Here is a 121,896-nt window from a genome sequence, read left to right as displayed (position 1 = left end):
CCACCTCCAGTACTCCTCTCTTGTCAGTGATGCAACCTGGTGTAGGTTTTTTTTTTTTTTAATCGGGGTGAGCCCGGTATGACTGGCTTGCATTGCCACAGGTGCCAGCTGCCCCTCATGCTTCAAGCACAAGCACTTAAAGCACTTTAGCTGCACTGCTACTTGTCAATGCATGCAGTTAAAGACAATTGGACCTATCAGCATCTGCATTCCTTTCCTAGGTAATGTCAGATGAAAGAGTGTGATACAGTTTGAAAAACAACAACAACAAAAAACAATACTAACCTATGGAGGAGGAGGAAAAAAATGTAAGAAAGAAAGAAACAAAACTACACCAGGACTTCTGACAGCAAACTTAGAGATCAGCCCCTTTAGAAGTTTTCCATTCAATGCAACTATTTCTTTTCTCTTTTCTTTTGGTTGTTGTTGTTGTTGTTGTTGTTTCTTTGAAAAAACTTGCTTGTATGATCGTACGCCAACAAATCTCCACAAGGTGAACACGGCACCAAATATGCATTCACACAAGTGGTAGGGGGTCCGAGGGAGGAGGTGTGGTCCTCCTCGAGGAGCTTCCTGCCCTGATGCTCTCCTGCGTCCTGTGTAAAGACTTGAAAAGTGGAGAGAGCGCCGACAAAGAATGCTTGCCCAGTAGCTTGGTAGCATAAAAAACATCGGCTGTAAACTTCCTCTAACAGACAGCAACATCTTAGAACCAGCCTGTTGGTGCTATATCCAATCTATTCAAAGACTTGATGTTAAGGGGGAGGACACACATAAAAATATGTTTAAGCTATTCCCTCCCTAATATTTGTGTGTCTTTTTATATATTATTATTATTATTATTATTATTATTAGTAGTATTAGTATTAGTATTAGTATTAGTATTTCCTGGCCAGCTTTGTGTCTGACTAGACATCATGTACAGTACGTAAAAATAAAAAAACCTTATTTATATAAGAAAGAACTATAAGCTGATCCAAACTTCTTATGAACACCAGTGACTCACCAATTGCACAGCAAAAGTCTATGATTCAGTGTACTTTGGGGAATATAATCACTAATGAATGTTTTCTTCTTTTTTTAAATCAACCTTTTCCTTCTGTTGCTCTTTGGATAGCTCTGTGCACATCTACATCAGTCAGACATTCAGATACATCCTCATCGTAGTTCACTGCTTCTTAAGGCCAGTGAACCTCTCACCTCTCAGTAAGTCAGTTCTCTCCATGCACACCCAGCCATCCTGCCCCAGTCTGTTAGCAGAGCCAGGGTCACACTTGTGTAATGTCACCTTTTATCTTTTCCTTTCTTGCTTTTGTTTTCTTCTTGCTGGTAAGACTCTTCTCTGTTCACGGGTAAATGTATTCAAGTTTATCATGCAATGATTTTTTTTTTATCATAGCTAACTAGAAATCACACAGCTATTATTTTTCTCTGAGAAAGGAGATGATTTTGAATATTTAATGTCTTTTTTTTTTTTTTAAATAAAAATGCAACACATTTTAAGCTGCTGCCTCAGTTGTGTCTTTTTCCCCACTTCTCTGACTTGTCTTCATCTTAATTTCAGGAACACTATTTTTTTTTGTGCTCCTGTTTTTTGAATGCAGTTGGGCTCCCTTCAGTCTTGGAATGTGTCAATAAGGATAAAGCAAAGGTTCAATTTGTAAAGAACAAAAATAAATGTGGTGGTGCCAGGCAGGCTGGCAGTGGGCATGAGAGGTTGAAGCAAATTCCTGTGCCCGACCAAGGCAAACAGAGAACAGGTCAAAAGGCAGCGCAGAGCTGCTTGTCCCAGAGAACCGGCTAAAGTTAGAAAAAGGACCTCCACTTTAGATCACTGTGATAACACTGCTCACAAACACACACTGAATATAGCAAAAGTGGTCCGGGAGAGCATCGACACAGCCTCTGCCAATCATGTCCTGATGAAGCTGTTATTATTATTCTCATGTTTTCTCCACCTTACAGTGCACAAAACAAGCCTGCTTGTGGGGAAAGAAATGTCAGGAGCACATAGCTGAGGTTAATGTTTTTATTAAATATATCACCATTTTTTCTCTCTTTCTCTTATATCTCAATTACAAAAGTGTACATACACACGAGTGAGCAGTTAGTCACTTTGGAATAGACTCACATAAACAATAATTCTCTCTCCAACAGCAGCATGTGGCTAGAGTCGAGCCAGCGCACACAGCAGGGCTCTTTTTTTCTCTCTTTTTTTCTTGTTGGTCAGAGAGGAATGGCAACATGTATAAAGTAGCAAATCTTTTTTTATGACATCTACACAGGTGACAACAGACACGTAAATATCGGAGGTAGGTAAATGTTGAAATACCCGTCTGAGAGGCGGCGAATGTGAGCAGCCGCCGCCTGTGATGTTATCTGCATCCCCACGGGATCATGGGGAACGTTTTCTGAGTATTTAAGGAGTTCCCGACTGAGAATTTTGCATTCACTGACAAAAAATAATAAAAAGACAGCAACAACACAAAGACAAAAACGAGGACAAACTGGAACATTAAAAAGATACAGCATTCAGAAATACTTCTAAATGACATTTGGTCACTCAGTGCTTTTGTTCTTGCTTGGTTCATCAAGCAAACCTCCAAACAACTCCTTAAGGGTAGAGCGAGCTCAACTCAGCAATGGAGCTACTTAGGGCCAAGATACATATATACACTTTATACATGTAGATAAAAATAATAATTATAATATAACAATAACAATAAGGCAACGCAAGATGATATAAATACTTATGAAATAATTACAAATAAAATGCAATACAATTGAAATAAATAAGGCTGAAGAGTAAATACATTAATATTAAAATCTACTTTTCAGAAAAAACAAAAATATATTTTCTCTCTTTGGGATGGGTGTTTGAAGAAGGAGGAGGTGGGGGGTAGGGGATCGGGGTGGTTGGGACCCACAGTCCCGCAATGACAGTGTACCTGAATTAAACACCACCATGGACAAGAGCAATAAATAAACAGATATTAAAATAAAGGAAACATCAGTGGCTTGCGTCTTCTTTTTCTTCTTCTTCTCATGCGATCCGCTTCAGTGGTTGATCTCTTTAAGGGCATTCGGCACCTGCAGGCAGTTCTGTCGAACCTAAAATCCTCTTGCCATTCCAGGAATTCACACACCAGCATCGACCCCTCTGTCCGTCCAGCGAGGATTCACACTGTGCAGAGAAAGGGAAGAAGAAACCCTCTTATTCAGTGCCTTTGTTGGGTACACACACACACACACACACACATACAACAAAATCTCTCATTCACCCACAATTATATTACAGCAGGGTATTGGGAGCTCGCTCTCTCTCTCTCTCTCTCTCTCTCTCTCTCTCTCTCTCTCACACACACACACACACACACACACACACACACACACACAGTCCTTTTACTGAAGGTACCAACCTGCTTGGGTTTGTAAAGCCCGTTTTTGTCACAGTTGGGGAGGTAGAATCTGGTTAACTTGTCCCCTAACTTCTGCTGGGATTTGGCAATCTTTTCCAAAGCCGTCTGCAGCTCTAGGTGACAGGGCCCCTGCACAGCACACACAGGATGGAGATGGGTTAATCTCAGTTGATACAAACAAAGTATAATCAGCCGCGTCTCATTATCAGCAAGCACGTGGGCTGACATAAAACTACATATCAAACTTGTAATAATAAGTCTTCAATAAATTCAATAAGTCTGCAGACACACACACACGCACACATTTTCCATTATTTCAAACAGCACACGAGCGCGCCCTTGTGGCGCACCAGCCGTCTCTCAAACCTCCCAAAGAAACTTTTAGCAACACATCGCAGTGAGGATTTTCAGCACAGTAATGCGGACCCAGTGTCAGTACCTGCTCTATCAGCTTCTTGCGGATGGCGATGAGTTTGGCTTTCATGCTCTCCTGAGCGTCGGCGGCAGCCCGCGGGTCGTACGGCCTGCCGTGACCGGGGAGATAGTGGCTGTAGCCGGGGTCCGAGATGATGGCTGCGTTGTCCATCTCCAACGGCTCTGGCTCTTCCTGATCTGGAGAGAAAACACGAATGAATGAATGAATGAATGAATGAATGAGTGCGACTGTAAAAGATCCCAATGTTGAGGGTTTGCTGAGATGATCTGAAACACTGATGGAGAATGTGGAGGTGATAGGCCTTACCTTGTGTCTGGGGCTCGGGGGTGGGCTCAGGCACAGGGCTCTCCGTGCACACGGCTTGTCCGCGGGTGAGGGAGTGCAGAGGCCGGGGGTCGCCGGGTCTCGGCACGCACCTCAGCCCGGAGCCGCACGGCGCCGTGTAGATCCCGCACAGCTCCCCTGCTTTCAGAGCGCAGGCGAGGCAGCATCCACAGCCGGGCTCCCGCAACACCTCGGCGCATCCGGGCGCCACCGCTGGACACTGGCTCAGCTTCTCCGGAGTACACGGGGCGCAGCGAATCGGCTCTGGCCCCACCACCGGGGACCCCAGCGTCCCTGTGAGCAGCACGGAGCACAGAGCCGCCGTCACGACGTGTCCTACGCATAATCCAGCCACGGCCAGCATTGTTATCTGGATACTAAATATGAAATGTAGCGCAAGGCAGAGATGATGATCAGAGGTACGAGCCGGGTCGCCTCCTGCTCCTCAGTTGTGTCTTTCGTTTGATTTTGGGAAAATGTCTAACTGTGCGTTGCGCGCAGCCGTATTTATAGCCGGCTCCTCTGCGAGTCTTTGACGCGTCGGCGTTATGAATGATTTCTGAAAAGAAGGTGTAATGATACGATGGGCTCTCATTGGTCCGTCCACGTCCGGTCAGGCAGCTCATTTGAATACAACATTCGCGTCAATATTTAGTTTGGAACAGGCAGTGCTTTTTGCGTGTACCGCCGATGAGTGACGACACCAGTGTTTGCTGTTGCAATCAAGGACCCCCTTTCCTCACCCGGGTGCCACACTGAACTCCAGAGTATCACATTAAAGTAACAAGGCGCGGGCAATGAGTTATCAGCGCCGTTTTTCTCTTGTTTCTTTTTGTTTTTCTATAAGTTGTGAAGAGGACACGCATGAACTGACTGAGGGGAGAAATAGTTCCTTGTTTTTTGGAGTGGGGGGCTTTGCTGCAGATGACCTCCTCTGGAACAACACTGAATATTCATGAATTGGTCCATTCATAATAGGCTTTTATTAATTGTCCTCAACAAACTTCTTACACAACTTTGGAGAAGAAGCAAAAATAACAACAATGGGCGCAAATTACGCACGCCCACGCTGAGCGCCTGGAGCGTGGGCCTTCCGAGAGCGAACCGGTGGCTCTAATTTTGACATGAGAAAGCATCGGAGCGTTGCGAGGAGATAATAAAACTCCAGTTTCAGAAATTGCTCCGTGAAACGGGGTCGCCGTTTGGAGGGCTCGGGACTCTCTGTATGCGATCCCCGTCTACCCCTCGTGCGCGCACTGGAGACGCCTTTGAGTTTCATCCAGGAAATGTCCCGTCGTAATTATCTGTTTCCGGGGATAATAATAGACCAATGCTTTTGAATGGGGGCTAGCCTGACGTGGCCGCAGACACGTCCCAGGCCTCCCAGCCGCTCTCTGGGGACTTTGATGGTCCCACAGTGGACGACATGCACATTTTCACGGCTTGCTGCAAGGTATTTTCAGTCCTGTCACTGCATGTGAGAATGTTCCCTCCAAAAGACCCCCCCCCCCTCCTCCCCCAGCACACACACACACACACACACACACACACACACACACACTAAAGGAAAAACAGATTTTCCTTTCCCAGTGCACACTGCCCCCTATTTAAAAACCCTCTTTACACGCTATGATAAATTATCACCTAATATCTGACTTTCTGATGCAATGCCCTGCATGGTGTCATTATCTCTATGTAACTGCTTTGTGAGATTGCATCATCTGCCAATTGGTTTAACAGCCACTCAAACTCATTGCCCAGATTTCTGTTCCTCCAAGCCCTGGGGTGAAATAAAGATTTGGGGGACTCGTAGCTAACAAGCTGAAGTCCTGTTTGAATGTAATATGTGGATCCTGGGGTTTATTTGAGCTGGTTGTCCTCCTCTGGAAATTTTGAACATCCAATTCACTTTTTTGCGCACATTTTTGTAAAGAAAACATAAAAATCAGTAGCAAGGTGTCAGTTCAATACTGCATTCATATGCTACAGTAAACAATGTGCTTTTATATAATTTTCCAATAAATACTCATTCTCAACTTCTCTGATTTGATATCATCCCTGCTGAGTCCACATGAGTAGAGAGTTTCTTTACTTCTCGTTTGGGGAGGCCACTTGTTTAAATGTGTTTTTAACCTCTTTTTATAAGTGAACACATAAAGCCCCAGATTTATTATATGTTTTGGCATATTTTGAAAACACATCTCGACTACATTACTGATTCTGACCCAAAAAAAAACTGAAAGGGAAAATTTTTGATCTTGAATTCATGGTCTCAGAAGATACTTTCAGGTCTTCTTGAACAAAACATGATATGAAGCAATGTCCAAGCATGGCGCAGTTTAAAAAGCGGTTTAAGGATATGGTTTTTACAGGGTACAGGGAAGGGTAGAGATTTGATAGGGTGTTCTTGTCTAACATTTTCATGTGTGTGTGGGTGCACGGGTATGTTGGTATGGGTATATATATATATATTTGTAGGTTGTGTATCCTTGAGGTGAAAATGTGTATATGTGCGTATGTGTATATACGTATGTATGGATAGACAGAAACATATATGTATATATAAAAAATAAAAAAAATAAAAAAAATTACACATGCCATATAATGTAATTGCAAGGAGGTATTTTTGTAGTCTATTGATACTATATAGTGGAAAAGGGGTGGGATTAAATAAGCTTATGCTTCTTTCTCCTCCTTTTTGAACATGAACTTTATTTGGAGTTGTGGTTGCTCGTTTTCCTTTTGTTTTGCTTTGTTCATTTGTCTCTTTTAATTCTATTTTGTTGTACTTTTTCAACATGTTCAAAATAAAGATTCAATCAATCAATCAATCAAACATATTCAATATGTGAATTATGGTTCCATTACGAAAACGAACTAATTCTGGGCCACGTACAGCCCACTTTGAGCTCAAGTGGGTAAAACACCCATTTCTGTTCTTGTAAAGAAGTTTAACCAAACTTTTTTACCTTGGAAAATAAAAAGGATATTTCTATAGGAGATACTAAAAAACAGCAATCTTTTTGTCGTGTAATTGTTTGTAATTGTTTGTCTGTTACTCAGTTACTTTGTTGTTATATGAATGGCCATGGGGCAAGTCTTTATCAGTAGTAAAAGCTGAAAGCCATGTTAAATACAGTTAGAAATCCAAAATTTATGTCCTCTAAAGCGTTTCCAAAAACCATCCAGTGGGCCTCATTAGAGTCTTTGCCGGGCCAGTCCTGGTCCTTGGACCTGGTTTAGGGTGAAGCAGAACTTTAGTGTGTGTTTCCATGTGTGATGTTCAAGTTGGTATGGATGTGAGTGTCCGATGTCCTCAGTTTCAACATGAGATGACAATGACCAAAATTATAAACTCGAGGGCTTGAAAACAGGACAAACCAAAAGGTGACGTCAATAGTCCATCTGGTAACAGACCAGTGAGGTTTAAACATAGTGGTATTTATGTACGATATTTAAAAACTTTATTAAGTACTCAAATGCCTTTACTCTACTCCCACGCAGCACTTTATTGTATGCACTTTAGTCACTTGTTGTTAGCACTATGACCATATTAGTTTTTCCTTGTTCGACATAAACATAAAGACTTGAGGAGCCGAGGGATCAAACCACTGGCCTTCTGATGGCTTCTGAAGTCTGGGTGACCCCCTGAGCCACAGCAGCTCCTTTTACGAGGGTTAAAAGGACAGAGGCAGCATTCAGGCCATTCACCAATAAAACACGTGCACATGTGCAGCTTATACACTATGTCCTACAGGATGTCCTAATGGTGTTTATTTTTTCTCACTCTCACAGGACAGGAAGTCCTTTGACAGCATCCTTTCTCGACTTAGAGTTGGCAAAACATATTTTTTTTCTTTTGCAAGGGCTGTACAGCATTTTATTTTATGTTTACTTGTATTTTATTTATCTCATATATCACTTTGAGAGTTGCACTTGATTGCATTTAATTCACAGTTTTGAGTAGGCAGGAGATAAATGCTGGTTTGATAAGCTGACTGGGAAACAGAAACATCACAATTCAGCCCAAATTATCTTACAGTCCATGTTTGTTTATTTTGGTCTCATAGTTGTGAAGCTATTACTAACTGAATATGAGGAACACCTTTTTAATCTTAAAAAAAATTGGCTAGTGCATAAAGGGTTGAAACTGTCAGACAATTAGTTCAATCCTAACGAGCTACTACACAGGAAAGCAGCTCACATCTAAGGTCCTTTAATGTTCCTGACAAAAGTTCAGCTGTCTCTGGGGCTTTGAACCATAATCCATAGTCACTGTGCACATAATACAGTATCCCATTAATCTAATGTAATGTCAGCATAACAAAACAGTCCTGGTGTATAGTTTAAAAAACAAAAACTCCTATAAAGCTTTTTAAACTTTACAGGAGTATATAGTTTACAAGAGTGTATAATTTCATATCAAAGGATTTTAACCAAGTTTTCAAACAGTTCGATATCATTTTATTCATAATGCTGCAGAGTAGTACTCATAATATTGGACATTATTTTACAGATGCAGTGCCAGTGCTATTAGCAGTACATTTCCACTTATTAATGTTATTACTGCAACCAAGGAGGTTATGCTTTTGGTAGTTTTTGTGTGCATGCGTGCCATTCTGTCTGCAAACATAGTTTTGAACGAATTCTGATAAAACTTTGTATGGGTGTAGAGTTCGGTCATGTTATGATCCATGAACATGTGACTTACTTCCACCAAGGTCTCCGAAGTCAGCTTACTGTAATGATTTATAGGTGAAAACTGGACAAACTTCTAACTTTGAAAATATAAGGTGGTGTGTGTTGTAAAAATATATACAAAGCATCGTATAATGATTTAAAATGTCATGTCACATCTGACCTCTGACCTCTCCTTCAAGGTCAATAAATTAACCTGAAGGTCAAAGTTATAATAATGCAATATAGAGCTATTTAAAACCATGTTTCTTCCTGCCATTGTTTAAATTGACACCATATAGATGTATAAGGAATGATATCTAGGAATAATATAGGGATAAACATAATGTTAGTTTGGACCTCTGACTTCTGCTTCAAGGTCAAATTAGCCCAACCTTTCATAAAATGTCTTTTATCTGCAAAACAGAGCCTAAAATTCTGCAGTTCAAGTTATTCATGTCCACTTATTTACAAATCAGTTATCCATGACCTACTCCTGCATCACCAGTGCGTCACTGTGTAATAACAGTAAACATCTGTCATGCTTCCCTTATCTGAGTTTTACTCCACTACAAATTTCTTAAAGTATGTTTAAAGAGAACAAAGAAAACAGCATGAATAGATACAAAATACAATACTATTCACTTAAAAGTAAATACTTCCCAGGGAGTGAAGTGCTTCCTGTTCTGTTTGTTTTTTTAACAAAGTCACCAAATGAGCAGACATAAAGTTGTGCTGAACATTTTTTTAACTTCAGTGTTAACTGCCACTTATCTCCCCTGCTGCCAGTTTACCTGTTCAAACAATACGCTGTCATCAAAGTTATGAAAGTCATGTTTCCTGGGGTATGTGCAGCATCTGTCCTCAGCTGAACTGTGATTTCAGGATGATGCTTGCAGTCTATGTCCTTGTGAGGGAATCTGGTCTCCAGGGTCGCTGGGAGCTGGCTGCACTTTTTATTTTCATGTGACCCAAATGTTCTTTGCTTTTTTAAAAAAATAATAAAGAATGTTCCTTAATCCTAAACAGTTCAAAATATTTTTTTACAAGCCCCCAAATGCCCCTGTTTAAAGCTGGTCCTTGTGATACTGTGTGATATTGCCTTACATAGCTTTAAAGCACACATCTGTGTAATTAAAGGTTGATATAAAGTGGGAGAGACATGAGGCATTAAAACATGTGAAGTATTCTCATAGAAAAGCTACATGTGGTAGCTGCCAGGCTGTGTGGGGTTTTCTTCTGCTGTCAGATCAGAGAGGCGGACTGGTCAAACAGAGCAGAGTTATCTCAGGTCAGAGTCGGCCCTACTTTTTCAAAAACACACGAACGCAGCCAGATCCCTAACAAGCCGGAGACCCTGAACACAAAGCCCCCCTCCCCGTGTGCTTTCTGCAGGGTTTGTGTTTGGGAGATCCACGATAAGAAGGGCTTTCTATCTCTTTCAGGTGTCACATGATGAGGAGATCAAACGGCACATGGCATTGAACGTCCCAAGACTGGAATGTTTACCTTTGACAAAGAGCAACGGGAAAAACAGTCTGGTTCTGTCAGGAGCTACTCACGCCCACATATATACGCAAGCACACACTGACACATACACAAACACGCATGCTGGTCCCCCAGATTCACTTAAGGTGATTTAAACCTTGCCCTCTTGAGGGCGTCGGGAGAGGCGGGTGGAGGGGGGAGGATTCCACGACAGAAGGGATGAGAAAAACAGGGCTGTTTGCAATCACACCCACTCAAGGAACGCACACCTGCACGAGCGCTGACGCTGAAAGTTCTCTGAGGTTTACATACAGCACTGTGCAAAAGTTTTACATCCACTTAATGTGTTTAGATTCTCATCTGTCACACATTAACACCATCAGTACGTGTTTGTTATTAATCAGGCAACATCTGTGGCATGATGACACAGGAGTACTGCAACAGATGGTCTGGCCCCCACAGTACTCTCTCCATGAGTCAGTCCAGGATTACATGAGAATACGATAACAAATTCAACAAAGTCATCCCAAAGGACCCAACAAGAAACACCGTGCAAGAGGAAAATGCATGCTGCCTTATAGTCAAAGGCTGTTCACAGTAAATATTGATTGAATAACATGTTGTTTTTTTCTCTTTTTTACAAAATTATGAGATTTATACTTGTCTTTTATTTACTCTGTTCAGCTCTTTTCAACATTGTATTAATTGTCAGTCAGCTGTGCAGGACCTGGAATCACCCTAATCTCAAATCTAAGCTTTTGTTGAGACAAAAGCTTCTATACAAATAAAGTTATATAAACGAATTCTGAAAACACAGACTGCATATAACAGAGGAACGTAACTTTCAGCTATGAAAAATGAAAAGAACGTGGAAGTAGCTGTATTCTTTCCAATGGCCAGCAGGAGACAGATTGTCTGAATTCAAAATAAGTCAGATTGTATAGAAGTCTATATGAAAATGGCCCTTGACTGCTTTGATCTGTGACCTAAGCAAACTCTTATATCCTAGATGCTGTTCATTTTGTAATTTGTGGTCCCTATTAGAGTAAAGAAAGGGTGTAAAAGAGCCCACCCACCACTTTAATCACACTCTAGATCTTGTTTTAACATATGAACAGTGTTTCCTGAAAACCGTCTCTGTTCTGATCATTTCAGAACATTGACAACATGACAACATTTAAATCTGATGTCTTTCTGAAAGCGCTGTAACTAAGTTTAAGAATATAATCCAAACACTGTTATCGTCTTCAATGCCCTGTACCAACACAGAGCAGAGCAGCTACCTGAACACTACTCCAACAGAAGTCAATTATCTTGTTAATAATTTTACTGCCTCACTACGTATGACACTGGATACTGTAGCTTCTGTGAAAAATAGAGCCTCAAATCAGAAGTACTTCCTGGTATAATTCTCAAACACGTAGCCTAAAACAGACAAGTCGTAAGCCGGAGGGGAAATCGCGTGTCACAAATTTAGAAGATCATCATTTAGCCTGGAGAAATAGTTTGTTGCTTTATAAGAAAGCCCTCCGTAAAGCTAGAACATCTTATTATTTATCAATGATTGAGGAAAATAAGAACAATCGTTGCAGACCAATCTCCAACTTTCTTTTCATATGAAAAATTCTTTTTGAATGAGTAGTTGTCAAACAGCTAACAGTTTGTCTGCAGAGGAATAGGTTATTTAAAGAGTTTCAGTCAGACACAGTGACCCATGGCACAAATGACAAAGAGATCTTGTGACATAATTATCCACACTTGTTACCGTCATAACACTGACATCTTGATTGATGTCTTGGGGATGAGAATTTCATTTCAATTTAATTATTCACTTTTATTTACATAGCGCCAAATCACATCAACAGTCCCCTCAAAGCGCTTTATAACATAGGGTAAAGACTGTACAATAATACAGCAAAAACCCCAAAAATTAGCTGGTTGGCTATGAGCAAACAGTCGGTGACAGTGGAAAGAAAAACTCCCTTTTAACGGGAAGAAACCTTCAGCAGAACCAGGCTCAGGGAAGTTTACCCATCTGGCTCAGTGCGGTGTGAGAGGAGGGAGACGGGACAAAAACCACACTAGAGAATGAGATGGAAATTCCCTTCAGTGGGTCTCAACTAATAATTAGCCATTCAGTCTTGATGACATCATCTGTTAGCCTCCTAAAATCCACCAAGCACTTCTGCAAGTAGGAATTTTGTTTGGTTGAAGCTGGTCAATCTAACACCCATAAGTTACCGTATCTGTGACTGGAAGACTATTTACTTCACGGTTATCACATATTATAAAAAATATGCATTCAGTGTCTTATCGTTTGATCAGCCTCAATTATGTCTTATCTTTTCATTTTACATAAGAACAAAAAGGAAGTGTTTTGATAGCAATAATAAAAAACGAACAACCTTTCATGACAGGCATAAAGATACAACAATGTGGGCAAATCTGTGTCTATACAGTCATACTATACATTATTACTTACAGCTTATGGTGCAAAACAATCACCAGATTCTTACATGGCTGTGGATGGTGGTTAATGATTGTTGGGTTTTCTCTGAATCTAATATTGTATGATCTACTGTGCAACATAAAGCACCTTAAGGCGACTGTTGTTGTGATTTGGCGCTATATAAATAAAATTGAATTGAATTGAATAATGCTACTCTCTATCTACTTCTCCTGAAAAACTGCTTGAATTGCCTCTATGTACTTATTATTGTCTTCATGCACAATAATAGTAATCACAGTGAACTTTATATTTTAAAGGCTCTATAGAATTACAAATGGAACCTCCAACTATCCAGTAATCCTCTTTGTGCCAGCACTAAAACTCCCTTTTATCAGGAAGAATCCTCTGGAAATACCAGGTACAGGATGAGGAGAAAGCAGTGAGAGAACAAAAGAGTGTAGAGGTAACAAATAACATTCAATGCAACAAACAATCGAAGCGTGGCTGGATAGTGAGGCCATTAACCACAGAGCAGGAACACGCAGCTCTGCAGCCTGAGATACCTGCAGAAAGGAACAAGGAGACTGGACAGAGAGAGAGAATCACAGACTGTGGGAGAGATGGCTAACAGTGCATCTATGATCTCTGGTAAGACATACGTGCAGGAGTGTACAGTAAGGTAATAAACAGACTCAAGTTTATGCTCAGAAATTTCAGCTCAGTCTTCAGTTGCTGCTCAGGAGGGCGGGTTGTCTCCCAATCAGAATGTTGGAGGTTCGATCCTCGTCTCCTCTAGTTCTTGGACAAGATGCTGAACTCTGAGTTGCTTCCAATGCATCCATGTGAGGGTGTTAATGTTATGTTAAATGTGTGCGCGAATGAAGTTTTCAGAAGAAAGTACCTTGAGTGTTCAAATAGAAAAGTGCCATATACAGTCCATCTTTCTTAGGTCTGAAACTGCAGAGATGTCAGCAGGATCAATCAAAGTAGTGAAAACCTGGAAATGTTTGATTGAGATGCAGACGATCCCTCAAGAAACGTCTCCACAATATGGGGAGCCCATCCAAAGCAATCCATGCCACAGAAAAATCTGTTTAGGAAATCATTCATACTTCTCACCATGTATGAGGCAAGGGGAACACACTTATAAACACATATTGTCTATAATGTTTACGCAATTTGCAAAGCTGTTCGTGTCTTTATCTTACTTTTTTTTAATGTAGCCTATATCTAATATATCTATATCTAATGGCCACATTTGTTTCATTTACTTTTTTATAGTATTATTTTTATCTAAATAAAAAAGAAACAAAAAGAAAACAGCAGAGATTCTAAAAACACCAACACCAAACTGACATCCAACTTACAACAAGTTTTGGTGAGGTCCAAAACAAACAGCTGTCCTGATTTACCCTCTGCCAGATCCAAATTCTTTACAGTGTGTTTCTAGAGGAAGGTTTTGCATCATTTGATGTGTGTAAAGTTTGGATTTTCTTCCCTCTAATACAATACCATTGTGTTTTTGGCATTTCAAAGTCTGACGTCCGTTAGTGTCTGTTCATTTTTATTATAATTGTGTCCTTTTGGATACAAAACCTGTAAAAATAGCTTTGGGTCTACTGGGATTTGTTTTGAAATAATCTCCCCATGTGTCAATTTGACCTCTTGCTCAAAATGTTTTAATCTTTCTGACATTTAATTTCGCAGGACTTACATATGCTAACATTAACTAGAGGTGTATAATCAAAGTCTGAGCTCCAGCACAAAGTGATTAAGTGACTAAGTCTTTGTTTCATGCTCTCAGGTTGTAATGTTAACTTTCTGATGGACAGAATGGAACATTTCACGCACTTTCACAAAAATTCCTGCATGATCTGTGTTTCATCAGGTGCTTGTCGAGGGTCTACTGAGTTGAGTCCACCTGCTTTTACAAAACTTCTTAGGTGTAGCTATTTGAGTGAAAAAGAAGCTTCCCGTTAAAGCAGCATTATGCTTCAATTCTTCAAAATCATCAGTTTAGATGATAGAGATCTTGAATTTTAAAAAGTCCTTTGGAAGCCCAGACTTTGAATGTAGGACCTGCAAAACTGTTTCTCCAGTGTTGATATATATTGTGACGAAGACTCCATCTGTTTTAAATATTTTCCCACATCCCACATTCTTCAGAACTTTTTCTACGCATCTTTGAAAGAAGTTGGGTGTATTTCCTTTTTGAAGAAAAGTTTCCAGAAAGCTTTATAAAGGGCCTGAGGATGTCAAGCGAGGCATTACATAGAGAAACAAAGTCCATGTGGGAGTGGGCTGGGCTGAGACGGTGTCAAATACAAGATTTTCAACCAGGACAGTTTTTGGATCCTGCTTGGGTTTTTAAAATTAGACTTCCAGTTTGTTTATCCACCAGCCAAAATCAATCACCATAAATGTGGACTATTCAACATTAGAGGACTGTCTTCCGACTTCACATTAGTAAATGATTTAATATTTGATTAATAGACTGGTTTATTTGCCTTACAGAAACCTGGTTACAGAAGGAGTAATATGTCTGATGATACCCAGTTATATCTGTCTATGAAGCCAAATGATCAAAACAATTAATTAACAATTAAAATAGTTAATTAGTTGTTACTTGGTCTTAAATACATAAATACAAAAACAATACTTAAATACATCTGTACAATATTTCAAAAATTAGAAACCTAGATTATATTTCTCCTATTCCGCATTGGCTCCCAATCCCTGCAATCCTTCTTCTCACACACACGCTTTGAATAATCAGGTCCCGTCATAGCTTATAGTACCATATTATCCTAATAGAGCATTTTGCTGTCAGACAGCTGGCTTACTTGTAGTTCCTAGAGTTTCTAAAAGTAGGAGGCTTAAAACGTATAATTTATTTTTTGATGAAGCTTATAGTTAAAGCTGGATCAGGTGATCCTGAAGCGTCCCTTAGTTATGTTGCAATAGGCTGCAGGACTTTACGCAGGGCACTGAATACTTCTTCTCCACACACCTGTTTTCACTCCCCATGTATTTATATACCACGGCAGCATGTTATTACATTTTTGTTGTCTCTCGCCCTTATTTTTAGTTAGTTTTGTTCTGTAACTCTGTGCTCTGTGTTCCCTTTCTCTAGTTGTTCACAGAACAGTAGTACCAGGGGTCAGAATCAGCAGTCAGGAATATGATGTGAGTGGGCACAACGACGCTAATCCCCAGCAAAGTTGTTCTTTTTCTTCTCCTCCCCTTCTCACAAGATTTCCTTAATCGGATCATTTATGTCTTATTAAACAGCCAGTGCAGATCATAGATTGGGGTTTGGCATCGGGGGCTGCTCTCACCACTTTAAGGTTGTGAATAGGGGAACGGATTTATCCGTTAGACCCGAGCATCTTGGCATGCTACATGATAGCTCACGTGTGTGTGTCGGACAGTGTGTTTCCAAATGAGTGTATATGTTTGTGAGCTTGTGATCGTACACTTTTGTGTGGGAAACCCAGGAAATCCAGTCTCCCATGCGCCAGCATCCATTGTGTTTAGTTTCCTCCTCTCTCTCTCTTTCTGAGTGACTCTGTGTGTTTAGCTGCAATGCTTCCCTCTTCGCTGCGGCTCTAATGAGAAGTAGGAGGAAGCCCAAGCCAGAGGATTGCACTTGGCAAAGTTAACTGGAAACAGTCTCATGAATGGGTCAGGGGAGTTGTGTTGGTAGGATTAGCTGTTATTATCTCCCTGTGCAACAGAATGGAGTTTTCCATCCAGACTCATGGTTACTTAAGATACACTCCTCCCCTACATTCCATCCAACCTATGTCCGCAGATCCTTTCTTTATTCACAATAGAACGATCTGTCCAAAACATCCACATCAAAGAATCCCCACTTGAGTAAATAGAGACTGAAGGCTCATGTACAGTTAGGAAGAGCAACAGCGAATAAACACATTCACCACCCTTTGTGATACTGACAAAGGTTCAGCTTAACTCCTTTTGTCTTTTAACTTTATTATCTCCAAATGGGGTGAATAATACACTCACATAACACACTCGTCCAATCATACAGAGGTTTAAGAAAGATACATTTGATTTACATTAAAAGGACAATGTTGTGTTTTATTTTCCAGGTTAATTGTTTTATTCCAACACCAAGACAGAGAGGAAATGAATTCAAACCAAAAGTAATTAATATGTTCTCTGATTTGAGGTGTTGTATTTCTGCATCAATATCAAGACAGTGTAATGCAAACCGAAACCAACTTCTGCTCATGAAGTCATCACAAAGTCAAAGCAACAGATTGTACAGTTTTATTAACTATACAGCTGCACTACCAACTACAGTTATATTGCTTCTGAATTAAGTAGCCTACTGTTGATTTTGATGTGTCTAGATACTGTATGCAATTGATCCTTTAAGGCAGTGGTGTCCTGGGCACAAGGAAAGAGTTTTGTATCTTTTTTATAAAAAGTATTTCAGTTACATTAATGTACATATTGGATATGAGTCAAAATGTTTCAAGGTTTTTTTCCCCTTATACTAAATACACTGAAGCTATTACATAATACATGAAGAATTAGATCAAAATAAAACTTTGTAAACAAACCAGTATTTGTGGATTTTGTATTTTCCAGTGTTTCGAGCTTTGCTCGACTACTGGCAATATGTTAATAAGCCAAAAATTTGTTGCTACACAGGTTGCAATGGTGATTACATCATAAAAGAATAAAAATCCAACTGCAAACGTTAAATGTGTCACCACCCACTCATTAGTAAACAATATGAAACAGTATATGAAAGCTAGGACTTTACAGCAGGTACATGGTAAACAGACTACTTTTTCTACTCTGATGACTCAGATCACTTGACATGCAACAGCCTGCCCAATAGCTTTTCATGCTTTATCTTCCTATTTGACTATGCTGTTTATAAAATGGATATAATTTTTGTTCATTAAATGATGAAACTAATGACTGAGACCAGAAACCTGTCAGGAAAAGGGGAGAAAAAAAAAGAAAAACACAAAAGGCGTCGCCCCCTGCTGACCTTTATAAAGAATGCAGGTTTTGCTTAAGTTTTCAACATCGTTCATATACAGTCCAATATTAGCCATAATCTCTATTCTCAAGCAAGATCCTTTAATCTCAGTGTGTGACAGTCCACCTCTCACATTAACTGTACTTACATTGTGACAGGGAAATGTAAACATGTGACATGCCTCACAAGTTACAGCCACAGCCTGTGTCAAAAAATGTCAGCGTTTGGAAATAACTTCACATTTTATGCTCAAAGAGGTAACTACTGCTCTTTGAGAGGTAGATATCAAATTAAACAAAGCAAATTAACTTTGCTTACAACATATATTATATATTAAATATATATATTATAGTTTGGATGCTTTATGGCATTTTTCCAACATAGATCCAAACTCATGGAGGTTTAAAGTTATTTCAATAATAATAATGGATTGGATTTATATAGCGCTTTTCAAGGCACCCAAAGCGCTTGACAATGCCACTATTCATTCACACACTGGCAGAGGCAAGCTACGGTTGTAGCCACAGCTGCCCTGGGGCAGAGTGACAGAAGCAAGGCTGCCATATCGTGCCATCGGCCCCTCTGGCCAACACCAATAGGGTAAAGTGTCTTGCCCAAGGACACAACAACCAAGACAGAGAGCCCGGGGATCGAACCGGCGACCTTCCAGTTACAGATACGCTTCCCAACCCCCTGAGCCACGGTCAGCGCACTGCTTTCATGTTTCTTGGAAGTGGCTTGTTAGATCTCTTTAACCAGAGGAATAAAAACAACCTTTGTAAAAGGGAAGTTCAACAGGCTGTCAACAGTCTCATCAGTAACCATAACAGATAGAGACAGATTGTTTCACCCCAATAACAAAAAACACAAGTCTTATTTTCTCACCACAAGACATAGTGTAGATGATTTCTGCTTTAAATTCCAGGATTTGTTTTTTACTATAAAGTAACAGCATAGCTGAGTACTAATTTGTGACTTTAAAGTATTGAAAATGCCTATAATCCAGTAGCTTGCATCTTGCATTACAGAAACCATATGCAGGATAATCCACAGGACAAGTTTGCCTGTGGATTATCCTAAGAAACCAACATGTGGTTCTTTGAAAGATCTGCCTCTGTGCATCCCCCTCAAAATATCACCTCTATTGTTTTGGGGTGGAGGCAGAAACTTCACATATTTCAAAGTCTTGACAAATAAACTCCACACTACCTGCTTGACTAGGGTAAGGGGGAAATATGTGTTTTGTAACAGTTGTGATGGGAGGTTCTCTGTGTGTGCTTACAGATGTAAGTCTCTAGGTCAAACTATTGTTATGCTGCTATGTTTTTCAAAGGATTCATCAATCTACAGCAGGTCACATTGATCTGCTCTGTTTGTAGAGGTTATTACAACATTTCTTGCATGTTTAAAGCTGTTTTCTGGCACCTCGTCACATTCCATCTTCATGGTTGTTCAGAAGAGACCAAACACAAAGGAGTGGTACGAGTAGGTTAGCAGGGGTCACTGCAGTTCTTACACAACATGGAGTTCACTGACCCTGCCTGTATCTGGGCTGATGTGCTTGTAGGAAAAACATATTGTAGAAGACAGAAGATAACACTCAGGCATTGAGGAAATCTGTGATGAGAAACAATCTAGTGGGAGGATGTTTTTTTTCCTCAGCTAATCAGAAAAAAGTAGTTTGTGTTTTGGGCTCCTTAGGAAGCATTTGGTTTCACAACCTTGCAGAAGCTTGGTTGTGAAACCGCTTTTCTTGGAAACTCATTGTAATGTTTTGTCCACTGAAAGTATTTGAAGATTTAGGGCTTCATATGGGTTTGATAAAACCTGAAAAAACAACAACAAACCTTAAGGATGACTCATGTGCTTGAGCTCTACAATTTGTCTTGTGCCTGACTGTATAATGTGAAGCCCTTTAAAGCTTAAAAACATTACTGTATGATATTTGACACTCACTGATACCTAGAGTTTTAGAACCCTTGAGTTCAGATTTCTTGGAGTCTTAAAACTCTTCAGGATTTCACAGTAGAGAAAATATCACAAAAGAATGAGATCATTTTGAAAATAACAAAGTGATAGGAGACTGCACTGTGCTGTCAGGGGAGAATGTGGCTAGGCAGCATCAGATGGTAGTCTGCATGATGACTTTGGTAATCAAGAAGCAGTGAAGTGAAGGCAGAGAGCAGAGGTGTGGATTAAATGGTGGAAAATGAGGCTAGGCAAGGTGGAGGATGTACTCCTAGCCATGTGGCCAGTGGTCCTTCGTTTATCACGGGAGTTACATTCTAAAAAAAATCCTCGAGGTAGCCAACTTTATTTTTTACAATTATTACAGATGTTTGTAAAACATCTGTAATACACACTTTAAACACTTTTCTCAGACAGGCATGGGCATTTTTACATTTTTCTCTCTTGTTTAAACCCTCTCAAAGTTCAAACCTTCGTTAAAAAACAAGTCCAGTATTATAGAATGAAATCAAAGGTACCCAAAGGCTCCTCAACATGTGTTTGTTGGGGAGAAAACTTACAAACATACAGTACAGCACTTCAGTCACACTGCTAGCAATCGAAGATTTATGTAAATTTGACCAGCTGAACACATTCTGTACTGTACAGGAGACACGGTACGAGATTGATTGACAATGGTCTACCGCCAATCAGGACGCAGAACACAAAAAAACCATGCAAAATTGCACAAAAGAAATCCTCGAAACAGGGAGGCCGCGAATTTCGGTGCGAACTGCTGGTGAACTGCGTTATAGCGAAGGGACCACAGTAGCTGGGAGGATAGGAGTAAAGCAAAGAGAGAGGTGCCAAAGGCAAAGGAAAAAGCTTATAGGAAACTGTACACGAAGGAAGGTGAAAATAACTTATATCAAGTGGATAGATAGAATCATTGAGCTGGAAAGGTTGTGTGGCAGCTTAGGGGCAGAGACGGAAATGTGCTAACAAATTAAGACAATGTGTTGAGAAGATGGAATAAGTACACTGATCAACTCATTGATCATGAAAATGAGAGAGGATGGATGTAATAACACAGCAGTACTGGAAGCACAGAGGATTAGTAGGAAGTGAGGGTAACTGTGAAGAGGTGTGCTGAGGTTAAGGGACTAGAGAGTAAATGGGAGACAGTGGACTTTTTAAGCACATTATTTAACACAGTCTTGGAGTTTGGGCAGATGTCTGAATGAAGAAAAAGTTTTCTGGTACCAGAGATGTAGAGAGATGTAGTAATTACAATGGGATAATGTTGATAAACCATAGCATGAAGATACGGGAATGACTTGTTCAAGCTAAGATCAGCAGTGTGGCATCATGCTAAAAAAAAAAAGAAAAAAAAAGAGCACTATAGATTTAGTGTTAGATGATCAGAAAGAGTAGCATTGTGTCCTTGTGGATCTAGAGAAAGCATATAAGTTCACAAGCATTGTGGTACTGCATAAGGAAGTCAAAGAAGTATGTGACAGTGATGCAGGACACGTATGAGGATAGAGAGATTGTGGCGAGGTGCTTGGTAGGAGTGACAGATCGGTCCAAGGTGAGAGTGGGAAGGTTTGAATCCAAGCCATCTTGTACAATGGTGATGGACAGGTTGACGGATGAAGTCAGGCCAGAGTCTTCATCTACTATGATGTTCACAGAGAACATTGTGCAATCTGTAATGAGAATAGGGAGCAGATGGAAAAGAATCTGGAAAAGTTGGAGGTATGCACTGGAGAGAAGAGGAATGCAAGTCAGCAGAAACAAAACAGAATACATGTGTGTGAATGTTAATAAGGCAGCTGGAAAGGTGAGGATGCAGCTAGTAGAGATAGTTAAGGTAGATGAGTTTAAATACCTGGGGTCAACCATTGAAAAAAAAAGAGAGTGTATAAAACATAAGGTGGAGAACAGAGTGGAGGCCGGGTGGAATGGATAGAGATGAGTGTCAGGGTGTTGTGTGATGGAAGAGTAGTAGCAAGAGTGTAAGTGTTGCTCTTACCCAAGTCACGAATAAGACATCAAGATTGAGATACAGTGGTCCCTCGTTAATCGCTGGAGTTGCGTTCCGAAAATAACCCGCAATAGGTGAAATCCGCAAAGTAGCCAACTTTATTTTTTACAATTATTATAGATGTTTAAGGCTGTAAAGCCACTCACTACACACTTTATACACTTTTCTCAGACAGGCATGAGCATTTCCACACTTTTCTCTCTTGTTTAAACACTCTCAAATTTCAAACCTTTGTAGAAAATTAAGTCCAGTATTATAGAATGAAACCAAAGGCACCCGCGGTTGCTTTTGACAGTGCAAAACGTTTCATCAACATTTTGTTGTGTTTGTTGGGGAGAAAACTTACAAACATACATGTACGTAAACGTACAGCACCTCAGAGTCACACACTGCTAGCGATCATAGATTTATGTAAATTTGACACGCTGAATGCATCATGTACTGTACAGGAGACACGGCACGAGATTGATTGACAGTGGTCTAGAGCCAATCAGGACGCAGAACACAATGTGCTGTAAAAAAACAAACAAACAGCAAGGCTGCCAAAGGTGAACCGCATTATAGCGAGGGACCATTGTATAGAGCAACTCCTCTCCAACAATGTTGTGTGTTTACAGTGTTGTTTTTCTTCTAATGATGATTTCATATGTCTTAGTGTATTATATTTTTGATCTAACAGCACTACTATACCTTAAATTTCTCTTTAACAGCCTTAGGCTAGTTAGGTTCTTGGGTGGATGTGGCCAATGCAATCCATGTTTGATGCCGAGCTGCTAGTTCATCACTTTGTTTGGTCTGACTCCCATACAAACTGTAGTTACCGACATTTGTAGACAAATACAAATATGTCTGCAAGTTAGTATAACAATGCTGACGGCCACTCAGCCTTCTAGTAGATGCAGCTGGTATCATTTTGAAAATCCTAAAGCGCCTCATCCTTGAGTTATCACACTCACAAACTTGAGAGTCCACCCCCAGCAGGGTGATGACACTATCCGATCATCCTTAGAGGGGTTAAAATGTTGCATACATCTATGCAGTTAATACACACAAACGCTGTTTTGGCAGTCAGGTTGTGTTTTTCCTCCTACGCTCCAGTGTTGAAATGACAGCAACATTTACAGTAAGTGATTCTATGACACACAGAGTCATTGAGTAAGCAGTGTAGTAAAACTATCCATAACCCTTCAAAGTGTCTCGGTCAGCCTCATTGCCGTCATCATCTCAGCTCTGCAGTGTCTGATTCAGGCTGCAGATAGACGGCCGTTCCACTACACCACAGCTGTAAATGAGGTCCAAAAAAGACCATTTCCGTCGCTTATCTCGCTGTGTGTAAGTGTTTACCTTGGCACTCCTGACCGGGCGTCTTTGATCATATTGGAGATTCCATCAGGTGGTAAACACACACACACACACGCAGAGTTGTAAATTTTTCGGTTATCAACAAGTGGAATATTGACATCCTCTGTGGTGATTGCACACAATCAGCACAGATCACAAAGCTAATAGAAGAAGAACGAGGGTGGGGGTTACTGGTTTATCATTTACCCGCTGAAAAACACAACCTTGGTTACATGTCAGCGTGTATTCTTGTCGTGTTGCCATGACAACCTGTCACGCAGGATGCTCCGCAATGCCATGGCATTTCCACACCAGTGGTAAACACACACACACACACATTTTCACAGCACTGATGAATGTTTAGAGGTCGGGTCTTCCTGTGACAGGAGTTGAAACATTCCTTTTCTCTCACCAAAGCCTTCGGTGGGGTGGGGTGAGGTGGGTGAGGGTGGGAAAAGACACAAACGAATACCCACTGAGGTCCTTTTATATGTAAAAATCATGAGAAACTTACATTTTTTCTCATAAGCAAAAAACTTTAACTGCCCTAAGCAGGAGGAGTGCCCTAAGCACTGTGAATGTTTCCTGTTAAAGCTTTCTTCCTCCCCACATTTGCCAAGTCCTGCCTAAGGGTGGGTGGGGAATTTGAGTTTCCATGAATTGGTAACCTCTGGGGAATGAAAAAATGAAAGCAGTGCAAAATATTTAAAAAGATTGCTCTTAATCCCACTAGACTCCCACGTGTAATCCTAATATCCAACTTTATAGTATATTTACAACCTGGCCCAAAAAGAAAAACAAAAAAACAGAAGTAGTTTCAGCCTAATCTGACCCACTGAAATTGTCCTCTCAACCATGTATGTGTGCTGATTGTTCATTTTAGTTTTAACATCACAGCTTTCTATGTTCTACAAACCATCAAAGCTTCTGCTTCAGCATGGGAGAAAAGTACATCAAAGTATAAAAAACTAAAAGTATTTCATCGTTCTTTAGCTTTAGGTCTCTTTCAGTGTTTAATTCAAATAGAACTTTATTTATACAGCACCAAATTACAACAACAGTCATCTCACGGCCTAAGAGCCAGCATTTGGCCACAGTGGGAAGAAAAAAACTCCCTTTTAACAGGAAGAAACCTCTGGCAGAACCAGGCTCAGTGAGGGGCGGCCATCTGCTGCGACCGGTTAGGGGTGAGGGGATGGGGACAAGACAAAATATACATTGTGGATTGTGGACTGTGTTTAGTAGATTTGTGGATCCTTATCACATTTGACTGGTGTTTCCTTATATGCAAATACCTGGTCTAGTGAATGCTTGAAGATTGTTGAGTTGTGACACTCGTTTCTAGATGTTTGCTTAAGATGTCTTATGATTTGATACAACATAAAAAAAAACCCTGCAGTGTAGTTTCTGCAAAACAAACCAAAAAATAGACCCTTATTATGTGTATCTGTTGCATTTAAACTGTTATGAGCAATAAACTTAAGGCATATTGTACGCACACCCACACACTTAACTCCTTTGACATGTTTTTACTAGAGCAGACGTGTTTATGTCATCAGCGCGAGGTCGCCAATGCTGAGCAGCACCAGAGGAGTCAAACTGCCACTGACCCCGATGTTGCTCCAACTTCTTACATGAGCTACTCTGTTTTTCTAGCGTTACGTAACTGTTTAACTAAATTTCATGTCCTCTCCATATGCACTCTGTATGTGCATTTCTGTCTGTGTTTGTTCAAAATAAGCACAGAATGAGAGTTCTTAGTCCAGGAGACACATCTCCACTGGCTTTATTCTTCATAATCATGGTACGTCGATATAATTGCAGTGCAAACACTTATATTTTAGTATAAAATATTTTCTTTACCAAAATTTACATTCACATAAAACATCTCAATAAATACATCTTCAACAAAAGAACTTGACAAATATTGTATCATCCATAATATATCTCTACAATGTACAATAATAGCTAGTAATACCTACATATAACAATTGAAACCCGTATCATACAGTATGAAAATATCCAATTTACAGGAAAAATATTGTACACAATTCCTTTTCATCAACTTTCAATTAATTGTTTAAAGCAAGTGTATAAAAAATCCTCATTTTAAACCTTTTATAAACTTAAATTAAGCACTCAAGCTACCATATAGATTTAAAATCTATTTTAAATATGATAAGTCCAACGTAATTTCCGTCAGGTTCCAAATAAATCTGATCAAAATCGACACTTGCCATCGTTTTGAGTAACAAAACTCAATCAGCTCGAACAGTAAAAATACAGGCATCCAACAAAAGAAAATCCACAATAACCGTAGCAACGCATTCAGTTGTGCTACAGCTCAACACGAAAAAGTCTGATATGTTTATGAAAATAGGTTGGCACATTAGAAAATCAGCTACCTGTTGATTACAGCAGGAGCAGGGAGGAGGAGGAGGAACCTCTCCCCCCAGGCCTGAAGTCTATCTATCCTGAATATGTCCTCAAAAAGGTTTGCACACCAAGCTCATGAAGAAGACACGGGTCAATTAAGCACCTTACATTCAAGAGGACCGCTACCTTTAGCGCATGCATGAGGACTATAATAAAACACAGTCAACGTGTGTCCGCTGCTCCGCCTGCATTAGTGCTTCATCAAAGCATGCATGTTTGATCTGCAGGCTTCCAGGCAGTGCATGCTCATACAGATTAGAGGAAAGTTAATGGCTGTGGTAAGCCATACTGTGAGTAGCATGCTATACCGTAAAATAAATCATCTGGGTTTGCATGAGGAATCCAGACACAGAGGTTTGTGGGAATCTCCTCATAAACAGAAGGTTTCTTTTTTTCCGCCCTTTCCAAAGCAGCTTCGAGTTCATAAAAATAGTAGAACAGAATATTTTTCAACACTAGAAAATATTTCTTTGTAAACAAGCACACAGAAAAAAGTTTTCTTTTTTTAAATATAATTCATTGAGGAAGAAGGAATCACACTCGCACAATACTAAAAATAGGTTTTCTAATTCATGCTTCAACTCCACAGATACAGACTGGTGTGGCTAGCTATGCACACTCTATTGGCTACAAACACTATCAGGTCAAAGTAGGATCCAGCTGGCTACAGCATGCAAGGAGTGAATAGGCTGAGATAGGAGACAAACTGCTTTATTGCTACACTTTGACAAGGAAGAATCTGGAAGTCAAGCATCACAGGGAAACAGACAGCACACATGACTGAAATGCAGCAGTGGCATCATGCACTTAAAGACGCTGAGCAGCTCGGCTCACTGAATCAAGAGCTTGCCTCGTGTACGAGGGGTTCAGCGAAGGGGCAGAAATGAAGCATACAGCATCAACCACCCACAAATGGTCAAAGGCAACGCCTTGTTGTATTTTGGCAAGTTCATGTCATTAACTGCCATCTAAAATTCCACAATTGGCTTCAACCGCTTTAAACACTGTTGTCTCTAGGACAATGATGCCCCTAAAATGAATTAATCTGATAAATCAATCTAAAAGGCAACAAAAAAAATGGCAAAAATCTCATTGTGAAGAGTGGTCGCTAAGGCAACAGCACTGTTTTGGTTTTAGACGGGGAGAAAAGAGTCAGCTAACGTTCTTAGATTTCGGGACACAGTTGTTGTGACAGGTTTGTGTGCTACACTTTCAATTGTGCATTGCGATGTGTTTTTATTTTTATGCTTATTTAGTTTATCGTAGTGGTGGATCCAGTTTTTTGGCAGTTATGAAATCCTGGAGACATCCTTGGCCTTTGATTGATGACAGAGCAACGTGGCATCCTGTATCCTGTTCATGACATCCCGCTGTGTGAAACAACAAACAGGGTTTGAATGTGGAGGGACAGTCTGATCGAGGACGCCTCAGGTTCCAGGCTTTAGGCCCAAATCCAGGCTTCCCATTGGATGATCAGTGTCTCGCCTCCCTGTCTTCCACAGACAGAAGAAGAAGAGTGGAGAACAACCTTTCCTCTTTAAATAGCCTTTCTCTGCTACAGCCATCTGTGTTACTCACCCACCTCCACTCTTACATTCTTATTTTTTCGTAGTCACGATGGAGACAGTGCCCTTCACACCACTGCAGTGGGAACAGAGGGCAGGTACCTGGTGGTGCTGGTGGATGTGGTTGGTTTAGCCACACTTGGGCTTGGGGTCCTCATAGCGGCGTAGGTGGTCACCGTTGGGGCGGGGCTAAGCCTGGTGCACACACTGCCGTGGGCGAATGCACTGGCACGGCGTTCACCGTTGCCAGGCTGTTGCTGGGTTTGAGATGGCCTGCTGCCTTGTCTGCGTCCCTCCAGGAAGTATGTAAGCATCTGACCTTTGCCCTTCACACTGACCTGGCCACGGCACACAAAATTGTAGTAATTGGTGATGAGGCGATAGACGTCCTCTGTTACCTGGTGGAGGCACACAGACGTTTGATGAGCTTTATGACCAAATATTTTACCATGACACACCTACGACATGACAAAAATGAACAAGAGATTGCACAAGTAAATATATAAGGAGTTTGCAAACAATGAAGCAACAATAATATGCTTTTTAAAAAAGACAAATAAAAATTTTATGTGGGCAAAGAATTACATCTGTACCTGAACACAAAAAGAAAAGATAAAAGTGGGTCTTACAGAAGGAGGAACTATCGGTAATCTTCTTATTCTAGTATATTTTTTTTAATATTAGAAAATGTAATAAAAATATTTATTTTGTATGGTAGCGAGGAATCACACAGAAGGTCCTTAACCCATCCCTTGTGCAAGGAAGAACAGCACGAGGACTGTTAGAGCTGCACAATGCCCTCCAGCCGGCCACTGGTGTGAATGTCTCTGACCAAACACTCAGAAACAGACTTCATGAGGGTGACCTAAGGGCCCAATGCCCTCCAGTGAGCTCTGTGCCCACTGCCTGACACTCTGAAGCCCTAGTGGCAACAGACTACCAGAACTGCCACCACTGGTACTCTGTGCTTTTCACAGATCAGAGCAGGTTCACTCTGAGCATATCATCAATATCTTTGATTGCAGATAAAAAGCTGGAGACAAACAGGAGAGACATTTTCTCTCGGCGCAGGAGAGCATCAGTCAAATCATCACATACTAGGGGAGCGAACTATGAGCACAACATATTATCACCACATCTCCATTTGTTTTGCAATTTTCAAGTGAGGTCATGCTTTAAACCTCCACTCTATGGACACAAGTACTGGGACACCTACACATTACACCTAGAGGAACTGCTTGATCACGGAAACCCATGACATGAAGCTCCCAATTTTGTGCAAATGTTAATGCCCGAGGAGGTTTAATGAGTCAGCACAGTGTTGGCTTTTAGGCACCGTGCACCACAGCACTCAGTGACCCTGCTCTGTAACTTTATGTGGTCTGCCACTTCATGGCTGGGTTGTTGTGGTTCATAAATGCTTCCATTTCACAATAATGGGGCGCTCGTGACTCAAGAGTTGGGAGTTTGCCTTGTAATCGGAAGGTTGCCGGTTCGAGCCCCGGCTCCGACAGTCTCTGTCGTTGTGTCCTTGGGCAAGACACTTCACCCGTTGCCTACTGGTGGTGGTCAGAGGGCCCGGTGGCGCCAGTGTCCGGCAGCCTCACCTCTGTCAGGGTGGCTGTGGCTACAATGTAGCTTGCCATCACCAGTGTGTGAATGTGTGTGTGAATGGGTGGATGACTGGATATGTGAAGCGCTTTGGGGTCCTTAGGGACTAGTAAAGCGCTATATAAATACAGGCCATTTACCATTTATTTACAATAATACCACTTACAGTTGACCATGAAATATCTATAAGGGAGGGAATTTCACAAACTGACTTGTTGCAAAAGTACCATCTTATTACAGTACCATGCCTATATTCCTCTGTGTAGAATGACCCATTCTTTCACCAGTGTTTGTACAGCCAGACTGCATGGCTAGGTGCCTTATTTTATATAGCTGTGACTGAAAACACCTGATTTCAAAGCTAAACAGATACTACTTTTGTCCTTAGTACATTGTCCTTAGGCAGATGTTTCTTCCTGTTAAAAGGGAGTTTTTCCTTCCCACTTTGACCAAGTGCTGCTCATAGGGAGTTTCTGATTGTTAGGTTTTAGCTGTAGCAACTGATGTTGTGATTTGATGCTATATAAAGAAAATTGAATTGAATATATGAAAATAATGAAACACATGAACTTTATCTGAACTTTTCTAATTATTTCCAAATAACACCCTCTAATCTGTTTACCTTTGTCAAATAAGAACTAGTCATGTCAATAATAAAAAGCTATAGTATGCAGCAACTGCTTGTAAAGCAAACATTCAAACTTACTTACTCTTTCTTAATTTATCCCCACTCAATGAGCGAGAGAGAGAAAGAAAGCAGCGGCCTAGCAGCGAGCCAGAGAATGACTGATCTACCTATGCGGTGTGAGTGAGAGCACAGCAGAGAATTAAACAGTTGTTTTCTGATTGCTTCACGATGGTTATGTTTTACGGCACAGCATAGACACGCCCACACCTCCACATGTGTGGTGTGGTGTAGTATTACTGTGCTTCACTGAGTCTCCATCAGTGAAACATGTGCTTTACTTACAGAGCGCAAAAGAGACAGCAGTGCTTGGTCACTGGTCACTGCATTTAAAGTGGCACCAGCTGCTGTTATTAGCTACAGGCAGCACACTCACTGCCCAAAGAAAGCACCCCAGGAAAGCCTTAAATGTATAAAAATAACCCTCAGGGGCCACAGTCTCCACAGGTAAATACACCACTACACACTTCGGGAGGGTCTTAGGTGATGACTGGGAGAGATTATTTTATGAGTCTATGCAAGTGCTTTCAAGGAACATCCTTAATATTCAGATATGTCCAGCAAAAACCACCCAACTCAGGGAAAAGTTACCCCAAAACCGCTAACTTTTTATTTCAAATAGCACTCTAAATATCTTAGCTGGACACCTTTATGCTGTTTTTATTTTTTATTTTTTATTCTATGACTGCAATATTGATCTGCGTTGCATGTATTTTCATAACACAGCAGCAGCTTGTAATCTTAGTGAGATCTGTACATTGTTACATTTGGGAATAGAAAGAAGAAGGATAGGTAACAGAGAAGACATACATGTGGACTGACGAGCTGTACCTGTATCTTTCCTTGTACTCCAGTGCTGTCCATCCTGCTGGCTACATTCACTGTGTTTCCCCAGATGTCATACTGTGGCCTCCGGGCTCCAATCACTCCTGCCACCACTGGGCCCACATTGATGCCTGGTGTTAACATGAACAAAACATATGTCTGGGTCACACATGCATATTACATATGTGTGCTACTTATTTTCAAATATAGTTTTCATGTGCTTTCATATAATTATAACAAACATGTCGAGCTTCTACTGGAATTACAAATTTAAGCAGTGCAGCACTAAGAAATGAGAATTACAAAGTAATTGCTGAGTGTTGGTTAGTGATAGGATTCATTTCTCTTTCCACTAACATACACCAAACAGCTAGACTTACCCAGCGTTTTTCAGCAGCTGGTGGCATATCTTTTAACTTTTCCTTTATGAACAGCAGATGTGAAGAAAAAGTTTTGATCATATTCCTCATTTAATTCCTGTCTGGACCAGTCATTAATTTTAAACTGGAGTATATTGTAATTCATTATTATTAGGCTGTTGTAAAAACTCCCTAAAAAGCCTTCAGTTGATCCAAAATGCGAAAGAAAGAGCATATATCCTATACTGGCTTCTCTTCATTGGCTGCCTGTTAAATCCAGAATGAAACTTAACGTCTTCTTACATACAAGGGGTTGAATAATATGGCCACTTCTTATGTTAAATAAGCAGTGGCCTGATACTTATGGTAGGAGTACCATGGGAGGTAGAGCCTTCAGCTCTCAGGCTCCTCTACTATGGAACCAGCTCCCGGGAGGAAGATTGAGGCAGTCTTTCCTTCCCATTATTGCCAAGTGGTTGTTCGTAGGGGAGCATCTGATTGTTGGGGTTTCTCTGTATTATTGTAGGATCTTCACATTATAACATAAAGCATCTTGATGTGACTATGACGACGATTTGGTGTTCTGTAAGTAAAACTGATTTGAATTTCCAAGAGACCATTTTCTTTACGTCAGAATAAAAGTCGCATGTAATAGTTTTTCTCTGATTGTACTCATGTCCTGAATCACTTTAAAGTTTTCAAAACAATATTCAAACTCCTACAAAAATCAGTGTCTTACTCGTGCTCTTCAGAAAGAGCATTTCAGGTTAATTATTAGCAATTGGAAATATTTTAGGAAACTATGGCAAATGATCTGTTTATTTATGTTAGTGCTAAGAGAAACATTTTACCAGCAGTATAACATGCTGCTGCTGCTGCTGCAGTAAGAAGAAAAGCATTGTTGCAAGCCAAAGATAACATTTCCAGAGGATGCATTTGGCATACACAGTGTTTCTTTTCCCAGTAACACTGCAAAGGAGGGTATGAAGAATGGGAATGAGTGATAACAGGTTCACTGATTCCCAGTTCTGGTGTGTTACCATAATATTCTATTGCACACAGTAAGCAATAGTAAAAATGCCATAGCAACGATAGATGTTTTTATGCTACTTCTTCTCTTATTGTAACTGTAGTTTACTGATTTGTGTGATTATTAAAACACAATACATGCAATTAAATCTCACTGCACTTAATATTAGCATCTAAAGAGTACTGAGTATAGATGACAGTTCTCAGAAAAACTTTGTGTACACTCTTAGTGTCACAGAAAACATGTAGTGCAAGGCTGTTAGGAAATTACACAATCATACATGCACATTAACAGACACACTGTCATTCTGATACACTAAACATTTTTAGCACTGTTCTAAAAGAGCATCATATTTTATACCCCATAAAGTACTGCACAAATCTATCAGACATGGCTTCTTGTAATTTCACATGTTTAAACTCACACGCAAAGCAATAGTTTAATCCAACAGGGACCAATGGGCTTGGTCTATCTGTCATTTCCATATAATATTAATGTTATGCAAATGCAACTTTAATGAAGTGTTTAGTATACTTATGATAGTAAAAAATGACTGCAAGAATTTGACATCATTTATATCAATATCATTTTTAAAACTATGATAATACATGTTTGCAAGACATTTTTTGCATCAGTATATTGCATCATCTATGTAAGTATTTCCCAAGGACTTCAGTGATAGACAGAAACATGGCGCATATTGAAGTTCTAACTTTGGTTTCTTTCCTTTTTGGAAATCCAGAATTGCAAAAATTACCAAAAGTTGCATTTCTGCAGAGTAAGTCCATCCAAGCACACAAACAGAGGCAGTTTCTACATGTGGAGCCACCTAGGCTGCAGACAGGATGGCACTGTGTACACCAGGTTTCACTGGGATTAAACAAGGGCTCTAGCTGCAGGCTCCCCACAGGATACCCAACACAATGGAACCCAGAACTTCAGGTCTCGCTGTGACGAGCTTCCTGTGGGGAACGTTCTTTCTGTGATGCATTTCCTCCATTTCCAAGCTTAGCGGCACCGAGTGTTCACGGTGTCCAGTGCAATAGGCCAGAAGTTCTGACATCCATATTTATAGGCCATAGAGTGTGTATGTGTATCTCTTCACTCACCTACTCTGAGGACAAAGTCATTGTAAGACTGGTAGTTGATAGCATCCAGGACATCAAACATCTCGATGGCAAAATCTGACACGGTGCATAAATGTGAGGTGATGGACTTTTTCACCTGAAAATCAGAGGAAGACACATATGTGACATATTAATGCAGAAATAAACCTGAAGTAAGAAGCAATATTACCCTCCATTTCTGTTTCCCTGATGTGGTAACATGTGGCTTTAAATGCACTTTATGAAAGCAGAATATGCTGAAACCACAGATACCAGTAATCCCCCACAGAGGATTTTGTGGTGTGAAATGTGGCAGTGTTTAAAAGATCAGCACTCAGAGAACACAAACTTGGAAAGGCTAGGCCTCTCAACAGTACCCTGGACACCCAGAACAGTTTTCAAATGTGCAAATACACTGCAAACAAGTACAAAAACCTTATTCAGGAGATAAATATAATTAGTAGAGGTCTACCTTTGAAGCAGTTGTAGGAACCAGCCCAACTGCAGCCATGTATGTACTGCCAATGGTCTTAATTTTCTCAATGTCCCTGTAGCACTCTTTATCCATCAGCTGGAAGTGGGGAAAAAGAAGGAAAAATTGGACAAAAACAGGAGAAACAGATTACCACAACAAGAAAATTCAAATCAAATTTTCTGCTGATTTGTTGGTTGCACATTCTTAGAGCCATTTGATTGCAGTGACTCATTTTCAAGTTCAAGAAACCCATTTGAGATGATCTGAACACTACGCTACACTACCTGAGCTTCCACTCAGGTAGGCTGTGGTGTTTAAATTATGCTTAGTTGGTAGTAAGGGGGCCCAAAGTATGTCAGGAATATATCACCCACATCATTACATTACATCCCCACAACCAACCAGATACATTACAAGGCAGGATGGATCCATGATTTAGTGTTATTTTCTGACCCTACCATATGAACGTCACAGCAGAAACTGAGATTCATCAGAGAAGACGATGTCTTCTGTAGTCCAATTTTAGTGAGCCCCTGTGAAAGTAGCCTCAGGTTGCTCTCATTAGCTGACAGGAGTGGCACCTGGTGCGGTCTTCTGCGTCGAGGTTTCACATTATCTCTGTTCAGAGATGCTCTTCTGTATTACTTGCAGTGAATGGTTATTTGAATTATTGTTGCCTTCTTTTCTGTTCAAAGCAGTCTGGTTCTCCTCTGACATCTACAAGACAGTTCTAACTGCCTTGTAACCTCAAGGAAACTCTCTCTTTTTCCAAACCATTCTCTGTGAATCTTACAGATGGTTGTGAGGGAAAACCCCAGTTTCTGAAAATACTTAGACTGGTCTGGCACCAACATATTCTAAGTGACTTAAAAGACCTTTCTTCCCCATTCTGATACTCAGTTAGAAGTTCAACAGGTTGTCTTGACAATCTCTACACACCTAAATGCACTGCGTTGTTGCCATATGATTTATTGATTAGATATCAGTCATTAACAAGCAGCTAAACAGGTATACCTAATAAAGTGGTGAGTGTGAGTGTATATTAAAAGTGACAAACAAATCTGAAAACAATTTAAAATGGACTTGTTTGGCATGTTTGAGTAAAGGAATGCTTTGTGCAGCTGATTATAGATTCAAGTTAGCCAAAAATCATCTGTAAGTAATTCCTTATTTTCCCAGCTGCCACCATTGCTTTTTATATTCCATAAATAAACAGTATTTTCCCTTGGTCATAGCCATATCATCTCTGAAAATTGCACTGCTGGCCAGAAGATTCACTACACGAAAAACATATAAAATGCTGCAGATTTATGGATGATCTGATGGAACAAACTATTTCAGTCACCTCATCAAAGTCAGCGATGATCTCATTGAGCAGCCTCAGACACTCAACTCCCATGTTGTTTCCATCCAGCTCGATGTAGAAATCATTAAAGTTGGCGATAGAGGCGAACAACACTCCGACCTGAGCGTACGACTGATAGTACAGATCCTGCAGGGTAGAACAATTCAATAAAAACAATTCAACAACCCATACTACCAAAGAAGAAAAAATATTTGCATATGGAAGATTGTGCTAGCTTACTGAATCTTTGAGCAAGACTGTTGTCAGTATTAAATAGCAGTGACCCAGTGCCATCACAACCCCAACAAATAAACATGCTTCATCCTGATGTCCATAGTGATTCTTTTCCCCCTGTTTTCAGGTAAAAGTGTTTAAAAGTTGATATATTTCCAATGTGTACACTGTTAAGATATTTAAGAGGTAATCCTTCATTGTTTTGTAAGCGTTAGAAGCATTATATTACAGTTTTGTGCACATATACATGGCGGTTTTGAGCCCCAGTTAGGTACTGTGTAATGACCAGTAAGATAACGGCAGGAGCTAAAAACGCCGCTATTGTCAGCCATTTTGTCAGGAAACCTGTTCTGGCATATATAGTAAGCACTTTAGTATTTTGGTTTATTATTTAGTGATTTTCTTCCACCATGTGACATTAAGCAGTACAGAACGTGAAACGTTTCTGTTTATTTGCACTGCAATAAACGACTGCATGAGAGACGCAAGTCATATTCACTCTCGTGATTCTTTTCCCCCCTGTTTTCAGGGGTGTAACATTTGGAGGCACCGCTGGGATAGCTGCTTAGATGTCCGGTGTCCACATCTGCACATCGTAGTCCAAGCCAGCCAAATCCCCCCATACAACCCAGTAGAGCAGGGCGATATGACCAAAAATATTTATCACGATATACATTTGAAAATTTGCGATAATGATATAACTGACGATATAATTGACACTAGACAAAATATTTTACAACTCCACAACTTTATTAGTGCAAAAAACCTCATCAATGTATTTTCACTTAAACAAGCAGCTGTTTTTTATGTGCATTAAAGTTATATAAAAATGTAACAGTGCAAATTCCTTGCTGACAGTTTAACCAAAAGGCATTTCCAGTGGAAATTGGCCGACATATCCTCAGCATAACCATGTATAATATCCACAAAACTTAAAAAGAGGTTATACACACACAATACGGTAATATTATGTTGAAGCACAGTACGTATCACTCCACGAGGCGCCTGCCTAATATAGCCCTAATGCTCCGACAATCCATCAAGCGGTGCGGCTTCGTAGCTTAGCAAAGTCGTACTAAAACATTTGACAGATTTTCGAGCGCCGTGTACGACATAAAATCATTTCGAGGTCAGTAAACACAACCAGAATTCATACATAAGGCACACGGGATTATAAGGGGCACTGTCGATTTTCAGAAAAATCAAAGGATTGATTTTAAGTGTGCCGTATTTTCCAAACAACATGGTAATAACGACGGCCCGCTAGCATGCGCTACCAAAAATAGTGCTTTGTTGTGTATCTGACGGACGAAAGCCAAACCAGTTCCACACCACTGAAGTTGCAGCATTTTTACAAATCAATTCTGGTTCATCCGTTTCATTTAACGATCCACTTTCGCTCTTCTCATTCTCCGTCGCCGCCATGTGCGTATGTAAACAAAGGCACTGCGCATGTGCGTTTTACCCATATTCTATCGCGATATTATATTTTCCTATTGTTGCCCAAAATTACACCGGTATTACCGTGAACGGTATGATATAGCCCAGCCCTACAACCCAGGCAGACTGCAGTGAGGAAAGTTTGCTATCGAGGCGCACTGGTAGCTGTGTTTTAGCACATGTTTCCTGAGGCTAGCCAGAGATCATCAGGGGCTGCAAAAACAACATTCTTCCTGCCTACTGCCACAATGTCTTCGGTGGAAGAGCTGCAAGAAGAGGTTGTGCGTGAAATGCACACTCTATCCAAAGATCAACTGGTGTCAATCTGCGAGTTCCTTGGCATTGCAGAGAAAATAGATGTTAGCAGAAAAACTGTCACTGCTAACACACATTCAAATACACATGGAGAGAGAAGGTATAACAGTACTTGAGGATGATGGAATGTCAGAACTGTTGTTGCTTAATGATAAGATTGCTGAAGTAATGAAAGAGACAATTGTTGAGACTGAACCAAATGCAAATGGAAGGGGTTATTCAGGGCACAGAGAGCAACTAAACACTGCAATCTCACTGGTAACAGAGACAGCTAATGCAGTTAACACAGCGGTTAGTTCTCACTCCCAAGCTAATCGCTCTGTCCCTAACTCATCTGTGTCAAGTGCCCCCCAACGACCAAGCCCTTACTGGCAGAAAGATTTCAAAATATCAGGCCAGATTGGTGAACCAGGTCAAAAAGATAAACTGACATTTTCCAGTCTTGCTCACCAGATCGAAAATGGACTGAGCAGAGGCTACTCAGAGCTTGACATTGTAGATGCTGTCATCAGAGCTATCTTGCCAGGTCTACAACTACGCAGCTATTTGGAGGGAAAAGCTCAACTCACCCTTACGACTCTACGCTGCATCCTGCACTCCCATTTCCAAGAGAAGAACGCCACCGAACTCTATAAACAACTTGCCTCTGAAGTACAGACCCCAAAAGAGACTGCTCAAAGCTTCCTGATGAGAGTTTTAGATCTAAAGCAGAAAGTCTTATTTGCTTCCCAAGAGTCAGAGTCAGGACTCAAATACGACCCAGCTTTAGTCCAGCGTATGTGTTTGCACACCATACTCACGGGCTTCCAGAGTGACAGTGTCAGGATAGATATGCAGCCACTCCTGTTAGACTCTAAGACACCTGATGAACTCCTGTTAGAGAGGTTAAATATGGCTTGTGCCAATGAGGCAGAAAGGAAAGACAAGAAGAACAAGAAACGAATGCTGCACACACTGCTACCTCTATGGGAGTAGAGAACACTTTCAGGCTGGATGTAGAAGCAGAGGTATGAGACCATATAAAGAGAAACATTTAAACCAGCAATGGTTACCACCGAGGGACGAGTGTTAACCATGCCCATCATCCACAAGTCCCAACATTGCTCCAACTGTAAACAAGAAAAGTCAGGCATGAGACAGTGTTCAGCATGTAAAAACGCACTTTATTGTTCAAAAGCATGCCAGAAGCAACACTGGAGACAACATAAGAGACAATGCACTGGCTTAAAGACTAACAAAGACAATGAGACTGTTCAGGTACCACTGCCGCCAGCTCATGTAAACACCCCTCACAAAGTCACATCTCTGGTGGGCAGGCAATGTCTGGTTGAGTGTCTCCTGGACGGCCACAGGCTTCAAGCTCTATGGGATTCAGGCTCACAGGTGTCGATCATCGATGAGAAATGGAGAAAGGACTATTTGCCACAAACAGAACTAAGAGATGTAGCCGATATTATGGACACATCTGAACTCACCCCGACCACAGGAAATGGGACCGACATGCCATATCTTGGGTGGGTTGAGACAACCTTCCAACTTGTTTCCGGAACTGAACAAACTGAGAAATTGACCATCCCCATGTTGGTAATGAAAGGTTTTCAGCTCAGATGCCCTATTATAGGTTACAATATCATTGAATACATTGTGAATAAGACTGACCAAGCTAAACTGTACAGCACAGAGAAAAGCATTTCACAGCCTCAAAAGACACAAGGTGAAAGCTTTTATACAGGCTGTTAGTGCAGATACAGTTGACGAGTACAAAGTGATGACAAAGAAAGACTGTATTACTGTACCTAAACAAAGCCACATGCATGTTGAGGGTCATATAGCAGCAGGGCCATTTAAACAAGACATGGGGCCCGTTCTTCGTACCTCGCTAAGTAAGTTAGCCGGATTTGAATGTTGACGATTTCGCGTGATCTTGGATCGTTCGGTTCTTCGAAGCACATCTGGGACTTGCTGTCATAGCAACAGATCCGTAAGCGTAAACCTGCTCGGGAGCAGGCTTACTTTATGTAAACAGGATTAGATCGCGGCCACGCAGGTATGTCCGCTTCATGTATACGAAAGCAACAGCGATATTCCACCACTGTTTCACCATAAATAAATATTATCAATGTAACTAAAGATAATGCAGCACTTGATCCTTTTATTGATGTCACACAGATACATACAGGTCATTTCCTAAAAAAGGGAAATGTACTATTAACATTCTATTACATGTATGTGATTATTACAGATGTAATTCATATTTCAGAGTAGTAATAGTAAATTACTTCGTGTAATCAAGATGAGAGACTGCGGCTATAAAAGCGAAGGTGGATTTGGGAAGCCTGTCGCAGCCATGTCCTGTCCGTATACGCGAGCCACCCATTGCGGAAGGTGCAAGATTGATAAGGAGAGTCCTCAGAATTCAGCGTATATTGTGGGACAGACAGGATCCTTTAGCTCAGCGCGACAGTGTGCTCATAGAGAGATATTGATTTTCCCGTGAGGGTATTATTTACTTAACCAACTTGTTGACGAGGGGGTGCAGGACCACCACCTGTCTTTTTTTGCTCTGCCCTTTTCTTGGTTGCTGTTATGAACAAACTAACAGATTATTCCAGGGTCTCTTTCCAAGAGATGAAAATTAATATAAGTGATAAATATTACCATTCTGTAGAATATTCTTATATTTCACTTTTACTTGTTCCCATGTTCTAGTGGGTCCTGTTGTGGCTCTAATGTGTAAGGGGATATAATATAACATATTATAATATAATATAATGCCATATAATATTGGACAATATAGTGTCATATGATAGATCTACCCTACCGCCTACTGGTGTTGGCCAGAGGGGCCGATGGCGCGATATGGCAGCCTGGCTTCTGTCAGTCTGCCCCAGGGCAGCTGTGGCTACAACCGTAGCTGCCTCCACCAGTGTGTGAATGTGAGAGTGAATGAATAGTGGTATCGTAAAGCGCTTTGGGTGCCTTGAAAAGCGCTATATCAATCCACTCCATTATTATTTTTATTATTAACTTACTTACGAGTTTAATTTGTCAGCAACTTTCTGCCAGCCCTCTCTCCTTGCTTTTGCAGCCTTTGCAGTGTTCTCTTGCGTTTTAATTAAACTCTGAAACTCCTGAAATCCCTCACTCAAGAGTTCTTGCTCTGCTGCCGGAAAATACCGAGCGCGCCCCTTCGACATTTTCGCCGACCAATCAGCGGGTTGCCGATCAATGTTTCTACTATCGATGCGTAGCCCCTTTTACGACACCCAGTGATCTCACATTACTGCGTCCAGCTGTACTAATCGTCAACGGAAGGTGTGTTCGGAGAACCGGATTAGCGAGCTCACGGTTAGGGCGATGATTTGATCTTGGATGTGTCATTTGATCTTGGATGTAGTGAGCGACGTACGAAGAACGGGCCCCAGGTCATGATATTTGAGCCAGACTTAAATCCTCAGTGGCCAGACGATCTTGAGTTTTTTGACACTTTGGTTAAAGTTAAGAAGGGTACTTTACCTGTCATAACACTAGGTGTCTCTAACCCCACTGACCATGAAATTGTCATTCCAGGCCGTACATTAGTTGGCTCGGTTCAGACTATTACAGCTGTTTTACCTGCCCAGGTGTATGAAAAAGCCGCATCTGTAGCTACTGTTAACCAGACAAATATACAAGCCCAGTGTAGCTCTACTGAAGAGTGGGACCCACCTGTAGATCTTAGCCACCTGGGTGAAGAGCAGAGAGTATTAGCGAAACAGATGCTCAGAGAGGAATGCCATTCTTTCTCTAAAACAGACAATGATACAGGCCAGCGGTCCCCAACCTTTTTTGCGCCACTGACCGGTTTATACCCGACAATATTTTCATGGACCGGCCTTTAAGGTGTCGCGGATAAATACAACAAAATAAAACTAGTAGCGGTACCGAAAAAAAGAAGTTTTATTCACAACACACATGAAAAGACCAAGGAAAACCGAGTTAACAATAAAAACGATAACAAAATAACGCTGAAAACTGATAAAAACCCTGAAAACCATATATTTCACACCTGAGCCTCAACTCTCGCGGCTCGGTACCAAACGACTCATGGACCGGTACCGGTCCGAGGCCCGGGGGTTGGGGACCGCTGATATAGGCTGTATTGAAAAACTGAAAATGACCATCTCACTCAAAGACAACGAACCAGTCAAACGCACATACCTATCTGTGCCACGGCCGCTCTACCAAGAGATGAAAAGTTACCTGCATGATTTAATAGCACAAGGCTGGGTCTGAAAGTCAGACTCGTCATATTCCTCACCAGTCGTTTGTGTTAGAAAAGAAGATGGTACTTTAAGACTGTGCATAGACTACAGAGACCTGAATCGGACATTATGGACAGTTTGGGTGGAAACTCCTGGTTTTCGCTTTTAGGTCAGGGGAAAGCGTACCACCAGGGGTTCATGTCAGAAGAAAGTCATCCACTCACTGCTTTTGTGACCCCCTGGGGATTATATAAGTGGATTCGCATCCCCTTTGGACTTATGAATGCCCCTGCAGCATTTCAGCGCTGTATGGAAGAGTGCCTGGATGGGCTGCGCGACAACATCTGCATCCCTTATCTGGATGACACATTAGTTTACAGCAAAACGTTCAAAGATCACTTGGAGGATGTGAGAAAAGTGCTCCAGAGATTGAGAGGCTTTGGTATAAAGCTTAAGCCAAGTAAGTGTGACATGTTTAAGTCTGAGGTGCGCTATTTGGGCAGAATAGTGTCTGCAGAGGGCAGTAAAGTGGATCCTGCAGACTTTGAAGCAGTCAAAGCACTCAAAGGTATAAAACCACAAAATGTTGGTCAGCTCAGAAAAATGTTAGGCCTTCTCTCCTACTACAGACAATACATAAAAGACTTCTCCAGAAAAGCAGGTCGTTTGTATGAACTGTTAAAAGCTGTCAAAACCCCAGAGAACTCAGACACCACAAAAGGGCCAAGGGCAAGACCAAAGAGAGCCAGTCAAGTTGTGCCCTCCTCAAAACAAATCGTGTGGACTGACCAGCATCAACGTGCGCTTGAGGAACTAATAGACTGTTTGCTCCACCCACCAGTGCTGGGGTTCCCAGATTTCACACAGCCGTTCATCGTACACACAGACGCCTCACACAAAGGGCTAGGCGCCGTTTTGTACCAGAGACAAGATGGTAAGCTGCGAGTTATTGCTTATGGCTCCCGTACTCTAACAGCGGCTGAAAAAAACTACCACTTCCATGCAGGAAAACTAGAATTTTTAGCATTGAAGTGAGCTATCACTGACAAATTCAGAGACTATTTGTACTATGCCCCAACATTTACTGTCTATAGCGATAACAACCCGCTAACGTACATTTTGTCAACAGCCAAACTGAATGCCACCACATCAAGATGGGTCGCTGAGCTCGCTGATTTTCACTTCACCATTAAGGAAGGGAAACGGTGACGCAGATGCTTTATCAAGAATGCCACTTGATGTAGAAACCTTAATGAGAGACTGCTCTGAGGAAGTGCCACCGGACACTATCACAGCTGCTATCCAGGCCATTGAGGCACAGAAAAACACACCTGCCACATGGACACTCTCAGCTGCAGCAATGTCAGTCACAGCAGAAGGTGAGCCAGCAGAAGCAACATTCACACCCATACCAAAAGAACAGCTTAACCCTTTAAGACCTACCATAGAACCAAGTCCGCCAGAGCTTATAGTATATTTTTACATGCTGTGGAGCCATTTTTTGGAGCATTTCAAGTTGCTATACATCAATACAACCATTATAGCCCACATTTTAATAATATGTCTGCATTAACTGCATAGTAATTACATAAATTGCAAAAAAGTGCAATAAACTACAAAAAAATTTAAAATCGTTTTTGATTTTTTTAACATATATTTCTAGTTAGAGAAATTTAAGAGGCTTATCCCTCAAAACTGTAAATACAAAAAAGTTGCACAAAATAGTTTCCCACCAAAGGAAATTTATTTTAAGTGTCTTCATAGTTTTATTTTTGAGATACACCAATTTTCATATACTGCAGGAAAAACGAAAAAATATATTATAGTGCAAATTTGCAAAATAACAGCATATGCATCAAAATAAAATATTTCCAGCAGTGCAATATGAGTCCTAAGCATCCCAGAAACGACACAGAAAGTCATAAAGTCAAATACAACTTTTAAAAACACAAGTGTAGGCTCATAAGGCCACGATGGTAAAAAACTACATTTCCGCAAAATGACGTCACTTCCGGTTTCGGGCAGGTCATGCCGGACATGTGATAGTTCACGCTGATGGACGTAGGAAGTGTTACAAACAGCTGATCGGATCGGCAAAGCGTGTTTCTGGAATATTATGTTTTTGTTGCCGCAAGTGTTTTTTATGCAGTTTTTGCAAAGCTATATGTGGAAGGAAACTGTGACCTAGGACAAGCTGATGGCATAAGATGAAAGTACAACTCCTCCGGTTTCATATGCAAAAAAAATTATTGCGCTAGCTTACGTGGTTGCAGAGCTACCGGGATTTAAAAATAGTTACGCAAAACAGAGCGTGTCCGCTCTGACCGGCTCTAAAGGGTTAATGAAGCGCAAAAGTCTGATCCTGTTATAAGCCCTGTATTACAGTGTAAACAGACCGATTCAAAACCACTGCCCAAAGAGCTAAGAACATTTGACCCTAAGACAAAATGCTTGTTCAGAGAGTGGGGCAAGTTAAGACTAGATAACAATGGCATCTTGTACAGACTCACTTCTGCCCAGAAACAGCTAGTCCTGCCAGATCAGTTCAAAAAGACTGTAATTGAAGAGCTGCACAATAATATGGGCCGTCAATAGGGATGGGTATCGAAAACCGGTTCTTGTTGAGAACCGGTTCCTACTGTTTCAATTCCTTGGAATTGTTTCCCATTTTTGCAAACAATTCCCTTATCGATTCCAGTCGCCCCGAATCACGTCACCACGTTGCGGAGCATCATTTACCTGGCAGGAAACATGGTGGCTGAAACGCTCAAAAGTTTGATTACACTTTACGAGAACGGAAGACAACAGGGCAACTTGCAATACTTGCAAAGTAGATATTTCATTTAAGGGAGGAAACGCTACGAATATGCAAAAGCATTTGCTCACAAAACACACGATAACTTTAAATGAATGTCGTGTTTTTAATTCCGCTCCGGACTCGTGAATTTCAACCCAGCAGCAGCGGTAACGTTTGCACGTCCTCTCCCGTTAATGCGGCAGGTGAATAATCAACTAAGAGTGCATATTTATGTTAGCGCGATCTGCCTTATTACAAAACCTGCCATTACTGTGCATTTAGGTGACCATGATGAGAGAGACAGACAGAGTCTGGCTGGCTCAGATGCTGGTAGTTCTCCCTGCAGTCTACCGGTAGCGTCTCCTTTCAGGCCAGGATAGACGAATGTCACCGAGCAGTGACTAAGTTTGTGGTAAAAGGCTTGCACCCATTTGCCACAGCAGATGCCCCCAATTTTCGGTAAGTGAATGTGTTTAATTGTAGGCAGGGACATTACTGGATATTCTTGTGTAATTGCTACAGAATAATTTATGTTATACTTTGTTATTGCTACAGAAGAATATTTATTTTATTATTTTACATTTACAATTTTTTTTCCTGGGGATCCTGTGACACCCCATTGAAGAGCCATAGGCTGGATCTCTTAAGATCTCACTGTTGGGTTTGTAAAGCCATGTTACTCCTAAATTTCTATCTTGTTCAAAGAGAAGATATAAAACAAAGTTCTAAGCTGATCGACCTTAGTGTTCTCCTTTTTAAAAAAAAGAATTGATAAGAGAATCGATAAAGAATCGAATCCTTAAACAGAATCGAAAATGGAATCGGAATCGTGAAAATCTTATCAATACCCATCCCTAGCCATCAAGGTGTTGATCGCACAGTGTCTTTGATACGTGAACGCTTCTTTTGGCCACACATGCAGGCAGACATCGAGCATTTTGTGACCAACGTTTGTTCCTGTGTAAAGCAGAAAAAGCCCAGCCATGAAACAAGAGCTTCTTTAACAAACATTGTAACTACGCAGCCCTTTGAGCTGGTGTGTATAGACTTTCTCCATCTTGAAAAATGCAAAAGCGGTTATGAATATATTCTAGTGATAACTGACCACTTCACACATTTTGCGCAAGCCTATGCCACCACCTCAAAGTCAGGCAAAACTGCTGCAAACCTGATATTCAATGACTATGCCCTAAAGTTTGGCTTCCCCTGTTGCATTCACCATGACCAAGGAGGTGAATTTTAAAATCAGCTATTCAGTCAGCTCAAGAAACTGTGTGGCATGGCCGGTTCTAGGACAACACCCTATCACCCAATGGGGAACGGTCAAGTTGAACGTATGAACAGGACATTGTTGCAAATGCTTAGAACGCTAACTGAAACACAAAAGTCAAACTGGAAGGAATCTATCAACAAGTTAATGTACGCATATAATTGCACACGTTGTGAAGTCACTGGCTACTCCCCATTTTACCTACTGTTTGGACGGTCACCCAGGCTACCAGTAGATATGCTCTTTGGACTATACTCAGAAACAGATTTTAGTGACCACAGAGACTATGTTGAAAAATGGAGAAAGGGCATGGAACAAGCATACTCTATAGCAAATGAGAATGCAAAGAAAGCTGCTGAAAAGAGCAAAAGACACTACGACACAAAAGTAAGGAGTTCTGTGTTACAACCTGGTGAGAGAGTTCTGGTCAAAAACCTGACACGTAGAGGAGGCCCAGGGAAACTGAGAGACTATTGGGAGGACACTGTTCACACAGTAGTCAGACAAATGGGGCCTGACGTCCCTATCTACAAGGTAAGACCGGAGAGAGGCAGAGGTCGCTCTAGAGTGCTTCACAGAAACTTGCTTATGTCATGTGACCACTTACCTTTTGAAAAAAGATAATCGTACAAGACATGAACAGAAAAAGACTGATAAATGGCCTGTATTTGTATAGCGCTTTTACTAGTCCCCCCTAGGGACCCCAAGGCGCTTTACACACCCAGTCATCCACCCATTCACACACTGGTGGAGGCAAGCTACAGTTGTAGCCACAGCAGACTGACAGAAGCGAGGCTGCCATATCGCGCCATCGGCCCTTCTGGCCAACACCAGTAGGCGGTAGGTGAAGTGTCTTGCCCAAGGACACAATGACAGAGACTGTCCGAGCCAGGGCTCGAACCGGCAACCTTCCGATTACAAGGCGAACTCCCAACTCTTGAGCCACGATCGCCCCCCGTCGCTGTTGTGCCAGACTCTGATGGTGAGGGCAATGTTGATGAATACCGCTGTCATTACGCACCACGTCAACCTGTGTCCCAGCCATCAGAACAAGAACTTCTCACAGCAACATCTCAGCCCGCAGCTTCGGTCCCTGCTCTTGCACCAACACCAGAGCCTCTTGCTGGAGACCATCTGGAGGCGCCTTACCCAGCTGTCATGGAGACAACTTGTGAGGAGGCAGAGCCCACTGCAGGTGACATACCTGCCCATCCTCCACCTGTTGTACTCGAGAGACTTGAGGAGGAGACGCCTCAGTGGCCACAGCGAGAGAGACACCCGCCAAGACGGATGACGTATGACCAACTGGGCACCCCATCTTGCTACAGTGTTTAGCCAGTACCGCAACTGCTTCCTGTGTACCCGGGCCTTGTTCCATGGTTTCCAGCTGTGCAGTCATACTGCACCCAGCCCATTGGTTTGTATGGACTCCAGCAAATGTAAGTTGACACTTTTTCACTGATGACTTGAGAACTGTACTTACAGACTGTCATCAAGAAAAAGACATTAACTTTTCCCCATCTGTGGATTATAACCATAGACAATAGACTTTGTGAAGACTCACATATGGACTGGTTATAGACTTTGTCTGCAGTCACCAGTGATGGACTGTGGTGAAACAGGTGTTAAACCCAGGTGTTAAACCCACATTATTACATTGGTTCACTCTACTGTTGATGTCCTGACTACAAGAGAATATAGACTGAAAAGCAATTTGTTGGTATAATGTCGGGGTGACATTTTTTGAGTGGGGGAGAGTGTGACAAGTTGAAAGACAACTGTTGAAGGATTCTTTTCCCCCTGCTTTCATACTCTTAGCAATATACTACTATCCCTGGTGCATTTCTCCTGAAATTGTCACTATAATTTCTCATTGTGTACCACTAACCACTGAAGTTACATTTCATTTTCCTTCACTCACAAAAAAGTCCCTGTTTTCCCTCTATTATGGGCGTGTGTGCTTGCATTAGTTTTTTCAAAGCATACTTAGATGACTACATATAAGTTTAGCTAGCAACCCTGGTGGATCAACTAATATCACTGACAGCAGACATCAGCTGATGCCTGATTGGTAAATGACATGTTAGTTATTTTGGCCGCTTCATTTTCTGCTCCCCTCTGACAAACACTTTGTAACGTACTTTCACCTTGGATTCTCCATGTAATAGTATTACTATTAGTTCTCTGTAAGTGATGCCTGCTCTAAACTGTGTTGGGTCTTGTAGATGGTTTCACTGTCTTTTGGCTTTCTGTGAATGCTCACTGAAGGGCAGGAACGTCCCAGACTAAAGCCAAATCACCAAATACATACTACAGTTGATGGGATGCTGATTTAAATACAATCCTCCTGACAGAACTGTACTATATGCACTCACTGGAAACTACCAGCTGAAGTCAAGCTTAGGGGAGCTCTTCAGTTGAACATCCTGATTTTGATATTTCCATATTCTCTTACTGCAAGGAAAACAAGATTTAAGACAACCTTAATGTCATTATATCTGTAAAATACTGATGCATAATCAATCAGATGCAGCAGGTGTAAACACATTGAACCAAAGAATTTTTAATACACATCAAAAGCACCCTTTCCTAATAAATATATGTTAATTTAACATATACAGCAAAGTCTGTGGAAGAGTTTAAGAACAGATCCAGACCTTTTAATTCAAATGAAAAGAAAGCAAAAACAGCCCCAATGTCCTTAAGAAGCCCCAAGTTTGGAAGACCTTTGACACAGTTTGCTGTCTAAGTTCGCTCTAAGCTGTAACCAAAATGAGCAGTCAGGGATTTTAGTCCCTTTAGACTTTATTGTTGAAACAACAGCAAAGTAGGCAGGAGAGAGAGGAGGGAACAACAAGCAGGAAATGGTGCAGGGTTGACTTAAACATGGACCCCTGCAGTAGCTTTTCAGCATACCGGTCACTTGCTCATCCCAGTGACCCAGATCAAATGTTAAGGTAACAACCACTGATTTGTACTATTACTGTTACATATGTTAAAACAATGTGAAGGGCATATTTGCTACATTAATACATTAAAGTTAAAATAAGAAGTAATAATAGTAATATCAGTTTATCTTGACTTGTTTAGCAGATATCTGTGCAATGATTTTCACTAAATCTGAGAGTATCTAAGTGCTGGGAATTCTTGCAGTGACATGACTAAAAATATTTTTATAGTCTATTTAAAAACATATTGTTTTGTGTCGTTTGGTTTAACTGCCCCCTTAAGAAATAACAATACAACAATCCTCAGGAAAGACATATTGCAAAGGGGACAAAACTAAAACAAGTAATAGAGCTAGAAAATAAAGACGAATGTGAAGCAGATCAACTGCCGTGAATCACAATACCGTCTATACATTAGAGCTACATAAATGATGCAACGATCGTTTATGAGATGAGATCAGCATGCCTGCAGGTCAAAGCTGCAGTTTCATGTGCATGGAAAATTTTGGTTAAATTATTATGCTGGAGCTGCACAACTTCCAGGCAGTGGAGTCCCACTGTGCTGTGTTATGAATACAGTATATGAGTGAACGTTAGCCCAGAGGAAAGAGAGGAAGCCTTTCTATACACCGTAACTCTGTGGGGTCACCAATGTGCTGGAAACATACTTCCTGACTTCCTCCCCCCTGTGTTTACGAGTCTCAGCCTCAGACCATCCTACATCGTCTCATGTATAGCCCCACCGATTGTTGAAGGAACTATTTTATCTTTTTATTATTATTAACAAATTCCAGCCTCCAGTACTCTCACAGTAGCCATAAAACTCCTCTATTGTTCAAAATGGTATTGAAGATGAAAGGGAACCTATCACATGCTTTCACATTTACCGTCATATGCATAAAGTTTGAAATGATGAAGCCATATGTAAAAGCCTAAAGCTCAGGCTTCTCTGCTTGCACTTTCATGCATATTTATCTACACTAGGTTCTGCATGATGTCACCGAGAACAGGTACCTTTATTTTAGTCATCTGAGGTACACAGCCAATGATATTAAGCTGGCTTGAGGGGAATGAGGCTAAAGAGCAACGCTACTTTATTACAGTGGGAACGAGCATAACACATATCCCCACAGTTGTGTGTCTCTGCAAACACGTCAAGTTGCAGTTTAAATTCATTTCTCCTTCTTATTCTGAGTTACTGGATTATACTCCTTCCCTCGCTGCAGGAAGGAGCGCTTTCGCAGATCATTCATCCCAACAGCAGTTAGACTCTATAACTCCTCAATCACGATGTCATAAGTCACTGGACACTGTGAACATCCACGGTCACCACTTCATGCATAATGGACCTTCCATGACCTTCCAAGCTATATAGTTTATGTCTTCCATATTTCCAACTATATCCATAATCATATACTGTGTATGCTACCATTGTATATAGTATATTATCTTACTTTTTTCATTGATTGTACTTAATTGTATTTTTGTATTTCCTTCATATATCTGTACCTGAGCTGAGGTGACGCAAAAATTTCCCCATTGTGGGATCAATAAAGTCTTATCTTATCTTATCTTATCTTATCTTATCTCTTATATAATGATCAGAAAATTATTTTTAGCACGACATCATGTTGTCACTGAAATGCTAAAATTAAGTGCTTCAAAACAAATGGTTAGGATAGCAGTGTCATTGTCCTAAACAGCTGAGATAATTTCCCAACAATGGGAGTCTATGGTCCCTGCAAAGGGTCTACAAATCTGTATGACCTGTAAGGGCCATACAGATGATATGATTTACTGGTATGTCTTTTTATTATTCATTAATCTAACAAGATTATTATTTAACCATATCTCTTGTAGACATAATACTTAAGACATAAGATGATAACCAAAATGTGAAAAACTGAATTTGAAATTACTTCCTAATTCAAAGAACAGATTGAGTAACAGCAATTCTGGAATTACTGTAACAGAACAAAACTATTGATAAGATATAACAAAATTTAGAAATGTATGCTTTTTAGATTTTTCCCTCCACCTTCGACCTTCAAATTCCTCAGATATAAGCTCCTGAAAATGCAAAACCAGAAACTAAACTTCTCAAAACCCACATACATGCACTGTACTGAGACATTTACATTAAAAGGCAAAATAGTTGAAAAAAAAAACAAACAGGTGTGAATCTTGACTTGTCACCTAAAAATCTAGACACCTTCTGACCTGTAAGTCAGCAAACCTAAACCTCAGAGCTTCCTAAAGCACCTACTGTGTCAGGGTGTGCTTTCTGATTTCAAAGGTGCTTACGCACTTTAGACTGACGATCCCTGTTGGATGAGCCTGGACATGCCCGCAGATGCTCACCATGTTCCTGGGATTTGACATCAGGAAGTGTTGAGCCACATGAGCTGGCAGCAGGTTGAACAGGATCCTCTTGTTGTCCAGCTTCACTTTTTCCATGTCGTCTCTCTCCTCCTCCGCCTGCATGACATCAGCAATCACGCGACACACACACACACACACATAGCAGATCCTTTAAAAAGTGGCACTGATCTTGACATTTTAAGTTTTAAGCACTATGATGGCGTACTCTAGCTTACAGCAAAGAGGAGATGTAATTGCCCGTCCTTATCACTAGAGGGAGATAATGATTTGCAGACAAGACAAACATGCAGCATCTTCCCAAAATAGAAACATCCAGGCTTTGATGATCCACTGAGACAACCCAAGACTGAGCATAGGCACTAAAGAAAACACAAATCTGTATTACAATGATCAAATCCTTACTAAAACTGAACCCTAGAAGCAAGAACAGGATGTTGAATGTACCAGCAGCCACACACCTGAGTTGCCCAGAGATAGTCAAGTCGCAATTTAAGGTCCAGTTGTCTTGAATGCAGAGCCAGGGCTCCAGAAAAAAGCAACACTGCCAAAACAGGGTCATAGCCCCGTGTGTGCAGAAAGCCACCACTGGAAGATGGAGACATAAAAACATTTTTATAATGTTTATTATTTTTGTTATGTAGGGAAGAACTCATGACAATACAAAACAATGCCCTGAAATGTGTTGGAGTGGAAGAATAAAGTGGGAAAATATGCATAGAAATACATGCTTCAAATGCAAATACAATGTAAAGCAGAACTTTACACTGAGTATTTTGATGAGGGAAATATGTCAGATTTTGCTGCAATTCCTCTCCTACTGTTTTAATATTTTGATAATAATTTGATAGGATTTTGAACTTTTGTCTTGTACTTTCTTGTGTTCTTGTGGATAACAGCAACTTTTTTGTACTTAGCACACTTAGCCAAACCTGACTATAACCATAAACCTTACATATATTACATATACAAATCTTGACAGCACAGCTTACCCCACAGCTTGACGGTAACCACTGGTCTCCATGACAACTGCATATGTGATGGAGAGTAGAAAGAGGAGGAGGATCTTGGGGAGCGAGGAGACACGAATGTAAGGGATCACGGTGAGGGTCCCCGCCACACAGGAGAGTAAGGCATAGGCCATGTTGGGACAAGCCCGGTCCGTTGCTGTGGTGTTAGCAGATCTAACCATGAGAGTGTCTGCGGGGATGTTCTCCACAGAGCGGTTGGAGTTTGTCCCAACTTTACCCCAGGGAACACAACCCACCTGAAAGACAATTACTTTGATAATTTATCTTAAAAAAATCCTAAAACATTTAATATCAAATAATAAATTTCTCATTGATCTAATGGCATTAAGGTTAGAAACCTGAATAGACAATTTAACAATCTATGTGCCTGATTTGTTCCTTTCCAAGAGATCCTCGACTAATTATTTTGCTACATCACGTCTGGGTACAGAGCACCACGAACATTTGAATAAAGCGTAAGTACAGTGTGATAAACCATGCCTTTGGATTCTGTTTCCGAACCTTATCTTCCCGTGTAATATAAACAGTAAGACCAACCTGCTGGTGCACTCAGGTCGTATTTGCCTTGCAGAAGGAGACAGACAGATTCTGCATGCACGCATTTATCTTTAGAGTACACCCATGTGCAATATGATGACTGGAGAGGCCATAAACTGTTTACTGATCAAGCTGAATGTTCAAATTCAATGGTCTACGACAAGCTGAAATAATGCAAGCCTGGCTATGTGACGTCCATCTTCTTAAGACACTGGTCTGCATATTAGGTTGTTAAAGGGGTTCTGCCCGTTTTTACCAGTATTTGTGTTTCTTTGCTATGCTAAACTAGTACATTCATAATGTAGTAGTTCATATATTTGACTATCAGGAAAAAGATCCCCAGGAGAAGGTGCAAATTCCTTTGGGGTGACATCAGCTTAAAGTAACTTTTTCTTCTTCTGCTATGCTAAGCTACCTATATCCTGATTATAGTGGTGCCAACTTTTTAACTATTAAAACAAAAATCATATGGGCATTTCCCTTGAAAAATAACAAAAGAAGAAAAAAATATCCAAATAAAATAGTGGTGTGCTGACACAAGCGCTTCTCTGATAAAGTTGCAGTCAAATCAGATTTGGTATTTGTAATCGTGACCAACAATGAAGTTTTGTCAGAGAAAATCAGGAGAATTATCTCTAATCATGACACCCCAGTGCACCTCATACCCAGCCACACCCTCAGACAAAAAACTCCCAAATACAAGAAGAACAGCACAGTATATGCTGTGCAGCGCAGCACGGAGTGCTCTGACTTCTTCATTGAATAAACCAAACAGCCACTCCATAAACGCATGGCACAACATAGAAGAGCCACCTTGACAGGACAAGACTGAGCTGTACATCTGCATCTTAAGGATAAAGGACACTCTTTCGAGGATGCCAATGTTCACATTTAGGACAGAGAAGACAGATGGTTTGAAAGAGGAGTGAAAGAGACCACCTCCAGTGCAGTTTTGATATCCCTCCCAGGGGCCTCAACCCCTACTCACATCTTGTGTCAGGTGACCTATAGAGGTCACAAGGTAGAGTGAGGCAAGATCTCACAGTGGTTTGACCCGTAACCAACGACCCTATTAAGGGACAATCCCTACTTGAACTGAAGACGCTTCTCGAATGAGAGGTGACAAAATTTAAAGAAGTCCAATCGCATTCTTTCCGAGCTCCTTAGACCAGAACTGAAATGATGAAACTCTGACAACTCCTTTCACTCAACATAACTGTGGTATATCAACCATGAATAGGTAATGTGCCAAACTACATATAGTGAATAGTAACTGATTTTGAACACAGACCATGATATCATTTATATAAATCATATACACTTACCACACAGGCCTGGGTAACAGAGTAGGTGAGCAAAACGAGGAAGACACACAGCACTGTTCGGATCTGGATGGTGAGGCAGCCCGGTTGGCACTAAAGCCAGAGGAAAGGGAAAGGGAGGTTGGCAGGGAGGCGGAAAATAGAAGGAGTAAATGAAGCACCAGTTTATCTACTTTAAATGCATTTTGGACAAATCATTAACCAGGACTGGAAATAAAATGAGTGCATTTTGTGGTGTGGCTCATTATGTTCAGGTCTATTAGAGGAGACACTTAAAGGGTATGATGATAGTTCAATGTAGCATGATGCCACAGTGTCATATGGAGATTATGCGCTCACTATGCAAAAATGATTATGGTGCTCCGATATGAAGGCTTTTTTTTTTCACACACAAAAATATAATTAATCAAAGACTGCTAAAATGCTAAAAGGTTTGTGAGACCACTAAGTGTATGCTAAAGGAGGCTAAATAAAAATAAATAAATAAAACTATGAAGTTATAGTAGTAATAGTGAAACACTGATTTATCTAAGAAATGTCAGATTATGAAAAAACAACTCTAAAATAAAAAAACCCCACAATGAACATATATATAAAATTACCTTAAAGAAATACAAAATACCCCCCAACATAAGCAAAGCAATTACAGAGACTCAAAATTATTTTAAAGCCATATGAAGTAACTTCCTAAAGAATTAGACAACAAAAAGACACAAAATAGTCATTAAGAGGCCCAAAGCAACAACAAAGTGACTAAAACCACTGACAAAGAGTGTATTAAGAGTGTGATCTTTACACGTGTGAGGCTGCTGGAAGAGGTCTGGAAGTCTTACCTGAACACTGGTGAGATGAAGGTACATGACACAGGCCACGTGGAAACACACACACAGCACCAACAGCAGCAGCACCAGCATCCCTCTGAGAGACAAAGAGACAAGAGTGTGAGCAGGGCTTTCCCAGTTTTCACTAAATGCCGTGAAAAACAGCTCCTTTTCTAACTGGCCCACAAACTTTTTTGCGTAATATGATTGGACATTTTGTGCGTGAATGTGTGTGTCTACATACTGTGGGATCATTAGTAGGTAGATAAGGCCGAACAGGGCAGCAAGGATCAGAGAAAGAACCACAGCACTGATGAACTGGTCATCATATACCTGATGATACTAAGAAAAGAGGAAACAAGAGTTAAAATGTAAATAGAAGAGGAAACACAAAGAATCCATCCATCCATTGCAAAAACAGTGTAGGTCGATTCAGAGCACTGTGTTGGAAATCCTTTATCATGGGGAATCCTGGCATTGCTTTTACATCATCCTAGAGATAAGTACATAAGATTGTTTGAAGACAACTACATGGTCATTTCAGTTTTATTAGAAACTGACCAGCTACAAATGTTAACATGGTATGATACTAATGAAGTTTAAAGGTGCTATTGTTGGTTTTTACATCTCGATAGTTTCAGTGTGACTTGAAACTAGTGAGTGAGCACTTAATTTCACTAGAAAAGTCTTTACTGAGGTAATGGATCAGAGAGGCAGAGGGCTGACTTCTATACATTCAGACTGTGTTTTTGAAACCAGCAGATTCTCTCCCTGCTGGTCATTAGAAAGAATGCAGGTTTAAGACACTGCCACAGACCTGGAAGGTACACCCATCTTTTTTACATTGTTCCACCTGTCTTTATCTTACAGTTCATTCTTTTTACTTCTTTTAATATTCTCTGCTTTATTTCGAAGAATAGTTCCTGTCCGCCTTTCGTTCATTTGTCTGCCCTGGTTGCTGTCCTGATTTAATTCACATGTGGTTTATTATCCCTTTCCCTGTTGTGCTCATTTATTCTCCATGTCCTACCTCAGTATTTGTCATTATCACAACTCTCTGTTATTCCTGAATCCGATCCTGAATCTAGTTTGTTTTCCTTCTACCCTACCTAGACTTTTAGGACACATTTTAGACTTCCTGCCTCATATCTGCAGAGCCTTCTGTTTACCCTTTGAAAATACAGGATTTGATTTTTCCGTCTCCTACGGTGTTTCCAATTGGATCCTCACTTGTTTATGACCACAAAAAGTGACAGCCATAAGCCATTTACTTATCACAGCTGTTTTTACTCTAACAAGAAAAATAGTTTTTACCCAGAATACAGAATACCACAATTGTTTTTATTTAACTGGAAAAGAGGCTTTTTGGCTCATGTTTGTACTAATAAAAAACTTCACTTATCTCTTGCAAAAGAAAGGAAAGGGGATGTCTAAATTTGTAAATTTGTTTTGAAATAAATCGTGTAGTGCAGGAATATATTTTTAAAAACCCATTATGCTCATTTGTGTCTTCTTTATTTATTGCGCTTCTCCTAAAAGATAGCAAGGCTAAAACAAGTTAAACATGAGAGGCAATTAATTATGTTTTTACTTTGCACAGGTTTTATTTCTTCTGAAACAACTTTAAATGCAGACGCTGACACGCGCGCACACGTCGACGCATGAACCCATCTCTGTTCTGCTTCTTCTTTATGGCTACCCACGCACACATTGCAGAAAGATATCACGTGTGCTGCTCAGACGTTCCCAAATCATTATCTGCACCCCCTCTTGAGAGGGTGGGTGGATTCCTCTTGCACGCACACACACATAGACAACAGGCGTGGGAGAGAGGGAGAAAGAGAATTAGAGCTCGTGTAGGGTGTGTATGTGCGAGTGTAAGACAGAAGGGGGGGCAGTCACGAAGCATGTTGTATCTTGAGCAAAGTATATATTAATACATTTGTATATCTGTTGAAAAGTTACGTGTTTCTCGATCAGATGTTCAGGTCTCGTGTGTCCTCACCCTGCGCTCCCTGTCTCTGCTCCTGTAGAACAGGGTGATGTAGTTGAGGTCTGATGTCTCAGACTCGGTCTGACGCGCTTCGATGAGCCGCCCAATGTAGCGGTTGACTCGCGTTCCTGGCGAGTGCTGCACGGCAGTGGCTGAGAAAGACGTCCGATTCCTCAGCTTCTCCGATGCAGTCCGCAAAGCTCGCCGCTGTCATACAGCGAAAAAGACAACACAATCAGTCTCTGCAGAGACCTGCCTCGTGCGTTAAGGCTGACTGCTTGTCAGCTGATGCGGTGAGGCATACAAATGAAGAGTTTTGTGAGCTCAGCACTTACACAGCTCCTGAGCACAGGAGAATTTGATATAACTCTATAAAGACGATAAAAAAGTTTGCAGACATGCTTGTCTGAATATCTGAGGATATAATACTCATTACTTACCATCAAACTACCAATAGCAGCTCACAGAGATGCACACACGCATGTTATGCGTGCACAAATTCATAAATGCAGAGAAGGCTGAAATTAGAAGTTAGGTGACTGAATTTTTTTTTTAAACAGATTAAGAAATTAACATGCAAAAGGCTTTAAATCTAATCGATCAAAACCACAGGGCCTTGAATATTGTTTAACCACTGTGAAGTTAGAGCTCAGGCACAAATTTCGGCACAAGGCTCTTATCATTAAAAGACCTTGGTAAAAAAAAAAAGACAAGAAGCAGTTTTTCTTTGCTCCACCACCCATTAATAGCCTTTTGGGGGGGGGGGGGGGGGGGGGGGTTCTTTTGTTTCTTGTTCACATGTCAACTTACTACAAGTTCCATGTAGCAGATTAAGATGTGATAACATTTTATAATGTAAATTAAAGTATATATAGATATGAAGTATAGCTCATTAAAATGGGCATTGTACTGACATTGTGCTTTTGATCTGATGGTGGCAAAGAGAAAAGGTCTAATATACAATCTGATGATAAGGTTATAAATACTTATTTGCTGCTGGTAATACAACCGAGGCACTAATGTCACATCACACTGAAGTTTCAGGTAGCAGTTAATCAGAAAATAAGTAGGTAGACAAAGTACACATTGGTGTGTTTTAATTGCTTTTTCTGTGTGGCGGTTTTTTATTGGTCCTGTGGGTGGAATTATCCAGGGAGATGGAACTCAGTTGTCAAATACGATAATGAATAAAATAATGCCCAATTTGAAAATTATGATAACAAACTATAGAATGGTATGTTAACTGCAGAAGTTACTGCTCATTGGCTACAGTATAATATTAGATGAAGACATTTTTCTTTAAGATCTGCTTTTTCAACTCCTGTTCCTTATTATGTCTGAAGGTATAACAGATTTATGGACCTATTTGGAAGAACGAATAACAAATCCAAGCTCTTTACATGTGTTACTGACCAAAACCGAGCTCCACAACTGTTGACACACACAGCTTTCTGTGCTGCCAGCTGGATACCCCCCTTCTCCTTTCACAGCATGCAGCAATCAAAGTTATTCCTAATGTTGACCACAGTGCCCCCAAAGTGGGTGCAAGCTAATCAAGATAATGTGTTTCAAAGCACAGTACATGCCACATCCTGCATACATGCTTTAAAGACCCCCTTTAGTCATAAAATCAGCTTTTGCTTGTTGGGGAATCGAGACTCCACAAGATCTCTGACGATGTCCTGTAGCAAAAAGATGTAAGCAGCAAAGTTGCCAGGTGAAGGCTCCCTCAGTTTGACTTGTTTTTTTAGAATATTCCACAGATGCTCAGTCACACTGAGATATTTGAAATCACGTCTAAAGCTTGAACATTTTTATGTTTGCGAACCCATCAAAGTAACGCTTCAAAACACAAACTTTCCCAGATGAACATGGTGATAACTTTGTTGTCATTCAAAACGGTTCTTTGGACCACTTTTAGTATGTACTAACTAGAAAACTCCTCCTGGAACAGTCAGTGTCCTAGCCATCAAAGTTTGGCTTAGCAAAGTCTCTCTGATTCTGATGCTCGGCCATTTTTCCTACTTCCAACACATCTGTATCAAGAACTGAATATTCACTTGCTGCCTAATGTATTCCGCCCCTTGACAGGTGACAGTGAAGCAAGAGTCACCATTTTTAATTTGTCATGTATAGCAAGATTAGATCTTGTAAATAGCACCAAACAATTCCCAGTCATAATTCTATTATAGATTTGCTATGTGTCACAAAGGAAGGATTTTAGCTACTTGGATAATCATATAACAATGTGTCTAATGCTATTATGAGAGATGATACCAGGCAGTGGGTGATTACCAGCAGTTGTAATGCAACCTCATCAAAATCATGAAGTGCTAATGCCTGGACCGGCTCACAGAGTTGGGCGGATTAGAGCTAGCAGGCTATTTCTGACAGCCAGACACTGTGACACAACACCAATCGCCCAAACACTCGACGACTCCATGACTGACTCACTGCCTCGTCACACACAGAGCTAAGAAACACATCAACAAGAACAAGGTGATGCTCATATGGACATGAAATTGCAATCTGGCATATATAAAGTCAATGTCAGTGGTTGTATCAGTCCCAGTGGCTTACTTTTTAAGAGACTGTCATAAAGCAGGAGTACTGTGGTACTTCTGAAGATGTGAAATGTACATATTAATTCATTAATACAATACAAGCAAACATTAAATACATATTAATGTTTTCTTGTGTGATTGTTTGACATGCAGATTATGGATCCAAGCAGGATTTCAATCCACCCAAAAAACACCTATAGGCAAGTCTAATAAAAGGATTTTCATTTGACTATGTGAACTAGTAATTCATATTCTGTGCACTCATATGCAAGCATAGCAAATTACTTTTGTAATTTGAAACCAAAGAGATGCTTTCATTAGTGCTTTTTACACATACCTTGTCATCATCCTCACAGGTCATGACATTGGAGAAGGGGATCTCGGCCTTGAACATCTTCCTACAGTGCATGAGCTGCACAAGCAAGTAGCACACTGTCTTGAACTTCATCCTCTTGGCTGGTTTGATGTCTGATAGGATAATACCAGGAAAGATCTGGAAATAAAGATAAAAATAAAACAATAAATAGAACATTTGATAAAGAACTCAACATACTAAACACATTTAAGGCTTGATATGATATACTATAATAGGCTTTTTTGAAGAAAAAAAAAAGAAGAAAAAGAAAACATCACATAAATCAAGTGAAGCATTAAGTCTCTTATCTTGTTAATATTTTTCAGGATGAAAAAGCTAACATTTAGCCTAGTGTATATAGCACAATTAAGCACAGCTTTGATAGAATAATTGACAGTACAAACAGTAAACACAAAAACTCGCAACTAATACATCTATAAATTCAATCCGTCTTTCATTTTTTATGTTATTTTTTCTTGCTTGCGAAGTGAAAATGTGAAATATATGAAACTGAAACATGCCAAAGTCAAAGTAATTATCATTAGCATTACGCAGTCTCGTATTTGAATATGGATATTTGCCATAACATTAGAATTTTACCATTTATCATGTGCTGTATCAGACTTATAAATTTAGCTTTGTGGCATACATTGTTAGGATTTTTGTATTACTGTTGCTGTTGTACTACGTTAAATATGGTTGAGATAAAAAAGGTTAAATAGGCTGGAACATTTACATTACTATTGCTTTTATAATTAATACAATTATTGATTTGGGCCATGTATTTTAAAGGTACTTAATCTTTTAACTAAATAGTTGGACATGTGAATGTGATTATTTTGTTCTCATTGTTTTAAGGGTGCTTAAAGACTAGTTAGTTCAAGTCACCCTGACCGTTGTGGGTCATTATAAAGCTTTCATTAAGATCAAGGAAATTGTAAGTCTTATTAAATTTCTTATGTTTGTAAATTTGTTAAAGCTATTATGGTTTTAAGGGTTTTTTTATACGGGCTGAAAAAACAATAAATGTTTTTGTTTTGTTTTGTTTTTTTAAATCAGTTTCATATATTACCAAAAATAATGTGCTGCTCATTTCTTTGTATTCTACAGGGTCAATAAAAAGTCGCCACTAGCCAGCTGTTATCAACAACACAGTAGCAACACAAAATGTGTGTCATGCCACACTGCGCCAGTGGCTGCCTTTAAGTCCTCATTAATCAGAGCTATGTATTGCCATTGGCCCTTAGGACAGACGTATCACTCTACATATATTACAAATAAAGAAAATGTATTATGATAATGCGCAGTAGATCTGAACAAGCACAATACAAGCAGGCACGCTCTTTTTACATTTAGTCATATGACTAAATATGAGTAAATGTAAAATGACAATAACAAATATGTAGCTCCAAAAATAGCACAGCTCTCATAATAAGTAGTAAAATGCATCTAAATTTAAAAAAGCAAACAAATGTAAAAATCCTAAATTCACTATTGTTATGCTTCATTTTAGGCTAGATGGGACAGAGAAGACATCAGGTCTTGATTTCATTTGATTTAAAAATCGAAAGAGATTTACTTCAGTGTCATGTGTGGAAATAAAAGCAACATATATTCTGTTTTAGGGACGAATGCACCATTGATTACTTGTACAACCAAGTAATATTATTTCTTGCCAATTCATCATAATTATTATTATTATTTTGGAACCCTCCACAACTTAAACAATTTAACATCAGTGTTTCTGATTGCATCTTCCCTCCATTTAATTATCCATAAAAATCTTTTAATTCAAAAATGTTCAAATTCAAAATTTATATTCTCCATTAATGAAGCGGTTAAAAGGACATGGCATGAAATTAAATGTGGAGAATTGTCTCATTCATGGAAATCAAGTAGGCTTGAGTGGGATTTTTACAGTAAACTGTGAATGTGGGATATTACAAAACCTGGATCAAGTGTTTATCTGCGTGTCCATGCCGGTGCCAGCGTTGTGCATGTGCACTTTACGAGGGATTTAAAACATTTTTTCTGACACGAACAGCCAGCTCCGATGCACATGTGCAGTTGGTGTGAGATATTGATACTAGTCATGTGTATGCCAGCTTAGCACATGGCTTGCCTCCCTCTCCCTCCATCAGAGGATTAACTGTTACAACACTGACAGCTGTGTCACCTCTCAAGTTATACGGTTGTAAGAGAATCTGCAGAAAAGAAATCATTCTGTCGTACTTTCCGTCTGTGTGACGGCACGATGAAAAACGTTTCTATGTGATGCTTCTGTAGGAAGGCATGTCTCTCGTGGCCAAAGCCCGGTTCCACCTCGTAGTCTCCGTTCAAACACTCCAGGGTGGTCCTTGTAATGTGCACCTTGCTGGGAGCACAAGCAAAGCAGAGGACAAAAAGCAGTTGGTGATAAAAAGTCCAACACTAAGGTCTCAAATCATTATCCCCTCATTATTTTTATCAGCTTAATAGCCCCTCGGCTTGCTCAAAACTCGTCACTTCATAGAAATTTTCATCCTGGTAAATCATCTAATCTGGTAACGAGTCCTAAAATCTTATTGCCTCACTTGAAACAGAACCAAATTTAGCCAAACAGGCGATCTCATTTCAGTGCTGTTTAAAATGCAAATCTGCTTGTTACTGTATGCCAATGTGGCAGGGGTGTGGTCTCTGGCCTGCTGCCGTGGGACGGGTGGCGCAGCTAGCTCTTGGGGCGGCGTCGGGGTGGCAGAGGGGACAGGTGTTTGTGCAGAGACTAATCACTCTCTCCTTGTATATAGTAACGGAGGAGACTGACGGGGAGAGTGTGCAGTGGAGGAAGCCTCGAGAAGAGCTGACTCCTGGCTCGAGTTGTGCCGTAACCTGAAAAGAACTAGTAAACAAAATAAAGAAACCCAGCCACGTCCGTATACACTGTGTAGGTCTGATCATTTCTGCAGCCAGTTTAATGAAGTGACATTAATTTAATCATGGTGGTCAGTTTTATTTTTAGCTGCTGTTTATGTCCTAGTTAGCACATTTGTGCAACTACATTAAATCTGAATTATTTTCTTGCAATGGTTTTTCAGGGCAGAATGTGGGAAAAGTTGACCTCTTAAAAGATCATTTTATTTACTATTTCATCAACAATTAGCATGAACACCAACGAAATGATTCCACAAATGATTACAGTAAGCCAAGTCAATCCAGATGTTGTATGGAAACAGTTAAAAACACTTAAAATATCAGGATGAACCGTGTGGTTTATTTTGGTACAACTCTGTAAACTAACACAGGTTGTGATCTCTCAGTTACTTGTTGAGCAGATGTTGGTGTGCCTACTCAGGGATGCTGTTTTATGTTTACATTGCTTTGATATTTTGTTTTGCTTTTTCTAGGTCAGATCGACATGACAAGTTTAAGGATGTATCTTACAACAGTTGTAAGCAGCAGCTTATTCAATCGGACCTGTAATATCTTTTCTGTTTATTGGAAAAAGTACAAAAACTGTAAACCATAGCTTAGTATAAGTTATAGTATGAGATTATTACACTAATTATATGTAGTAAAGTCCAATAAATTTGTGCTTGAGTGCGGTGAGTGAAATTCTAGTATTTTTTTTCCAATATGATCTCTTCTGATGTCAAAAAATGTGGTGCTGTCCAAAACATAATCTGATGGCTGCATATACGTATACACCAATCAGGTATAACATTATGACCCGCTGCTTAATATGAACATGTGCTGCGGTATTTGGCACCAAGCTTTTAGCAACAGATCTTTTAAGTCCTGCCAGTTGCAAAGTGGGGCCTCCATGGATCGAAGATGCTCGACTGGATTGAGATCTGGCAAATTTAGAGGCAAAGTCAACACCTCAAACTCTGTGTTGTGCTCCTCAAACCATTCTTGTACCATTTTTGCTTTGTGGCAGGGCGCATTATCTACTAAAACGCTGTCAAGCCTAAAATGAGGACATGGACACAGCTAGTGAATTTATATCTTGTTTATATTTTATAATACTGCAGTTTGCTAGTGTGGAGTATCCAGGTATGTGTTAACACACCACAACAGTCTTCTCAGGGGTGGACATCCCACCAAGTCAAACCATGCAAACCATGCACTCTACAGGCCTCAGTTAGCAAGTAAAATGGTAAGCTCAGAACAGTACTATTAGAAAAAGACTGAAGAACTATGGCTTGATTGGAAGGGTTGCCAGGAGAAAGCCTCTTCTCTCTAAAATGAACATGGTAGCATGGCTTAGGTTTGCAAAGCTGTAGCTAAAGAATCCATGAGAATGGACCGATGTCCTTTGGACAGGTGAAATCAATGTAAAGATGTTTGGCCATGATGCAACATGTTTGGAAGAAAACAAAGACAGCATATCAGCACAAACACATCCTACCAGCTGTCAAGCACAGTGTTGGAGAGGTGATGATTCAGGCACAGGACCTGTACATTTTCTAGAGTCAAATGTGAGGGCATCTGCCTAAATGGTAAAGCTGGACCAAAATTGAATCATGCAACAGGACAATTGCCTCAAACACAGGGGCCAAACTTTCATAATAATGTGAAAAACTGATAGAGACCTACAGAAAATCAGTACTTCAGCTTCTAGCTTTTTAAAGTTTGTCCAACAAGCTAATGATACAGTTTTCCATGGGACTGCTTAGAGTCTTGCGAAAGCTTTCTTTCATATCTGGTAACAATGTCAGCTCATGCTCAAAAACTATTTTATATACTTTTTCACTGATCTTCAGTTAATGGATGGAAAATGGGTGACTGATCAAGTGCATTTTCACAATTTTTATACATTTTGAAAAATACTTAGGTAAGCAATAGCTTGCTAAATTCATTGTTTGTCTGTTTTTGTTTTTTTTTAAAGGTACCATATTTTCCACACTATAAGGCGCACTTAAAATCCTTAAATTTTCTCAAAAATCGTCAGTGTGCCTTATAATTCGGTGCGCCTTATGTATGAATTCTGGTTGTGCTTACTGACCTCAAACCGATTTTATGTGGTACACGGGCTCAGAAATCTGTCAAAAAATGCTTTAGTATGACTTCGTAAGCTACAAAACCGCACTGCTTGATGGATTGTCGGAGCGTTATGGCTACCGTAGTCAGGAGCCTCACGGAGTAATCTGAGTCCAAAACTCTGTCCCTTCAGGTTCCAAAGTCAAACGAACACTGCGGCATTACTGAGAGTTAAACATGGTCTAAATTGTTTCATCTTTAATAAAATGATCATTTTGCAGCTTTACCAGGTGCAACAATTAAGTTTAACATCCGGGCATCCATGAAAACAGAATTTATTAAATTTAACGGAGTTAGAAGTTAGCAGGAAGTTAGCTTGCTAGTTACCACCTAAACATGATATAGCATATTCTGACTGAGAGATTTCTGAAAAACTTAAAATGTACAGCTCTGCTATCACTTCCAACATAAATGAAGACAGAAAACTAAACAGCAGTGACATTTGTAGGGTTACTGAAGTTGGACTAGCTGGTATATAATGATGTGCTACCTGATCACTAGCAACACAGCTATGTTAGCATAACATAAACACAGTGAAACTGGAAGATGAACGCTAACTTTTTTTCACTCTAAATGGCAACGTGAGGGTTCCTGATGGTTATGGACAAATGCAATTGCATGGCAGGTAAAAGGACCAAACTTCAGTCAGGAGAACAGCTTAGTCATTAATATACTGAAACAACATGGGAATAGAGCAGCTGTGAGAGAATTCAACATTAATGAATTAATGGTACGGAAGTGGAGGAAGCAAGAAGAATGAGTTAAGTCTGACTTATCAGACTGTTTTGTTTCACTTAATGCGCCATATAATTCAGTGCGCCTTATGGTCCGAAAATACGGTAATTTTACATTTCTATGTAAATGACCCTGTGAATTATGATAACCATTTGAGAAGTCTATGAACATAGTAGTGTACATACAGATACAAAAAGTCTGTCATAGCACTGTGTCATATTACTGTAGCTGACATACTGTATTCTGTGTCTTTGCATGAGTGTGTGTGCTGCGTTCGTCTGATTTTCAGTGGGTGTAACAGTCAGTACTGACCCTGGCAGCCCTCCAGCCTCCATCACATTCGCCAGTGTGACATCATTTGACCAGACATCATACTGCCATTTCCTCAGGCCCAGCACGCCACACAGCACCCGTCCTGTGTGCAGGCCTACACGCATGTTCAGATCCACCTCTGTGGCCTCCACCACCGACCTGCAGGGGGGGAAAGAATGATTTAGAACTACTTGAACAAAAACCAGGACAATTTAACATTTAAAGCATTTTTCTTTTATTGTTGTTGTTTTCTTTTCTTTTTGTTGCCATATAGGAAGCAGTGTGGCTGAAGCAATGATAATGCTGGGTAGTAAAAGATGCCCAGCAAATTTCTCCAGATTACTGAGTGTTAACAACACTAGGTTAGACTACAGTGACCTTTAGCTCAAACTTAAAGAGGATAAATTCTCACAACAAGGTCTTATTAACATCTGCAAAGAAGTATAGCTGTTTCCCAGCAGGAAACACCACTAACTGGTATGGGATGTGTTGGAAGAAATCAGGCAACCATCTACCAAGCATCAGTGATAGCTGTACAATGAGGTTAAATGTTGGTGCAGAACCCAAAATATATTAAAAGACAATTCCACCCCCTGCCACAACCTGTTTACCTTCCTGCCATGTGGCAAGCCAACCAGAAACATCTGCTGTAGCGCAACCACATTTGAGCACAAGAGCCCTTTTTTAAAATTGCTATTTTTGTGGATATTGTTTTACAGCCTCGTGTTAGATTATGATAATGGAATTAATCTTGAATCTTAAAGTTCTGAATTGTGTAGCAAAACTGATTCAGGGTTGCTACACGAGTACAAAATCTTTGATGTAGAGAGGCGCATCTGTAATCATACGCTTCCAACACATTTCAACTTTGTTCCAAAAAAAGCACAAACTACTCAATGCGCCTTCAAAAAAGTTTATGTTCACATGTATGTGTTTACAATATGAATGCGCATGTGTGGATCACCTTCCCTGAGTCGTACTGTGGGGCAGTGACGAAAAAGCAGGACTTTTCCAGAGCCTCTCCTCCCTGGTAAATCACCTAGTAACCTGTGGGAGGTCACCCACTTCAGATGTGAGACAGTCACAGACGAGGAAGGAAATTGAGAATGGCAAAGGGTTCACAAAGTGTGTATTTGCGTGTGTGTGGGGTGGGTGTGTCTGTTTACAGGATGGCAGAAAAGAAAATGTGGTTTGCCCATAAGGTTGAAGAAGGGACATCTTACACTCACACGCATACTGAGGAATGCGTGTGCATGGCAGCACCTGTCCTTTGAGATAAAGGGCTCCCACTCCGGCATCCATCCTCCCAGACAGAGCGGTGGGGCAAAGAACATGACAGGCGCAGGTTCACACAGGAAAGTGAGGCAAAGGTTCTCCGTGTACGTGGTGTCTACATGCTTTTAGGGAGAGGGGCGGAAACCAGGGCTACGTGCAAGCAAGTGTCTTTTAGGTTCCAAATGAACGAAAAAGAAGTAAAGGGAATAGATTTGGAAGTCAACCAAATCTATGTGGTTAGAAATTGTTTGGATTGGAATATATACACACTCAATATCAATCACATGTTACAAAGGTCAGCTTTCTAGGTTACCTTTGTGACAGGTGTTTTGGCAGCAAAAGGGGGACCGACGCAATACTAGACAAGTGGTCCTAATGTTATCCCTGATCGATGTATATTACTGTTGAAGCAGGTAAGAAGTGCCTCAGTTTTCTCGGATTTCCTAGAAACTGTTGTCATAGAAGCAATGCACCGAAAGCAACTTAAAAGGATAAAATTGTTTTCTTCTTAAGAAACAATTCGGATGATCACACATTGTAGAGTAACTGTTGACTTCTGGTCCTTCCCCAAAACAATCATAACAAAGACATTTTTGCCTGCATGTCAGTGTGTGACATACGCAATGGTATCAATCATATCCAGGCCCATTTCTACACAGCAGTGGGCATGGTCCGCCTTGGGTTGGGTCAGTCCTGACACGCAGTAGTAACAGTCCCCCAGTATCTTTATGCGCCTGCAGTGATTCTCCTACAGACACAAAGAGAAAAAGAAAGATGAGCAATGTCAGTGAGATTAGAAAAATTTAGTTATTTTGAGTGTATACTACACATATCTTTAAATGTATCTTTGTCAGGTTTAATGTCATTAAACGAATCTTTAATTGTGTGGTGGCACATAATGATTAACGTAGCTGCGTTTTTACAGCTCTGTACACTGGAAAAGATATGAGGGGGATAGAGACAGGTATCAGAGGGTTTATTGACCCTTTTCCAGCATGAGGAGAAAGTAAAATACCAGCAGAAGAGCACAGAAAACAATTGTTTTACACATAGGACTGAACTGTTTAGACTACCTTGCTAGGTTAGCAAGGTAGTCTAAACTGGTAAAGCACTAGTTAGTCAAAATATTTAACTTATTGTCTAACAGGTCCTCCATAGTGTAGTGGCTTACACATTTGCCTAACTATCAAAAGATCCTGCTGCCCAATCAAACATGCAGAGCTACTCATTGTGGTGATCCCTTGTGAATAAAGGGATCACCACAATGAGTGATCCCTTTATTCACTCATAATACCGGGATTACTAAAGGAGTAGCTAAAAGTAGCTTTTCCTTTTATTTAACTTATTCTCTAATCCTGTTTTACTTACTTGTGTTTTCATTTTTTCTCTTTTTAAATGTCAAAGCAGTTAACATTAGCTAGAAGCTAATGAAATTCTTAATTTAACTCAATTGAAAACCACCAGTAGATAACCCTTGTGGGGGGTCAGCTTAATCCTAGCACGTCCCTGATTTTGTAAACTACTGGTACTTGCCCTGATATACATTTACCTGTAGCCATCTTATTTGATGGCTCTATCATTATTACTCTACACGGAGCATGACTCCTAATTGTTCTTAGATAGCATGGTCAAATTTTTCTGTGACGTGAGCTGGTGTGACTAACTTTTATTTCCATCTGGATCGCAGATTTTGTAAAGTTTAACGCCCCATAAATAGCTAATTATGACAGGAACCATTGCTATTTTAAACCCTTTCTTCTGCAGAAACTGTATGGAAGCTGCAGCTGCATTTCGATTCATTTTAATCAGATGTGTGTGCTTGTGCTACTGTTTGTGTATTTGTAGTTGAGGCCAACTCTAATTGCTCCGACATGCTCTTGAAGTAGAATCCCGCCCCCACATTTCCAGACAGATCCGCTATTTGTCACAGTGCACATTGTGCACAAACTCAGCAATGGTGCCACACACACACTCACCAATGCACACAGACACCTTTACAGACACACAAATCCCCACTCAGACACATACCTGCAAAAAAAATGCAAAAAAACAGCTGCATGGTAACTTGCACACATACTGTACTGCACACGATTTAGTGACACACGCAGGGTTTCCTTTTGGCACTGTATCACACAGAGTCATCAGAAAATTGCAATGGAAGACCCTACAAAGCTTAGCCTGCAGGCAACCTCTGACTGACAAGCACACATGTGCACACACACAAACACACACATTCATATATACAGAAGATTCATGACAATTGCGGGGTAAGAGGCAGAGATGAGAAGAGAGAAGATGGGGTGCTCTGGTTTTCTGCTCACGGGAGCAGAAAGATTCTGGCGTGGGAGGATATGAGAATTCAGAACGTGCATGATTATCCCGGCACTCGGAAGAGAGAGAAGTGTGCATGTGCCTGTGTGTGCGTCCATGTCTGTGAACAGAAATAATCTGCTCACAGCAAACCATGTCACAAGAGAAAAGTATCTCTGTTTGCTTTGGAAGACACATTTAGGAATAAAGCTACCTGATTCAAGTGTAGACTTTGTGCCTCTGTTTTGCTTGATGCTGTCTTCGCTATGGTTAGGTGAAGGTTAGTGTTAGGCATGTGTCTGTTGTGGTTAAGTTTAAGTTGAGCCCGCAGGGAACTAATGTGTTGTGTAGCATACAGCAGCCAGACAGGCTCAGCAGCTGTGACAGAGCTGGTTTGAAAGAGAATTTCTCCCTGGCTAACACGACGGGGTATAAATCTCAATTAGGTTGCAGCTGCAGCTACCCACAAATGCTCACACACATGCACCCAATATATCCTCATCACAAGGTTTCTATATAATGGCTTGCTGAGTTTCAAAGCGCTGCTAGCAAGACACATAACTCGTATCTTGCTCTTTTCACCCTCGGTCTATCGCTCTCTCTATGTTAAGCCACGACAGAATGAGCTCATGACGGATAATCCTGCCCATCATGTGACTTGTGTGCGTGTCTGCATGTAGAAAGCAGGAGTAAACTGTCTCTTGGCCTCATGGAAGAGGTCAAGCATGTGGTAAAGAGTTGAGTGTGAGTGCAATATCTTGGACAGGACTGACTTCTAATGGTACAGTCTGTTTTCTCAAGGCCACAGCCTCTTTGTACCTACCAGAGGCCAGAGAAGTGCTGAATATTAGCAACAAATGTTACAGGAGCAGTGACCAAAGCACCTTGTTTAGTATAATGAAAAGATCATAGATCAAATACATCCATTCACAATGTTAACTCTGCATGTTTATAATGACTATATACAATCATGTGACAAAGAAAGTTCTTACAGGATTCTGTGCAGTCCTCTGAAAAAGCTAAGTACACCCTCTGATTGAGTAGCTTGTAGAACCATGTTTTGAGGCAGTAACTTGAAGTAATCATTTACTTCATGACTTTATAAGTTTCTCACATTGTTGGGAAGGAATCTTCTTCTCACACACACATTAACACTCCACCTCCTCAGCCCTGCTCATCTCCCCTCTGTCTAGAAATCGATACTGTCATCTCTTCCTCTCTCAGCCTCCCAATTCCTTCTCTTTCTTGACTCCCTCCTCCTCCTCCTACATGTCAGTTAACCTCTCCAGCTTTACTTTCACTTTTTGGATCAATACATGACTTGGCATAATAAATGAGCTCCAGGACTAAATAATACATTTTGTTTTCTTGGAGGCTTCTTCGGAACAACGTGCTGAAAAAAGGAGCTCACCAACTGTTTGGACTCGCTGCAGCCAGCCTTCCTCCCTCACTGTAGGCTGTGAGTGTGATGGCTCAGTGACATTACTTCTTTTTTTTTTTAAAGCTACTTTGTTTTGCAAGTTTCACCATCCCATATACTTGCCTCACTGCAACTAAAACCACATAGACTTACAAACACAACATTTGTATGCAGATTCCTCATTTTATTGATTTTTAAAGAGACAAATCCACCTCTGCAGAATGAACTTTTGCACATGCTGTAAGAAGTGAATTTTCTGTTTTTCTATGACAAAGTAAAACGTAATGCTGCATTAATATTCTAAAAAAGGACTGTTCATATGAGAGGCCTCAGTTTGTTACAGCTGACGTAGTTAATAAGGAAATTGTAGGTTTCCCATTAAATTGTTTTACATATTTTACAATTTCAGTTTTAGTAATATAGAAAATTAATGGTACAGTGAGACGGCATCACTGACGACAGATATGGTAAATGGACTACTACGGTCACAACCAGTAGTGGTCAAGTTACTTGAAAAGTAATCAGTAACTAATTACTGATTACTTCCCAAAAGAGTAATCCCGTTACTTTACTGATTACTTATTTTCAAAAGTAATTAATTACTTAGTTACTTAGTTACTTTTTAAAAACACCATTTACAACCTGAAGAGGTGATAAAGCGATAGATCTTTCAGCCCAATTCTACTTTTTCTGCATAATCCATCATACAAAATGTAATCAAATGGAAAAGTCTCTTTTTAAAACTTGTTTTATTAGTTTTAACCTTTTAACTTTATGCATGAAGCAAAAATTTAATTATATGCAACAGTCTCTGACTGGAAGAAATTTGTTTAACATTTAAACTTATTTTCTGCACATTCCAGCACATAATTTTTTTTTGTGTGTGTTTACACTCAGTCTTTCAAATAGATGCAAGTAAAACACAGCAGAAAATAAATAAAGTCAAAGACTCAGCGGTCCTGTTGCTCTATTTTCACCTGTAAAACAGGAGTGGCGTAGGCAGAGGTTTGCCCTGGTGCAGGTGTGCCGCAGCGCTCAGTGAAAGAATCCGCGAGTTTCTCTGTGAGTTTCCCATTACGTCGTAGCGCACTCGGTGCTCGCTTGGAAGTTTAGGGGTTTTTTTTTCGCTTTAAAAAGAAGTTTTCTTCCCACGCACAACGGACGCTAATGTTTTTGTCTCTTTTTTATGGAATCAAACTCAAAATAAGGTCAGTACTTCCACGCTTTAAACGCTGCACGCTCATACTCTCTCCCGCACTCGATATGTGATCCACTGTTGATCTGCACACAGCTGTTGTCACGAACGTCGCACTTGCTTACTTCACTGTCATGAGACATTCTCGCAAAAAAATCATGGTTTTAGTAACGCAGTAACGCAGCGTTCCTACGGGAAAGTAACGGTAATCTAATCACCGTTTTTGTAGTAATCCCTTACTTTACTCGTTACCTGAAAAAAGTAATCAGATTACAGTAACGCGTTACTTGTAGAGATGGGCAGTAACGCGTTACTTGTAACGTGTTACTGCCCATCTCTGGTCACAACACCTAGTATCATTTATGCGGCCCTGATTTGTAATCGCACAGCTCCGAGATCAGGTGAGAGCTGCGTGATCAGGGTGGTGTGGCCATAAGCTTTTACACTGATTAATTGTAGCATTGAGGTCATTGTTTAAAAAACTGCCTATTACACATTGTTATTTACTATTTAAAATACAAAAATTTATAGCATTATATCACTGAATTACTTCAAGTAGAAAGTGCATTATTAAATGGCCCTATTATTGTAGGGTCCATCTTACAATATAAAGTGCCTTGAAGCGACTGTATAAATAAAATTGAATTGAATTGAATTGAACATGGCCTAAGATAATTAACACTACTTAACAATATGAAGTTTAGGCTACACACGTCCTTGTCCTAATGATTGTACACAAGAGTTTTCTGTCAGTCAGAGATGGGCAGTAACACGTTAAAAGTAACGTGTTACTGTAATCCATTAAATTTTTTTTAAGTAGTGAGTAAAGTAAGGGATTACTATTGCAAAAAGTAATTAGATTACTATTACTTTCCTGTAAGCACGCTGCATTATTGCATTACTAAAATGTGATTTTGTTTGTCAGTGTCTCATGACAATGATGTAAGCACGTGCGACGTCCATGGCAGCAACAGACATGTATAGATCATTAATGAATAATATGAAGTGCAGCAGAGAGTACGACCATGCAGCGTTTAAAGCTTGGATGTACTTAAATTACTCAAAGTTTTAGTCCATAAAAAGTGACAAAAACATTATCATCCGCTGTACATTCTGCATGGGAAGAAAACTTCTTTCTACAGCGAAACATTAACCTTCAAATCTGAGCAAGCACCAGCACGCTGCCACAGGAATGTGAAATTCACAGAGAAACCCACGGATGCCCCCACTGACATGATCACTGTGGCACCAGGCAAACCTCCACCCGCCCTACTCCTGCTAAACAGGTGAAAATAGATTTAAGAGCGACAGGACTCAGTGCTGCTGAGTCGTTGATTTTTTTTTTTCTGTGTTTTACTTGCATCTATTTGAAAGAGTGAGTGTAAACACAAAACATTATTTTATTTTATATGCTGGAATATACAGAAAATAGGTTTAAATGTTAAACAAATTTCTTCCAGTCAAAGACTGTTGCATATAATTTAATTTTGCTTGATGCAATGTGCATGAAGTTAAAAGATTAAAACTAATAAAACAAGTTTTTAAAAGAGACTTTTTCATTTGATTCAATTTTATATGATGGCTATGCAGAAAAAATAGAATTGGCAAAGGTCTATTGCTTTACGTATTCAGGTTGTGTATCATGTTTTTAAAAAGTAGCTAAGTAATAAAGTAATTAATTACTTTTGAAAATAAGTAATCAATAAAGTAACAGGATTACTTTCTTGGAGAAGTAATCAGTAATTAGTAACTAATTACTATTTTCAAAGAACTTGACCAAGACTGCTGTCAGTGCTTAAGTGTTAACGATAAGATGACACCAAAGCTGGTGAAAGAGCGCTTGACACAAAAAACACTGCAGAAAAATACACAGATAGAAATGAAGGCTACAAGCCTGACTGTATATACTAACAGCATTTTTGTTAACATGTTTTCTTTGCAGGTGCTTGGAAAGAGCTGATGTCATGTTACCAGCGGTGGATAGCTGTTGCTGGTTTGGGCTGAAGTTTGTACATTCTTGTCCTTTTCCAGGGAGTAAAGTCTACGTAATGTTCACGTCTCCATTACTCAAAAGTTGTAAACCGCTTTCCCATTTTCCGACTATTTCCAAAAAAAAATTAAATAAGCAGATTATAGTAGAAATCCATCTATCCGTCCTCTTCGGCTCATCCTTATCAGGGTCACGGGGAGGCTGGAGCCTGACCTGTCCAGGGTCACCCAGTCTGTGGCAAGGCTAACACAGAGAGACAGACAACCATTCGCACTTACATTCACACCTATGGCTAATTTGGACTCATCAGGTAACTTAATCCCACTAATTATATGTCTTTGGACTGTGGGAGGAATGGTATATACCAGATATCAACACAATTTCGATCTGCTCCTCACGTGTTAACCTCTTCAACATGTCAATGGCTGTGAACAAAGGCAAACTTGTAAATAACTCATGAAAGAATAAAGTTACGTTGAAACCAAGCACACCATTGTTTTTCTTGTGACATTACCAATATGTCTGATGTGTCACATGGCACTCTTCCTACTGATAAAACAAAAGTTGTATCCAAGATGGCCGACTTCTAAATGGCCACCATGGTCACCACCCATCTGGAAGAGTTTGCCCCCTCATATATACTAATGTGCCACAAAAAGGACTTTAATATCACCAACCATTCCCATGTTATTACGGTGTAGCCATATAAATGGCCCATCCTGTATACAACATCAGTTGAAGTGGATCCGGCATTAAAATATGTACAGCAACTGTGGGAAGATCAAAGCAATTTAACAGGTGTGCCCTGTATACAGTGAACCACCAAGATCGCTGCCAGGAGTGCAGCTCAGCTTGATTGTCAGTGCACACTCGAATATCAGAACAATTGAATGAATGGCTGTGCAATGCTCAAACTCTCACTTAGCTACAAAGTGTCATTTAGTTGTGTGATGGACTAAAAAAATGCCTTCAAAACTTTTTTTTCTCTTTTTTTTTGTTATCCTCCTTAATGAGTTGCTGATGTCGCTGAATAACCAATAAGAAAACCGCATTACCTACACATCCCAGCATCACCCTGTATATACTGACTGAATGAGCCAGCGCAAGAAGTCAGGCCAATCATTCACCTAATTATTTTTTCACCAATTAACCAACTGGCTCTCTCTGCACTGAAGACTGCAAACAGCCAAATGGGAGATGACGCACTCTTGTGGAAGAGTTTGACAGCAAGCTGTCGAGGATATGAATGGCTAACAACATGAATATCTGAAGTGGGGAGAATGTGAATGCTGTTTCTGCCACATATACAAATAATAAAACCACTAATGCCTTTCATATCATCATTTTTGGTCTATTTTTAGTTTATTTGTAAGTCTCATCACTGTCACCAACTGTGTGTTAATGCAAACAACTCGTGATCGAAATGAATAAAGTATTAAAGCAGCAGATTACAGTCAGCACTTTGCTTCCAGGCTCTGAGATCATCACTCCTCCAAATATGCTATATATTAAATTAGGGAGTAATGAGTAAAATATCTCTCCCGGAGCCTGCAGGTGGATGATGTTGACGAACAGCACTTAAGAGTGCAGCAGTATTTGCATGTCAGAAGGAGAGATGGGGAATCCTACAGCTTAAATAGGCCACCAAAAGTGGAAGGATGTATTTTCTAAGTGACATGAGGAGACTGGAGCATAGTATGTGTGTCCAACTAGAGTTTCCTTCTTCAACTACCTCCCAAGCTTACATCCATTAATAAATTATTGTTACTAGTTCCAGTAATACATGTTACATGGGCTTGGCTAGCTCCCTATCACTGGAAGCTAAACAGAAGCTTGACATAAGTTTACTCTCTGTGCTGTGGAGACAGTCTGGCCTGAGATTTGGTCCCACTGTGGAGCAGTTTATAGTACCTTTCAGACTGTTCTCACCCAACAAAATCCGTAGTTGGTTTCTACCTACAGCAATTCTTGTAACCATGTTGAAAAAGAAAAAGGCCACAAAAATTAGTAAATTTCACTAACTTCAAAAATACATTAATATACTGCTCGAAAAATATCAAACGGACACTCTTTAATCAGAGTATAGCATCAATTCAGTTAAACCTCAGGGATATCGATCAGGTCAGTGAAGTAGCAGAGAGGTTGTTAATCGGTTTCGGCTGCTTTGGTATTAATTTATTGTTGGACAGGTAGTCCAATTTCACCAGGATACCACATCAATACATGCTATTACCTGAATGTGAAGGTTTCAATCAGAAATAGACTTTTGAGGGTGGCCTGGGGGCCTGACATCCTCTAGTGGGCCCTGTGCTCACAGCCCGGCACAGTTAGCATTTATGCCGTGTGCTTTTCAAGGGTTCAATTCAGTTCCATTCAATTCAAATTTACATTTGCATAGCACGAAATAAAAACAACAGTCGCCTAAAGGTGCTTAATATTGTAAGGTAAAGACCCTACAATAACAGAGAGAAAACCTCAACAATCAGACGACCCACTTGGCAACTGTGGGAAGGAAAAACTTGCTTTTAACAGAAGGGAACCTCCAGCAGAAACAGGCTCATCTACTGCAAATGTTTGGGGCTAAAGACAGGAAGATCGGTTCACCCTGAGCACATATGGACAGATGTGAAGGAGTCTGGAGAAGCCATGGAAAACATTAAGCTGTCTGTATCATCATTCAGTATGACCGCTATGGTGGTGGGTCAGTGATGGGCTGAGAAGACTAACAACAGACCTCAAACAGGCTAGGTAACAGCACCCTGACTGCCATTAGGTATCAGGATGATAACTTGGACCCGGTTTCAGACCCCACACTGCTGCAGTGGGTCCTGGGTTCCTCATGGTGCATGGCAATGAAACCTGCACCAATCTCTGGGACATTATGTTTTGGTCCATCACTGGTGTCTTTGAATTCAGCTCTCTGCAGATTGATAATCAAGATGATGAATTATTCAATTATTATTTCCATCCTTTTAAACCTAACACATTACGCAGTCCACATGGGTTAGATATCCAGCATGTGTTTTTTCCCCCAATTTTTTCCTTTAGCTTTTTGAGTAAAGCATTTAATTTATTTTTTGTGGGGGATTTTTCATCTTGGTGCTTTTAGGGGTTGGGTTTTCTATAATGCTGAGTGCACATGAAAGGATAAAATAGTTATCCATAAATCCCTTCCAATTGTGCTCCTTGCTGCTTGTTAAACTGCTGTTGCTTTCACTGCTAGGTATTGTAATGACAATTGTAAATTGTAATTTACTGCATAATGTGTAAGTGCTCAGGGTAACTGAGTTACAGTTTTCAGTTAATAAGATCAAATGCATTTCTAGCACCTCTTTTGCTAGCTGTGTAAATAGATGACTATTTGATGATGTATCTTCGGTGACACACCAATATCAACAAGTGGCTACCATATTAGTGAAACTCGGACATTTGAATCTGACAAAGTGGAATTCTGAGAATGGAAGAATTTACAGCCAGCAATTGGTATTTAATCTCAATCAACTGCTCTTGTATCCTGAGAACAGGTGTCACGGGGTGGAAAGAGACAAGTTACCTAGGGTTTTTTATTGTGCATGTTTTGCTGTGTTTTACTTTTTTAATATTTTAATATTGTACAGTGTTTTATTTTTATGGATTTTATTGCATGTTTTTATGGTATTCATTGGAGGAGCCCAATAAGAGGGATGGGAGACGAGGAGGCAAAAATGGTGGAGTGAACTGTATCAGGCGGCGGCGGCAACAAGCCCAGACGGGGCTGGTAAAGGTTGGCGTGCAGGACGTGGGAGAGCAAGACGACGCCAGCGAGCAGAGAAGCGGAGGGAGCTGTTCTGCTGCTGGAATAACTGGAGGCCAGATCACGGTGGGGAATCAGTGGCCAGAGGGACAGCGCCCTAACTCCCACGGCGAGATGGGCTGGTGCCGGTTGGCGTGCTACAGGAAAGCGGCGGGCAGAGTTAAGAGCTCTGCCCATCTGGGGTAAGTCTCACGACTTATCCAACTACAATAACCGTAGCCATTAATAAGAATAGTGACTGTCGCTGCCCCTCTCTTCCAAAACCCCGGAGCGGAAACACTGATAGGACGGCGAGGACGCCGCCGGGTTTTCCCTTCTTCTCCGATTGGCTGGATTTTTAACTTTTAGTGACTTTTACACCGTGGCGGACGCCACTGGACTTTTAATGTTTTTGTTTTATTGATTTTTATTGTGAGTTTTCCCTGGCCAGGGTTGTTTTAATTGCTTTTGCATTTTTAACTGTTTTGTATAATAAATTATATTTTAGTGACACAGTTTTTAATTCAGTGCATTCCCTTGGCTGCTCCACTGCTCCGTTCATTTTTGAGGAGTGTTTCCCTTCTAGAATAACACCTGTGTTAAATCACAATTCCATCCTTTACACAGGCTTAATGTGATTTTCATGGTCTTTGCTATTAATTAAGTATAGATAGTAGCCAGAGAGGAAAGGGAGAGGACTTACTGTAGCCAGTTCATCAAACTTCCCAAAGAGTTCATTGAGCAGCTTGACCAGTTCCTGAGCTGTACACTGAGAAGCCAAGCTGGTGAAACCCACAATGTCTGCAAACAGGATGCTGTCGAGACAGAATGAAAAAGAGATTTTAATCTAAAGTGAAGCGCTCAGTTCACGATGACAGCTGATTTTGATTCCTCCTGCTCTCCCTCCTGTTCACCATCAACCAAACATGTTGTGGTTCTCAATTCAGTAAAAAAAATACACTCAACAAGCAAGGATGGGATATGTTAACTGTACAGAGCAATGTTTTTCTTTAACAAAACAATACCAACAGATCACACAGGAGCGACAAATTGACTAATAGTGAGCAAACAGCAAATACTATAATCCAATCTCTGATAAGTGAAAGCATCTTTTAGGCCAAACACTAAATCAATTACGGAGCTAAATTGCCTGCTTCTGGCTAGCTGCTGAAGTGGGGTGGAGGAAGGTGTTGAAAGCTACTTAGCCCCTCATTCATTTGCTCAGAGGCAGGCCAGATGGCAGCAAAACAAGGTGTTATGGATCTTATTGACTCAGTGGAAAATCACTGCTCTCGGTGGAGTATAGGGATCAGAGCCGGCTTGTGCTGTGTGGAGCTGATCATAATGGCCTAGGTTTACTTTTATAGATACCGCTTGAGAAATAATGACACATGTTTTCCCCATAACCTCCAGCCTGTGAGGTTTTTAAGTAGTAATAAGGATATTATGCTACATGTGTTAGGACTTCTATTCTTTTGTGATACCTTTTACAGTGGCAGATTGTAGTTTGATTTAAGACAGAGGTAGGCATAATCAGGCTTCTAGTTTACAGTCAAACAACAGCTGCTTGCATATCATTTAGCAGACTGAGCTAATTTTAGCTGCAAGAGTTGATTAAAATAGTTTTTTTCTTTTTCAAATGCTTCTGTTGACTAATTTCTAAGGAGACCTGTAAGATTAGTCTTAATTTCTATCATACATTTACTGTTCCTGCATCGTCATATGAAACATGTCAAACTTCAAATAACGAGGTCCCCTGTTTCCACTCCTGGCTCTGTATAATGTCAGTGACAGCACTAATCCCTGGTACAGCAAATTCAAGTTGACAATTTTCACAGTTTTTCCTAGTCAGAACTAATTTGTTTTCAGCACTACATCATTGCATCTGTCTCATTACTTTTTGCTAGATTTGCTGGAAATCAAACCTTCCCAGATGAAATAAATAAAGCAGAGTCAATAATCTTAGTGTAAACCATGTCATCATCAGTGAAAAATGCAATATTAGAGAGAAAACCCTAATGAGCAGGCGCTTGGCAATAGTAGGGAAAAAGAACTCGGTTTAAACAGGAAGAGATCTCTGGAAGAACCAGGCCATTCATGTTAGTAATCTTGGGCATTCCTGTTCAACCTGTGGGTAAACCTTGACAGACTGTAGTTGCTAAGCAATGTTCTGGATGAGGGAGGGGAGGTTCAGTGAAGAGGAACACCAAACCTGACCACTAGGGATAAAATGGACCACAGATTATCCATTTTATATAAACAAATGACCAGTGCTCTAGTTTCTGTGTTTTCTCAAATGTTGTTAAACGGCTACAAAAACAGTCACAGAACAAATAAGACTACACACCAGACCAATTACACGATGACAAAATGTTTTTTGTTACACAGGCGCACACACATTCCCCTCAGTCACTAAAATGAGTGAAAGCTCGATAGCATGAGGAAGGCCTATTTTCTGCATCGTGACTGAGTAGCTGCACTCTTTTTTTGGCAGTACACTATAGTTCTTGAGGAGTCTGATGTATGCAAAGCTCGGATCACGACTGCCGCTCGACAGAAGCGCTCCGTTGTGCCATTTATCTTTGAATGGTGCTGTGCTGCAGATCGTGCTGATGTGTGTTGGGGGCAGTGGGGTAGAGAGGAGAAGGTGGCAGTGGTGCCGGAGCTAAATAGGTGTATGATCAAACGTTCTCAGGGTCACATCAAAAGGCGGACCAAATCTGGGGGGCTGTATGTCTCTGCTCTGCTCTTTTTCTTTTTTTACTGCCATGTGTTTATGTGTGTATGTGTTTCCAGCAGCTCCCCAGAGACGAGCGGGAGCATGCTCGCTGAGCACAGCCCCATGATGTTTGGCTGAGTGCCAGTAGAGGCTGGTGAACAGGCGGCGATGTTCCTGAGATGTGAGTGAGTGTGGGAGCCGAGCAGACAGACAGGCAGACAGTATGAGCAAGAAGAGAGTGGGGAGGATTGTCTCTTGACAGGAGTGCTGTTGATATGCTACCTAGTCCTCGACTCCTACCCTCAGCAGCACTAATACAGCTCTCCTATTCTTTTTACTGCCTCGTTGGAATGTAATCAGCTCAAAGTCAAGCCAAGTTCTCACACACATTTTTCATTACAAGCGCATTAGAGCTGGCCCATCCAATAGCTTTAAAAATTCACCTGTAAATATTAGCTGCTTGATGAGTAGATTACTTATTAATGATGTAAATTACAAAATGTAAAAAAAATCATAAAATGTTCAAATCAAACTCTGCTCAGATTATTGTTTTTTCTGCACAGCCAACAGTCAATGAGCCCAAAAGATGTTTAACTTACTATATGTCTCAGATAAAGTTAAAAAAAAAAATTCCAGATGTTTGAAACTTATAGTTTGGACTGGATCAGGTGAAGCTGAACCATTCCTCAGGGCATTTTCACACCTATACTTCAGTTGCTTTAATCCAGATCAATTGATCAGTTTATTTGTTTTCACACAGAGAAAAATCCAACTGAACTCCAAGCAAATGAAAATGATTCCCTACAAACCACGTGAGAGTGTTAAGTCTGCTCATTGGGCAGAAGCAACAAAAGTAAATACAGGAAGAAAGTATTATGTTCTGGACTTGTAGAACATGGACAACTACAACTGGCACAGCTAGTTGCTAGCCCATGTCTATGGTACTTGCCTGCATTAAGAACACAAAGCATACGTGGTTACTGGACCTTTTTTAGCTCAAGCTTGCAAGGTACACCTGTTAGTCAGACAAATAAACTGCTCTCGAGTTTGTCTGGACCACCTTTTCCAAAGGGTCTCGACGCAGTTGTTTTGGTCCAAATCCAAGTGTGATTACTGTGTTCACACCTGGACAAGTGAACCACACTAAGTAGGAAAACGAATCAAAGTTCGATTTCAACGGACTAAACACCGCAGGTATGAAAACGCCCTAAGTCATGCTGTAATAGGCCTAGGATGCTGGGGATTTGTCATGATGTTGTGGACATTCATTCCTGTTAAATTCACATTGACACAAGTTAAAAATATTTGAACTTCAGTTAGCTTGCAGTCCTTTGCAAAAGGCTGTCAAATGGGAGTCTCCGATAGATGCCACTTACAATTAGAAATGGACGACAAGTTCACTGATGGCATTCGAGGGGACCCGCAATCGTATGCTTCAACTCCACTTTTATAGAGATGAAAAGGTTTGGAGATAGGCAAGAGAAATCGTTGATCATATTTCACTATACTTGAGTCCAGCTATTGGTTGTACTTTTCATATAATGGATTTACAACATGACTGCATAGCGACAAATAACTCAATAGAAAACTTCTATACTGATGCACACTCACCATTATGTTTAACTTCGTCTGTTTTGTTCTTTATCCATTTTACAGTCATGCCCGTTATTATCTTGCTTGAGTTTTAACACTGTTTGTATAAGAAACATTCTTGCACTGGAGATCTACTGCCTCTTAATTGCAACACCTTTTGTTAGTGAGTTTTGAAACTGAAGTATTTCATCTGTCATTTTGTCTCCTTTGGTGCGATAGGGTGCAAACGTAATCATTACCTCACTCTAGCATCTAGCTCTTTTAGTTGCTCGATGGGACCGCTGTGTTCGACAGATAGCTGCTAACAGTATTTTCCCATTGAAACAGTAGATTTTAGGGCTCCTTTACAAATGAAACAGCTGCTTGCTGATGCTGAAAATGATCCCATGAAACCAGTGAGTGTGAAACTAAACAGCTCGAAAATGAGCTACAAATAAGCAACAAAAATGCGATGGGAGCTGGAGATACTCTGTTTGATCACTTAATGTTAAGTTTGACCAAGTCTGCTTTCTCAAACTTTTCTGTGTTGAAATTGCAATTTAACAAGCCACAGTCATGTGAAAAGGACATTTCCACAGGATTCTAACCAGACCTGTGAAAAACTGAGTGCATTTTTACTGCCAGGAATTAAGAGGGTAAGTAGCAGTCAAGTGTTGTGTGCCACGTCTATAAAACCAGGGGGTTTGTTCATTTGCTGGAGCATTCAGGTGGGTATAAATACAATGCCACAAACAAAAGTGGAAATACCAGCAAATTCATCATCAGACTTTGCATAGTTTAGAGAAAATGCAAAATATGCAAGGACTATATGTCCGACTCTACACGCTCATTTAGCATATTTAATGTTGTAGGAGAACAAGAGGCCAAAATAAGACCAAAGTACCAATTTTAAAACATGGTGGTGAGGAGAGGTGATGATTTGGCCTTTTTTGAAACTACAGGACCAAGACAAGCCATCTGTCTGACAGCTAAAGCCTGGCTAAAATTGACTAATGCAACAAAAGACTGAAAAAGAAAATAATCAAGGTTTTGCAATGGCTCAGTCAAAGTCCAGATGTCAACCTGACTGAAATTCTGTAGCTGGACATTAGAAGAGGTGCGCATAAACAAATGCCTCTAAACCTCTGTGAGCTGAAATAATGTTGTGAGGAACAGTGGGCCACTTGTGTCTAACTGTTAAAGGAACTTTTGATTTAGAGTCATAAAGATGTTCCAGTATGTGCCCTCATCAAATGATCTCACCAGGGCTTCTAATAAAAAAAAGCTCAGGTTTTAATCTGTTACACTTAATGTTTAAAGTATCGAAAATATCTGTTTTTAAAGCAAATTTTTTGCATCTGCAATATGTATGTGAGGCAGGAAAGACAATTATTTTTAATCTGTTTATGGTGGCAACAGCACTCTGCATTGCCCCCTGTAACCTTTATGCTGCCTGATTGCATCTGCGTTAATGGCTAATCTTAATTGCTCTGCTTCTATTCTTGACCTTGACGTCACAACCAGTGACACCTGGATCAAAACACTCCAGTCGCTCCGCACACGTCTGTGGTCCACAGTTGTCATGACACCCCCATACCTGACATTGTCATGACGTTGGATGTAGATCTTATGAAAGATCCTCTCAGGCGGCTTCAGGAAGTCCTCCTTCATCTCCATGGCAACATTCCTGGGCAGTAGGCTCATTAGTAGACGCTCCTGAAGAAGAAAGGGTTAAAAGAGGAGAGAAGGATATAAAGTGTATTTTTGTATTCAAGCATAATAAGTCATTTTGTATTGCAGTTGCAGATATCTGCGAGCAAAAAAAACAATCACAAGGAGGCTTTTTGGCAACCAATCAGGGAATACACATTATCCCAAGAATGCAGCAGCTGCCAAAGGATCAGCGACCAATCTCTAGGCTTGCATGAATGGCAGTTTAGCAAACAGTTACACACCAGCTTCCATCAACCTTTAGCAAAAACTTTTTTTTGCTAAAGGTTTTTCCCTCATTACCAGTAGTTACCAGGTGGTTACAGACTTTTCTGTGTGCCTAATTCACTTGACTCCACATTGTCACATGTGCAAAATGGCAGACAAGTTATCATCACGTGTTTAGTGGTCATGTGACTGAAAAACCTTAATAAATCTTTCTTTGAGTACTGCCACCAGTATTTCACCAGACTCAAATTTTCCCATGCACATATCAGATTTAATGTATGTCCAAAAAGTAGCCTTGCTGACAGGCTACTTTTACAGTGCAGCCAAACCTGGAATGGTGGCTGAGTGTAGGTTAGTAAGCTAGTCACTTAGCCACTTAATTAGCCCACAGCTAAGGCTAAGGGGTTTAAAAATCATAGATGTTAGCCTAGTGGCTAGCTTATCCACCTAAGCTAAAGTAGTTGTTTGTCGTGGCAGATAGTAGCAGTTTCTCAGGCACGGCTGGCTGCCGGCGGAGCTCACGGGCGCGTCACTGCAACTCCCCCTGGCTTCTGCTCCGCGGCTGCTGAGTGAGCCCTCATCTGGGACTCTCCTCAGCTCTTTCTGGGACAGTGGCGCGGCTGCCCCTCTGTTGGTCTTCCTTGGTCTCTTGTGTTCTGGGGGCCTCTGGATGTCTGGAGTTTTGATCTCCTCCATACCTGCTTCATGCCCCCCCCCCCCACACACACACACACACACACACCCTCTAGCAGATCATTACATGAAGGAACCTTTTTAAAAAAACAAGCGCGTCCATGCTCACAGGTGTACACACGGGTGATCACACCCACAAACTACACCCTTTTTGGCTCCTACCTCAAAGCACACTGTGTTCTGTTGATCTTATGTGCTGCACAATAATGTTTAATATTTAGTATTTACTGTCATATTCCCATATATCATTGTGATGTTGTTTATTCTATTACTCTTGTTCTCTTCTGCTTGTTTTCTTTTTTCTTTCTCAACAGGTGATCCAGGTGATTGATATATGCATTTTCTTTTCTTTTTTTCTGCTCATTCTGTTGGTTTTTGTTTTTTGCCCTTCTCCCCCGTCCCTCTTCTCAGCTGTTTCTCTTTCCCTCTTTCTTTCTCCCCTTCTTTCCCCAGTCAAGTCTGTCCCGTATTCAGCAAGTGAAAATAAAATAAACAATAAAAGGTGAATCAAATGGACCATTATGGCAAGGCTTGAAGAGAAAAAAAAAAAAAAAAAATAAGCAAGTCTTAATATAGAAAAAGCATTTACACAGCAGAGAACACTTTGAGATTCAAGGGGCTTTAAAACAGACACCCAACTGGTAATAAACATAACAAAGGAAGTAACAAAACCTTCCTTCCTGGTTTGGTGAAGTAGTGTCTTTGCAACAGCGCTTGCTGCAATACCGTTAGAATCCCAAACATTGCTTATTACGTGTTTCATTTTCTGACTTTCACAAATGAAATATTTTTTGGTTATTATGGATGACTATTTTTCCAGCATTCTTCTATGAATTCATTCATGGTTGAAAAAGATCTGAGTATGGTATGGTAGTTTCATCCAATTCTCTGTCTAATTCTCCCATTGTACAATACTTTCTAGATATGCATGCCCATGTATGTCTAGAATGCAGCCCAGAGAACATTTGAAAGCTAATTTAATGACTTCATCAACAACATCCTTTCAGCACAGGCATAAAGTGGCATTTACACCTAGAAGCAGATTTGTTTTTGTTTGTGTGAATAGTCTCAGTTGCAGCGGCATGAAGTATGCTTGAAACTCTAGCAGGATGTCAAGCGGTTGTAAATGCACAATGAATCATCAGGCAGCTATGGTGAATAGCTGTTGAGTGGCAGGGTTATAAAAGCAGCCAGGGCTCTCCCGTGTCTCCCTCCAACTCTTTTTCACATAATACTTCCATTCACATCACTGCTCCTCACCTGAGAATAACACAAAGAGATACTGGAGAGCAGCTTTTAAAACAGCCATCATTCTCCATTATGGAGTCTGAGTGTGAGTCTGTCACTGTGTTTGTGTGTGCACGCATCTTTCCTGTTCTACATGTGTGCAAGGTGCGCAAATCATGATGACAACAGTCTGAATCGTTTTTTGTTCCGTGCTTTGTTAATGTATTTGACTTATGTGTAAGACAATAATTGATTTGATTGATTAAATAAATAATAATTTATTAATGTCTTCCACTTATCTGGAAGACACCTGTTAGATTCCAAAGTGGATGCAATGATGGAGTTGACTCTTGAAATGCCAGAAAGAAGTACAACTGTTATTGGCTTATTAGAAATATTTCAATGCAAATTTTACTTTTACATTGCTCAAAAACAAAGTTAACTTTTCTGGGCTTTTTTTTCTCAAACCAGAATCTAGCATGCATAAACTTCCAGAGCTTTAAAAAGAAAAGGTGAAAGTGAAAATATCAATAAAGAATGTACAAGAAACTTTTGTAGTCTGTATCTGATTTTTACTTTCATGACAACTGTGCGTTTTCTTTTTTTCTTTTTTAAAACATTTTTAAAAACCATTCAAGTTCAATTAAGGCTAAAAACCTCATATTGTTTGTTGTGCGATGGCTTTGATCGAAAGCTGGCTGCTGACTGCCAGGGTGCCATCTCAGCTACATCAAGGTCTGCTTGCTGTGTTTTGAGTGAATTTACAGTGTGATATTTTTGTGTTTCTTAACAATAATTAACAGGTGTAGTATGTCACCACCTATCTAACCAAGTTTTTTTCAGCATTACCTGATAATTCAAGAAATCTACCTTATCATCACATTAGGACAGGGGTGTCGAACTCCGGGCCTCGAGGGCCGGTGTCCTGCAGGTTTTTGATATCACCCTGGGTCAACACACCTGAATCAAATGATTAGTTCATTACCAGGCCTCTGTTGAACTGCAAGACATGTTGAGGAGGTAATTTAGCCATTTAAATCAGCTGTTTTGGATCAAGGACACATCTAAATCCTGCAGGACACCGGCCCTCGAGGCCTGAAGTTCGACACTTGTGTATTAGGATCACTTCTGGGTTTAAAAAAACAAAATATTTTTGACACCAAAAACACTGAACCAAATATTTCAAAGTCTTCAGATTAGAAAAAGCTATTGGGATGGTGTTCATTAATAGGCATTCGTCACTCTGCAGTTTCAAGACTTGATGTTGACATGACTTGCTACAGTAAGCCATCAGCTCATGCTAGCAAGCCTTGTTAGAAAGCTGCATTCATAGACTGTAGACGTGCAATGCTCAGACACACATTCTATATCTTTTAATTAGTGCTAAATAACATAAAATCCTTAAATGTCATTCAAAACTGAAGCAAACACTTTTTCTATTTTCTGTATGACATGAAAGTCAATATTATTTATCAGACACTTCAATTTAAAATGCTCCTAAAAGCAGGAGCATCACAAACACAGCACAGAGGTCCACTTCACGGAGTGGATTAGCAGTGATGAAGCCTAACAGACAGCTATGGTTTGCAGTTTACCTGTCAATTAAAGCAGCCACACCAATAATTCTTACCAGAATCCGGATGGACAAAGAAAGCCTCTGTACAGTTATTATGAATGCTTTTAAATTCTGTAGTTTCCAGCAGTTTTAAAATGGGAATCTATTGTGATTGACCTCCTTTTAGAATCAGCCCCAAGTGGTCATGCCAGGAACTGCAGTTTCTCACTTTCTCACACTCGAGGTTGGTGCTCATCCCAACTCAAATTACTTTTTTTTTTTTGTTTGCTTGTTTTGTTTTTGTTTTGTTTTTTCATGGCCCATCAATGTCTCACACTTTCACTGATATCATGGAGTGTACAGTAAATATAATAATAATGATGATGGTCTAATCTGTCATTACCTGACAATTTCCAAAGTCAAAAATGAACTCCAATGCTTTTCAGTGCTCAATGGATGAAGCCATAACAGATATTGGGTTCCTACAACAGATCCATCTCCTTGACAACTGAGCCCACTCATGAAGATTGATGAAGGCTGTGGGATAGAGCAGAAAGCTTCAGACAATTCTCACGAGTGGACCTTGTGTCAGGACTGCTTTGTTGCAGTCACTGGCAAATTAAATATTCTGCCTCTCCCGGCTTGTGGGAAGGAAGAGGAAGCTTCACTATTGAACGGGGAAATCAATTCACCGCACAAGAAGTGCAGTGTGTAGTCCACACATGTTCAAGAGTCAGTGCAACTCGTAGAACCACCTGAAAGCAAACGCTCATTTGACCCACGTGATGGGAGATATTCAAGCCTGAGATGTTTTGCTCATGAGCACATCAGCAGAAGCCTGGTTGCTGTCTGTTGATAGATCCAAATCAGGGTTCTGCACATCTTTCTCTCAGTCAGATAAAATGTGACCTTTATTGGAGTAGGAAGGCCATGAAAGCAATCTGCTTGTGTAATTACCTGTCAGAAGGGAGGCTGTTACTGCTGAGGAAAACACAGCATATCATCATCTAATCTACAAAGCACAGGTGCTAAGTGTGCACGTGCACTTGCAAATGTTTGCTATAGCAAAGGTGAGATTCATATTCGGGCATATTTTGTACTGTACACGAGACAATCAATACTCTATAAATCAGTGGGTTTCGTGCCCATGGTGGGTGGGGAGGGTGCTGTGCAAAAGAGTGTTTCTGGTGTGTTAAAGTTGCCTGATGGTTCCACAGTTAAATCCATGTAGGTGTATGCAGAGGGGGTGGATGGTGGCGCTGGTGCATGTGCCACAGTAATTGTTCTTTCCTTAAATAGCTGCTGTCATAGTTACTGCGTGCCCGTGGGCAGGCTGTGAGAATACATTGGCACCTGAAACCTTCATGAAAAAAAAGAAAGGAAAAAAAACAACAACAAAAAACTCTTCAAAGACTGCAAAGGTTTTTATGAACATACGCGCTGCAAGATGAGCTAAAACGTGTGGCCGCTGTTTTCTGAACACCGGTGCGTCCGTGTGTGCCGCCTCACCTGCTTCTCGTTTTCATCCTCCAGCCTCAGTCGCTCCTCGATGCAGTCGCGGGCCTGCAGGAAAACTTTCCTCTGGGTGCGTTCAGTGAAAATCCTCACAAACACCCCTGACAAGTTGACACTGGTAAAGAGCACGGCATTGGCCACCAGCTGCACAGACAAGAACAGACATGCCAAACAAAGCTGGCAGCATCCAGATGCTGTTTTGAAGATGACGTGTGTGTCTGCTGTGCATACTGCTAGATTAGATCATGGGACAGATTCAATGGCAGACATGAAGGTCAACACAGGATTAAAAAATTAATGTCAGGTAAGCATCAAAAGCTCTACAGAGGAATGGCTGGCAGACAAAGTGCATTATTGATAGAGGTTATCGATCCCATCCGACACCTAATTTGGAGATTGAACCCTGTAGTCAGTCCATGTCTTTGATTCTCGATAGGGTCAGAGGTGAAAGCTCAGACATGTGTAACCCAGCACAGCTGCACGAGTGATACATTCTCTGTTCTGTGACCAGCAAATTACAACCTCTTAAACAAAAACTGCTTTAGTCCGGTTATAACCAAACAGCTTTAGCACGATGGCTTCCAATTAAGGGGTTGAGACAGAAGATAAATTTGATGTGTGAGGAATGATTAACAGGAAATTCAATTTTCCCAGATTAGCGGGTGATTTTACACCCTCGGATCTCTAATATGAAAACAGAAAAAAAAAGATTGCTCTTTGGTTGGACAAGTCATGAACAAGTTCATTAGACATTGCAAAGGCCATGAGCTGGAAAGGTTAGGAAAAACTTCTATAAAGGTAAATGTATTTTTCCAAACAGGTTTCCTATTTAAATAAAGGGGAATCCTGTACTTATTCTGCACCTTCATCTCGTTGTTATGCTGATGCATTAATATACAGGGAAAAGTACTCAAAAGTTGTGGTTAGAGACTGGTCCCCGGTGTCCGGTGTGGTATAAACCACAAGAATACCCCGCAAAGACTACAAGTATGTCATCTTAGTGGGTACCTCCTCAGTGATGAGCTGTTTATACATCTAAAGGTGCAGTAACATTCTTTTCCTGAGTGTGTTACTTCTGATAGGTCAGGACCTTTGTTCTACTCCACGCTTATTGTTTGGTGAACACTGCGTCCTCCACACAAAGATTTAGCAGTGTTGTTGTGCTGTGAACTGGACAAACAGCAAACACAGCTTCACAAAAGATAATTTTTCATGGAACCATATTAATAAATACCCTTATATATATTTAAGGCTTAAGGATGTGTTTTTGGTTTGTTTGTTTGTTTGTTTGTTTGTTTGTTTGTTTGTTTGTTTGTTTGTTTGTTTGTTTGTTTGTTTGTTTGTTTGTTTGTTCTTACTTTTATCTACAATCTAATTCCTTGTCCTAGTGCTGAGCTGTATGTTGGACCCTGTAGGATCAGTGTTTCAGCATTGGCGGTTGAACAGCTCCCCCTCTACTTCATTACTGCTGGTGCGCAAAAGTGAAAGTGCTCGTTTCCAGCTTTACAACTACAGTGCCTCGCAGCTAAAATCGATCACTGACAATGTTTTTAACCTTTTCTCCTCCTGGGAATGTTGAGTAAGCATGCCGCCTCCCGGCACCAGTCTACATTCATGCGGTTACTTCGGAGTCCAACTAGGAGCTTCCCACGCAGCACAGGAGCGAGCTGCTTAAGCACACTTGGACAGAAGTTGTTGGAACTCAAACTCGCCACCTGCATACGGCCATTGCTTAAGTGAAGACACTGTTAAGCAACCGACTTGGATGGGTGACTGATCGGGGTGCGGATGCAGCACTTACTGGTCTCCATAGCCTCTGCTTCCTCCCCGTCACCGACGTGGCAATGACGATGAAGTGGGATGCCGCCAGCATCACCCCGAACAGCACGGCCAGCAGGGTCCGCACCGGCAGCAGCACGTAAGCCACGAGAGTGACTAGCATGAGCTGCCACACGCCTTGCTCAGGGGCAGCGGCATTCACCAGCTCCGACGTGCCCAAAGCCAGCGGGAACGGGCAACAGAGCAGCGCGAAGGTGAAGCTGAACAGCAGGGCCAGCTTCGCTATCTGCTGCAGCTGCGTCACCTGCAGGTACTTGACATTGGTGACGATGAACAGCGACAGGAACACCACGCAGTGCACCGGGCTGGAGCCCTTGGACAAGGTGAGACGCGGGCTGGACAGCAGCTCTACGAGGGACAGCGACGACGCGGCCACGATGAGCACAGCCAGCGCTTTGAGGGTGGCGGTCTGCTCCAGTTTCAGGTTGTAGTTCTGGAAGAGAGCCTCCAGCTCCTGGCTGTTGAACTCGTCCTCGCAGGCGATGGCACCCAAGGGTGCACCGGCCGGACAGTGACCCTTCCTCCGCCGCGTCTTGACTCTTTCGAATGGCATATCCTCCATGTTCCGGCCATTCATGAAGCGGGGATGGCGCACGAGCCGCTCAACTTTTAGGGAATCGAACCGGCACCATCTCCCGGTTCGTGCGTCCCGGATGTCCGAGGTTCGGGGTCGGCGCCACAAGGAAGAGGGTGGCAGTGGAGGATACAGCAGGGCGCAGTGCGCTCTATCCACAGGTTGACGATTGTTGATCTGCCGAGTAGCCCGACTAGTGTGTGCCGCACGCCCCCCCCCCCCCCCCCCCCCCCCCTCTCTCTCTCTCTCTCTCACTCTGTCGCGCTCTCTCTCTCTCAGACCACCTGCCTCGTTTCACACAGGGTAACCAGCAATCCTGCGCTTCAGCGGGGCTCAGCGGTTGGGTCACGCTCGTGGTGATAATCAAAACACATTACCACGAGGTTCAGTGGGCATCATTCAATACACACACACGCACGCACACACGCACAAAACAAAACAATTTAATCATCCTTTTCCCCCGCGTGCACTTTCCCCATGTGAGACACGGAGTAAACATTACATTCTGCACCGCGATCTTCTCCTGCTTTTCATTCACTTCGGTGAAATGTCAGCGGCTGAGTGAGAAGACAGCGGCAGAAACAGCGCTGGTGATTTCCCCTCGCAGTGTCTGCAGTCATAGCTGATGTAGTTCCCAGCTATAAATAGATCAGCTGCACCCGTGGATGTTCCAATATAGCAACAATTTGGTCTTTCCCGCAGCTCCACACCTCGTGTGTTTTATTGCAGTCAAGCGCCAGTTTTACACAGATAATTAACAGAAAATGATGCTTAGGCAGACAAGGTGGTAATTCCGCAGAGTGATAATAGCCCGAATTAAAATCTAAATGTGGCGCATTTTTGCAGAAACGTAAATATTTATTCGCATCTTAGTGCATTGCGCTGTAGGTAATTTAATTTGAGTCTGAGTTTGCACTTCAAGTTTCGAAGCTCTTGTCCACAATAATAGGTGGGATCGTGGTACAACAAGCGTATCATTATCGCTAAACAAACACAATGCAAAAACAACAGGTAGCGCTTCATAACACTCATCACTCAATACAGTTATTGTACAGCTCGCCAACATTTAACGCGGAATTATTCTAAATGTACCTTTCTGGTTCATGTTAATGCTTAGAATGAAGTTAAAGTAGAACTAGGAGAGTAATGGGCAGTTTTAAAGGAAAGGAAAAACAAATTCTAACGTCTGTATTTTATGTTTGTTTTGTTTGTTTGTTTGTTTGTTTGTTTGTTTGTTTGTTTGTTTGTTTGTTTGTTTGTTTGTTTGTTTGTTTGTTTGAAGTAAGAAGTAGCGTGGATTTGAAAAGAAAAGAAACACAGGCCATAGTGTAAGTATTTTGTTAAGCAATGATGGCTTTCGTGTATAATTACTATGTAATTACGCAGTATTCTTAAAGTTCCCTGACCTCTTCTTCTGACAATATAATTGTACATTACTAATAAGAATGTGGGCTGTATTATAGAGTATCAAAATCGCTACTTCTTACGTTGTCATTACACACTAATAGGCGGTGGACTATGTCATAAAGTATCCTGCCAAGTTGTAATGGGGTGGAATGTGCAATTAGTGCTTAAGTAAATGTTTTTTCAAGACTTGTACAGACAGGACAGCTTGTAAGGGGGCTTTCCCTCCAAGTCAGAAGGCACAGCTCTGAAGTAAAACGCCATTTACTGTGGAATAACTGTGTATTAATTTATGATAAAATGGAGTAAAAGGCTAAAAGGCCTGAAAAGTGGCAGCATCTGCTGAATCGGAAACACTCTGACAGGACATATTTTGCTTAAAAATATAAAAAATACATGTAAATGTATAAAAATATAAGAACCCAGATCTCTATGACACCTAAAAATGTCCATATATCCAAACAGAGATCAAATATAAAGATTTTATATGCTTTGAGCTGTTCTTGTTGTTAGTTTCCATGCTGTCAGATCCATTTTGAAAAAAATAATGGCCTGAATTAGTGAAAGTAATACAGCTAAAAAAAGAATATGTAAATATATAAAACTCAAAGATTAACAGCAGGAAAAATGAAGCCATGCAGGGGCTGGAAATTACATATCAAAGGGGAGAAATATTTGAATTTGGTGTGAAATATGCAGATGGCTCAGCAGGAGTCTTTGGCGAAGGTTTGCTATGAAACATAAACATGTGCGCGCGTGTTGGTGATGTGTATATTATGTGTCACGTTAATACACATGCACAACAGAGACAATGTGAAAGTCTGGAAAGAGCAGTGACCCTCATAAACATTTTTTACTTTAAAACAACAGGTGAGCCATCTGGATCCTGTTAAGACGGAATAGGTTCATGACCTTGTTGACTGACATGTGGCTTGTAGTCTTCTGCTAGGCTGCACATCCACTAATTTGAGTCACTGACCTGATCTTCAGAAGAATGTTAAAGTTATTGATTCCTTTTGGAGCACGTTCCCACTGAGCATTCATGTATGTGCCAGAACAAGCTTGATCAATAAAGGTTCCACCTGACAATCCACAGGATCTAAATGATCCACCACCAAAGTTCCAGTGCCAGACACCACAAGACAGCACCAGTGATGTCATTCCACGCCATTCCTTCTTTTAATGTTACGGTTGTGAGTAAAGATGGGGGTTTACCACATGCAAGAATAAAAAAAAACAACCCCAAAAAACCCCAAAATATATAAAAACCCCCAAAAAATAATTAAAAAAAATAAAATTATATATATATATACAGTTTCAATTCTCACATTTAATTTTTTCTCGGTTCGCACCTTCCTTTTAGTATAGTAGTGAATCAGGCCTTGAGGCTGTTATCATACAATCTTCTAACTAATCTTATGTGCATACATTTCCAAATGAAACACTGGTAAAAGCTGGGCTAGAGGCTATATCATATCAGGGTTACATTCGTCCTTCAGAAATAGCCTAAGCAAAAGAAACATAACTCTGTATGTGGCTGCCCTGGAATAATACATAAACCTCCTCAGCAGTGTGAAGCATCTTCTCAGCAACTGTGAGATCAGACAAAGCCAAAAATAACAAGCTTTTAAAATCTAAAAAAAGCTGCTGTTGAGTGCACATACATATCTTCGGAGGACAAATGCAGGTGTTTTGGTGCCCTCACTGATGACCTTGTTTGCTGTTGAACGTGTGCTTTAGATTGCTAAGATCTCTGGAGAAGTCAGCCAACTGGCTCATCAATGAAGAAGTCAATGTGAAGCACTTTGGGCTCCCTTAACAAAAAGTCTCTACATGCACACAGTCAATTACTACATGGTCAATATCCACTATCGTCCAGCATGCCTGTAATCAATAGACTGCGGTGTTGAGATCAATAGTGACAATCTGACTGTATTCTAAGGCGAGAATAGGAAGATTATGTCTAGTGGGCCAGCCAACAGAGTGAAAACACACTGCTCTTGATTCTTCAGTCCCTGCTAGGATGCAATATAGCTGACGTCCTTTTCTGCTCTCAACAACCTCAAGATGAGGGAATGAGTTGCAACATATGGGAAATCAGTCATGACAGGTGCTTTTAGAAAAACAGTATAAAGGTGAATCTTGACCAGGGACACTAAATATTGCAGATAACCTACAGATAGCGAAGCTATTTTACTCACAGCTCAAGTGTCTGAAACCCACTTTATTCTTTTCTATTGAGTGTATTGTTTGTTTGTTTATTCATGTTTATTTATTCACAAAGTGATTGACAGTAAGAGTCAGAATTCCTGATCATAAAAACTAAGGGAAAATTACTGGGGGTGGGCAAACAGTTCCCAGTTATTGATAAAAACAATGTTGTCCTCCCTATGCCATCATTGCATGAAATAGAATTCCCAACGTGTCCTGCTGGCAGTCTTTATCTTGTTCATTCTTAACCACCCCGTGGGGCATATCCTATTTTGATCTCAGGGCTTCCATACTCGGCAAAGATGTTCCTGTATACCAGTGGTTCACAAACTTTTTTTTTGCTAGGCCCCTCTTTGTTTTACAAGAAAAATGTTCCCTGTGATTTGGAGAGCCCAGCACATACTCCCGACGCAGGGAAAACCAATTCTGCAGGGGAGACCTACCTTGGCATTTGTGCAGGTGAAGCCAAAGGGAAGATATGCGTCACCAAATTTTCTAGTCTTTGGCTTGGAAGGAAGTTGGTTTGGAAACATATTTGGCGATGCTTCATCTCCTGCTTTGCTGGGAGCCCCGTCAAAAACTTGTCCACTATGCTATCAGTGTCCAAGCATTCTTTTTTTTTTCTTTTCATACCGCGCCCCCCCTGCAATGGCTCTGCCATAGTCCCGATGGCCATAGTCCTCTACTCTTTTGCGTCCTTCCTTCTGTTCTCAGGGTTTTGGACTTGAGGTGAAACCGTTTATCGGGAGCTTTCCTGTTTCTCTTGTCTTGATGTCAGTGGCTTCTGTCTCCTCCTTTGGACAACTGATTATCCCAGCAGGGTATCTGATGACCCTGCCGTGCCCGGATCTTGTTCTGCTGACTCCTCAGGACATTCCTGTCACTCTGCAGCTATTTGGTGGTTGCGGCTCTCCTACCAGCCTCTTCATGTTTCCATTTGCCTGTGGGATTCCAGGTTACTTGTAGGGATCCTTAATGTCTGCAACCTTGTTGTAGTGCAGTCCCCTTAGTTCTGATGTTTGCTACATTCTGTAGTTGGTTATCATAGACAGTGTTGTTAATGGTCTGGCTGAGGGGGTTCAGGCCTATGCAGAACAGAATCAGAAGTAGAACAAAAAGCAAGTCAGTCCCTATAGAAGCTCATGTTAAAATGTTCAACATGACTCCAGATAAGTGCAAAAAGTGATTTTGTCCCCCCCCCCCCCCCTTAGCTGGTACATCCTGTGGTTGTAGCTAGCTAACCAAGCTTGGTAGCATTAGCTGTTAGCTTAGCACTCCACCATCTGCCATTATGGTGACTTCTGTCTCCAAGAAATCAACATAGCAGCGACTACAATGCTAAAGCCAACGCTTCTAAAGACAGACCCTAAAAGCAATAAGTGATGTCACTGTGGCCACATTCATTCTTTATGTAGCCTACTCTGCAATAAAACACTCTGAGATACACCCCCTTTCTATGTTGTGTTATATTATTTAACCAGTCCAAGCTTTGGATCTGTTTTAAGTTGTTTTGGAGCAGAAAATGCAGAATTATTTTCTATCGTCACATCTCAACTGGCTCATTGAAAGTGTCTCATCTTTCCTGTTTAGCATCTCCTCCGTTGAAATGAAGTGATACCGCAGTCAGGCAGCACATACACTGGCTCCATTTCTCCTCTCTCCTGAAGTAAGTGACAGCTGCAGATTTTTTGGACCATCCCTCCCTCCAGGATGCCTGACAGTCCTCTGTTGTCATGGCAACAGAGGCAGCGAGGCTAGCAGTTGTGACTGATATGCTGCTGAGGTGTTTCCCAATCTGACACCCTGGCTCCCTCTCCCAATTCTTTTGCCTCCCGTGTGTTGCTGTCTCTCCCCCCCCCCCCCCCCCCCCTCCTCTTTTCCTGTCTGATGTTCTTTCAGGCAGTTTGAGCTGATGAGTGCAGCCGATGTGTTTGTGTCCGTATCCATCTGCACAGGGGTGCCACAGTGCCCTGCCCTGCTGGCTCATTGTGCTTGTTGACATTTCTCGAAATTGAGGATGTGACATGAAGTACGTGCGGTGAGAAGGAAGCTTCGGTAGTGACCGAACTACTCAAAACTTGAGGCTGACCGCCGCAAAAAAAAAGAAAAAGGAAACACAAAAGCACACAGGTGGTGTTGGAAGATGTAGGCATGCAGGGGAAGCTATGCTTCTAAAGGTAAATCCATAAATTTGATATTAACTTTGAAAATGTCAGAGCAAACCCAGCGTCGCCTCAAACCAGGTGAGGCAGAGATTGCTGCCTGCTGCTCTGGTAATCACAGCCAGGTGACTTCCTGGTCGTGGGGCCCCGATGTCTGTCTGTGTGTGTGTGCGATTGGAGCCAGTTGGCAGGGAGACACAGGGACAGATAAAGCGTCTCTTAAGTAAATTCATGAATAGGAGCTCTTCACCAGGGCTGAGGTGGGTGCTGCTGCTGCTTCAGCATTGTTTGCATTCATGAATAAAAACCTGCTAGCTGCCATTCATACAAATACAATTAACTCCGCGCTTCTCATGTGCTAGACAGAAATAGACGAACACAGAAGCCTGCTCTCATACATAAATGCTGGCATTTATACAACCAATGAAGGACCTTGTGAGCACCATCATCCGCATAATCTCCCTGCAATCCTAAGTGATTTTATTCTTCCATCTTTACATAATAGGAACCTACTTAAATTGTAATAAAAAAGCATCTAAAGATCTCATTGACACTTCAATCTTGTTGCTTTAATGTCTTTTTCAAGCCAGCAGATTGTACGTATGCATCCATATGCACAAGAGAGGAAATGAAATAGATGAGAGAGACACAAAAAAAGAGTCTTCAGCAGTAGGCTGTGTGTTAGAGAGTGTATGTGTGTGTGTACGATTGTAAAAGTGTGTGTGTGCGTGTGTGGTCTCTTGGGCTACAGTGTGTGTGTGGGAGTGTTATTGAGAGATATTTTTAATTCTGTGTGTCAGCTCCTCTCATCTCCCTCAGCAAGAGACGTCGGAGGGAAGCAGAAAAACATTTCCAATGCAACTATCATTTAAATACACACACTCCTGCACACGCACGCACACACACACACACACACACACACACTAGTGCAAACACATACAGTTTCAGAAGTCTTTCATATGGCACCAGTTGCGTTTTTGAAAGTTTAAAAAAAGCCTGCCAGAGTGTCAGTGGGGTTTTTTCTGAATTTCCCCTCCAAGTGCTTGTGAGGGAATTTTTACATGAACAAGATTAAAACATGAATGTGATCCCGGATGGATACATCTCCTCGTGAATCCAAGTGAATGCTAAAATCTCCCTGTCAAGCTACACACACACACACACACACACACACACACACACACACACACACACACACACACACACACACACACACACACAAACCCACTTCAATCTGATACTGAAGGTGTTAAAAGATTAAACAGACTAACTGTTCCTCGCCACCCATAAAAAGAAATCAACAACTGCTGTTTAGAAAGACAAGTAAGGTTTTCAGTTGTCCTGACACCTCCGAGGCCCGGTGACTAAATAATGCTTCACCATATGGCAGATGATGGCAATAATAATTCCCTGTGGAGTAGCCGTCAGCGGCCTAATGACTTTCTACCATGCTATTGCTTTTAGGTGCATGTGAAACCGCAGCGCATCTCCAAAGTAGGATTAAGGTCATCCTGGTGGAATACGCTGCAGGATTTCTCTCAAGTAGAAGGTAAATGGATTTTGCTCACACTCCTATTTTCAGTGAAGCTTGTGAAACAGCACAATTGTCTCAATCACACAGAGCACAGCAGGATGCATACTCACTTCATGTGGCTCCCCCTCTCCCTTAGCAGGAAAGACATCCTGTTCTATTTGACTATCCAGACTTGTAACACAGTATCTGCATTCCAAAATCTGCATAAAATCCCCAATACTCGCCATGTATGAGGGCATTTTCTGCTGTTTGTTAATGCAGAAGCCCACTGTATCAGAGCTGAATGCTTAGGATGAATCCCAGAGAGGAGACATGGGAAAATACGAACAGAAACAACAGTTGAAGCAGGCATGTCACCAAGAGCTCGCTGTAGGTTCTCTCCTTTCAAACACGTTGACTCGTTGAGTGTTTAACCTGTTACCAAGTAATGATTTCTTCCTCCTAATACAAACAAAAACAGAAGCATAAAGAAGAAGCAGATTAATAAATCATGCTGTATTACTGTACAGTGTTTTCGCACCAAATACAAAGCAAAGTTTTCATGCAGCATTATTGCAAAATCTATGCGAAGAGGCAAACTGACACAAATTTACCCATGGTGGTATCAGTAAGACATTAGACAAGTTAATTGTCATTTTCTGTGGACTATAGGAGCTGTATGGGTCAGAATCTCCTGTATACAGACAGAACAACAAACAGAGACCGCTCGGAGGAAGGTGAAGTATGTTTCTGGAATCTGATTTCAGCCGTTCAGATTATTATCCTCTTTGTCCCAGTGGCTCTTAATGACTTAATATTTGCAGATTTACAACAGAAACCTAAGCAACTACTTTTGTTGCAGTGTAAGGAGAACTTGAAGGATGTTAATATAAACTAAACTAATGCTTTATTTGTATAGTACCACTTACAATACACAGTTACAAAGTGCTTCACAGTTTGAATAAAAACTACACACTGAAGGTAAGTATACATGTTCTAGCATGCAGACAAAAACTATGCAAGAAATATTATAGAAAAGCCAACCTCCAATAGAAATGTTTTTTCAGCAGTCGTTCAAAATAAATCACAAGCTCAGTCAGCCTGACTAGCTGTGGAAGGCTGTTCCAACATTTAGGAGCTCAAAAGTGTGGTCGCCTCTGGTTTAAAAATTAATTTGGGGAAATCTTAACATGTAGAAATAACAGAAAATATTATGTCCTTATGTCCAATCTTTTAGTCAGCTGGGGGGGTTTTAATACTTAAAAAGGAATAAAAGGCAAGATGCAGTGTCTTTGGCTCAGGTAGAGCAGGTCATCTACTAAGAACAAGGTTGGTGGTTTGATCCCCAGCTGTCAAAGTAACTTTGGCAAATGCTGAACCCCAAGTTGCTCAAAATGAATTCATTGGAATGTGAATGTTAGATAGAAAACATTTAGAGAAAGAAGTGCTTGGGTGAGTATAAGGCATGTTGTATAAAGTGCTCGAGTAGAAAAGTGCTACAGTATATAAGAACCAGTCCATTTACCATGTCATGACCTTGAAGGTCTTGAAGGGGACCTCAGGGCCACCCTATGAAATTTGATTTGAATTGAATTTTAGAGAAGAACACAAAGTCACACAGAGCTAAAGCAAATATTCTATTTATTTCTATAACTACAAACCACAAAACAAAACAAAACAAAACATATTTTCAGCGTACTTTTAGTGTACAACATCACACATCTCAGTTGAGGTTATTTCCTAAATGACCCAAACTGTTATGTGTTATGTTCAAACCCAGCTCTCATCAGCAGTGAAGATGTCCAACATGAAGCTGTGGTCAGTTTGCATCAAAGTTGATGTTTTCTCCCAGAAAAAGTTCGATATCCAGGGTGAAGTCCAGTGGTGGTCTAAACTGATCTTCCACAAGTTCTGGAAGCTGTCCAGTGTCAGGCTGTTGTGTGCGGGCGAGGAAGAGATGACCCAAACGCTGGACTCACGGTGCAGGATAATGGTGTTTTACTGTAGGCTGGATGAACTGAACATGAACTGAAACGACTGACTGGATGACTGAACACACATGCGAAAAAGACAACATCAACATCAATGACACGACAATGAACTGATGGAAACTGAGGACTTAAATACACACTGGATGATGAGTGATTAGAAACCGGTGAGTACACAGCTGAACTTAGTCTGACTAATGATACATGGAAATAACTGGAACACAATACACAGACGATAGGCTCGCACAGAAAACAAGAAGTGAAAAACATGAATGTGGGAAATAAACCGAACATGACAAAACTGAAAACACTGGGTCAACGACCCAGGAACCCTGACATCCAGAGGTGCACGTGGAAAAGTTCTCCCCCAAAACTGCTCAGAATTAATAAAGCTGTAATGACTGCAATAGTAGTTCAAATTTTACAGTCCTGATCTTTACATGAGTTGAAAGTATTTTTTGCTGTTACTGTTCAGAGAGTGCAGTTCAACAGTTTAATTGTCTTTTTGGTTGAGGGAGTGGCGGGTGGACAGTCGGATCAATGCAGGAGCTGGAGAAACTCGCGTTGACCGTGATCTGGGGTCAACTTCACAATCAGCCTGACACATCAAATATTCAGCAGTGCCTCGGTGCCACTCTGAAACCACTCGCACTGGAGGAGAGAGAGCGAGGGACATAATCACAAATACTCATTATCACCAGGAGCTATGTGTTTCACACTTAACGCTGACACTTATCCCCAGCAGATTATAGCTCCATACATCAAATATTAAAGCGGCGGTGTGAATTATTGATTCCAATCAATGATTGCAGATCAGAGCTCTCAGCTGGCAGAGGAGGAACTAATGAGTGCGTGCTACACAGGCAGCTGAGTAGAACTGTGGAGCCTCGGATACACTGCTGCTGTAAAGAGGTGCTGAGACATTTAACCTTTAATACATTTAACCTGTGCTGACACATTTTAGGCTTGCAACCACCAGATTTAATTTATGTACAATGTATTAGTACATTTGTGGTCATCAGACCACAAGAGTTAGCTTAGAAGTCAGCCAGTCCATGACTTATTTAAAATCTGTTTTTCTACAAAGACTGTATTTAAAAGATGGACATGGACCTCATGATGTCATGCACTGCTTCTGGAACTCAATTTTGAGCCTTAATGTTTGCATTTTGGTTGGCGCTGTGTTGGTTTTTAGAGTCAGACGTGACCATATATGGACAAGAATGTGGGGACACCAGCTAAGACTAGCAAGCTTGTTGATAATGGTGCAACACACAGACACACACATCTACCAAAATGAAAACAACCCACTGTTATCATTCAGGTCAAATGCCCATATGTACATTGACTACTCAGTTTTGCACTTAAAGTTTGAATAGTATCTTAAGACTTTCTGTAACTTATTTTTTCTTACTTTTATTTATTTTCTTTTTTTTTTTTGGATTGGTTTTTTTTTGCATGCACAAGGTGAAATTCCTTGTTTGTTTACAGAAACTTGGCCAAATAAAGATGATTCTTATTCTGATATTGTTCTTCAGACAAACACATTAAAAACTTTCCAACAAAACAAACATGCTCATGAGAACCAGTTTAGGTCAAGCAACAAACTAATTTTCACGTGTAACTGAAACGACTTTCCACTTCATTTTAATATGTGAGTCTGCAAGGACTCACTCACTTTGGCAGCCGGTGTCGACTAAAGTGGCTACTAAAGGAACTGCAGATCTATTTTAGCTTTTCATGCTGGCTGTATTTATGTTTTCTCGCTCTGTTTTACAAAACGCTACATAAAAATATTTAATTTAAAACCTCTTGCAAAGACAAAATTATATCCTCACCTCTGCAGTTCTCAAACAGTTTAGCTAATGTGAGCACAACGTCTTCACAGAAAAGCAGCTTCACTCAAGTCTATCGCACTGGAGCTAACAGAGCCATTTCCATGCCCAAATACTGCATCATGTCCTTTTGCCTGTTCTCTGAACAGACACACACACACTTACAACCTCACAGGTAGAGCAGCTGCGAGCACCACATCTGATTACGTTATTGACACTGGGCAAGAAACACAAGTGGAAGCGTGCCTCAGCTGAGTGTAAAATGCACAGAGGACGAGGCTGCTCCATCATATTAAATGACATAACTGGTTTACATCACCGCTGCTTTTCTGTGTGTGGGGAACAAAACTGACAGATTAGCACAGCGAATCCTTGCAATCCATAAATCAGTTTGTTTGTGCACGAGAATTGTTAATGCAGCGTGTTGTTTGCCAGCCTTATTTGTGTCTGAGCATCTCTAAAGCCCTGGGGTCGGTGCTACAACTGATGATTAGCATTTACATAATGAGCTAAATGTTAGCTGCTGCCTTAAACTGCTACTTCTTAGCTGTGGGGGGCAAGCTGACCTCCACAAGATTGAATGCAAAGGCTCCAGAAGCCTTTGCATTCAATCTGGATGTCCTTAGGGAAGTATTTTTTGGCAGTAATGTATCTAAATATATACTATGTTTATTTTATTGTTAGCAAATTTCAGGGAGAGACCAAGAGCATCAAAGAAATTCTAACAACAACTAAAGCCTGATGATCTCAGTGCTTTGTGTCACAGGGGAATATAAAAAATACATTGAAGCGCTACTTATTGCACTGGTTCCCTTTATTTCAGTGACCACACACTGAAGCGTATTTAAGTTAGTCTCACATGTACAATCTTGCTGCCCCAGATACTTTAATAGAGTATGAATGTTGATTACTCTGCTCATATTCCACAAATTGGTGTTTGACTGTCTGAGTAGAGCTTTATAAAGAACTAAAGCTATCAGCTCAGAGCCATATAGACAGATTTGGGAGGTCAGTGTACACATTTGTCATTTTGGTGTTTTTGTGGGGTTTGTTGACCACAACAACAAAAAATATTGAACATAGCCACTCTCATCCAGTAGATCACAACCGATAAAGGAAGTGTTTCTTGTGCAACAGTGCAAAATACATGTTTAGGGTCTTTTTTTAGAATAACCCAAATTTCAATGAGAAATGTATATAAGTTTTATGTAAAATGTCTGGTGGTTAAATTCCTACCTAGACTAAACATATGTCAAATATATGTCATAATTTTATATTTGTTTTTTTAATGCACATATTTTTTCACAAGGTAACAGTAAAATTGCTAGAACGGGGGAAAAGTATTATTTGAAGGCTTCCAATGACAAGAATTATCAAACATTTGAGATTAACTCAAATTGATATATCTAGAGTTAATCTTCAGAATTATCATTCAATGTGCTTGAAAGTCCTTAAAAGACCAGTAGGTGAACCTATTGTTTTGAGGGAGGTTTTGTCAACCAGTCGCTAACTGGTGTGTGGGTGAGGTTTAAAGGCCACTGACTAAACCCTTAGTGCTCAAACAGGTGGTCAGAAAAAGAAGGACATTTTTATAGATAGCTCTATTTTCTGTTGCCTACATTGTAGAGGGTGACATTGCCTCTAAACAGGAAAATGAGTAGGGAAGAGGTTAAAGTCGGATTCAGCAGGTGGGGGACACTTAAATCACATGTAATGGTTCAGTGTGGGAATATTTTCTATTGAGAGCTCAGTAGATTTTCACACATGGTGTGATCAGCTGACCTGCTGCTCTCTGTGGATGTACACAACTGAATTCAACCAGATGTCAGCAGATGTTTCATGAGTTTTCCTGGCTGATTTCCATCCTTTACATTGGCAGTACACTGTTTATGGTGTCTTCATACTAGACAGTATACAGCTGGTAAGAAGGTGGAATTCAGTGAATGTAACTTGATGTAACGTGTCTGTGAAGGTTCTCAGTCATCCAGGTCATCGTAGTCAAAGGAGCTTGCAAAGAAAAGCGTCTGGACTTCTTTAAGTTACTTGAAGACGTTTCACCTCTCATCCGAGAAGCTTCTTCAGTTCTAAGGTCAAATGGTGGAGAGTCCCAGATATAAACCTAGTGGGAGTGACCCCCCACAGAGGGACAAAAGGACCCCCTGATGATCCTCTAATCGCCTGAGCCAAGGTGTGAAACTGGGTGTGGGTCCCAATCAGCCAGAGTTTCGGGTGAGCTCATTGTGAAACCTGGCCCCACCTTATCATGCGAATTCCTGAGATCAGATGGCCCAGGATGTGAGTGGGCGTTAAGGCGTCTGGGAAGGGATCTCAAACCCTGGGTCAAAATCAAGACACAAGAAGTGGAATCCTTCACTGCGCACATTAACGCTGTGGATAAAAACATCAGGTTCACCAGGGAAGACACAAAGGACAACTGTTTGCCTTTCCTGGACTGCGCTGTGCACATTGAAGAGAATGGCAAACTCAACATCGAAGTTTACCGGAAGCCCACACACACGGACCAGTACCTCCTCTTTGACTCCCATCACCCTTTGGAACACAAACTTGGAGTAATTAGGACCCTACACCACCGGGCAGAACATGTTCCCTCTAAGCCTGAAGGAAAAAAGAAGGAACACACACATGTAAAGGAAGCACTCAAAACGTGCGGCTATCCTAAATGGGCGTTCTTAAAGTCAGCAAAGAGGCACAGAAAAGAAGACCAGACACCAGCGAGGGAGGATAAGAAGGACAGACGCAACAACATTGTCATCCCCTGTGTAGCCGGTGTATCAGAAAAACTCAGGAGAGTTTTCTCCAAGCACGACATCCCGGTGCATTTCAGACCCAGCAACACGCTCAGACAAAAACTGGTTCACCCGAAAGACAAAACGCCAAAACACAGACTTAACAATGTGGTGTATGCTGTACAGTGCAGCGAGGAATGCTCAGACCTCTACATTGGAGAGACCAAACAGCCACTTCACAAGCGCATGGGACAACACAGAAGAGCCACCTCCACAGGACAAGACTCAGCAGTCCATCTGCATCTTAAGGATAAAGGACACTCCTTCGAGGATGCCAATGTTCACATTTTGGACAGAGAGGACAGATGGTTTGAAAGAGGAGTGAAAGAAGCCATCTATGTCCACTGTGAGCGACCATCTTTGAACAGAGGCGGGGGTTTACGACCCCAACTCTCTGCCATCTATAATCCAGTTTTGAGATCCCTCCCCAGACGCCTTAACGCCCACTCACATCCTGGGCCATCTGACCTCAGGAATTCACATGATAAGGTGGGGCCAGGTTTCACAATGAACACACCCGAAACCCTGGCTGATTGGGACCCACACCCAGTTTCACACCTTGGCTCAGGCGATTAGAGGATCATCAGGGGGTCCTTTTGTCCCTCTGTGGGGGGTCACTCCCACTAGGTTTATATCTGGGACTCTCCACCATTTGACCTTAGAACCGAAGAAGCTTCTCGGATGAGAGGTGAAACGTCTTCAAGCAACTTAAAGAAGTCCAGACGCTTTTCTTTGCAAGCTCCTTTGACAACTTGATGTAACCCGACTCTGAACCAAACCATGAGCACCACAGCCACTGTGTACCAGTCACACACTGTTTTTTTTTTGTTTGTTTATCCTGCAGTATTTTCATGCAACCTTTAAATAACACCGTTAGTCTGCCTCAGTTTCTTTTGCAGCAGGTTTCACAATATAAAAAAAAAACATATCACATGTCACATGTGCAGACCCAGTGTATCAAATACAACTGAACATTTAAATATCACCTCTCTTCTTCCTGTCTTTCTTTCTTATCTTTCTCCATCTCTGAGTGAAGTTAGCTCTCTTTCACTTCTCTCCCTGTGAAATACAGCAGCTGGGCCTTTTGTTAGCAATACACTGTGAGACAAACTCCACATAAACAGTTCGTGTGTTTTCTGATGTTTGTTGAGCTGATAGATACACTGCATTGAAAATTACCGGCAACTTAAAAATTATTACTCCATCTATGCCTGCTCATCTTCTGTAGGGCTAGCTAGATGCTAAAGTATCACATCTGCAACCCCTGACTTCGACACTCTATTTATGCGACATCTGCTGATGATTAATATTCAAACAGGACGGTCTTTAATGTGTTACTCTTTGGGCTCAAAACGGCTTGATGTTTGAAGGCCCACAGTGACGTGACATAATGGTTCCCATTAAATGCCTTGAACCAAAAGTAACAAGCCTGTTTTGAAAATGTAAGATTAAAAAGTACAGATATTTGTTTAACAGAAAAAAAAAATCCTATGATAGATGGACCATTAAAGTTCATTCTTTGTTCAGCATCTGTGAACAGGCAAATATCAGGAACAGACATTTAATTCAGTTAATTTCAATTCAGGTCAATTCAATTTTATTTATACTACATCATCATCAACGTCATTGATTTCCTTGTTTCCATCACATGTATCTTTTGGTATTACTGTGTGGACATTATCTTGTGCAGGAGTAGTGCTAAGTCCGATTTAAACATCACATGTCTAATCATCATTCATATCATTATGAAGTTGCACCTCAGCCAGACACTTTCAGTAGCCATCAGCATGCTCCTGTATATATGCTTTTGATCCCGTGTGTATTAGAGAAAAATCTAAATAAAAATTCAAACATCCATTCTCTTCCACTTATCCTTGTCAGGGTCGCAGGGGGCCTGGAGCCTATCCCAACTACCATGGGGCAAGAGGTAGGGTACACCCTGGACACATATAGACAGACAACCATGGGCCACTCACACATATGGGTTATTTAGAATTGCCAATTAACCTAACCCCATTAATTGCATGTCTTTAGACTGTGGGAGGAAGAGAGATTAACTGGAGAGAACCCATCCAAACACGGGGAGAACATACAAACCCCACACAGAAAGGCCCGGCCAGGTGGTGAAATCGAGGTCAGGACCTCTGTGCTGTGAGCAACAGTGCTAATCACCACACCCTAAATTCAAACAGGTTTGCCTAATCTTGTTTTTTAAAATAACAAAAGATGCATGTTTACAATAATTCTATCCATCCGTGCATCCATCAACACCCAGAGCACAAAAACCAAGGCCTCCCTCTCTCAGCCATGTCCTCCAGCTCCCCTGGGGAGACACCAAGGTGTTTCCAAGTCAGCTGAGAAAGCTAATTTCTCCAGTGTGTTCTAGATCTTTCCCAAGTCCTTATCCTGGTAGGGTATGCCTAGAACACCTTACCCAGATGCTGCCCAAGAGACATTCTTGTCAGATGCCTGAAACACCCTAACCACCTCCTTTCAATGTGGAGGAGTAGTGGCTCTACTCGAGTCCCACTCTATGTAAACCTCTGACCATGACTGTATCTTTGATAGGAACATGGATTCCCGCAAAGACCTGGAGGAACCCTTATTTTTTCGGGGAGTTCCTGGACACTGGTAGTTAGAAGACCAAAGGGAATGGGATATTTGTTACCTCTGAACAAAAACAGGATAGCTATATTAATGTACTCCATGACAGATCCTGCAAATGTAATCAGTGTTTGGTATCAATCTTTGTTAGTCCAAAAGCAAATGAGAATTTTAAAAATTGTTGAAACTATTCCTATAAAACTCTCCAATTGCTGGAAAACATAAAAGATGCAATCACTTGTCGTCGTTTTTTTTATATATCCTGTCACTCCATAAACACATAAACAATCTCTGCCTCCCTTCTCCTTCAAAACATAGCCTCTTCCTCCTTTCTATAACAATCCGTCTACTCAAACACAGACAGCTTGCCTAACCGTCTTGAATACACATTCAGATCTGCTTGTCACTTCACATCTTCCTCGTCTTTGTCTTTCCTTCTCCTCTCTCAACTTCTATCTGTCTAGCACGCTTTCTCATAATCTCTCTGTCCATCTCATCCCCTACTTTTTTGGGAGAATGCTAGTCAGTAGAGATTTTCTTGCTTTTATTTCTTCAGCTGAAGAACCAAGGGAAGACCGCAAGCAAAAGGAGGCGGGGGTGCTCTAAATCTAAAGAGTCGGGGCTCTAAATGTAAACAGTACAACACAGAGCAGCTTAGGAGGGCTATAAATAGAGCAATGAAGCAAGAGAGAGAGCAAGCAAGAGTGAGATAGAGCGAGAAAGCTTTGCTTACGGAATAAAAATTGCCCCCGACAGTCAGGGATTAGTGCTTCCCTGGAGGATTTTGACTCCGAAAGCCCAATCTGGGGCGATTGGGAAGAGCACCAGCCTCAGTCATCTTAATTCAGTTAAACCCTACCGAACACAGATAGAAACATAGATCTATCTATGTTTGTACGCAAATGCATTCATGAAGACATATTGTAAATACGAATACGCACACTGTAGCAAAACAGCAAAGAAAGGGAGTGTTGTTTTGTTTTTTGTTTTTAAAAAGGACAATGTATATATTATATGTAAAAAGCAGAAAAGGTTCAACCAGTACAGTGAGAGAAGATTACTCAGCACCCGACCCTGTAATCAACCGCTGACATGCTTGGAGAGCAGTGTATTTCAAAAGATGCCTGAAATGTTTGTAAAGTTTTAAATGTTATACAGTACACCAAATGCACTCGAGAGAAATTAGGGTCTTTAGTATACCAAGAGTCGAATTTCTGCAAAAGAACACTCGAAAACAGCATTTTGGGAGATAAAAATTAGAGAAGAAGAAAATAGTTCCGACATTTGTAAACTTACTCTATGTTAAAATTCCTGACTACCTGTGGTATTTACTTCATTTATGTGATAGTCTGATTTATTGAGTCTGGCCTCTGACATCTGACTGTGGATCTTTTCAAACATCATCAGGTCAGACCACAACCATGTTCTGAGACTTGGTCAATAAACAACACCCTACAAGTGTTTTGGGGTTTTTTGTTTTGTTTTGTTGTTTAAGGCACGGAGACCTCACCCAAGGAACTGGTACAAGTGCGGCGGTTGACTGTGTCTTCGCTGGCCTCACCCTGGGAACTGGAATGGGTACTGGAGCAGACCGGGTACCAGTCACTCCTACCCGAGGAATAGGTACAGGTGCAGAAGTTGGCTGGGTCACGGTCGGAACAGGTACGTGTGCAGGAACCAACGGAGCTTTAGCTGCCCTGGCAACAGGGACAGGGATGGGCTGACCCCTAGCCACCCTGGAAGCAGGAACAGGCATAGGAGAAGGCTCAGGGGTAACTTGAGAATGAACTTAAGTGGAGCAGGTTGTGATAAGTGGACAGTCTTGGAGAGGACAGAATGTGGTGCAAACACAGTTTCGGAAGTCTTTGCTTAGAAGTACTAAAAACAGTTCCAGTGGGTGAAGGCAGTGCAAAGTAAGGTGTCTTTGGAAAGACTTTCACAGCAGTACAATAAACAATCTCCGAGGGGGCTAGTTTATTGTTTGAAACTGACCGAGCTGACTGAAAAACACAATCAGAATGAGGTTTGTGATAAGTAGTCACAGTGTTACCTGGTTGAAATTCCCTAAATTCCCTTAACAAATCAGCTCTGGATCGCCTTCAGTCTGTACAGAATGCAGCGGCAAGACTTTTAACTGGTACAAACAAGAGGTCACACATTACTCCAGTTTTGGCTTCTCTTCATTGGTTGCCTGTAAATTTTAGGGTTCATTTTAAAATTTTAGTTGTAACTTTTAGAGCTCTGCATGGTGAAGCTCCCCAGTATATCTCTGACCTGCTGAAACCTAATGCTTAATCCCGAGCACTTAGGTCTTCAGGTCAGAGGCTACTGGTGGTCCCACGTACTAGATTTAAAACACGTGGGGATCGGGCTTTTCAGGCACTGGCACCTAGGCTGTGGAACTCTCTGCCGTTGTCTTTACGCTGTCTAGACTCTACTGACTCCTTTAAAAAGCAGCTGAAGACATTTTTATACAAACGGGCTTTTAACTAATTTAATTAATTTTAACTTGTATGTCTGATCTTACTGTAAAGCACTTTGTGATTTTTATCTGTGAAATGTGCTATATAAATAAATTTTACTTACTATTTTTTTTTATTTAAATTGCTTGATGCGGTTGATCAAAAGTAAACATACACTTAAAACTGTCTGTCTCAGAAACAAATCACAGCACTCACTCTCTTGGAGAAAAATGGACAGGCTTACAATAATCATGTTTGGAAACAGAGGACTCGTTGCTAGTTAACTTGACAGCAGAATAGAAAACTTGGACCCCTCCTCTAGGGAACAGAAATGTCCAAATCATTACCAGAATTTGCAGATTTACAGATTTCAGAAACAAGCAGACTTGTGAGTGGAGTCTTTAAAGAGGCCACCTGAGAGTAGGTTATGGTTTTAGAACAAGTCGGCACCGAAACACTAAACATCTCCTTCATATTAGCTAATTCAAGAATATGTTTACTTGCATTATTAGTTCAGCAATATTGCATATTTCAGGAACAGAAATTGAAGATCATTAATCAAACAGCTCAGAAACAAAAGATTTACTAACATTGAAACTAAAGATTGATTTGGAATGACGATGGGTCGTTAAACACCTTCCATAAACACTGGCAGACACTATAACAGAAGAGTCACTAGAAATAATGTCTTTGGAAACGGAGCACTCAGGCTTGATCTCAAATTGTTCAGATGGAGGGAAGAGTCTAGGAAAAGTTACGGGATTACTCACCACAGAGCTTGTGTAACTGTACATGGAAACCCAATGAACAGGGCGAAGGACTGAAGCAGAGTGAGGTCTCACATGTCCTGTGCATCAGTATCTTCAGACACTTCACCTTTGTTGACATGTCTGGATCTAGAGGGGTTTTTTTCCTCTTTCCTTTCACGACGTCACAATCTTCTGTCATGATATGATGCTGTGTGGAGCAGGCAGACTGGGCCCAAATGAAGGACTCAGGCTGGACTGAATTTAACAATAGCTTTATTACTGAAGAAACTGCCAAGAACACATGTATTCAAACACTGAAGGCTTTGAACAAACAGGACACAAGACAGAGATCGCGACACTGGACGGAGGGAGACACAAACAATATGGAATCAGAGCAGAGAGGAAACACCCAGGGAACACGGCTGTACATAATCTAACTGACAAGACAGGGAAAGCAAAGCTGAACATGATGCACACTGACTAAATACAGGGTACAGAGAGAAGAGACAGAGACAAGACTAGGAAGAAGCAAAAGCGAGGGACAGAGAGGGCGAGAGAAACCAGACAGACAGACCACTGGGCAGACAAACAGGCAGAGCTGAAGGACAGAGACATCAAGCTAGAGCGAGGGACGGAGAGAGAGAAGGTGAAACTGACTTCACAAAGACACACCAATAACTAACACAGGAAACTAGACACAAGAGTATGGGGAACACTGAGGGAGGAATTATTCAATACAAGGAATAACAACAAGACTAAATCTACCAAAGGAATGAATCAAACTATATAAACATTAACCAACCGCAGAATTCATAATAAACAAAACTAGGACATCTACTGACTCAAAACACTGGGTCACAGGCCCAGGTACCATGACAGATGCGCAGACCAGATAGACTGTGGCTGACACTGTGGCAACTTCAAGCTACAACAGGAAAAATAACCACTGGTGATGGGAAGTGGGTGGGAACCGAGACAGATTTCTCTCAACTTGGAGAGGAGCAACTGAAGCAGCTACCAATAGATTCTCTCCTGTGGGAATATGTTTTATATGTGCAAGTTGTTAACATATACCTTAGTAGAACTACACTGTTTTTGGAATTTTAACTCGGTAAACCACAAACCACAATCAAGATGTGATTTGAGCACCAATTTCGAGTTTTAACTCAAGGGGTTTAAGAAAAATTAGTAGCTTAGGCATTACAGCCATTTTTATAAATAGTTCCCGTTTTCAGACCTCAGTTACATCAACTAGTCCTCTATTACTCCATGACATATTAAGGAGGAAAAATATCCATGTTGAACATGTATTTGGTAACCTTTTTCTAGAACTCTCAGTATGAGATTCAGAGAGGTCTGGATGAAAGTTAAGAATGCCCTCCTTAGGCTGAAACACCAAAACAAGCCTATTAGAGTGACTCCATAGTGTAGAGATATCTGCTTTGCTAGTTGTTTCCTCTTCTTTTCACAGCAACAAAGTAGCCTGGTATAGGGAAATTATAAGGCTCCTTTTGTTACATACCATGGACACCCATTTATATTCACAGCAAGCTCAAATTCACCAAGAGAGGATGATAAGTTGGATGACATAATTGGCAGCATTTAAGGAACAGTTTGGTGTCTTTCAACAGGCTCAATATTAATAGCACATTAATAGTGTCCAGCAGCCAGACACATTCCAGTCATTATTTGTCATCGTATCTGGAGATAATATCAGTAAATCCATGTAAAACGGACTTTGTTCATTCTGTGCAAACATCAAACACAGATGAAGGAGGTGCATTTTTAAATTACATAAAGTCCCCTGGTAATACTAACCCCAAGCAAATAATGCTTTAAATGTCTCCATGGATAGATGTGCTGAAGGATTTTATAAGAAAATACAGGTCACGACAGCTTGAAAAACCTCCCAGATTCAACCTGATCTCATTGAAATACATGAAATGTACTGTATGGTGATCTTAAGAGGTCAAGATCAACCTCACAAAACACAACAGAAGTGTTTCTGGGGACACAATAACATGATACACCAGTAGTGGAAATGACAGAAACCAAATAATGCTAAGGATGATTGGTATAGTACTATAGCTACATGTTTGCTATTAAACAAACCATTTACTGTTAGCTTGTCACCTGCAGCTTTTCCATTTAGTTCTGTTCAGTTCAGTTAAATTTTATTTATATTAGTAACAAATTTGCCTCGAGGTACTTTATATTGTAAGGTAAAGACCCTACAATAATACAGAGAAAACCCCAACAGTCAGATGACCCACTATTAGCAAGCTCTTTGGTGACAATAGGAGGGAAAAACTCCCTTTTAACAGGAATAAACCTCCGGCAGAACCAGGACCATCTGCTGCGACTGGTTGGGGGTTGAGTAAAGGAAGACAAGACAAAGATATGGTGTGTAAGAGAGGAAGAGATTAATAATAACTAATGATTAAATGCACAGTGGTGTATAAACACATAGTGGGTGAACAAAGGTGAGTCAATGCATCATGGGCAGCCTCCCAGCAGTCTAGGCCTCTTGCACCATAACTAAGGTAGGATTCAAGGCCACTGTACCACCTCTAAGTTTCATCAAAAAGGAACATTTGAAGCCTCATCCAGAAAGCAGAGACTGTGTCTGTCTCCTGAATTATTGTGTTATCTGGCTTCAAGGATAGATAAAGTTGGGTATCGTCTGCATAGTAGTGAAAATGTATGCCTTCTAATGATGCTGCCCAAGGGAAGCATCTAGGAGAACAATCACAGAGATGTCAGAGTCAGATGTCACTGTCAGAGGCCACCACAAGAAGATCATTTGTAACCTTCACTTACAGTGTTACTGTACTGTGATGAGTTCTGAAACCTGACTAAAATTCTTCAGATAAACCGTTCCACTGCAGCTGTTAGGGAGTTTTTATTGTTTTATTTGCTTATGCTTCAAAAGTTATGTTATACATATTTCACCAGACACAGTTTTCTGTAGAAACAGGAAGCTGACCCTGTGACACTGACAAGAGACCAGTACAGAAATACATATCCGCAGAAGTTGACTTGCATTATATTATTCTTAGAAATTGACTTGCAACACACATACTTTGTGACACACACACACACACACACACACACACACACACACACACCCACACACACAGCTTACACACAGACAGCGTCAGGACCTGCGTAACAGGAAATGTGATTATATTTGCATCTTGACGATGTAACCTATAAAAATAAACGAATACTGCAGTTCGTGGTGATTCGCTCTGAGCTTTTCACCCGTGCAGCACGTTAACCTACACAAGTGTCTCAGTGTTGATTATTCACCTGACTGTTTGTTAACTGTAAATCTCTGACAGCAGCCAATCACTTAGCTGTTTTATAACGACTCTTTTAAGAATTTTTGAGATAAATGGAAGGTTGGAGTTTGGCCTATAATTAGCAAAGACAGCTGGTTTTCGAAGTAATGGTTTAACTACTCCCAGTTTGAAATTAATATGAAAGAAATCTCTAAATTCTTAAACTTGGTCTTGGCTCCACTCCTCTGGTCTCAAAATGTTCCGTTTTTAAATTCTTCAAAGCTTGAAAAACTTTGATGTTCAAACCCAGTTCTAACAATGTTGGGATGTAAATAAAAAGGAGATGCGCGCAAAAAAAAAAAGTTTTCCGCGCGCAAAAACCTGATTTCCATTACATGTACAGACATGTTTGCCTATCAACATATCAATGCAGCCATACGGAAGCCAACGCACTCATTTTTAGCTTTGAGGATACATCTTGCATAACACTGCAGCTCTAAAGTTTTTTAAAATGTTAAACAACCACATATCTCTCACACGTTCCTTCCTTTCTGCGCACATCCACCTGAGGTCTTCATGAGGAGAAAACTCTAAGAATAAATCCACGTTCCATACACACTCTGTATATATCCTACTGCAGATCCTCTGGCTGTTTTTTTCCTCAGAATGAATAAAGTATAAGTTTTCCTGAGTGTGAATTAAAAATCGATGGCTCAGAGAGTTTGCAGGTATGTCAGTGGATAGAGGGCTGGGCATCTGCGGAATCGTGGCTCAAAGTTAATTCATTTTCACAGTTTGCCAAACCAATGAATAAAATATGATGCTCCAGTTTGCGAAGAAGGGGGGAAAAGAGGAAAGATTCTCTAATTGGAATTTCTGTCCGCTGAAAGAGAAGTTGTGGGGAGACAAATTATTCAAACACACACACACACTGTACATTTAATCAAGTTAGTCTATTAGGTAAGCCAAGGGGCTGGCATTAAGCTACATCCTTGGGGATGTGGGAATATGAACATCTCCATCAATCAAAACAGGACAAAACTGCCTTGTGCAATCATTTGCTTTTTAAATATTATTTTATATATACAGATTTCCACAGCCTAATCCGTGCTCCACTGTTACTTGGCATCTACTGTTCTCTACTTTTAATGACCCTAGCAGCTACAGAAATACAGAAAGGCAAACACACGGCTGGAGGCGATAATTCTGAACAAATAATCGTTAAATATTTTCAAATGTTTGGACAAAATAAAGTTGAGTTGCTGCACTGTTTCCATCCTTCAGCCACACAGACTAACACAAGCCCCTGTGATTAGAGGTCACATGTGGGCACATAGCTCATAAAACCTGTGTCGAGAGGGGCTGCAGCGGTAGGGACGAAACCATAGTGACGTGGTTGCTGGCGACACGCTGACATTGACGGATATTTACCGTAACCTCGCTCTGACTTTGGCTCAAGAGGAGAGGACAGTGTGATTCGTGTCTTTGTTGTAACGCTCGCTCTAGTTGAGCAACCTGTGTTATTTGTTGAAGGAAGTCGCTCTGGTGTGTGTGTGTGTGTGTGTGTGTGTGTGTGTGTGTGTGTAGGGGGAAGTGTTCAGAGGGTTTAAAGTCCATAACTCTAGTCTTTTTATAGGATTATAGCATCTTTCAAATTATTCCAGGGGTATAAGTCTTTGTTTGTGGAAAAAAGAGATAATCCTAGTGCAATCTGTGTTTTTATTTCAACTCTTCCATCTCAGGAGCTAGGAGCTCTAGCACTGTGGTAGGAATGCTGTGTTTACTTGTTATATCTGAGAGTCAATAAGCTCAGTCCATTTTCCTACAGATAAGGGTTTTGAGATTAGCACACACACCGTGGTGTTAGAGCAACAACAGAAACAGCAAACATCACAGAATTGAGATTTTGCTTGTAGTACTCTTGGTGATTGAGATCAATGTCCGACCAATAAACACTATCATACATTTTTAACACTCTATTTTCTTCTGCCTACCTGATATCCTTCCACTGGTTTCTGCTGAAAAGACCACACCTGTGGCACATTCACGCAGTGCTTTCTTATTAATCAACCCTCAGAACTGCAGCCACGTCCCAGAGTGCCCTGCTGACATCTCCCAGAAGGTGCTGTAACCCTTCGCAGGGCAAAGGTTTATAACATGGAGAAAAGCAAAGAAGATACAAAACAGATGAAAAGTTTTGGAACTTAAACTGGATGTTGCACCAGCAGCTACATCTTGGTTCCAGTTACAATCAGAAATGTTTACACAAGAAAGAAAAGTCAGGTCACAAACACTAAATGAAAACGAATGGCTGAGATATTCTATGCAAAGCCAGCTGATGCCGAGCCAAACCCATCATGATGAGATTGCTGCTTTGGTGCGCTGCTCTGCGCTCTGCTTTTGAGAAGACACGCACATGCAAGCAGTGAACCATTGAAGCTGAAAAGAAGCTAAAAGAGTCAAAAACTGCCAGTGGCTACTCAAAGTTGGCTCCAACGCGAGCCTCTTCTCATGCACTCTCATGTTGCCCAACTTTGTAGCAGAAAGGATCATGTGTATCAAATGGTACAAAAGGGGTCTTTTCCTCTTAAATGCAACTACGGGAGACGATTTGGGGTTTTTTGTTTTTTGTTTTTTATATAAAAGTGTAAAGTTGGAAAATTATTGAACATTTCAATGTGATTTAAAATACATGGTAATTTTAAAAAGGTCTGAGTAGGATTTTAAGTTTTCTCTTTCAGGGGCTGAAGGCCTGCTTGGGATGGCTGTGATTCTGGAGCTAGGGTGGGTTGTTTCCCAGTCAGGAGGTTGGTGGATTGATCCCCCAGCTACTGCAGTCTGCAAGTATAACATGTATAAATGTTAGACAAAGCACTTGAGTTTAAAAAAACCAACAACTTTGTTTTATTCAGCACAGTCTCCAGACAGTCTGGTCCTGTAGGACAAATTCAAGTTGCACAATGTCAAAAATAAATACCTCAAAATAATCCCAGTTACGCTCATCAGCTGATAAACACTTCCAGTGAGAACAGCTGTTTTTCATCGCCATCGCTGAGCTCCTGGAAGTTTGAGGGCTACGGTGAAGTTGCAGATGTAGACATGAAACTTGTCAGATCTGAAGCTTTTTGATCTCAGGAAACCAGTGTATGATGTAATGGTGCTTTTCTATTCATCATTATACAATCTTGAAACTGAGCGCAAAGGAAGCTGTAAAACAGCAGTAGAGGCTAGGGCTGTCACAATACTAGAATTTCGTAATACTTATAGCATTTTTGATACCATGGGGGCTTCGTGTTACTGTGCAGTCTATCTGCCAAAGTTGTGTTAGCTCTATAATGCAGTTTTTTCTGTCCTGGAAGCAGGGCGTCAGTCTTTCAGATATTTCACCAGCTTTGCTCTGCTACTGTTTAAATTTACTGTTGAGGAACTAGTAAGGGGAGGGGTTTTGTGCTTGCCTGTATGCAGCACTGTAGTATGAAGTTGTGTGTAAGCTAGAAGAGGTAAAGACAGCACTGTGAGTACTTCTGAAAATAAGTGTCTAATCCGATGGTTACTTTTAATAGTTATATTTTTTAACAAACCTGCTCAGTATATATGCTGCTTTCTGTGTCTTTGATACTGAAAAATAACATTCAGAGTTGTTTGTGTTGAAGTGTACCGTAGAGATCTCCACACTGAGCAGCAACGAAATATAAATCCAATCTCGCTTCAAGAGGAAATGCACATTGTCATACACAGCTATTATTGTAATTGCTGTTTCATGGGGGCAAAGCAACTCTAGAGCTGTTTTTTTATAGAAGTGTAAAGTTGGAAAATGAAGGAACTTCACAGTACAGATGGACATAATAAGTAATTAGGACAATTAGAGTAGAATTCTGTAAGTTTCTCTGAGGGCTTGAAATTTTATATGTGTGAGTTTGAAAAATTCTGAGTGGGATTTTGAAGTTTTCAGGGGCTCAATGAAGCTTGTACAAGCAGTCAAGCAGGTGCTCATTCGTAATTATTCATTCGACTCTGGGAATCCATTGAACTAAATGATATTTGATAAAAAGGAAAGGAAGGAAAATATTAATCTACTTAATACATTGATCAAAAAATTTAAAGCAGCACTTTGAAAACACATCAGATCAGGAGGAATGTCTCATAATGTCTCCAAATGAGATGACAGATGGTGTCCTTGAGGATCTTCTCCCAGATCTAAACCAGGGCATCACTGAGCTCCTGGACAGTTTGAGGAGCATTGGATGGACCAAAACATAATTTCCCAGAGGTGTTCTATTGGATTTATGTCAGGCAAGTGTGTGAGCCAGTTAATGGTATCAGTTCCTTCATCCTTCAGGAAATACCTGCACATTACCACACGAGGCCAAGTATTGTCACCCGAGAAGAACCCAGGATCCACTGCAGCAGCGTGGTGTCTGACAACGTGTTTCATCCCAATACCCAATGAAAGTCAGGATGCTGACGCCAAGCCTGTAGACATCTGTGCATCCGTCCACGGATATTCCTCCACCATCACTGACCCACCACTGACCGGACATGCTGAATGGTGTCGTCCACGGCTTCTCCAGACCGAATGGCACATATTGATGTGCCATCCTGGAGGAGTTGGACTCTATAGGTATCACTTTGCGCTACCAACAGTGACACTGACCCCAGCCAAATGCAAAACCAGTGAAAATCTAATCAGAAAAGGTTGTGGGGGGTTAAATGTCAGCAGCCTCCACCTATAACATCACTCCTTGGCGACTGATCACTATTGTACCTCTAGTGCACCTGTTGTTCATTCCATTAACATCAAAGCAACCCCTGTGCTACTTAACTAACTAGATCAATATGAATGCTATACTCTGATTAAAAAGTGTTCCTTTGATGTTTTTTTAGCAATGTATATTAGAATTACAACCACGATGACACTGTAAACTGTGCTAAATTAATACTGAAGGACTTCAATTGTGACATAGGGACTGGCGAAAGGAGAGAGCTGTTCGCTCGGCTCAGTCAAAAGTGAAAAATAAAATGAACACATATTGTACAAAATGTATAAAAACTACATTTTGTTCCAAAAAATGTATCTAAGTTTGTGAAAACATCTTTTGACTGATGAGGGCAGTATGTTTATACGATATAGAGCTTGTATTTTCAGATACTGTAGGTCTGACCTATATTCTTTCCCATCCTCTTCTATTCCACCTTTTTTCGTCAGCTTTCATTGCCTCTCTTTCTCCTTGACAGGCCTCGCTGGGCAGTACAACTGAGATTGGTGTGAAATCGCCGCCTAACAGCCGGGAAATTGGCTCTGTTATTTTTGGAGCAGAGTCATGGGGGACCGTCGGACCATCATCCTCTCTCTAATGAGCAGGTGATGGAGGCGTAGCTGTAGAGGGAGGGAGGGAGGCATGGCGTCTCAAACACCACACACATGGCAGATGTACAATGAGAGGGGGGAGAGAAAACAGCACCGCGAAAGGTACCCGAGTAAAAGCAGAGGAAGATGGAATGAATTGGTGAGATGAGATTTCTTGGAGCTAATATGAAAATCAGATTAGCCAAATGTTAATAACGCCTGCTGACAGAGCAGGGATTGGATCATGCACAGTTTGTGTTTATGCTGAGATAATAGCAGTCTAGGATGTTGGATTCTTTGTGGGCAGGAAAGGGAAATGTCAGGCACATAAACAGCAGGAGGTTCCAGACTTTTCTGGCACCTGAAATCCTGAGATTGTTGAACGAGAAAAGGTTTATACTTTTATAGCCTGTCCTAAAATAATAACAGTAGTGCCAATACAGATTGTTCAGTTTCAGAAGTGTTACTGTTTATAGGACTTCATACTCATGTTAATACAGCCTTGACTACTCTTCCTAATAGGAATCCAATGTAAATGATAGCTAGCAAAACCAGTCAAATCTGAGAGAAATTTCCACTTGATGCTCCCAGAATCACCTGGGTTTGGGAAAAATAACTTTAATATTCATAATTAAGTCATGTAAATTTTTACCTCCCTACTATGAACTGTCTGAGTTACAGTTCTTCTAATATATGGGGTGAGTTGATATTTGGCACTTTTTCAAACTGCCTTACTTTTTCCAGCAATTTTGAACTAACTAAATGTTCAAGCGAGACAGTCACAGAAATTTTTCAGGGCTGAAAAACACATTTGAGTTCTGTAAAAAAAAGAAAAAAGAAAAAAAGAAAGAAAAACTGCGACCAAAACAGTTTTACACCTACGCCAGGTGTCACAGTCTAAAGCCAAAATCAAAATTTCTTAGACATTTAGGTTTTAATAGCAAAATCCATGCATTTGTTGTCTAAAATGTGAACACATAAAAAGCATTAGTACATTAGATTTGATCTACTTTCCAAAAAACTCACTGGAGAAAACCTGAAAACATGCTTTTTGTAAAAACTTTAAAGGTTGATATCACCACGTGGGATAAGTGACTTTTAACTTATAGCACATGAAAGGTCTCCTGTTTACCTACAGTATGAGTCCAGGCTCATTGTCTAGCCATGATTCCCCCTGAGTTAAAGTAATTCTTGAATTGTCATTTTTAATACTGGGATTTTGAGTCCTCAGTGCTTGCTTGAAAAAGTTCCATATTCTATGTTGATAGTCCTTATTTTATATTTTGTCTTTCTGTACTCTTATTCTGCTTCTATCAGATTGTGAACAACAGACATGCTCTGTAATCTTGGTATAAACCACATTTCTATTCTCAACATCTAGAACTGTCACGAGTTCAGTTCAGTTCTATGGCCTTTTGCAGATTTTTTATTTGTTTGCACAGATTATGTGCCAATTAAATTAAATGGGAGTAGCATAGAAATGAGTGTACTGAATATAACCCAATTCCAAAGAATTGTCAGATGTGTAAAATATATAGACTGTAGTTAACGTTTGATGAAGCCACCATCAAGTTATCCATTTGTTTTGCACTGTTTTCAAGCGTCTGTAATTTTGGCTCTTGAAACCAGATATCACGAATGCAATGTCGCCTCTTCTTTTCATAGCTCTGAAAGTGAAAATAAAAACAACTGCTATACTTTTGGAAGCAAAATTTGCTCCATGCTTGCTTGATCACAGTTTAGTTGTTCAAAAGCTTTGCAATTCTTTTGTTTTATTTTATATTTCACTATGCAGGAAATGTTTTCACTGACAGCAATGACTTGTTTGCAAGGAGACTAGTTTAGCACCCAACTCTTACTACAAACTTGTGCAGTTGTAGAATGTGGATGTGCACTGTCTTACGCAACACTTCCCTGAAAAGGCTGCATACAGTGTTCAGTATTAAGGGGGCCTTCACAGAATGCAAATTACCCATGCAATGTTTATTAATAGCATATGACGGTGTTGCAAGATATCAAATTAAATTTAAGTACTTAGATCGCTGTCATATTTTCAAGAGCTGAACTTGGACATTGAAATAGCTGTATGAAATTATTTCACTGGCACCATGTTCCAAGTATGGGAACTTTGATTTTTGGGGAATTATTTGTTGTACATACCTGGTCAGTCTTGAAGTGGCAGAAGATTATGGTGGTGTTTAATTCATTAGCAGTTTTAGCAGCAAATTGTAGGTGCCAATCTGAATTCTGAAACTGGTTTTGCATACTCTTCCATCAAGACACTCGGGGATTTTAAAATTCTGTGCATGTTCAACTTACAACAGGGAAAACAAGTATGGCCGGATATTGTATATGGTTGCTCATGCAGATGCTCATGAATTTATTGTCAAAATCCACCATTGTAATGGTAATTAAGAACCACAACTGATAATCTCTGGTTATTACCGGTTATGTGTCGATTGCACAAAAGCTACCTCTGAAATCTGAAAAGACATGCTTGCATTTTAGTTAGTAAGTTAGTAAGTAACAGGAGACGTGAAAACGTGAGAAACTAACTTGAAGCTTCAGCAGTCTGAGTTAGAAAAAAACTAGTGAGAGACCAGTGTATTTAGTGCAAAATGTTTTTTTGTTATTTCTACTCCTGAGGCGTTCAGTGCATGGAAGCACTTATGGTACTATAACAGTATAAGTATTTTGACCAATAGTACTCCAGGATTTCTGAGAATGTTGTTGTTGAGAATATGCTGAGCTTTACTGTTGATAAGCACTGCTGCTTTTGCTACTGTTAGCGGGCATTAGGGAAACGTTCTTTGAATGGGATCTAACATTGTTGGAGTCACGCATTTAGTGAATAAAATCTCATATGGTGTGACAAAGAAACTAAACCGTTTATCAGAGAGAAAGTGGGATTTTTAAGACACATAAGCCAGAGCTTAGCTTATAACCAGTTGTTGTTTATCTGGCTCATTGTCAGAGAGAGATGGTATGGTCGCATGTCTAATATAATGACGGTAAGTACCTGCAAAAACATC

At 40.8% G+C, this 121,896-nt stretch overlaps 2 protein-coding genes across 2 annotated transcripts; both read right to left on the bottom strand.

Moving 5' to 3' along the window:
* Positions 1–2,015: 2,015 nt before the first annotated feature.
* igfbp1a (insulin-like growth factor binding protein 1a) lies at positions 2,016–4,711 on the bottom strand. The gene is made up of 4 exons (XM_086268813.1): positions 4,162–4,711; positions 3,859–4,031; positions 3,420–3,548; positions 2,016–3,184 (listed from the first exon to the last, which is right to left on the bottom strand). Exons 1-4 carry the CDS (start codon positions 4,541–4,543, stop codon positions 3,074–3,076), a joined length of 795 nt encoding a protein of 264 aa, XP_086124939.1. The 5' UTR covers positions 4,544–4,711; the 3' UTR covers positions 2,016–3,073.
* Positions 4,712–24,932: 20,221 nt separating this feature from the next.
* adcy1a (adenylate cyclase 1a) lies at positions 24,933–90,675 on the bottom strand. Its single transcript, XM_086268696.1, has 20 exons — positions 89,887–90,675; positions 88,080–88,229; positions 82,755–82,873; positions 77,570–77,681; positions 66,800–66,927; positions 64,905–65,063; positions 61,071–61,212; positions 58,821–58,976; positions 55,932–56,126; positions 54,171–54,268; positions 53,939–54,023; positions 53,109–53,198; positions 51,208–51,482; positions 50,677–50,803; positions 50,198–50,314; positions 34,589–34,735; positions 33,241–33,339; positions 32,772–32,886; positions 30,280–30,404; positions 24,933–27,550 (listed from the first exon to the last, which is right to left on the bottom strand). Exons 1-20 carry the CDS (start codon positions 90,499–90,501, stop codon positions 27,221–27,223), a joined length of 3,384 nt encoding a protein of 1,127 aa, XP_086124822.1. The 5' UTR covers positions 90,502–90,675; the 3' UTR covers positions 24,933–27,220.
* Between the last annotated feature and the right edge of the window lie 31,221 nt (positions 90,676–121,896).

Source organism: Aulonocara sp. 'chitande type north' Nkhata Bay, linkage group LG17 (assembly GCF_057382095.1).
Source record: "Aulonocara sp. 'chitande type north' Nkhata Bay isolate Kocher_YH1m ecotype deep benthic linkage group LG17, A_spYH_male_GT1.1, whole genome shotgun sequence".
Classification (NCBI taxonomy): Eukaryota; Metazoa; Chordata; class Actinopteri; order Cichliformes; family Cichlidae; genus Aulonocara; species Aulonocara sp. 'chitande type north' Nkhata Bay.
Note: the sequence above shows the minus strand (reverse complement) of the source record. Positions and strands in the feature narration are given on the sequence as shown.

Coding starts and splice junctions, on each gene's coding strand:
- igfbp1a (XM_086268813.1), bottom strand. CDS start 4,543: ATGCTGGCCGTGGCTGGATTATGCGTAGGACACGTCGTGACGGCGGCT. Junction 4,032..4,161: donor CCCCGAGCCCCAGACACAAG/GTAAGGCCTATC, acceptor TTTTCTCTCCAG/ATCAGGAAGAGCCAGAGCCG. Junction 3,185..3,419: donor GGCTTTACAAACCCAAGCAG/GTTGGTACCTTC, acceptor TTCTCTGCACAG/TGTGAATCCTCGCTGGACGG.
- adcy1a (XM_086268696.1), bottom strand. CDS start 90,501: ATGAATGGCCGGAACATGGAGGATATGCCATTCGAAAGAGTCAAGACG. Junction 77,682..82,754: donor CAACGTCATGACAATGTCAG/GTATGGGGGTGT, acceptor CTGTCTCGACAG/CATCCTGTTTGCAGACATTG. Junction 34,736..50,197: donor TGTCAAATCCCAGGAACATG/GTGAGCATCTGC, acceptor TCTACCCTGCAG/GATCTGTACTATCAGTCGTA.